The sequence below is a fragment of the Cucumis melo genome, chromosome 6 (genome assembly GCF_025177605.1).
Source record: "Cucumis melo cultivar AY chromosome 6, USDA_Cmelo_AY_1.0, whole genome shotgun sequence".
NCBI classification, from domain to species: Eukaryota; Viridiplantae; Streptophyta; class Magnoliopsida; order Cucurbitales; family Cucurbitaceae; genus Cucumis; species Cucumis melo.
In genome coordinates this window covers 5096100-5223244 of record NC_066862.1, presented here as the reverse complement: position 1 = coordinate 5223244, position 127145 = coordinate 5096100, and the positions used below count along the sequence as shown (strand labels likewise).

The 127145-nt window shown below is 31.0% G+C and overlaps 18 protein-coding genes and 1 non-coding gene across 22 annotated transcripts; 10 read left to right on the top strand and 9 right to left on the bottom strand.

Annotated features, from left to right (window-relative positions):
• Window positions 1–8014: 8014 nt before the first annotated feature.
• On the bottom strand, window positions 8015–9605 carry LOC103483869 (ethylene-responsive transcription factor RAP2-3). Its single transcript, XM_008440688.3, has 2 exons — window positions 9333–9605; window positions 8015–8820 (listed from the first exon to the last, which is right to left on the bottom strand). Exons 1-2 carry the CDS (start codon window positions 9529–9531, stop codon window positions 8333–8335), a joined length of 687 nt encoding a protein of 228 aa, XP_008438910.1. The 5' UTR covers window positions 9532–9605; the 3' UTR covers window positions 8015–8332.
• A 5618-nt stretch (window positions 9606–15223) lies between these two features.
• Window positions 15224–17759, bottom strand: LOC103483867 (uncharacterized). Its single transcript, XM_008440686.3, has 2 exons — window positions 16201–17759; window positions 15224–15664 (listed from the first exon to the last, which is right to left on the bottom strand). The coding sequence occupies exons 1-2, from the start codon at window positions 17521–17523 to the stop codon at window positions 15491–15493; spliced, it is 1497 nt and encodes a 498-aa protein (XP_008438908.1). The 5' UTR covers window positions 17524–17759; the 3' UTR covers window positions 15224–15490.
• An 890-nt stretch (window positions 17760–18649) lies between these two features.
• LOC103484202 (exopolygalacturonase-like) lies at window positions 18650–21726 on the bottom strand. Its single transcript, XM_051086584.1, has 5 exons — window positions 21537–21726; window positions 20379–20693; window positions 19939–20228; window positions 19605–19833; window positions 18650–18898 (listed from the first exon to the last, which is right to left on the bottom strand). The coding sequence occupies exons 2-5, from the start codon at window positions 20685–20687 to the stop codon at window positions 18650–18652; spliced, it is 1077 nt and encodes a 358-aa protein (XP_050942541.1). The 5' UTR covers window positions 20688–20693; window positions 21537–21726.
• A 2329-nt stretch (window positions 21727–24055) lies between these two features.
• LOC103483868 (exopolygalacturonase-like) lies at window positions 24056–26641 on the bottom strand. Its single transcript, XM_008440687.3, has 5 exons — window positions 25852–26641; window positions 25463–25777; window positions 24956–25245; window positions 24634–24862; window positions 24056–24528 (listed from the first exon to the last, which is right to left on the bottom strand). The coding sequence occupies exons 1-5, from the start codon at window positions 26056–26058 to the stop codon at window positions 24295–24297; spliced, it is 1275 nt and encodes a 424-aa protein (XP_008438909.1). The 5' UTR covers window positions 26059–26641; the 3' UTR covers window positions 24056–24294.
• A 7942-nt stretch (window positions 26642–34583) lies between these two features.
• LOC103483866 (probable acyl-CoA dehydrogenase IBR3) lies at window positions 34584–41564 on the top strand. The gene is made up of 17 exons (XM_008440685.3): window positions 34584–34895; window positions 34998–35132; window positions 35421–35561; window positions 35639–35770; window positions 35921–36106; window positions 36315–36392; window positions 36516–36635; window positions 37549–37647; window positions 37752–37869; window positions 37962–38227; window positions 38320–38514; window positions 38852–38994; window positions 39355–39439; window positions 39528–39737; window positions 40311–40463; window positions 40632–40736; window positions 41092–41564. The coding sequence occupies exons 1-17, from the start codon at window positions 34761–34763 to the stop codon at window positions 41281–41283; spliced, it is 2493 nt and encodes an 830-aa protein (XP_008438907.1). The 5' UTR covers window positions 34584–34760; the 3' UTR covers window positions 41284–41564.
• A 3835-nt stretch (window positions 41565–45399) lies between these two features.
• LOC103483865 (pectinesterase-like) lies at window positions 45400–47628 on the top strand. The gene is made up of 2 exons (XM_008440684.3): window positions 45400–46538; window positions 46701–47628. Exons 1-2 carry the CDS (start codon window positions 45524–45526, stop codon window positions 47396–47398), a joined length of 1713 nt encoding a protein of 570 aa, XP_008438906.3. The 5' UTR covers window positions 45400–45523; the 3' UTR covers window positions 47399–47628.
• Window positions 47629–50159: 2531 nt separating this feature from the next.
• On the bottom strand, window positions 50160–51612 carry LOC103483864 (RING-H2 finger protein ATL2). Its single transcript, XM_008440682.3, has one exon. It carries the CDS (start codon window positions 51413–51415, stop codon window positions 50534–50536), a length of 882 nt encoding a protein of 293 aa, XP_008438904.1. The 5' UTR covers window positions 51416–51612; the 3' UTR covers window positions 50160–50533.
• A 7224-nt stretch (window positions 51613–58836) lies between these two features.
• LOC103483863 (uncharacterized) lies at window positions 58837–62168 on the top strand. The gene is made up of 3 exons (XM_008440681.3): window positions 58837–59535; window positions 61151–61398; window positions 61527–62168. Exons 1-3 carry the CDS (start codon window positions 58921–58923, stop codon window positions 61771–61773), a joined length of 1110 nt encoding a protein of 369 aa, XP_008438903.1. The 5' UTR covers window positions 58837–58920; the 3' UTR covers window positions 61774–62168.
• Window positions 62169–62287: 119 nt separating this feature from the next.
• LOC103483862 (probable acylpyruvase FAHD1, mitochondrial) lies at window positions 62288–65202 on the bottom strand. Its single transcript, XM_008440680.3, has 7 exons — window positions 64872–65202; window positions 64564–64729; window positions 64267–64319; window positions 63735–63797; window positions 63434–63484; window positions 63227–63344; window positions 62288–62471 (listed from the first exon to the last, which is right to left on the bottom strand). The coding sequence occupies exons 1-7, from the start codon at window positions 64974–64976 to the stop codon at window positions 62365–62367; spliced, it is 663 nt and encodes a 220-aa protein (XP_008438902.1). The 5' UTR covers window positions 64977–65202; the 3' UTR covers window positions 62288–62364.
• A 550-nt stretch (window positions 65203–65752) lies between these two features.
• LOC127150101 (U4 spliceosomal RNA) lies at window positions 65753–65903 on the top strand. The gene has a single exon (XR_007822118.1). It is a non-coding gene; the product is annotated as a U4 spliceosomal RNA (small nuclear RNA).
• A 646-nt stretch (window positions 65904–66549) lies between these two features.
• Window positions 66550–69923, bottom strand: LOC103483861 (lipoamide acyltransferase component of branched-chain alpha-keto acid dehydrogenase complex, mitochondrial). The gene is made up of 8 exons (XM_008440679.3): window positions 69552–69923; window positions 69136–69282; window positions 68740–68865; window positions 68015–68397; window positions 67516–67763; window positions 67271–67359; window positions 66836–67063; window positions 66550–66761 (listed from the first exon to the last, which is right to left on the bottom strand). Exons 1-8 carry the CDS (start codon window positions 69768–69770, stop codon window positions 66648–66650), a joined length of 1554 nt encoding a protein of 517 aa, XP_008438901.1. The 5' UTR covers window positions 69771–69923; the 3' UTR covers window positions 66550–66647.
• Window positions 69924–77300: 7377 nt separating this feature from the next.
• On the top strand, window positions 77301–78210 carry LOC103483860 (FCS-Like Zinc finger 15-like). The gene is made up of 2 exons (XM_008440678.2): window positions 77301–77684; window positions 77776–78210. The coding sequence occupies exons 1-2, from the start codon at window positions 77449–77451 to the stop codon at window positions 77969–77971; spliced, it is 432 nt and encodes a 143-aa protein (XP_008438900.1). The 5' UTR covers window positions 77301–77448; the 3' UTR covers window positions 77972–78210.
• Window positions 78211–82661: 4451 nt separating this feature from the next.
• LOC103483858 (uncharacterized) lies at window positions 82662–86055 on the bottom strand. Of its 3 annotated transcripts, none has more exons than XR_007821687.1 (4): window positions 85565–85943; window positions 85386–85491; window positions 83471–83657; window positions 82662–82880 (listed from the first exon to the last, which is right to left on the bottom strand). XR_007821687.1 is itself a non-coding variant. In XM_051086177.1 (3 exons), the coding sequence occupies exons 1-3, from the start codon at window positions 85736–85738 to the stop codon at window positions 83575–83577; spliced, it is 363 nt and encodes a 120-aa protein (XP_050942134.1). In that variant the 5' UTR covers window positions 85739–86055; the 3' UTR covers window positions 82662–83574. The 3 variants fall into 3 exon arrangements, 1 of the variants encoding a protein (XP_050942134.1); XR_007821688.1 differs by having other exon boundaries at window positions 83499–83657; XM_051086177.1 differs by having other exon boundaries at window positions 82662–83657; window positions 85565–86055.
• Window positions 86056–91512: 5457 nt separating this feature from the next.
• On the top strand, window positions 91513–94435 carry LOC103504447 (bidirectional sugar transporter SWEET17). The gene is made up of 6 exons (XM_051086176.1): window positions 91513–91640; window positions 91738–91774; window positions 91847–92057; window positions 92187–92348; window positions 93967–94086; window positions 94188–94435. Exons 1-6 carry the CDS (start codon window positions 91607–91609, stop codon window positions 94365–94367), a joined length of 744 nt encoding a protein of 247 aa, XP_050942133.1. The 5' UTR covers window positions 91513–91606; the 3' UTR covers window positions 94368–94435.
• A 1513-nt stretch (window positions 94436–95948) lies between these two features.
• On the bottom strand, window positions 95949–97677 carry LOC103483856 (uncharacterized). Its single transcript, XM_008440675.3, has one exon. It carries the CDS (start codon window positions 97384–97386, stop codon window positions 96229–96231), a length of 1158 nt encoding a protein of 385 aa, XP_008438897.1. The 5' UTR covers window positions 97387–97677; the 3' UTR covers window positions 95949–96228.
• Window positions 97678–104501: 6824 nt separating this feature from the next.
• Window positions 104502–113118, top strand: LOC103483854 (putative E3 ubiquitin-protein ligase LIN-1). 2 transcript variants are annotated; one of them, XM_051086175.1, is made up of 18 exons: window positions 104502–104833; window positions 105156–105957; window positions 106810–106882; window positions 107114–107374; window positions 107456–107517; window positions 107614–108750; window positions 108883–109024; window positions 109451–109693; window positions 109767–110061; window positions 110230–110351; window positions 110483–110602; window positions 110843–110974; window positions 111061–111183; window positions 111362–111472; window positions 111558–111707; window positions 111775–111900; window positions 111991–112107; window positions 112762–113118. In XM_051086175.1, the coding sequence occupies exons 2-18, from the start codon at window positions 105182–105184 to the stop codon at window positions 112777–112779; spliced, it is 4008 nt and encodes a 1335-aa protein (XP_050942132.1). In that variant the 5' UTR covers window positions 104502–104833; window positions 105156–105181; the 3' UTR covers window positions 112780–113118. The 2 variants fall into 2 exon arrangements, with proteins under 2 accessions (XP_050942132.1, XP_008438896.2); XM_008440674.3 differs by having other exon boundaries at window positions 104502–105957.
• A 3169-nt stretch (window positions 113119–116287) lies between these two features.
• On the top strand, window positions 116288–117251 carry LOC103483853 (phylloplanin-like). Its single transcript, XM_008440673.2, has 2 exons — window positions 116288–116559; window positions 116731–117251. The coding sequence occupies exons 1-2, from the start codon at window positions 116364–116366 to the stop codon at window positions 117021–117023; spliced, it is 489 nt and encodes a 162-aa protein (XP_008438895.1). The 5' UTR covers window positions 116288–116363; the 3' UTR covers window positions 117024–117251.
• A 3844-nt stretch (window positions 117252–121095) lies between these two features.
• On the top strand, window positions 121096–121940 carry LOC103483852 (uncharacterized). Its single transcript, XM_008440672.2, has 2 exons — window positions 121096–121305; window positions 121532–121940. The coding sequence occupies exons 1-2, from the start codon at window positions 121143–121145 to the stop codon at window positions 121768–121770; spliced, it is 402 nt and encodes a 133-aa protein (XP_008438894.1). The 5' UTR covers window positions 121096–121142; the 3' UTR covers window positions 121771–121940.
• Window positions 121941–125052: 3112 nt separating this feature from the next.
• On the top strand, window positions 125053–125779 carry LOC103483850 (uncharacterized). Its single transcript, XM_008440671.3, has one exon. The coding sequence runs from the start codon at window positions 125214–125216 to the stop codon at window positions 125571–125573; it is 360 nt and encodes a 119-aa protein (XP_008438893.1). The 5' UTR covers window positions 125053–125213; the 3' UTR covers window positions 125574–125779.
• The last annotated feature ends 1366 nt before the right edge of the window (window positions 125780–127145 follow it).

Below are 127145 nucleotides of genomic sequence, written 5' to 3'. Positions count from 1 at the left end.
TGAAAATCCAAAAAAAAATGCTCAAATAACTCAAAACCCAAAGATTCTATGAATCTAAAACTTTTTAAAAAACACATAGTTTAAAACGAAACAGTTATCCATTTCTTCGTCTTCTTGTATTATAGAAGAACACAAAAAGGTATATATAATGAGTGATTTTTTTAGTTAAAATGAAGTTGTATAACAGAAAATATAACTAAAACAAAAGGTGAATGATTGTTAAATTTAAGTACGATTTTTATTAATCAAGTTTGAAATTGTTTTAAAATTCAAATGTCAAATTTATCTCTCATCAAATATGTAAATACAAAAATAAAGTATATGTAAAATGTAAGTTAAGAATTTTAAAATGAAGGGGAAAAAAAAGCTCAAAACGAATAGGCTTTTGGGGTTTGTGGGCATGTGGGGTGAGAAAGACAAACCCCAAGTTTTCCTTTTTGTTTGTACCAAAACAAATAAGAATGGAGGGAAAGTGAGAATGTGGGTTTAGGTTTTTAGCCAATTCCTCTATGTAACAATTCACTTTTGGCCATACCAAAATTCTCTTTACATTTGGACTAAACATTTCCATCTTCCATAAAAGACATGAGAGTTTTGATTCTCCAATTGTGTGAAAAAAAACACTTTCTTTTTTGAGTTTGTTGCCAAATGGATAATCAAATTTTACCAAACATACAAAACAGAAAAGGATGAATTAATATGCAACTATCCAAATACATGTGATTTAAAGTTAAAGTTTATGTTTTTGCATAGGCTAGCCATGACTTATTTTCTGGTTTAGAGTTATTGCCGGATATTATTTGTTATACATTATTCAAACACTTGTTTAAACGTATCTCTAAAATTATATATTGATTGAAAAAAGAATTACAAAATAGATAAAAACAAACAACCAAACTTCAAAAGCACATTCCATTCTACTTAATTCGCAAAAAAAAAAAAAAAAAAAAAAAATTTAGGTTGGTGTATGTATGACACACAATTTTGGTAAGAGTAAATTTGTTAAGCTATATTGTTGTGGTAATGTCGATGTTACATTGTATGACGACATGATATGTTTAATTTGTAAATTTTTAATTGGTAAAAATTACTACGTGGGTAATAAAAAAAGCGATAAATTATAGAACGTACTATAATCAAAATAAGAAAACGCACATTGTAAAAATATAATCTCTCCCTTCTAAATCTTAAAGTACACAAGTTTACTCAATAAACATTGTGAATGTGATTAAAAAAAGTCACACACAAGCAAAGGTCAGAGAAATAGGAAATTCAATGGTATGTGAGACAATTATCTTCATCAATTAATTGGGTTTTAGGTTGAATTCAAGAGCATGAACATGAGTGTTTATATACGTTCCAAAGTGAACAATAATATCATACCATTTTATATCTATATAAAAGAGTATGTCCTAATACTTAATAGTAGATGAAACCTTAAACATTGCTGACCAAAAACTTTACAAAGAGATCTGATCTTGTTTGGAATTCTTGTTTGAAGAAAGGATAATTAAGAACAATAATAAATGATTGATATCATGTATATACCACCCCACAATGTGATTCATAACATTGTGCTCTATTAAAACAGGTTTATACGATAAATAATTCACAAGTCAAAGGAAATAGGAAAGGATACAAAACATTATTGTTTGAAGCTTAGATTAAATTTTCCTCCCAATAGTTTGGGATTAAACTGTTAATATTTAAAGATAATATATATTAATTTAGAATTTTTGCGCAAAAACGATAATATAAATAAAAATGAAATAACACAAGCAAATTGATTGACCATTTGATACAATAATTGCAATGTAAACATACATATGTTATATACAACGCAAATTTCCAAAATTAGTGAAATGAGATAGCGAAGGCTATAAGTTAAAATAACAAAAAGGAAAAAAAAACTCCAAAATTTAAAGATAATTATTCGCTTTGCACAAACCAAAATTATACTACATCAAGCATCTCAATAGAGTACGAAAACTAATTTTAATAGAATAACAACTTCAAGTTACTTAAATCTAATTAAACTTTCAGATATTTGCTCTCAATTCAAGAAAAGAAAACATAACTCTTCTAAATTGAAATAAAGTTCTTGAAATGAAGAAACAAAGTGCTATTATTTATAAGTCAACCACTATCTTTCACAATATATCTACCTATAAAATTGTTAATTTGGATAAGAAGAAGATCGAATAAGATCGATCGTACATAAAAGTAGATTTGAGGTTGAGGAAGGAAGAAAAATGATAAATATATATATATATATATATATATATATATATATATATATATATATATATATATAGAATAAGTGAGTATAATAATGATGTAGGTATAGCATAGTACAAAGGGTAGCAATAAATCCATTGGGTACCAACTAATTAAACCCAATAAGAACAACAACAGATGAAAGATAGCATAGAACCAAAAAATTGAAAGAAAAGGAAAAAATTGAATATATATGATATGATATGACCCACAAACATAATACCCAATTGAAAGAAGAAGGTGAAAAGAGGGGAAAAGAGTAGGTGAAATTGAAACCAACAATGTCTAATAATATTTTTTATTTATCCAACAAAACAACGATGTCCAAAGATGTCTTCTACAAGAAATTTGGGTCCACTGTCTGTTGAAAATATTGATTGCTGAATAATTGTGCACCTGATTTCCTTTGGAGACTTTATGTTTCAATTTTAATATCACCATTAGTTACAAATTCAAGATTTGAATGGGTAGTAGGAGGAGGAGAGAGGGAAGGTGAATTTAAATTCAAATTGATAACCAAAATCCCATTGGTATTAATAGGTGTGGGGAGGAAGTTTTGAATTTTAATAATGGAGTAATAATTTTTATGCGAATTGAATTATTATTATTATTATTATTATTATTTTGGACCAATTGAAGGGAGTTTGAAGTTCAATGCAAATTATAAAACGTTTTTTTAATTCGTTGGAGGGAGTGGGGAATTGGATTGCAAAATTTGTCCATTTCCCAAAATTCATGACTGGTATGTATTATTGTATTAAACTAACAGAATACAACTTTGATAGATATTTGATGTGGACTATTCATTGGAGGGAGTGGGGTAGTTCTTTAATTTAATAAGTTTGTTATAATATTCGATTGGGTGTATTTAGTGGATGAATTAAAGTTTAAAATATCGATTTTGAGGCAATCAATGATTCAATAGGGGGAAGAAAACGGTCAAAGGATTAAAAATGGAGGAAATTGATAAAACCCCCGACCAAGAAGGGCAGGGGCTTCCAAAAATTGACGGGCAAGCCCCCACCGAAAGTAGGGTGGGGTGGCTCGCTCGCGCACATGTACCGTGTGTTCGTATTGGTAGGTGTCGGCACGACTCGTCGTCTCTATACGATCATTGACAAGTCGCCTTTCACCCCCTGACAGGTCGGGTTGCTCTTTTCACCCTCTCTCTAACTTGCTATTTATAGTTCTCCTTTTACCCTCGTTCCAAAGTGCTTTCCGATGTGGGATTCCAATTGCTGCATCTCTTTCTACAATTGGGCCTAAATAGCCCATTTTCCCATCTTCTTTTCTATTCCTTTCTCCCGGCCCACATTTGCTTTCATTTTCGAACCCTGGTCGTCAAAGAATTCGATTTGATGCCCAACAATCATACACATGATTTTTTTTGCTAAGATACAGCTATATAATGTGTTAACAATTAATGAGTGTGGTTTAAATTTATAGTTCATATAATGTTTAAAAAGTTTGAGTCATTTGGTGTGAATTGGCTGCTATATCCGATGAATTATATTAATTTGTGCCTTTATTGCATATTGTATTAATCCGGGTAGGATAAAGAAAACATTATAACAAAAATAGAGATAGAGAATACATAAAAGATAGTACACAATGTAATATTATATTCTTCAAAAGTATAGAGTACATTCGTCATATAGTATTATGGTGGGTAATTGTAGGTTATAAACAACTATAAGCACCATTATCTTAATATGAAGTGGACTATAATAACTCACTCCACTGATATTAAGTTAGAAGTTCAAATACATCGTATAATTAGTTATCCCTAGTTTAGAATTCGCTACAAAAGTAAGGTGATATCCTATTTTAGTTAAATATACACATATCATTTTAATATTACTATACAAATAAAGAGGAAATTATTTTTTTAGTATCATAATGAGAATATTCGTCAAGACCATGTGCTGATCACAATTGTAATAGGCCTGAAAGATCTTATATCAATGGAGATAATCGTCATCAACTTATATTTCCACGAGCATCCTATAATCTAGTAAATGGAAGACTTTGGTAGCATCGACAAAGGATTGTGGTGTATTCTCATCCTTTTAAAGTATAATCCTTAGCATGAGATGGTGCCCTCTTTGGCTTTGAGACTATAATAGATAAACATATGGCTTTCTACCATTATGAAGGACCGTCTATGTATTTTTAAAGTTTGTAAGGTCTCTCTATCCTACGAATATAGATTCTCTATTATGCAAAATATATATATATATATATACACACACACACACACCCGCACAAACAAAAAGAAATAGTAAGAACTTATAAGTTAGCAAACTTAGAAATTTGGTCAAACTAGAAGGTAGGAGAGGGTGGGGAAATGTTTGACAAATGCATAGAAAAGTAATATAGATGGGTGAATTAGTAGTAAGACCTAATAATTTGGTGTTGTTTTCGTCTCAAAATTGGTCACTAAAGATAGCGAAAGGCATATGGGGTTTTTCTTCTACAGAGACTATACACCATACGGAGAAAATAGAGAGACATTCCTCAGCAAAGTCCAACACCTTGAATTTTTGCTTCAAACCAAGGTAGGCAAAAGAGAAAATTATGGTAAATGCCTAACTTTTTTCACACTTAAATTTGCTCCCTCCCCTTTTCTTTGACCACGTTCAAACACTGGATTTTCTCTTCAAAAGTTTTATATCAATTGAGATATGATGTAAAATGAAACTATGACACTATTAAGAACCTATAGGTTTGATCCATCTAGTAAGTGTGTTAGAATATTCGAGCTACTTCAATCGCTACTTTTAAAAGTCTAAAAAACATTTGACAACATTATTGGTGTATAATGATACAAGTAAACGAAGAAAATTCATAAATTTAGAAAAAGGAATTACATTTAAAATGGTAAGGAGTAGTGTGTTTCTATCTAAATAATGTTAATATAACTTGAAAACATATATTGTAGGTTTAGATATAGAAAAATGAAACAAATGGAGTTTGGTGAGAGTGTTGGATGAGTGATGTTGGAAGGTTTTGCAACCCACAGTTTAAGAGGTCAAAGGGAGGTTTGGTTTTGCATTTGGTTTCCAATAAAACATATATATATATATATATATATATATATATATCAATCATCCAACACGTTTTAATATTGCTTTTACAAATTAAAGCTCTCTATTGGACTCTCTAATCTCATGCATCTTCTGCCCTTTCCATTTGTCCTTCCCATATATACCTTTTTCATATTTATAAACACTTTATATAAATATTTTTCTACTGTTTTATTTATTAATAAAATCTGCAGCAAAATACACTTTACGTCTCTCTTAGGTTTAATGTTATTATCTATTTTGATCTACGAAGTTTTACCTTTTCTTCACTCACATTTTTCACATTTAACTTTTCGTTATCCACACTTTCTATCACTTACTTCTCACATTATTATTTTAATTTTCTCTCTAATCTCTTTTATTTAACTTTCCTCCCATAACTTTAATAATTGATATTTTCTAACGACTAACTTACAACTTTCTTTCTTTTCAATATTTATTAAGACAAGTATAGAATTTGGCTTTTAACACCAATATCAAAAGAGTGGTTGTCTCACTCCGAAAAATTTAGAAAGCTATGACGAACTCTAAATATTATAATAAGAATCGTCCTAATTAGAAACACTTTAAAGCTTATGTGTGCTTATTCTAATTAAATTCTCTTTTATATTGAATAGCTTGAGAGTGGAAAAAAAAGAAGATTAGTTGTATAAAAACTTTGAAAGAGTTTTCTTGTAATCTAGATCTTGTACAAATGTTTGCCATTGGAATAATTTTTACATGGGTGAGTTTATTTTTGGTAGGTGATATATTTTGTCTAATTTTAGAATATTTCATGTAAATTTGTGTTTTATAATTCTTTTCATTAATTTTAAATTACAATTATTTTGTGCTTATTTTTGGGAGTATATTTTCGTCTTTTTTCTCAACAATTAGCCTAACAAAATTAATATGTACTCTTGTTGAATATTTTATATTTTACTATTTTCTTTAACAAAAACAGAAAAAAAAATTAATGTAAGGGATGAAATTGTAGAAAATATTTTCCAAATTCTATCCATAATAAACACATACAACTATCGATAAACTTCTTTTTCGATATCTTGAATCATGGATAGAATATAAAATATAGTTATACTGTTTGCTATATTTAAAAATGTAATAATATATATTTTAAAATTAGATTTTATTATATTGAATCAATTGAAAAAAAAAATTCTGGTAAAAAAACCATTTCAAATTTTATTGTTAAAAGAAAAGAAAAGCAATGAATGGGAATTTATTCGTTAAGAAAATCTCTTGATAAATTTTCCGACGAATATATATCTTTTATAGTTCGATTCACTTCACAAACCTTTACTAAAATTCTCTTCCACTCTCCAACATTTTCCAGAACCTTAATTATTTTCTAAATCTCTTTTATAGTTCTATTTATTTATTGTATTTTAGTTTATTTATTTTTTTACTCAATCTTTAAAATTTTTTTGTTTTGCACTTTTTTTTTCCTTTCAATTCAACGGACATAATAATTTTAGAAATAATAATTAAAAATATAGTAATATTTAAAAAAATTTAAATTTAACACAAATCATCATCAATGTACTTTTATTATTCTAATATTTGTAAAATAGTTTATGGCTATGTATTTACAAAATAGTCTATTAGTGATAGATTTATATTGTTTATAGACTCTTACAAAATTTACTATATTTACAATTTTTAAAAATATATTGCTATATATGTTTGCAATTTTCCCAATTTATAATACTAGCTTGATTTGAAATATTTCTTTAATATATATATATATATATATATATATATATATATATATATATATATATATAAAATATAAGTCGCTTCACAAAATTGTAAAAAAATAGAACATTTGACAATATTTATATTTTATAAAAAAATTAAATATATATAATAAATTTTATCTTTTAATAATTTTATTCTATAAGAGATGGTAAATAGTTTACCAAATTTTTCTATTTTTGAAAAAGTTTTAAACAATAAGAAAAAGTTGAATAAGCAAAGGCATAAATGAATTAAAAATATAAAGTATACCATAATTCATTGAATTGGTATGATTAAGGTTGATATTCCGATAATTAAATTGAATCAATCAAAATTAAATTATATGAATAAAAGTATGTTCTTTTTGTTTTTGTTTTTTTTTTCTTTTTGTGTGTGTGAGAATTTAATTCTTAAATCTAAAAATCCAACAATCAAATCTCAAACTCCAAAATATTATCAAGAGAGATCTTGAATCAAAACCTAACTCAGAAAATATTCTAAAAATTGTCAATAAATCACTATTTATGGTTTGACATTATTCATAAGGGGAACACAGCTAAGAGAATTTGTCATTTTATTCATGAATTTTCTAATCGTAATCTCCTTTTAATTAAGTGAGGCAAAAAGATTAGGTTAATTAATTAATTAATTAAATCCTGAAGCAACTCCTAGGTGTGATGTAATGGTGGTGAGGTTCATGAACCAAATTAATAATCCATCCCCCACTTGCATTAACATCATTAAACATTACTAATATTTAATTGTTCATACACATAATTCCCAATCATTGTTAATTAATTGGATTATATATATAATCTATTTGTTTTTGCTTTTGGGCCATTATCAAATCCTTTTCAAAATCTAACGCTAATAACGACAACACGACTTTAAACTTAACAAAAACATACCCAAAATGCTTAAACATTATTTATATAAACTTTTGTATATATGATCCACAACACAACACAACACACAAAGGTGATAAACACACTTACCATATTATAATTAAACCAAAATATAGACCCAAAACCCAACTATAAAAAGGAAGAACTAAACCTCTTCCTTATATATTAACAGAAGTTGGGATTTTAAGGGGAAAAAAAAAAAAAAGAACGACTAAACAATACTTACCTACTACTAAATGATTAGTAAAAATCTTACTTGTAAGAGATTTTTACTTGTAAAGATGGTGAGGTAAGTATTATTGTTTTATTTTGGGGTGTAATTTGGAGTTAGAGTTGGAGGTTTTGTTGTTGATATGTGAGAAGGTCATCAACCCACCAAAGGTCTGCTGTGGGTTCAACCGGTGGCGAGGGGTCGAGACCGAGGAATGATTCCAAGGTTGAGATTTGGTGTTTGAGTTCGACGTCAAAGGGGGTGGCAGAGGTGGTGGGGAGTTGTTGTTGTTGTTGTTGTGGCAGTGAGGGTGGTAGAGGTAAGGGTAACGGTAAGGAGGGTGGTGGGGGCGGGTGAGGGAAGTTGAGTTTGGCCTTTTTGCCTCTGATTCTGATGGCGGCTTGGTCATAGGCTCGAGCTGCTTCTTCAGCAGTGTTGTAGGTGCCGAGCCAAACACGTAGGCCCTTTTGTGGGTCTCGAATCTCGGCGGCCCATTTTCCCCATGGGCGCTGCCTGATCCCTCTGTATTTGCTTTTTCTAACCTTCTGAGGCTTCTTCATTTCACTTGTTGCTCCTTCATTCCCTTCTACTCTCTCTTTTTTCACTAAAACATTCAACATTAATAATACCCCATTACTGCTTCTTTACTATTATTTCTCATCACAAAACAAAACATATGAACTACTCTTTTTAGTTTTTTAAAATTAAGTTTATCTATCTTTTTTTTTTTTTACTCAATTAATGTGAAAGAGTCCCATTTTCACTAAAGTATGGATTTGTCAACCATATGATTATAGAATCAAGCTTGTCATTGCTTTAACATAGTAGAAGGCCAGTGGCTCAAACTCATAAAGTCATTTCTTTTCCAATTATATTACTGATTTATGTCTACTAGACGTATAAATTTTTCATTATGCAAAGTAGAACTAAAAAATATTGTGTGTATATATATATATATAGTTCAAATTCCTACAAAGTTCAACTTAAGTAGTTCAGCCTTTTGAGTTAATCTACAATAGTTTTCACTACAAGTTAAGAGGTTGAATCAAATAAATGAAATATGGATTTTAGAAAGTAAGGAGGGGGAGAGGAGGGGAGGGGAGGAGAGTAGTGTACCTTGAGAGAGTTGTTTGGGGATATTGTGGACAACATTGGCAGATGGAGTAGTGTTGTTGAAGAGGTAGTTTTGGGTCCCGGAGAGGTCAAGACCGAGGAGGTCGGAGAATAAGGTGGTGTCGAGGTCAGGCCAAAGGAGGTTGTCGACGACAACGGGGTTTGGTTCGACGTAATCGGAGATGATAGCTCCACCGCACATGGTGGTTGAAGTGAAAGGGGAGAGAGAAGAAATTGAGAAAATGAAAGGGGGAGTGTGGTGAAGAGAAGAATGAAAATGAAAGTGAAAGGAAAGAGAGATTTATAATAGAAGAAAGGAGGAGATGACGGTTATAACGTAAAAGGAAGTTACCAACAATCTGACAAATAGCTATCAGATTTTTTCTCTTTTATTTATTTATAAATTTTGTCCGTTTTTTTCCCCCTTTTTCTTTTTCTAATTTTTTTTATGTTTATTAAATTAAAAATTAAGCATTATTGTCCTTTGACATAAAATATGCTAAATATTCATTTTTCGATATTAGTGTTTATTAATTAAATTTTATTGTTTTTTTTATCAACTTTAATATTGAATTTTAAATTTTTATTTAGTCATTAAAATAAATGATCGAAAATCAAGGTGGAAAGACACAAATTTCTTAAATATTGAAAATTATAATATTTTGGCACCCAAAAAATGATCAAGTAGTTTAAAATTTTGATTTTCCAATTTTACTTCTTAATGAACTAAAAAAAGTCACTGACTTTTTTCTTTTTCTCCATTTTACTTACTAAGACAGATTGCATGTAATTTTGTTTTTCAAATTTGGTGGAATTTGATTCAATTTGTCTTTTTTCGATCAAATAATCTTTCGTAATTTTTATTTATCAAAGATGAGAAGGAAAAGATCGACTATAGTTGATGGTAAATTTACCAAAGACGACAAAAAAAAGTTTAGAATTATTTGTCACAATTTTCATTTTGAATCATCAAACCTATCCAAACTTTTTTTCAAGAACGAAAATCAGTAATTGATTACTTGAAGTTTGAAGAACATATATTAATTACCTCTTTTATTATTATTTTTAATTCAACAATATTGGATAAAAATATGGAAATTATTTGACCGTTAGAAAATAAATGTGGGTATATACTAAGTAATTGAACTATCCCTAAGTTGACAATAAGTTAAACCATATTGTAAATTGGTAATTTCGCTTCGATTATTAGTAACTTTTATTTTCTTGGTAATTCATGTTCTCTCTCATGTTCTTCTCATGCCGTTATGTCCTTAATTACTCTCTGTAATCGCCGTTTCATTTAATCCTTTATTCACGATCATTCTTCCTTCCTTTAATTCCCATCTGTTCTTTCTCTCCATCCTTCCTTTTCCGTAATTCCTGCCTACCTTTGCTCTCTATCTCATTTTCTCTTCGTAACATTTACAATGAAGTCATCTTTTCAACAAACAATTTCTTGTTTCAAGTTCACATAAATTGAGTAACTTTGTGTCATCATAAACATAACTCTATTGATAAAAGATATCTAAATATTCAACCAATAAGCCAAAATATATAGTTTGCACCCTATGTTTATATGAAAACATCTATAAAAGAGCAATATAAAAATCCCGTAAAAAATCATCATCCAATCATATTTTGAGTTTGTAATTTTTATTTATTCTATTGTCAACAACAACAAAAAAAATAGCTCAATTGACATTCATGTATACTTATGACCAAGGGGTCGATGACTCATGTTCTTGAGTCTTCATTTGTACGAAAAAAATTGTTAATCGGATCTTCAATATTGCTTCTTATACTTCGCTCGAAAAACCATTTTAGTACTTAATAGCTAGTTTTTTTCACAAGTGTTTAATATGATAATATAATTTGAAAATTAATACGTAATTGGCTCTTTTCTAGTACATCGTACGTATACTACCGATTATAATATAAAAAGAAGGAATATTGTCAAGATAAACATAGCTCAACTGACATAATGGGTCAATAATTCGATTCCACCACTCATGCAAAATACCTTTGCTAGAAAAACAAACCAACCTTTCAATTTCATCAATTTTGATCCCAAAACTATATAAGTGTTGCGATTTTATCCTTTAAATTCAATAAAATTAAGTTTTGTAGGGCGACCAATATAAGAGTGAGCATGATAGATCAAAAAACTGATCCAACCAATCAACCAAAATCAACCGAATCGAAAGCAGTCATTTGGTACCAGTTTGAGAAAATCCAAATCAACAACACTTTTTAAGAATTTCAAAGGTTTTAATCGATCCGAACCGGTCTAATTGTACTCTTTCATGATTAGAGTCGGTTTGAACTTTTATTATACTAACCATGGTTGATTCAGTAGCAGTTTGGTCGAAAAACCGACTCCAATCAAATGATGTTCACCTTTAGATCAATATACAAATTAACTACTAAATAACTTTTCAAAATGGATTGAATTGAATTTAGTTTATTAGTAATTGACATTATTCTCGATTCACTCTTCAACTTCAATTTTTTTTGTATTTACAACATTTTTTTTTTTTTTTTAAATATGGAGGACGATAATACTACAATATATTTAACGTTTAAGGTTAAATTTTTTGAAAACTTAATTCGAATTTAAAGTTAAAGCTAAAGTTGAGAGAGCAATTTTTATTTATTTATTTATTATGAAAGTATTAAAAGGGATTATTTGCCCTTCATTGGGATGTATTTGGGCCGGAGCCCATGGGCCGAACAATTGTCCAGTTTTCACTTTATTCCGTAATTAAGGGTAACGTTCTATTTAAGGAACAAATTTATTTGTTTATTTCGAAGTAAGTAAGGGGTAACACTTTAATTGATAGTTGATTAATTATAACGTAAATTTAAATGCTATGATGCAAAGGATAACCCCCAAATTTCCCCTATTTTTGGTCCCTAATTACTACTTTACCACAAACCCTTTCTTTCATTTCCAGCCTTCTTTTCTTAATACTTTATGCTTTTCAACTCCCATGATTTTCTTTTCGATATTTGTAGTTTTAGTCTCTCAATTTCCAAAAAGATTTCTACAAGTTTGAGGTCGAAATTACAGTTTATTTTCGTACGAATTGATGATATATGTTCAACTAAACATTTATCTGCGTATGTCACTTTATGTTTTCATTGAAGTATTTATTAATATTGCAGTATTGCGTGATGTTAAGGTTATATTTGAAAAATGTTAATATGATGTAACTAATGCAGAAATCTAATCGGCGATATATAAAAACAAAAGAAAAACTTGATTAATTTGAGATGCATGATAAGACGTGTCGTTAGAAAAATAGAAATTTATAATTATAAATATAAATATATATTTATTTGTCTTGATTGATTTTATTAATGTAATGGTTGATTTGACCTTGAGAAATTAATATCCCTAAAATCTTCCATGAAAGGGATTAATCTTTTGCCTTAGTAGTTTCTCCCTTACCTAGATTTCTTTTGTTTTAGAAAATTAAAAATAAAATGCAATTAGGAATAAAAATTTTATGTTCGATATTGGTATTGGAAGTTCAAATTTTATGGATATCTTTTTGCAGTACAATAAAGAATAAAAAAGATTCGAACTAGAAACTTTGTTGTCGTTATTCATTAATATATACTAGATGTTAATTGAACTATTTTACGAACATATAAGATATATTGATTTTAACATATAAAAAATTGATAATAAAGTATTTGAACTAATAACTAGTGTTTTTTTTTCTTTTTACTTTCAAACTAAAGCTCCATAACTCAAGTTAAACTCTCTTTCGTATTAAGTAGTTTGAGAATATATAGGATTAAATGTAAATAGTATTATTTGAGAGAACGTTCTTGTAATTTAAATGAAGTCAAACAATTTTGTGTCATTGTAATAAATTTTCACATTCTCAACTCTCTTTTTCTCTATTATCTTTCTTGTTCTTTATTTCAACCACGTGTATGTTATTAATAAAATATGGAATTGTGATATATTTTGTAAATATTTTGGTTTATCATACTATATTTAAAAATGTTTCAAGACGTTGATGGAATCTTAAATAGTTACGAAAACTTATTAGAATAAAAGAACAATAAATAATTACTATTGTTATTTTTAAACAAGTTAGAACATACATTATTTTAACTCGTTTTAATGAGCTTAAGGAGCATTTTCAATAATGAAGGATTTCATTAATCATAAATTCTCTAAAGTCCATGAATCTTTCTCCATCTTCTTCCAAGCTTCTGATGGCCAGTTAACTAAGAAGTTGCATAGATGATACCATTAAGTCAATGTATGTCACCAAGCCTCACCCCAAAAATCAACTTACAACACAACGTTCAATTCAACTTGTAAAGTTTCAATTTCAAGAGCATGTATAACACATTATCTTTTCTCTTTTATCTTTTTTCTTTTACGAACCAATAGATGTCTACATTCGAGTAAGAACCTTTGCAAACGATTTGAATTTCAAAAGGTAGTGTGTGAAGATGCCTCCATCCGTACTCTGGGTTACGATTTGTATTGGTTCTACTTCTACCAAAAGTAAAAACGTCCATTGTGATATTAGATCGGACAATAGTCGTGTGACCAATATTTCTCTCATCTCATCTTCTCTGCCTCTCCATCTCTCTCACATCCCCTCTCTATGTCTTTTCTTTTTCTCTTTAAATTTTTATAAAACACAAAAGAAGGATCTCAGCACTTCAATTTCTCCATTCTTTATTTATTCTCGAACAAAATGATATTTGATGTCTGATATGTTTTGTTAGATTGTTAAATTGCTGATTCTTTGAGAGGTAGACTGTACTTTGATTCTCACAAAATATTTTCACTTTCTATTGATCAATGCCTAAGTCCTTCAGTAGAGCTTTAATCAAAGTCCTTTCATTGCTTATGCGAAGGCTAGAAGCTACAAATTCCAATTTACTGTTTCCAATGATGCCTTTCAACCCAGAGTGTTGTTATCAATTAAGCATGAACGAGAACTACGACAACTATATATTAGTAAAAGATCTATTACCATTTATGAGATTTCAAATATCAAATTCGAACTTTTTTAATAGATCACATAAGTTGTTGAGGAACTTTTTTTAAAATTTAGATCTATGTATCAATTACATAACAACACCAATCCTGAACAATAGACTCCTTGATGACAAAAAAAAAAAAAAAAAAAAATCTAAAATAGTTGTACTATAGAAATAGACAGCCAAGAGAAAAATTTCTCAATTTTTTCAACTAACATAAAAAAGAAAATAAGAAACACAATTTGATGTCCCAACCAAGTCCTTAGTTTCCACCTCTATCTCAAAAAATGCCTCTTCTATTTTTTCAATTTGGTGCATAAGTTCGAGTGAAATATCCTTCACTTGAATCAAAAGAAACAATAATATTCCTTCTATCAAAGGAGAACCTTGGCAGGAATAGACTAAAGAAGAATCCACTCTCCTCACCTTTTTTTTTCTCTTTGCTCTTGAATAAATAAGATGGCTGATGCCTTTGTTTAAAATAAGAACATAAAGCCACTAGCCATCTTATATATCCCAATATACATGAAAAGAAAACCTGACTATTTGATGGGTTAATGTAGTTTACAACCTTGTTTGGGACATTTGATCTTACAGTTGATACAAGTCTTTGTTTCAGATTTTAGATCCTCAATAGTTCTTGTTGATTGAAGACCTCCAATGACCACCAAGCTACCAACCACCAAGATCAAATCTCCCAATTAGCATCATAAACTGTATTAACCAAATAGTATCCAACTCCTGCTAAAGCTCAATCAGTCAAAGAATCCCAAAATTTTGTGTTAAAATATGAACATGTTATCATTTCTAACATAACTCACTTTTTATCCGATGGTAACAGCTATCTAAAGCAGCCCAATTCACACAACAGCAAAAAGGACACGAAAAGCAATTGAATATATTGAATTTCATGGCCATCGTACAAGAACAATCAACTAGAGCACAGATTTTTTCTTTTGTGTCATAAACAATACAAGTACGTAATGTATTTTAAAAGCATCACAAGGGACGGGGGCACACATACAAAACCAAACCATGTAATCGAAAAATGGAGTCATTACACCACCAAATTTAGATAGCATGAGAGGAACCAGTGTGATTCTATATTCAAGAAACTTCATCAGCCAAAATTGTGATAAGAACCTTTACCCTGCCATCTTAGTCAACCGGTGAATTGTGCTTCTCGCAACTCTGTTACCTGGATCGACCTTCAGGACAGCCCTCAGGTCTTCGGCTCCAAGTTTGTATTTCTCCATACTTTCATATAGAAGTGCACGCTGAACGAGAACAGTCACATTTGCATCGTCCTGATCCAATACCTGCACAGCACAGTAGGATAAGGCTTCCTACAAGTGCTCTACACTTGCAAATATTTCCCTCTCTGGGGGGTGGGTGGAATGATAGAAGACATGAGACTAGGTAGAGTAATTTTATCTAAAGGAAAAACCAAACAATGGACACCAATAATCTAAGAGTTGCTCGTTAACTACTCCAGTCAGCTACCAAGTTAGTTTTTTCCCCTTCCTCTATCAAACAATGTCTACAAAAGTGAAAACTTGAGTCACAACATGGTGCTAACTCCAATGAATACCGAGACCCACCAAAGAAAAACCTGTTACCTTTTCCCTCTTTTACAAGAACCAAGTCATGATTGCTGCAAGCAAACAAAGGACTAGTCCAAACTTCCTCCCACCTAATGTTACTATTATTTGGACCATGAATTCAGGGTTTCTTGATACAAACATAGTTCGCAAGTTAATAGATTTCAAAGCTAATAAAGAACCTGGACCTTAGAGGAGTGAGACAAAGGGTGCATTAGCAAATATTTAATTATAAGAGAATTTCAATTATTTACCTTTGTACAATCAACTACAGCTTTCTTATATTCCCCAACTTCTTTGTAGCACGAAGCTCGTGTCGACAAAACTTCAACTATGGCAGCATTGTTACCAGTTTTCTCAAAAAGAATGACAGCCCAAGAAAGCCACTTAATAGCATCGGCGTATTGCCCCTGCCTGTAGACATCGACTCCCTTGTTCTTTGCTGAAGAAGCTGTCACCCCCGCAGGAGGTGGTGGAAGTCCTTCAATCTCAGTTGTTGAACCACCCACGTCATGGCCACCTCCCCCAAAGTCCGAATCCAATCCCCAATCATCGGCATCCAATGATTGCGATGCTCCAGGTGTGTCAGATGCCAAGGAAGGCCCTTCAGCTGGGGCTTTGGATGAGCTAAACAACATATCAAGTGGATCACTGGCTGTGGTCTGAACAGTATCTTGAACCTTGGAATGAAAATCCATTGTAGGCATTCCAAAATCACCCATGTTTATGCCAGAATTAAAACTTGATCCCTTGAAATCAACTCCATTTGTGTTTGATCTGCTTGAAGGAAATGTTGTAGTGCTTGGATTAGGAGCATTCTGGAAATCCCCAAATGAGTCCTCGCTTGATTTGATATTTTGATTCTTAGTGGTTGAATTCAGATTCCCAGATGATTTAGATCCAAAGTCAACTAAAGAACCAAAGGGATCTTTGGTAGAGCTCGTCTTACCACCGCCGATGGTTGAACTCATGCTTGGACCTCCGAGATTGGGAGTCTTGATATTGGTGGTATTACTCTGATTACTTTTCCCGTTATTGTAATTGCTAAGATTATCAAAACTCCAATTTCCACTATTTTTACTCGGATTACTACTGGATTTAGGCAAGGAATCGTTCATATTTCCCATCGAAAACGAATTTCTATTCAATGCGGCACCGGATGACACCGAAGCCGGACCCACATTCTTCAATGGAGTATTCGAATTGCTCTTACCCGATCCCAAGGCAGAACCGACCAAATCGCCGAACAGATTCGGATTCTTTTCAACAATTCCAATACCCGCCGTGGAACCGGAAGTCGCCGTGGAACCCCAGGTCTTCCCAAATATATCACCAACCATGGAAGCGGGGGAATTAGACAAGTTAGGACGAGCAGCCTGATTCATCGCGGGCTGATGCGTCCATGAGGGCTTGTTAGGCTGCCAGGCCGGCCTGGTGGGGGTGGAAGAGTAGGAGGAAGCAGAGGAAGTGTAGGATGAATAGGATTGGGTTTTGTTTTTCTGATCGTTGAGTGATTTGGAGCGAGAAGATCCGAGCCCCAGATCAAACTCAAAATTCTTCCCGAAATTAGAATTCATGGCTTGTTGAATTGAATTGAAATCCCCAGGTAAAGAATCAAACAAAAAAATTAAAAAGGGATCTACCCTTTTTCAAAAAACGTACCTAAACCAGAAGAGGAGAGGAGGATGGAAGATCCGAGGACGGCAGCGCAAAGCAGGGTTGCTCCAAAGAGACTCTCGTGAATCTGAGCTCTCTCTGGTGCTTTCAAGCTTCACCGACCTTGACTCCCTGCCGGTCAATATTTAGTTCATCGATTCCTTTTTCTTTTTTTTTTTTAGGTAAATAAACTAAAATAATATTTTATTATTTCTTTTTATTTTATTAAAAAGCATATAAATTTTGTTCGAAATTTACTTAATTGAAATATTTATTACTTCGGTTTGATTTTAGACTAATGAGATGAGAAAACTTTCTTTCAGGTATCAATAATATTTTATTTTTGTCATTTTCAATTAAATGTATCATTCATTTCTCTCTCTTTGTTCGTCTGTATGTTTTTCACTCTTACTTTGTCTTTGTCTTTTTTATTATTTATTTCTTTTTGCTATTTTTTGTATAACTTTTAATTTCTTCGATATTCATTATTAACTTTTTTTTTTAAAAGAATACTTTTAGTATAATTTATCATGCAAAAAATACGGGGAATGGTTTAATTACCATACCCATTAAATGCTTTTTTTTTTCATTTTGTTTTTCACACCTTAGATTTCTCGGGTCGTCAAAATTTTCAACTCGATTTCTCAATCTAACGACTATTTTAGATAGTTGATTTAACAAACTAATTGCACAACAAAATCATAGTGGTTATATCCGTTTAACATTAATGGTTCGAATATTAACACAACACACCGATTTTAATTGAAGAATCAATTATAAATAATATAAATTAGACAAAATTAGAGAGGAAGAAGACAAAAAAACGAAAGACTAATGAGACGGATATATAACTCTTATAATCTCATTATTTATTCCATGCACATTTTGTATGTACGTTGAAATTAGCACTTTTGAAAATACAATGATATAATACAAAATATAGTCGAAAATGTAACATTTAACTCAACTTGGGTTTGAGGGGTTATAAGATGCAAATAATTGAATTAGCCCCTAATGGGTAATGTAATTGAGTCGATGATGAAGAGGCTAAAATGTTGAATTAAAAATGGTGAAAGAATTTAGAGCACCCTTGAAATTGAAGTTGCCAATATCATCATCTTCTTCTTCATCTTCATCATCATCTGATTGGTGACTAATGGAAGTGAGATTAATGTAAGAAAGATGAATGTTCTCACATGGCTTCGTTGAGCTGCATTTCAGATTAATTGCAAACTGAGAGTTGTAAGTTCCACTTATATTTCTTAGGTTGATATCACTCAGCTTCACACTTGATGGCTGTTCATCAAATAATAAACAACACCCATTAATCATCTATCTTTCTTTCTAAGCATTATTTACGGAGCAGTTTTGAAGAAAAAAACATTCTTGATAATGTTTTTAGAAATGTTTTTCAAAAAATGTCATTAATTTTTTAAACTCTTTCAATCAAATTGTTTAAAGTGTTTCGAAAGTTATTTTGACGGTTGTCAAATTCTTTAATTCTTTTTCTACAATAATTTTTTAATTTTTTATCAGGTGGATTTTAGGAATTCACAATTTTAAACATTTTTAACTTCCATTTCATTCTTATCATTGTAATTTTTAAATGATTTGTTACTATAATTGATTATAAGTTGTTGCAATGGATACTTTAAACATGCTCATTTAGGAAAAGTTATCCAAAGGAACATTTTAGAAATTAAGGTTTTATTTGTTAACAATACCAAATACCAAATTTATGTCTGTATTCTTCCCATTTATTTATCATAGTTTTCACCTATTCTAAAAATAAATTTGAATTTTTAATCAAATTAAAAAGAGATAAAATTATTTTTAGAAAACAACTTGGAATAGCTTTTAAAAATATTATAAAAGTTCAATAATAATAATAATAATAATAATAAGAGCTTAGCACATGAGTAAATCCATACTTTAATTGGGAGTATATGTATAAGAAGTACTTAAAAGTAGTGAGATAAATACAAATCATATAACTATCTACCTCTCGTGTGTCACAAGAATGATTAGGACAATATTGTTGATCTATGATAATGGGATTTGAGACATTGATCATCACAATGTTTTGAAATGTCAAATTGGTAGCATTGCTGCCAAGATCTCCTGGCCATGTTTTCACCCTCACTCCATTTTGAGTTCCATTTATGGTACAATTCTCCACCCTTATTCCTATCACATCTTTCTCCATTTTGTACTTCCCTAAACTCCCGATACTGCATTACATGAATATATATATATATATACTTTCAAATTTCAATAATTCTAAAAACTTCTACTCTTCCAATATATAGGTCGATATTCTAATTTAGATATAATACCTGATTCCATGTCCTGGACCACATGTAACATTAGAAACTGACACGTTCACACTACCAGGTCCAATGGAAACACAATCATCACCAACACCGATGTTGGAGTTTGTAACGTTGATATTGGTAGATTGGCTGATATGGATGCCATCAGTGTTTTGACTATTCCAAGGAGCTGTAATATTGAATCCAGAAAAATGAATATTGTCACACTGAAAAATGGACACATGAAAACCCTTGCTATCCACTAGGTTTATATTACTCACTGTCCCGTTCAACACATTGCTTAGCTTCAAAGACTGCACCGCACACGCAAAAAATGATTGATATTCCAGATAAATTATAACTTCACTACTTCCGAATTTTAAGTTTGTATCTATTTAATATCTAAACTAAAAGAGACTTTTAAAGTTTCGTCAAATATAATATATATATATACACACACTTACGGTGGCAAACATAGGACAAGTCAGTGCACGACGACAGGCAGAACCGGAGGACCAGGTTTGGGCGCCCTGGCCGTCGATGGTGGATAAGTGGCCGGCAGTGAGGGAGAGGCGGGGAAGGGAATGGAAGTGGATCCAAACGTCGGCGGTGAGGTTGGTGGGGGCAATCAAAGTGCCCAAAATGAGGACTTTGGGAGAGAGGTCACTGAAACATGGCCCTGAAAGTGTAATTTGGTCAACCAAGTAATTCCCTTCCGGTATTAACAGCATGGACTCTCCTTCGTTATAACATGCATCTTCCCACGCCGCCATCAATGCCTATAATAAACTTTCAATAGTTTCATTATTAGTTTTTGTATATAACTTGTATGATTCAATCAAAATTAATTCTCAATTCATATTTCAATCACAAGTTGATTGGCTTTATTTCTAACTCTCTTTTTCCCTTTAAGTACATCTATTTATAAACATAACTTCGGCCTCAAGTAACTACATTAATATAATAGTCTTTGTTTGCCGTTTTTGTAGTTCCTTTTGTTAACCCTTTCATTTTTGTTTTTAGTTTTTACAATTAATTCTCTCCATTTCTTATAATTATTTATTTTTTCTTAACAATCAATGGTTTAATTCTTAGTTAAATTCCAACTTTTAAGTACTGAATTTTCTAGTCATTTACCCAATAGTTATTAACTAGGTTTGACTATTTTATTGATGGGCAAAGACTTTCTCTTTTTAACTTCTTGTTTGATTTCAAGTTTTTTTGAGACACTTTTGACTTATCCATTAATTAGTTTGGTACAATTTATTCCTCAATCCTACAATTAATTTTCTATGTTACTTCTAAAGTCAAACTTATTTTAGTATATAAATATTGGTTCAATTAATTTAAAGATTGTAAGTTCTCCACTCTTAATTAGGGTTTAAATGCTAATATTTCCTAATTTCTAAATGAATATTATTTTAAATAAAAAAATTTCTCAAAAAAAAAAAAAAAATTACAATCACACCCATCTTAGATAAATTATAATATTTCCAATAGTATTTTCCAAAAAGGTAAATGTAAATTGTTCATAAATTAATCACGTAATTAAAAATAAAAATAAAAAATAAAAAAAGAATAAGGAAGAAGAAGAAGAAAGAGCCGAGAGGAAATGGAATTACCAAGGTGTCGTTTGTCTTCCCATCAGCAACTGCCCCATAATCACTTACATCAAAAACACGCAATCCACTCCAAGGATCTCCGACGGGGGGCTCCGTCGGGTACGAAGGCGGAAGAGCTACATCAAAACCATCAGCGGCAGAGAAATTAATGGCCGCCAGAAGAAAAGAGAATAATAATAAAAGTGATGAAAGCTTCATGATGTTAATGAAATAATTCTCGACTGTACTAAAATGGCTTGGATCGACAATTTATAATTTGATGAATTTGGGGGTTAATTATTTTAACTGAAGTAAGTACGATTTAATTAATTAATTAATTAATTGGAGTTAGGTCTTTTTTCTTTCTTCCTCAATTTATTATAATTTATAACTAATTCAATTATGGTGCTATTTAATTTAATTCTTCGTTTTTAATCTCTTTAATTGAGTTTTTGTGCCGTACGTTTTCTCTAGATATAATTTTCACTACAATATCTCTATTATTTATTTTTAACTCATTGTTTCATTGGTTTACCACTCAAATCCCCTTATTTTTAAGGTTCTTCCAATTTACGTACTCTTACACAATTACAAATATAATTGTAAGACTAAATTACACGTATCAAATTTTATATTTCAATGCATTTTTTCACATTTGAATAAACATAGTTTCTTAAACTGTAATACATAAATCAATTTAGACAATTTATTAAGATTGTCTCTTTGAGAAACATAATTTTTATCATCTAATCTTACTGCGATACAATGCTTTTAAAGTGTTGGAAAGGAATATAACTTTGTTGAGAAATATCCAACTGTTTTCATTTTTACAAGTTGTTGATTTTTTTCTTCTTCTTTTGGATTAAAAAATCAAAATGTCTAGTATGATTCTTTTAATTTTTATTATACCATAAAGGCATGCAGTAGATAGAGACACATGAATTTCTCGTAAGAAGAAAATACCTATAAAGAAAAAGCTCGATTTTCGCTCTAATGATTTAGCCGTTGCAATGAATGTGAAAATTTGAAAATATTGAGAATTTGTCATAAATTTTAAATAAATAAATAAATAAATAAAAACTTCCTCTTTTTTCCAAATATATTTTTTTTTAATTTTTTATATACAAGAGAAATACTTAAGAATTAATTATTTATATTAAATGATGGTTAATCATAGTCCTAAATTAGTGTCACAAAAATTGTCATAATCCTTTTTAATTAAAAATTTCAAAAATCGATATAAAAGGGGAAATTGCAACAAATTTTCCCAGCCATTGATATCCATAAGAGAAATTGAACTCCTACTTGATAAAACCGAACCTTCAAGCGTAAACGATTATTATAACATCTACAATCATGTACATTACGTTTGGAAGTTCTACAAACATTTGTACAAGTTAGAAGATATAGAATGTGTTTGGATTGATTTTTGAAATGTTTAATTTTTAAATACTTTGAATGTTTTTTTTCAATATGTGTTCATATACATTTAAATATAGGGATTTGTTAATGTTCATCTCTCAACCAAATCTACTTCGCGTTAACATCTATGAAAAAAATCATGAGGACGTTAATAAAGAAATATGATCGTTCAGTTCATGAAAATGAAGATGAATGAATAACGTGATTGAATTGCACATCTTTTAGTCTAGTTGATATTATATTGTCTCAAAAAATTATTTATCTTATTTATATTTTGTTGTTGTAAATCAACTATATTTTTTTTATGATTATGTATTTATATATTAAAATATTTGTGCTCCTAAAATTGAATCGTAAAAAAAAAAAAATAATACATAAAAATGAAATTAATGTTTAGTTTCAAGTGAATAATTTCATAACGTGCGATTAATTTTAAAATATACTTTTGAAAAAAATATTCAAAATGTATGTATTTCTCTATGAAATTAGTTCATAATGTTTAATAGTCCTTAATTTGACTTAAGTATAAACATTGTTAGTATAGAACAAACCAAATACAATTTTACATGTAAAGATTTATAAATAAGTTAAACCAAACACTGGTTAAATTTTAAATTTATTTTATAAAAAATATTTTTTAGAAAATATATTCTTAAAAAAATATTATTTTTCTAAACAATCCAAACTAGGACTCTTAATTAAATTGATAGTTCAATAGTATAATTGTTTTTACCACTGTACTTAAAAGTGAATTTTGCATTTTGTCCAAAAAAAAAATTGTATATGTCTTTTGACGATTTCTTATTTAAGATTTTGTTTGTAAACGAAAAACTTTTTGATAATGCATTAACATTTTTTATTTGTTTAACGATTCTAGAATTACATTTTAAAATATATTTTTACCCAATAAACTATGTTGAATTTAAATTAGACTAAAGTTGATGGCATATCAATAAAGTTAATAGTGTACTATAAATGAGAAATAAACACATAAATTACATTATATTCTTTTATATTTGTGTTTAAGATGAAAGTAATGACGACAATATAACAATAAAAATAACGTAAATACAACTGTTGCTTCCGCAGATTATCCACTATAAGAAACAACAGTATACTTAAAAAAGAACTGATTTTCAAATTTTTTTTTTTTTTTTTTTTTTTTTTTGCATTAAATTAAGATTGAGAAGCATCAAACAATTGTAACATGCTTTATCTATCTTGCCATGTTACAGATTAAGCTTCATCGAGACATAAACAGGACCCCAAAAAAAGAAGAAAAGAATTATCAAAAAAAAAAAAAAAACAAAAACAAAAACAATCGAACTTCAGCTGCAGCTTGAAGATGATGGATGGATCATTTGCAAGGAGGTGGAAATTGAAGGCCTCTGTAGCCTACTTTTGCATTGCTACATTGAGCAATAAATGGCAATTCTTTATTTGGAGGGCCAGTATATTTCAAATTGATATTAAACATCTCGATGTTTTGACAAGGGAATTGCTTACTGCACTTCAGTTGAACTGCTACTGGAGAGATTGATGATCCTTTCACATTTATGTAATGAACATCACTGATTTTCACTCGTGATGGCTGTGTTGATCAGTAACCAGTTAAACAACAACGTTACGGTAGTTAGTACATAATAAGTAGTTGGGAAATATACTGAGAAATTGAAGACGAAAAACAAAAACGAACCGGCTTTTGGCAATTGGTTTTTGAGCAGCTGTATTCTTGGTCTATGAGGATGGGATTCTTGACATCGATCATATTGATGTCTTGGAATAGTATGCCTGATGCAGCACTTGGGGGTGAATCTGGCCATGTTTTGATTCTAAGTCCATTGTCCGTTTTTACTAATGTGCAGTTCTTGACGATAATACCGCGTACGTCCTCCTCGTTTTGGTACTTTCCGAGGCTACCGACACTGCCATAGTAGACACCATAAATTAAACAGGGCAAAAGCAGAAAGCAGAAGCATTTTGCATAGCTGAACAAGTTTTTGAGATGTGGGAGTTACCTGATACCGTGTCCCGGACCGCAGGTGATTTTGTTGATGGCGATATTCATCGATCCTCGACCAAGAGAGATGCAATCGTCACCAGTGGCAATGACAGATCTCGATATTTTGACATTGTTCGAGCGGCTGACATGTATGCCATCAGTGTTTGGACTGGTTTCTGGAGCTGTTATGTGCAGTTTTCTTAGCCTAACATTCTCACAGTTTGTGATGAACATGTGAAACCCTTTGCTGTTGACGGAACTAATGCCTTTCACAAGCCCATGTGTGATGCCACTGAGTTTTAAATTCTAGGAACAAATGAGAAGGAAAAAAGAAGGTGAACTCGAAGTTGGAAGCTGCACCATAATGTGACTATCAGTTTTATACCGTTGGATGTAAAAGACACAAACTGTTAAAGTAACTTCAAATTCACATCCAACCGTTGTTAAGAGACAATCATATTGTGGCAAAAGAAAAGAAAGCCACTCGAAAAATCATTGATGTGATCAAAGGGTAACTACTTACAACAGGGAGTTTCTGGCAATTAGGATTCATACCACAATCATTGTATTCCCAAACAGCACTACCTTGTCCATCTAAAGTACCTCTGCCAGTGACAATCAAACCATTGATCTTCTCAAACAATATCCATTCATCCGAGAAGTAATTGCTAATGTCGATGCCTCCTTTCAACGTCGCGTCAATTTGAACGACGATAGGACTTGTAGAAGCACATGGCCCAGCAAATGCAACTTGATTGATCAAAAAAGTGCCACTAGGAATAACAACTCTCGCAGCTCCCTTGGAGTGACATGCTGCCACCCATGTCTTCATAAAACTCTACAAACACAACAAAAGAATTCATTACTTCATATAAACAACAACAGCAAAAACATTCTTTAATAATCAATCACCTCAGTGTTGTCTGTTTTGCCATCAGGTTTGGCACCAAAACTCAACACATTAAACACTGTTTCCTTTCTATGTTTAATGTCCTTCCCTAAATTAACATTTCGAAAGGGGTCCGGCAAGATCGGCCCGGGAAGCAGCTTGGCGTCGACAGCAACCAATGCTACTAATAGCAAGGTAAGAAGAATGACTTGTTTGAAAAAAGAACTCATTGAAGCTTGTAAAAGAAAAATAAAGATGAAAAGAAAAACAAAGTAAGTAATTAATAGGGTCGGTTTATTTAGAGGAATTAGAAACAAAGCCTCCAAGGGGAGGCCAAGGAATTAAAAATGAGAAATGATGGAGTGTGGATTTATGTGGTTTGGTGAATTTATAGGCTCTTTTAAAGGGGAGAAAGAGAATTGAAAGCACAAAGAATGTGTATAGAATTAAATTAAAATTGGTGGCAATGGGTGATTTTGTTAGTTGAAGTTTGGGGAAAAAAAGGCCTAAAATGAGTGGAATTCCTTCAAATTTGGGGGATAAACAAATTGTGTTTTAGTGAAGAACAAGGCAAGTTTTTCTCTACCAACTCTTCTATAAAAAGATTGGTTCTTTTACAGACATTTATTTTGTTGATATTGTGTGGGTTCAGAGAAGAACTCGCCTCACCAAATAACAAATAACTATTTTATTTCACATTAATTTATATCCCCTTAATATATATATATATATATATATAGTTAAGTTTATTTGTAAACTAAACTATGGTTATTTGTTTATGAGTTAGGTTATTGAAATTATTTACACCTAATCTAATTCAATTTTTTTTTTTAGCGAATTATATAGTTTATGCTATTTTTGTCTATTTGTTTAAAATTTTGGTTAAAGCGAAGAGCGAAAATGTGGATTTTTTAAAAATCAATATTGTAATTTTTAAAAAAGTAGTAGAAATATTAACTTACTACTACAATAATTAAATATATTGTAGTTTTATGGAAGGCTCAAATTTGGGTCCTAATTAATAAAGAAGAGTGCAAACCACGATACCCAAATGTTAGTTTTGGTATTTAGACGTTATTAGAAATATTAACTTACTATTAGAATGTAATTGAGATTATTGAGAATCAAATAAGTGTTTGAAAACCGTGAATAGTCGAAGATGAAATAAAAATGAAATTTAAAAGTTAAAAGTTATGAGAGAATAGTAAGAAAGAGAGTTGAATTGAAAACTGTCAGAACAGAATGAGTTTCATATATTACAGATTGAACCCAAAACGTTTCATCCAAACATAAATTTTAAATTACATTACAATACAAACACATTTTATATATTATAGAATGAACGAGTTTTATTATTAGCATTGTCAGTTGGTTTAGACAAGACGTTCCATTTTTTTTACATAATAAAGTTTATCATTATCGTCTCTCTTAAAGAGATATAATCCAACCATAATATTCGAAATAATAAATAAAAATAATGGTATATTTTTAGTTTTTTTTAAAATATTAATAAAATAATTTAGTGAACATATTTGTGGGAGAATTTCTTTTCAAAAGAATTTTAAATAAGGTTGATATTATAATATGTACATATAGTGGATGAATTTTTCGAGTTAACGTATTCTAAAAAAAATTTAGTACAATTGTTGCAGAGATAGAGAATCGAAAACCTTCCACCTTCTTATGAACTATCGCTAATAAGTCCATTTGAGCTCACCAGTAAAAAAAACTATATTCGTATGTAAAAAAATTCTTTTTTTTCTCTCACTTTCTTTTGACTCGTAATGGTCAAAGAATCCACTAAGTAATAAGAAATTCCTACTAACTTGGTATAAGGATAAATATTATTGCTCCTTAATTTAACCATTTAAGTGAGTATTTTGCGATATAATACTTTTATACTAAGGGAAACTTTTGTGGATAGAAAAAAATTGAAACTATTTATACAATATAGCAAAAAAGACTAAATTTTGTACGGAGAATTTGATAGATTTTGCTATATTTTGTAAATAATTTCAATTTTTTTTGGCTATATCTGAAGTTACTCTGGTATGAATCTATAACTTTGAATCTTAAAAGTAATTGACTGTAAAACTAATCTAAAGTTAACAATCTTTTAATTTGAAAATTGAAAAATGATCCCCTTTCGTATACGTATTTTTAAATCAAATGTTTTGTAGCAAAATCAATAACTAATATGTAAGAAAATTCTTAAAAGAAAACAATCAACCAAACTACTTGATCAAGAAGTCAAAAGTTCACACAACTCTACTTGTCGTTAAAGTTCAAAACAAAAAAGAAAAGAAAAAAGAAACATATATAGTGAAAAGTTGCAACACTAGAGGATAGCAAAGTAAGTTTCTTAGTTGATAACTTTGTATTACAAGCAGAGCCATTATAAGAGTTTTACAAGACTCTTTACAAGCTTGCTTCACACAAACATAGAAACTAGAACATGCCAAATCGAAACATATTTGTATATAATATACACTTTGGACTAAATAAAGAGTTACCATATCACTTTAAGCTTCATGGTTAATGGATCTTTCTATTTTGTTTGAACTCAACAACATCAAACAACCTTGTTAACTCGCTTTCCACCCCATTCTTTAATGATAATACCTCCATGAGCTTTCGCCAATTGATCACAACGAATTGGTGGTGATGATTCGACCATCCTTTTTGGAGGTTGAATTGCTACGACTGGTTGTGGCGGAGCTGGAACAACTTGCCTCGGCCTCCTCCTCGGCCGATCATAGTGTTCTTCTATGAGGGCAAATGCTTCCACTCCAATTCTAGCAAGATCGTTACGAGCTAGATCCTTACGAGCTGCCATGGCACAATAGTACTTATGACTTGTGTGTTCTCAAGGTTAGTATTTTAGTTTGGGGATAGAAATCGAAGAAGGGTGTGAAACACCATTTATATAGAAAACCTTGGAAATAGTTGGGCTTACCAATTTGTTGGAAATTACTCTTATCTCTCCAAAACTAAGAAAATTGGAATATGTTCTACCAAGAATAATGGTTTTGAAAGATTAATATTCCTTCAAATTATTTGTGGAATCTTTACACTTTCGGTGCTCCCATTAGAATTCTGACATGTATACTTGAAGAAATTTTTATACATTAAATAAAAGGTTAAACGAGTAAAAAATATATATATATTTTTTAATTAAATTTTGTAAGAGGGAGTATATTTGTTGGGTTGATCCAGATCTATATACATTAAAAGAATTGTAATTATTAATAGATTTTCAAAGTAAAAAAGGTGTCCTTTTATTGAGTTATTTTATTTATAATATGGTTTGTGTTACCAATACTTGAAAAATATCTGCATATAAGTAGTCCTTTTGGGATTGAGAATAAAGTAGTAAGAGATGTTTTTTATATGGGATAGTGGACGAATTTTATTCAACTATTTACACTGTGCATGAATAATAATTTGAGATCAATATTTTTATTACAAGTTCCAAATATTTTAAATAACATTCTAATTTTCTTCCCTTGAATTATAAATTTCATATTTACCCATAAAATATTTAATTAGAGTTATTTTTTAATAGTCAGGTTGAGTCGAAAAAAATTAAAATAAAAGTATTTGAAAAATAGAAAGTGAATTGAAGAAAAAAAAAAAAAACTAAAACAAACCAAACACTTGTTAATTAATTACTTGCCAACTTGAGCATACCCAAAATTAAGAAAACCGTAGAAGGGGATATATTCTGTTTAATCTAACGTTATCTTGGCATTGACTTGTCTTTTCAAGACAAATAACAAAGAACAAAGTTGGTAGGATTTTCTTTTACATCTTAGCTTCCATTCTTATTTTCAAATTTTATTCATCCAACGAGTGTTTTGTTTTAATTATAATAGATAGTATTTTTAGGGATTGAAATCAAATATAAAGTGATATTTTAAAAATATTACAGAACATATTTAAATTTTAAAGATGACTTAAGCGAGAAAACTTTTGAAAATATTTTAAATCCATTAGCGATAGACTACGATAAGCGTAGTCCAGATATTTATATATTATTGTCTATCACTAAAGTAATAATTGTCAATCTAAATCTATCACCTTTCATAGATAACTTAACATTTTGCTAGTTTTGCAAACAAGTGAACTCGTTTTACCATATTTGGAAGTATATTGTCAAATTTTGTATTGTATGTATCAAACTAAAATTATCCACTATTAATTTGTTTATTTTATTTTTATTTTTGTAAATATATAAATTTATACTTTCCATATGAAAAGCACGTAAAATTAAATTCAAAACTCATGGACCAACAAGTAAAATTAAATTCAAAACTCATAGACCAAAAAGTACTCTTCTAGATTAGAAAATAGTGGAATACATTTAAACTATCTTGGTGAATCTCGTGGTATTGTCCACTCATAATTTGCTACAGTTTTATAAATTATTGTTATTATTAGTATGTGTAATAATAATAAAAAAAAAAAACAAGCACATAAAAAAATATCTTTGAATGTATTAGAGTATTTGTAAAATAAATTTTAGAAACAATTACAAAAAATCTATCAATAATGGTACCATGTTTCTATTAAAATTGTTACACTTTTTAATGATTATTCTTAAACCAATTTTATAGACCCTTGGAGCTTATGCATTAATTTCCGTCTAAGGAATATAAATATGATAATATCATTATTTTTCAAAAGTGACATTACCATTTTTCTTAATGTACTGGAACTGGAAGGCCCAGAATTAAGCCTTTGAAAATAATAGAAAAATTAATTTTCTTTCTTTTTTTAACCTTCCAAAGAAAATACAATACAATAAATCTAAAATCTGAGAGTATGTTTAGATTGATTAGAGAAAAAAAAAATATATTTATTTGAACTTCTTTGAGTTTAAAATAAACTTTAATAAAATGATTTGTTTTAATAAAACCTTGAAAAAGTTAATCCAAAAATAAATTCTTAGTCATTCCTTCCACTAAGATTATGAAATTCTTCCTATCAAACCTAAGTTTTAGAAGTTAATTGCAATTATTATATATAGGTTTGAAAGGTATAATTGCATTTACAACAACCACTAGCTAAAACCAATTATTCCAGCTTTAATGGTAACAACTTTGTATAACGTAGATGACTTTATTTAGGTAATCAAATTTATGTGTTTTCCTTCTCCATTATTTTTTATTCTTCCTAAAGTTAGATTTGAAATATTGAAAAATTTCATTCTACTCCTTTGACTAGAGGAATAAGTCGATTTGGTTTCTAATGTTTCAAATTAGCCAATTTAGTTTCTGGTTTTTAAGAATCTATACTATATATAAAACGATTGAAGTGGATAAATTTTTTAGTCCAATTTTACCCTTTTATCGTAACTTTATTTTTGTCTTGTTTTAGTGGCAATTTTATCGTTTACATGGTTTTAATGTTTATGACCATTTTTACGTTCGACAAGATAAAAGTTATGTTTCCTTAACTTTTTATCTCCTTATTATAACTTTTCTAAAAAATTTAAAATTTTCTCTCTAATTAATTATGTCATTTAAATTTATCCAAACTCATTCACATCCTCTTCTATCCTTTGATCTTTTATCTTCCAACTATTCACATTCTCTTATCTCATATTAATTACTTTGTATCTCTTTTAACCTTTCAAATTCTTCCTTTTCAAATATTTGGGTATAAATATCTTTTTTTTTTTTTTTTTGTATTTTCACTCATGTTCACAAGTAACAACAAAATGCTAGGAGTGAAGACGAAAAACAAATCAAATTATGTTTTTCTATTCTCTTCTAATTTTTTTTTTATTTTATCTATCTTTTATATAGAAATATACTTGTGTTTGTTCATTCATTTATAAGGTTTCGTTTTAGTACACAACATAAGTTGAGGAAACTTGAACCACCAACTTAGCGGTTGACATGTACATGTGTCTATGCTCTTTATGTTTAAATTATGTAATGTAGAATCCAATATAATTATGAGAATCTTGCTCATGTTTTTTTCTTCATTTATTTATTTATTGTATTAAAGCTATTATAAATTTTGAGATAGTATATTATCATATTTCTAAATTTATTATTCATTTTCCACTATTACGATGTAAATATAAAAATTATATCAATATGAAAATATTGATATGACTTTTCTAATTTTATAAAATTAAGTTAAAATTATAATTTTTTCTTGTGTGATTTTCACGTGCACCACATCCGTTATTTACTAGTATATATAAAAGCCTCAATATAGAGATTTTTTTTTTTATCTCCATTATACCTTTAAGTTTAGTTCTTTGTTCCAAATCACTCTTTGGTTTTATTGTAAATTCATTTTTAATTATATTTTTTTTTTGTAATATATATAATTATAAAAGGCTCACCCTCTCCAACTACTTTTTGAATTAATTCTACTAGTAGAATTAACACAATGCCAAAAATTGAATGCAAATGGTTTTTCATTTACCCACTACTTTTTTAATTAATTAATTATACTTAAGTTTAGTGGAATTAAAGTATAGCATGTGAAGAATTGAAATCCAAAAGATTTTTTATTTACATTTTAGAAATTAGTTACAAATTAAATATCTTATTAATTCTAATTAATAATACAAATTTAAAGGCTTAAAAGTTGAAAAGTTTTGTAACAATTTTTTCTATTATATAAGAAGGCTTTCTTGATTTTTTTTCTACCAATTGAGAAATTTGGATCAATCCAATGGATTGTGTAATAGGATAAGATTGGTATGTCGGTCATTTAGCAAAAGTATTATACATGTTGAAATAACAATGGATGATAATGTAGGAAAACAAGTTTTTTCTTCCATGAATACCATTAAGCTCACCAAATGACAATAGATATCCATTCAAGTTCAAGAGCAAACAATTCTCTATTCATTTATGCTTTGCAATGACAATTAACAAAACACAAAGACAAACAATTCCTAATGTTAAAATATATCTTCCTTAAAAATGTGTTTTTTTATGGATGACTTTATTTTGCACTATTTAGAAAAATCTTAGGATAATTATATGGGTAGCAATTTTTAGAATAATTATTAAGTATGTAGCAATATTTTTTAAAAATTGCAAATATAGCAAAATCTATCGTTGATAGACTTTTATGGTTTATCAATAATAAACTAACATTTGCTACATAGTCTATCAGTGATATACTCCTATTATCGATAGATTTTGACAGATTTTGCTATATTTGCAATTTTTTAAAAATGTTGTTATATACTTCATTATTTTGAATATAATTGCTATATTTGCAACTATTTCAAAATCTTATTAAAGACAACAAAAGTTTGGATCAAGCCCATAGGTAACAATAAGTTACCTTTAAGTTGTGCAAGAAAATATTGTTTATAAAGAATTCTTTTTTAATATATGCAAGTCTTACGTTTAAATTCTTATATTTTAATCTAATTATTATAACCTCTTTTATGTATATCTAATTCTATTACATTTTGAATTTTGTATCTTTAAATTTAGCACAACCTAAACATATACATAGAATGTTCACTATATAATCTAAAGCTACGCATCATACGTGTCATGCACGTGTCTTTTACTAGTAAGTTTAAAATGTCGTTTTTTATATTTTCTCTCTCCTCTTTCTTCTTCTCTCTCTTGTCCTCTCTTCTACATCTTCATTCATCATCTCTATATTTGTCTCTTTCACGCAGATATCTCTACAAATTTCCTCCTCTGTCATCAGAACGAACATTGGACTTCTTAGTTAAAAATATAATATGTTTTAATCAATTGGGTTATGCTCAAATTTACATTAAACCCTTTACTTTTGAGTTCAAAATAGGTATTTTATTCAAGTTGATAACATATATTTTATTCATTAAATTGTATCCAAAGTTAACATTTCAATAAATATAATGAAGTAAAGAGCATTTATATCTACCTAGCTCAAACATATAACTCAAAATATATTCTATAGGTTAGAGGTTTGTACTCTTTAGTTCTTGTCACTGTGAATGAGAACCATTATCCCTAAGACTTGGTCAATGGGTTCGTCTTGTTACTACAAGCTTTGCACAATAGACCATATTTGGATATCATCCCATGTCCACCTTCATCTTCAATGTGGCTGAGTGATCTCAATCTTCATGTGAATTTTGATGTACTTGTCTTACATAATGAGGTGGGCATTAAAGCTATTTTTTGAGACGCCAATAGTGACTTCATGCTATTTTTTTAGAAAGCATTTGATCTCTAATGGTTTCAATTTGAGCTTGCTAAGCCCATTGCTTTTTGTGAAAACATATTGGAAGAAAAACAAGATTTCATCCATTGTGATCCAAAACTAATTATATCCAAATATCCTTTGAAAATCTTCTATCAAACAAAATTCAAAGGATATTTCTTTTGAAAATAACATGCGGGTCTAATCCGATAAGCAAAGTTCAAAATCCACTTGTCAAAAGCACCTTTTTTCTGTCCCACATAGAAAAATTTAAAAGAGGCAAGAGATTATAAATATAAAACAAGGCTAAATGGTAAATTTAAGTATGTTATTTGTGATAGTATACCCTTGTCACTTAACACGTGTAGTTGCACTGGGAAGAAAAAAACTCCATTTTAGTAGAAAAATGAGATAAGAAAAATTGAAACCCATTTTTCATAAAAAAGAAAAGAAAACTAAACATTTTATGGGGCTAATAAAAGGTATGTATTAAATCCATCTAAAAATGATTGGACAAAGTGTGTAAGTGAAAGGCTATATATAATTATTAGGCGTCAGGTATGCCCATGGGCATATACTCATCTTTTCGTTTAGTCCGAACATTAAAATACAAATAGCATTTAAAACACCTTCGTTGGTTTGCGTCCTTCTCCATCTTGATCTTTCTCTTCTTGATCCAATTTTCCTTTGAAATTTCTGTATATTCTTCTCTTCTTTAACCAATCCTCTACTCATTCCCGAGTTTCCAGCTATGGCGAAGCGTACGTTCGATTTGCTTGGCCATGTTCTTCCTGCTCACCAGCTTGATCTCGATGCCTTGCGCCGTTACTGCTCTTCCAACGTTCCTACTTTTCCTCCCTTCCCTTCTAATTTCCTCGTCTCTCAGGTTCTTCTTTTTCCTATCCTTTCTCTTACTCCTAATTTCATCGCTGTAATCTTATTTATCTTCATTGATTTTGTGTTTTCCTTTCTCATTTCTGGATATTAGTTCGGACATGGTCAATCAAATCCCACTTATCTTATCGAAGTTACTTCCGGAGATTCCACGAAACGGTATGTTTTGAGGAAGAAACCTCCCGGCGTCCTGCTCCACTCTGCTCACGCCGTTGAGAGGGAGTTTCAGGTGATTTCATTACCTAACAACGGATAGAAATGAACACGAACGAGAATCTATCACAACTCATTTTACTTGTATTAACTGATTAAAAAAAAAAAAACGTCACAACTCTATAATAGTGAATACAACTGTTTTATATCAAAGAATCAGTACGTAGTCCAACTAATCAGTGAGCTAGCTTAATTTTTGAATGGTAAAAAGACAGAAGAGCAATACTTCTTATAATTTTCCGAATTGATGTAGCTGTAGGGACTTGAAGGTTTTGATTCCCAGTTTGAATTTCTGATGTCATAGGTTCTTCAAGCATTGGGTAATCATACACAGGTTCCAGTTCCCAAAGTTGTCTGCCTGTGTAATGATTCAAGTGTAATTGGTACTCCATTTTATATTATGGAGTACCTGAACGGACGAATCTTTTTAGACCCCAAATTGGAGGTATCTCTAGCAAATTGTGAAGTTTTACTAGCTAAGCTATTGACCTCTTTCTGATGGATTGACTGTTATTGCATTAGGGAGTTGCTCCTGAATCTAGAAGGGCAATATATTTAGAAGCTGCGAAAAGTTTAGCTTCTCTACATTCTGTTGATGTGAATGCTATTGGTCTAGGAAAATTCGGGCGTCCAGATAATTATTGTAAGCGACAGGTGTGTCCTAAATCTTTATACTGTTTCTATGGATTATGAGTCCTTGAAATTTTCTTCCCTGTGCCATTTTGTGAGGATGGACTGGTCATAACAACGCTGTTAGCCAAACCAAGTAATATTGCTTATAAAATTCTGTTTTTTTCCCCATAGATTGAAAGGTGGGCAAAACAGTATATTTCATCAACCAATGAGGGAAAAGTAGATGGAAATCCAAAAATGTTTGCACTAATTGACTGGCTACGTGCACATATTCCTTCAGAAGATTCTTCAGGTGTCACAGCTGGCTTAGTTCATGGAGATTTTCGAATTGATAATCTTATATTTCATCCCTCTGAGGTCTGCGATTTCTTCTATATAAATATATCCTTTGAATTTCCATGTCCTCCATTCTGTTTTTTGCTTGTTCAACCAAGAGGATGAGTTTTAATCTTTCTAAAGTCTGGCGCCCTGCTAACATTTATTATTTCTTGGATGTTTATTGTTGAAGCTGAGGTGTCTATAGATAAATAAAACTTGCATGTTGTTTCATCCTTTGAGAGTGCAGGACCGAGTAATAGGCATTCTTGATTGGGAGCTGTCCACGGTTGGAAATCAAATGTGTGATGTTGCTTATTTCTGCCTGGTAGGGAATTTCTCAGGTTTCAGCATTTTTAACTTGTAACATCAGCATGCTGTTAATTGTTGGATAATTTCTATTCATGTACTCACCACATATTGAAGCTGTTCTACTTCCATTTCTTTCCAGCCTTACATCTTGGACTTGAACTCTGACCTTCCAAATACAGCAAATGGTTTTAACAATATTGGAACTTTAGAAGGGATACCTTCATTAGCAGAATATTTGGCTCGTTACTGTTCTATCGCTGTAAGTAGTTATTGTCAGAATTATTCAGTCAAGTATTTGAGTTTTGTGGTTCACCCGCATGATAGTTGGTGACACCACCAATTTTTGTTCTTTTGTTAACATTTTAAATAAATGGGTTTTTATTACAAAGGTCATGCATTATCTTGAATATATATACACATTAATTGTTTTATTTATCATTATCAATATGTTCTTAATGAAACTTATTTTATGCCTATCCCTGTTCATTTCTTTTAGAATTGACATAAATTACTTTGTATTAATATGAACTTTAATTAGATTGCAATAATTAGTTATTGTTTCTAGACTTAATTAATTGAACTCACTTGATTTTGATTAGCGATTATTACTTAAAATTTAAACTAATTCATTTGTATATGGCTATTGAAGATTTCCCGAGTAGAAACTTTTGCAACATCAATCAGATTCTTTTGATAATAGCAGATACCTATATCTTCACATGTCCCCGTACTAGATTTTTCATTTCTACGTTAGCCTTGAAACCAATAGCCATGAAGAAAGCATCTGTAAGACTGTAACCATATATTGAAGGCTTGATGATAAAGAATTGGAGGTGCAACTTATCTAGAAGTAATGTCAGTATCTGGTTCTTATCTTTGCATTCCTTGAGCATTTATCAATTAGTGGTATGTGTCTGACTTCTTGTTTATGCAAATAAATTGCTAATATGGTCTAAGTAACAAATGCCTAAGTTTCCTTTGAGCTCCTATGATACAGATAAAAATCAGCTTAGATTCAATTTAGGATATTTTTTAGTTTGATATTTATTCGGTCCAAGGAAAATGAATGTTCATGGGCCATTGCATGATCTAGCTGACGTAAATGAAGATTCATTGTTTAAAATTTATTCCACTGGTTTTGAGATTCACTGTCTGGAATTTACTTGTTGCAGGGAAAACCATGGCCGTTCTCTGCATGGAAATTTTATGTTGCTTTCTCCATTTTCCGAGCAGCTGCAATCTTTGCTGGAATTTACAGTCGATGGATTATGGTATCTTATAGTTAATTGAATACACTTGGCAGCATGGAAAAACGAAAGGGATGAATTTTGAAGTTTTAAATTGCAATAATCACAGTTTCCTTTTGAGAATGCAGGGAAATGCATCAGGGGGTGAGAGTGCTCAGCTTGCTGGAGAAAAGGCTGATGCTTTTGTTGATGCTGCTTGGGCATTTATTGAACAAAAGTCTTTGCTGCCTGAGAATCCCCCAACTGGTAGTTATTTTGTCTAATAAAGCTTTTTACTTCTAGTAGAACATAACTAAGGCTATTTCATAAGGTGCTATTTCCCATTTCAACAAATTCAGATTCAATTGTACAAGTTGATTCACAATATACAAGGAAGGAGAATGAAGATTGGGGGATTCTCAAAGATGGAGGAAAGTTTGTCCCCACTAGAAAGATCATGGAGTTGAGAACCAAGTTGATTAAGTTTATGGAAGATCATATATACCCTATGGAAAATGAATTTTACAAACTTGCTCAGTCTTCCTTACGGTGGACCATTCACCCAGAGGAAGAGAAACTAAAGGAGATGGCTAAAAAAGAAGGCTTATGGAACTTGTGGATACCTGTTTGTATTTTATCTCTTCTCTGATTTAATCATATATACTTGTAGTGTTATTCCTTTAAATATCAGTATAAGAAATAAGATTTCTTGTGCAGTTTGATAGTGCTGCTAGAGCAAGGAAACTGCTTTTCAATGGAACTAGCCACATCCTTTCAGATGGTGCGGAAAATCTTCTTCTTGGTGCTGGCCTCTCCAATCTTGAATATGGGCACCTCTGTGAGATAATGGGTCGATCTATTTGGGCACCTCAGGTGTTTAATTGTGGCGCACCTGACACTGGAAATATGGAGGTAAGATCCTATTTTATTGTCTGAATTCTGCCTGGAAGGCCGCTAGCTTTATAGATTCCCTGAATTCCTGACGCTCTGTAGGCAATACACTTTAACAAATTGAATAGGCCAATGAATGAATAAACCTGTATGTATTTTCCATTGAATTTATACTCTTTTACGTTTAGAATTTTGGGTGTTGAATATCTTCTGCGTAGGTGGAGTATTGTATGTTATAATCACTAGTCTGTTGGTATCTTTGCCACCAATGGTTCAGTCAAAGTTTGACAAAAACTTCTGACACGATGTAAGCATACATGATTGGAACTGTTATTGATAATTCTGTCTTTTTTATTAGGTATTGTTGCGGTATGGCAACAAACAACAGCTACATGAATGGCTTATTCCTTTGCTTGAAGGGAAGATACGGTCTGGATTTGCAATGACTGAACCACAGGTTGCATCCTCTGATGCAACAAATATTGAATGTTCAATTACAAGGTAACGATGTTGAACATTTATCTATAGAAAAGTGCTATTCTAATTATGTAGTTCATCTGTTTACAAGATAAAAAATTGCTTGCTGCTTATTGGATTACATTCTCTGTTTTTTTTTTTCACTTCGTGTTGGCAGACTTTCAAAAATGTTGAGGATATTGTAGATATTGAACATTCAACTAAAGGCATGTTGAATGGCTTTTCTTGACTAATTTATTAACAACCTCTATTTTTCATTCATAGTTCGTTAATCGTTTCCAAGTTGTAAATTGAAATTTTAGGAAACATATATCTTCAAGTCTGCTTACAGTGTTTTATTTGTTATAGGTATATTTAACACTTTAACTGTTAACTTACATGCAGGGAAGGAGATACCTATGTCATCAATGGAAGAAAATGGTGGACAAGTGGAGCGATGGATCCGAGGTGCAAGATCCTTATAGTTATGGTTAGTTCCTACTATTTAGAAGACCGGTCTAGTATTCTCAAATTGATTTATATTATTATTGCTGCAACGGGTTCTCTATTGTTTGCAGGGAAAAACAGATGTTACCGCTCCTTTGCATAAGCAACAGTCCATGATCTTAGTTGACATCCAGACTCCAGGTGTAATTGTTAAAAGACCGCTCACAGTGTTTGGCTTTGATGACGCACCTCATGGCCATGCTGAGATAATATTTGACAATGTTCGTGTTCCTGCAACGAATATTTTACTTGGAGAAGGTCGTGGATTTGAAATTGCACAGGTAATGTTGTTCAAATCCTTTATGCTATCTTTTATGATGGATATGGATGTTCATGCTTGCATTTAAATGGGTTGACTTTGAGTATATGATCAAAACCAAATAGCTGAAATGCATTGAATAATTTAAGGTAGAAGGTTTACAACAACTTCAAAATCATTCGAGGTACTTTGGCACTCCCTTTCTTGAAATCACTCAAAGGCTTAATCAACTAAATTTAATGCCTACCTTCTTCTCCTCCCACTCACTCTGTTTATAACAAGATCCTACAAAAAAATATTTTACCTAAATTCTAATATATTCATAATACCCTAATAATATCTTTAACCACTATAATACCGTTTCTCTGTATTTCCCTACAAAATGGACTAATGCAACAGTTTAATTTCAAGTAAAATGAAATTCTACCTAGTGCGGATAAACCTCCAATTTGTCGACAAGTTTATTAACCGAGGACATTGAAACAGAACCAGATTATTCTTATGCATGCGTATATTTTCACTATTCACCTATCAAGTGTTCTGATGCCCTTGGCAATGGTGTATGACTTTCCTTTGGTTTGTTATATCCTTCCAGGGTAGGCTCGGCCCGGGGAGGCTGCACCATTGCATGAGGTTGGTAGGAGCTGCAGAGCGAGGCATGCAAATGGCAGTTCAGAGGGCTCTTAGTAGAAGAGTGTTTGGGAAGTTGATTGCTGAGCAGGGTTCCTTCCTTTCCGACATTGCCAAGGTATTTGGATACATAAACCATACTTAACAAGAGGCTTCATATCACGTCCCAAGGACACAGTATATTTGGCAATCGAAAATCCTTATTGGAATTCCTCATTTCACTTTATGCCACATGATACCCACCTTGAAATGTATAATAATGATCATATGACTACGTTTGTGTCAGTGTCGTGTGGAACTTGAGAAAACGAGACTGCTGGTTTTAGAAGCAGCTGATCAGTTGGATCGGTTAGGAAACAAGAAAGCACGTGGGACAATTGCAATGGCCAAGGTAAGTTCTTTTACATTTAATAAAAGTTTCACAGTTTGTGAATTTTAAATAGTAGCCTATCATTTTATAACGGTTTTGAACACTCATGATCCTCAAATGATAAAGTTTCGTTAGTTAGAGTAAAATTAGTTTTCCATGGTACCGTCATTTGATATAAATATATGTATAAAGAGAGAGACTAATTATAGAAGCCAATTATATTAGAAATAACTTCAAGATATAAACAGTAAGCTGCAATCTAACACTCGGTTAATCTGATTCTTGATGGTTCCGAATCTTCAAAACATATCCGCAACCCCTTTCTCCTCTTTTGTCACAAAGGCTTCAGTTAACATGTTGGTGAAACATGGTACAGGTTGCAGCTCCAACTATGGCATTACAGATTCTGGACATGGCAATGCAAGTGCATGGTGCAGGTGGCTTGTCTTCTGACACTGTTCTTTCTCATCTTTGGGCTGTTGCAAGAACCTTGAGAATAGCAGATGGCCCTGATGAAGTACATTTAGGAACCATCGCCAAGTTGGAGCTTCGGAGAGCCAAGCTTTGAAAATTGAAAGGAAAAATTTTCAGGTACCATTCATTAGAGGATGATGATGTTAGAAACCTAATAAAACCTGTGAGAGCATAAGGAATAAGAATAAGATAAAAGAAAGGAAGAAGAGAGGCAAAAGCATCCGTTTTGCCTGCAATAATGGAAAAAAGTAGTATCGTTTTCTTTTTATTATTATTTACATTGAGTTTGAGTCAACTTGTTAACGTATATACTTACGACCAAGACATCATAAGTTTGAAATTTTTTCATCTTTATATATATTTGATTTGATTCGATCTGACTTTATTATCAAAATGTATTTGACACATGCCCCATCAAAGTCCAACGCAACTACTTGTTACAAGTAGTAATATATCAAGCTCTTTACAAGTTCAATTATATGTTATAGGGATAATCCCACTAGTTGGACATTCAAAATAGTGCAAGATCAAACTTTAACATTATTTAGGTTAAGCTACTTTTATCAATACAATATTCCACATATTTACCGGTATGTTGTTTTTTATATAAGTTAAAAGGATACAAATTCTCATATTTTCAATTCAATCAACTTTAGTTGATTTGAGCGTACCTTGAATGACTTGGACTGTGTTAAAAGTCTCGATCTTTCGATCATAAATATTGTTAATGAATAATTGTAAATGTAGTAATTATATTTAAAATAATTGTGTATATAGCAATATTTAAAAAAAATAACAAATATAAAAATATCTGTCAAAATCTATTAATGATAGGAGTCTATTCCTAATAGACCATGTAGGAAATGTTGGTCTATTAGCAGACAGAAGTTTATCACTCATAGACTTTACTATATTTACAATTATTTAAAAATATTGTTACATACTTAATAATTATTCTAAAAATTGCTACCTATTATAATTATCCTATTGTGAAATTATGAAAAAAAAAATTAATTCTAACTTCTATCAAATTTTTGAAAAATTATTACCAATAAGAACTTTAGGGTTGTATAAATTAAAATCATGAGTTAATAATTATATCAATTTAAATCGTGAACTTTCAAGTACCTCAATCAAAAAATAGAATATTTAACAAAATATTTACACTTCATAGAAAAATAAAGTCCAATAAATTTTGTCTTTTGTTCTATGAAGTGTAAATATTTTGTTAATTTTTTTTTTTTTGAAAAAAACCTCTATATCAATTTATATCCTCCCTTCAAATTTCATTACATTAGTTAATGTAAAACTTATAATTTAATTAACTAGTATCATATACATAGTCGATATTGTTATAGTACGTCCAAATACACAACAGATACGTAAAATGAAGTATCTTACTTTAGAAAAAACAAAAATAAATACGTTTATTCCTTTCCACATACGTGAAGAGGATACACCAATCAATTTTTACATGCATATATAACAAAACAATTACTAAAACCGATAGCTTACTTAATTTAATAAAAATATTAAAATTACTAACAAAACAATTATATATATATATAATTAAAAATTAAAATAAATATACCATAAAATCATAATTTCTCAAAGGTTAACCATCAAATACTTTTAAACATTATATTAAGTATATTTATGTTATTAATCTGATATTTTATGTTTTATGAATTACATTTAATATATTTATGTTAAATAAAAAAACAACACACATATAAACTTCACAATTTCACCTTTACCTATCACCGTTTTCCGTATCAAAGTTCAATTTCAAAACTTAAACTTTCATATTTTATATTTTGTTTATATCTTGTCACCATGTGCATAGATGTATTCCTCCTCTCAAAATCTCTTTTCAAATTGCAACATGTATATTTTGAACATAATTGATCGACACACAATTTATCAAAACTTTCAAATCTAGATTTCTTTTCACACTAAAACACTTTATTTGGTATATCAAAGTTAAACATATATTTCACATGGTTTTTTTTTTAATTAGTGTGTTCGGGTCAATAAACACATGACTTCATCGAATTTTAACTAAAATGCAGTGAATTTTTATCTAGTTAATTTCCTCCCCCAATTTCTATTAAAACATTTGCTTCCCACTTTGTTGGAGATGAAGACTTTTATTTAATTAATTTTTAGTAAAACTTAAACAAAATAAAGTAAAAAAAAAAAACAATAAATGACTAAAAAAGATCTAAATTATCGAGTTTAAATTGATGTTTGCTCTAAAACAACAAATGGGAGTAGTCCAAGAGAATAAAGTGTAAGAAGAAAATAAATGAAAACAAAATTAAAACTTTAATAATATATCCAAAGCGTTTCTAATTTAATACAAAGATTCGTAGTAGTACAATAGCAATTTCTCTTCTTTGAAATCCAGGTTCAAATTCTTGCCGTAGAATTTACTGTTTTGCTATTTTCGTTTCATTTTCAAATTGGGCTTAGCCTTAGAAAAAGCAAGATAAGCCCAATATTGGGGAAAATAGTATAGTATATTTATATCTTAAATTATTACAATTTCCTGACTACGGAATTAAAACTTTAATATATTCAAAGCGTTCCTAATATATTACAAAGATCCGCAGTAGCACAATGGCAATTTCTCTTCTTTGAAATCCAGGTTCAAATCCTGGCTGCGGAATTTTTTGTTTCATTTGGGAAAAATAATATAGTATATTTATATCTTAAATTATTACAAATTCCTAGTTACGAAATTAAAACTTTAATATATCCAAAGCGTTCTTATTTTTTTATAAAATTCCGTAGTAGCACAGTGGCAATTTCTCTTCTTTAAAATCCAAGTTCAAATCTTGGTTGCGGAATTTAATGTTTTGCTATTTTCGTTTACAATATGATATTTACATTTTAATGCATAGTTTTAGATTATAGTAAACATTGTATATATATGTTTAGGTTGTATTAAATTTAAATGTAAGACTTGCCTATATCAAAAAAAAGATTTCTTTATAAACTATATTTTTTTTTTGTACAATTTGAAAGTAACTTATTGTTACCTATGGGCTTGATCCAAATCCAAACTTTTGTTGTTTTCACTGAAATTCCGTACAACATAAAGCTGTTCATGAGAAAACACATGAAGATATATTCCATCATTAGGAATTGTTTGTCATTGTACTTTGTTAATTGTCATTGCAAATCATAAATGAATGAGGATTTGTTTTCTCTTGAACTTGAATGAATATCCATTATCATTTGGTAGGCTTAATGGTATTCATGGAAGAAAGACTTGTTTTCCTGCATAATCACTCATTGCTATTTCAGCATGTATAATATTTTTGCTAAATGATGGACCTACTAATCTTGTCTCATTACACAATCTATTGGATGAGTCCAAATTTTTCAATAACAACGTTGGTAGAAAAAAAAAATCAAAGAAGTCTTTCATATAGTAGAAAAAAATATTACAAAAACTTTTCAACTTTCAAATCTTTAAATTTGTATTGTTAATTAGAATTAATAAAATATTTGATTTGTAACTAATTTCTAAAATGTAAATCAAAAAACTATTTGCATTCCAACTCTTCACATCCTATACTTTAATTCCACTAAACTTAAGTATAATTAATTAAAATTGTAATGGGTAAATGAAAAACCATTTGTATTTAATTTTTACATTGTGCATACTTTAATTCCACTAAACTTGAGTAGAATTAATTCAAAAATTAATGGTACCATAAAACCATATTTTATTTTTCTTACTATATTATAAGAAAAATAAAATTAAAAATGAATTTACCATAAAACCAAAGAGTAATTTGAAACATAACAAAACTCAAGGGTACAATGGAGAAAATAAAATTTCTTAGCTTTTATATATACTATAGATAGATTAAACTTCTAAATTTTGAAAAGCCAACAAAAATCAAAGATTCAAACTATATATATACACACACAAAATTGGACAAAATTATGAATGGTGTTAATTCAAAAGAAGAAAAATAATAAAATTAAACCTCAAGATTAGTAAACAACAAGTACCCAACTAAATTTAGAGAGGGAAAAGTGAGCATATGATCACATGAAAAAGTCAAAAAAAAGAAGCTTACTGGCTCTTAATGTTCAAACTCAACGGTATTAACTGTCATTTCGGATCTCTTCCCAAATCTTTCACATATATAAATACACTCCATTTCTTCAAACGAAAGAATTCAAAGGCAGTTCTCTATCTTCCCTTTTCCAATTAACCAACAAAAATCAAAACACAAAAAACAAACAAGAAAAACAAAAAACAAACAAAAAAAAAAAAAAAACCCCAAATTGAGAATCTTTAGTAAAACAAAAACATGTCTGATGGAGGGAAGAACAAGAAAGCTGCTCTCATCGGTGTATCTTCCTTGTTTCTTGTTGCCATGGTAGTTGCAGTGGCAGTCGGGGTCAATCGTAAAAACCCCACCACCGACAGCAGTGGTGGCGACGGTGCCACAGCCGAGATTTCGACCTCCACCAAAGCAGTCCAGGCTCTCTGTCAGCCCACTGATTACAAAGAAACCTGCGAGAAAGCTCTGTCTGAGGCCGGAACCAACACCAGCGACCCACGTGAGCTAATCAAATCAGGATTCCATGTCGCCGTCAACGAAATCAAATGGGCCATCGGAAATTCCACCCAATTGAAAGAAGCCGCCTCCGACCCAATGGCTAAACAAGCTCTTGACGCTTGTGGTGAGCTTATGGATTATGCAATTGACGATCTCGTAATTTCCTTCGACAGAATCACTGACAATTTCGACGTCCAGAAACTCAATGATTACGTCGAAGATCTTAAGATTTGGTTGAGTGGCGCATTGACTTATCAAGAAACTTGCATAGACGGCTTCGAAAATGTCACCGGCGATACCGGGGAAAAGATGGCGAAATTGTTGAAAACGTCGAAAGAATTGACCAGTAATGGTCTTGATATGGTGAGTGAAGTTAATTCCATTATGACCTCTTTTGGACTCCCAGCAGTTGGACGACGGTTATTGACGGAGGAATCCAATCAACAAGAGGAAGAACCGTCGTGGGTCGGCGACAGACGGGGGCTTCTTCAAGCCACCGGCGCCACCGTCAAGGCGGATGTCGTGGTGGCGAAAGACGGAAGTGGAAAGTACAAAACTGTGACTGAAGCCTTAAATGATGTCCCAAAGAAGAGCAATAAAACGTTTGTGATTCATGTTAAGGCAGGGGTTTATCAAGAACAAGTAATGGTAGACAAAAGTATGACTTGGGTGATGATGATCGGAGATGGTCCGACTAAAACTAAGATTACCGCCGGCAAGAACTACGTCGATGGAACACCCACCTTCAAAACCGCCACCGTTTGTAAGTTCTAAGTCGCTATAATATGTTAAATTTACTTCACACGCCGTATAAACCTTTTAGTCAATAGCTGATTTAACATAATAATAATAATAATAAAAAAAAACAGCTTAAGTTTTTAGGTTCATTTGTGATTTAAGCGTGATTTTAATGTTGTATTAACAGCTGTGATTGGAAGCAACTTCATTGCGAAGGACATCGGGTTCGAGAACTCTGCCGGAGCAGCAAAGCATCAGGCGGTGGCACTTCGAGTTCAATCCGATATGTCAATCTTCTACAATTGTCAAATGGACGGTTACCAAGACACTCTCTATACACACGCTCACCGTCAATTCTACCGAGACTGCACCATCACCGGAACCATCGATTTCATCTTCGGAAACGCCGCCGCTGTCTTCCAAAACTGCAAGATTCTAGTGAGGAAGCCAATGGATAATCAACAATGCATCGTCACCGCGCAGGGCCGAACTCAACGGAAAGAGCCGACCGCCATAATCTTGCAAAATTGCGCCATTTCCTCAGACCCTACCTTCTTCCCGGTCCGCCACATCAACAAGGCTTACCTCGGCCGGCCATGGAAGCAATATTCAAGAACAATCATAATGCAATGCCAAATTGATGACTTGATTCAACCTGAAGGGTGGCTTCCATGGATGGGAGATTTTGCTTTGCATACTCTGTTTTATGCAGAGATCAATAACAGGGGACCGGGAGCAGCTACGGATAAACGTGTGAAGTGGAAGGGAATTAAGAAAATCACTCCGCAACACGCCTTAGATTTCACTGTTGGGAGATTTATTCGTGGAGATCCCTGGATCAAGCCCACCGGAGTTCCGTACAGTTCCGGCATGATGGCTGTATAAAAAAAACAGAGGAAGAAAAAGAAGAAGAGAACAAGTTGAGTTTTTTTTTAGTAACCATATAAAAAGCTACCCTTAGAGTGTGGTGTAGAGTTTCTTCAATTTAGGACTTGAAGTTTTTCTAATCAACAAATATATGTATGAATTTATTTGTTTTGGATGGGTATATGTAATCCCCATTCTTTACTATGGAAACATTCAAAAATTTTAATAAAAATATTTTTTTTATTCCCTGCTTTATGATATTTAATCATCCTAGTGCTTCAATTTTCTCAAAATCATTTTAATATTTAGCTTGTGTCAAATTACAATCCTAACTTGATAATTATTTTATTTTAGTTTATTGATTCTTAAAATAAAATAATTACCAAGTTAACAAATGAAAGTGTGAATAGTACTTCCCAAAACTACCCTTGGAAAATGCCTAAGTAAGTGGAAGCCCAAAACATTGTAAAAGGGCTGAGAGGATCCGGGCACAATGCCGGAGGTCGGAAAGCCCAAAGCCTAGGCCCATCTATTTCATTCTCAATTGACAAAGGAACATTCTATTTGAAGTTTAATGGCAGTGGAGTTTCTTTTATCCGAAATTCTGAAGATAATATTTAAAAAAAAAAAAACTTGAAAGCATAAAAGAACAAATAACAAAAGTATCCAAAAAAAAGTTATTGATTTTGGGGGATTTCACAATCAAATAAAAGCAGTTTTGAATATAAAGTAAAGGAAAGCAATAGCAATAGCAATTCTGAAATGTGGGGCGGCGGCCATTAAAAGTGCTTTTCTGTGGCTTTGGCAGTATAGATGTTCACGGGGCGGGCGGAGTCGGGGATCCCATTCTCCATCCCCGTCTCCGCCCCTCTATCTTATTCCCCATCCCACCAATTTTCTCGTGAATCGTCCGCGGAAAAATATTCATCATTGAAGTTTTTTTTCAAGTTTAATCCTATCTTTCAATCTACTTTTACTTGAAATATAGTTTTATTTTCGATACAATATTATTAATTTTTTATTAAAAATTTCAAAGTGTCAAATTTTTATTGTTGATAAAAATAAAAATAACAGTTAGAAGATACATTTTGAAATCTCAAAAATCTATACAAAAGAAATTAACTTTCAATCCATAAGTATTCTAACAAAACCTCCGATTACAACATTTTTTAAGGCATAAGAACATATTTTTTAAAGAAAAGTTTACAAATCATAAATTAAGGCATAACATATATATATATATATATATAAAAGTTCACAAAATAAAATTAAAAAAAAATAAAGAAATGGAATAGAGAAAAAATGAAAGGGAAGAATATCAAAATAGTTTTTCTTTTTTACTCTTTTACAAATATTTATATTTATATTAATTATATTTATGTTCGGTGCGGGGTGGGGATGGGAATGGGGACGAGGTCGAGGTCGGGGAATGTACGTGTTGACGATGGAAAAAAAATTTAGAATGGATTAAATGGACATATTTATTTGGTAGTACCTCCTAAAACCAACCGACTTTTCTCTCTTACCTTCAAACTCTTCGTTACAATAAAATTCTCATCCCTGGTTTGTTTTATGGTGTTTACTTAAAATTATGAATTTTATAAGATTTATTGTTATTGTTTCCTAAATCTCTACCTCTTAAAATAAGTGACATTTATACTTGTAACGATGGTAGTAATAGAGTTGAAAAGTTGAAAAGTTTTCAACTACAATGTTAACAATAATGGTAATTACGTTGATAACATTAACAATAAGATGTAATTCTTAATCGTAATTAGATTGAATACTCTTGACTCATTAATCATATTACGTAAGTTCATTACAAATTTAGATGTGGACTTCATGTATTAATACAATTGCTTGACACAAATAAACAATACCAAAAGTAATCAAATGGGACATCTTTTTATTCTTAATCTATTACATTTTCACGAGGTAAAATTGACGTCAGTCTGTAAATTTTATTATATAATAATTTCCTTCTATATTTTTAAATTTACAACAATCTAATCAAAATTTCCTCAAAGCATATGTTAGGAATTTTACTTGATAATTTAAATTTAGTAATTTATAATAGACATATTAAGCCTTCATTAGTTTAATCTTTAATGATAAATCTTTGTAACAAAACTCATCCAAATTTTAATACTAATATAACTTTGACTTAAGGAAATACTAAATTGTTACAATTTTTTTTATTTAAAAAAAAAAACTCATTAAATCTTAATACTAATTTAGCTTTCAAATAAAAGACAAAAATTGTTACAATTTTTTTAGTATAATGTTTTTACAAATTTTAAGGTACAAATACCCTAATGTTACATGCAAAAATTAAATATGGTTATAAAAATAAAAGAATAGAAAAATAAGTTACTATAAACTAAAGTTTTTAAGTACCATAGATTATTAATTAGGACTTGTGTGAAAGTTTAAAAACTAGAAATTGTTTTGAACCAAATATTTTAAAGAATACTTAGACTATGAAATTATAGATAGGTATGTAACTGGATTAAAATTATTCAAGTAGTATAGACTTCAAATTATAGTATTATGTAGAGAACTTTTTCTTTCAATTGAATAAAAAATTTAGTTGGAATCTAAATTTTAGTTAGGTCACTTTCCTTAGTTAGGTCGCCAAACAAAACTATTATCTATATTTGTAAGAAATCTAGAAATTGAATATTGAATTACCCTGTATACTTCAACACTCTCTTGGTAAACTTTAAAATTAATAGAAAGACGAACAAAATTAAATCAATATTAATGGAGGATAAAATAATTTTATACAATAAATTTAAATATAGTATTTATAATTATTAATTTGAATTGTTTGGATAGAATATAGTTTAGGATTATATAGACAATACAGTACTTCACTCAATTATAATTATATTCTGAGGTCTGAAGTTTGAATCCTATTTTATGAGGTGGGTAAAAATTTATAATTAAGACATCAATATCTACAATGTCACAATCGTCGTTCCATAAAAGAATACAAACTAAAGAAAACGAAAAACACAACTGCCACGTGTGCTTAATCTGACTAAGCCTTCCACCATGGCGTTGTCAGTTCAGAGTTGGACTTGACCGTCCTGTCTACTGAGCCGACTTGTCTTCCAAGTAGCCATCAATTTTCCGAGTTCAACTTCTACTTCATTGAACGCTCTCCTTTCCCTTCTCAATATCCAGTTCCACGCCGCTGCCGGAGCTGCATCCCACTCCATTTCCGGTCGGTGACGTGCCGCCTCTTCTCTCCCGACCAATGATCATCTTGAACGACAAAGACATCACCCGACTTATCGGCGACTTAAACGATGGAGTTGTCGGCGACAATGAAGACGCAAACTCCCCCTCCCTCCTCGTTGGAATCTCAATCGAAACTCCACCCATTTCCGACGGCTTTCGCCGCGCCCTAAACGACCGAGAACCTGTGGAAGAAGGAGGCATCCGGTCGGGTCGATCGCACTCAGCGCAAAAACCAGAAGAACTCGAACCGGATTCAGCTATCGCTGGTTCCTCCATGGAAATCTCAACCTCCGCTGGTGCCTCCGTAGCCATCTCGACCGGTGAACGACAGAGTGGGCAAGTAGCGTGTGAGTGAAACCACATATCGATGCAGTCAATATGAAAACTATGAGAACATTTCGGAAGTGTACGACCCTTCTCATTCTCCTCAAATTCAGATAGACAGACAGCGCAATCTATGGGATCGGAGTGGGATTTAGAAGAGAAAGTGAAAACAGGGAGAGAGTTGATAACAGAGGAATCGAGGCCTCGACGTTGGGAGACAGCGGTGCCATGTGGGGCAGAGGAGTTTTCGGGTTCGAAATAAAAGACGAGACGGTTGCGACGGCGGAGAGTTCCACGGCGGCGAGCACGGAGAACGTACCAGCGGGCGTAAAGGTGAAGGCAAATGATGAGAAAGACGACGAAGAGGAGGATGATGATGGCGCTGAGCATAATCTTGCCGCTAAGGGCGAAATCTTTGATTCCCGAAGGAGAAGGGGAGCTGGTATCTTCCATGGCGGCTTCCATTGTTTGGAGATAGAGAATTTTTGGGGGAATTGTTAGTAGAGAAGATGGGTTTTTAGCGAAGAAGAAAGAGGAAAGTTCTTCGGGGTTTCTTTGCTCTCTCTATCTCTATGGGACAAGGAGACGCCAGAGTTGACTGAATTAGGGCTGAGGATTTTATTGTATTTATATTTGTTTCATTTTAATCCCTACATCTTTATAAAATTCTAAAGTTATATTATTGTTATTTTTAAAATGCCGAAGTGTATGTCAATGCAGACCGAATGTAAAATAATTTGTAAATACAACAAAATTTAGTTATTATATATATGATAGAATAGAATTTCTCAATAATGAATTTTGGTATATATTTAATTAAGTTATGAGAAATTGTCATAAATATAAAAAAAATGAAACTATTTACAAAATATAGCAAAAAAAACTCCAAACGAATTATCGAAAGTTTGAAGATTTTGCCCCCTTAATTATTAAGTATAAAATGCTACATATTACAATTTGTTGAAAAAATGAAGTACATTTGAAATACGAAAATAAAAAATATATAATATTAAAATAAATTAAATACAATATATAAGTTAAATAAATAAATAATAAAGTTTGAAAATTCTCTTCAAATCTCACTTCCGTTTATTTGGGAAATTCACCAATGTGTATTCCTCTTCCAAAACCCACAAAATGTAATTATTTATAATCAATTTAACAAACAAGAAGTGAAATACAGATAATGATAATCTATTTATCTAATATTTACATACGATTATATTTCTTTTTCGTTTTTTTCTCAATGAAGTAGCTAATTATATATATATTTCATTTTTTCTAATGAAGTAACTAATTATATACTTCTTTTTTATGGTGACAGGTGAGAATCTTATTCTTGGTGGTGGATTAGAAGGTTAAATAATATTGATTGTCAAAAAGAATAGGTTTATCAAGAATAAAGGTTTATTCACTGGTCAACAGGTAAAATAAGCTTACCGCCGGTCAACTTCTTACTTTTTTTTTTTTTTTAATAGTCAATTAGAAAGTAAGTAATTACGATTAAGCTTTATCTACGAGTCAACTACTCTTTGGTAAGTTAGAAAAAGTAAATAATCTTTGTATAAAAGAATATACATTTTATTAAGATCAAAGCTCGTATCTAAATAGGTCACCTCATTAATAAAAGTCTATCAATAATAGAAGTTTATCAACGATAGAATTTTTCATCGATAAAACTTTGGAATATTTTCAATTGTTTATACTCTTTGTGGTCGGTTGAAAAGTTAATAAGTATTTTGCTTAAAAATAAATATATTTATGAAGAATAAGGGTTATTCACCGGTCAATGGGAAGGCATACGTAATTTTGATATAAAAGAAATTTTTTCTTAATACGAATAAGCTTTATCCACGAGTCAATCACTTTCTATTATGGTCGGTTAGAAAAGTAAGATGGTTTTCATATAAAAGAATATCTATTTAATTAATACCAAAAGTTATATCCATCGGTCAACTAATTACTTTTTAACCGTTAAAAAATAAGTAATTTACATATATATACATACATATATGTGTGTATATGTACTATTTTTGTTAAGAATAATATGATTCACACTTACATTTACTCATGAGTTCATAAGTCTATTAGTTACTTTCTCATGGTTGATTAGAGAGTAAGAGAAACTAAGTAATTTTTATAAAACATCTATCTTATTAATAGAATAAGGCTTAAGTTATGCTTACATGCTCGCTATATCTACTTTTTTATCGATAAAAATAGTAAATATAGCCCAAAGTAAAAACATTATAAATATGACACAAGATAGATCCAACCTTTGAAATCCATTAGCAATAAACCATATTACTAGTAGTAGTCTATCAAAGATCGATAATATTTTTTGTTCAACTTTCTACGGTCAAAACAAGTCCATTTCAGAAAAAAGAAAAAAGTAAAAAAAATATTTGACAAACATTCAAATTAGGTGCAGTAATATTTTCAAATTGTATTTTGGATAATTCTTTTATCAAAATAATTTAAATAAAGATGAAATTTCTGAAAATTATTTTATATAATTTAAACTTATAAATTATCTCTTAGGTTGAAACTAAAAAGATATTCTGTTTATTAAAAATAAGGACATGTTTTCAATGTGAGGAAGATTCCGCTAACCGGTAAGCTAAGGTGGAGAGTATTGATTTGTTTTAATTAGTCTAATTATTTGCTTAACCTTATGGGGATATGATACTTTATGTAATGTGTGCTCTTTATTTTTTTTGTTTTTTATGAACGTTTTAATCATTAATTAAATGTAAGTGGAATAGAACTTGTCTTTCTTTATTAATAATAATCATAATCATACTAAAATTATATATATCAAAGGTTGTTTGTCCCTTCGTCGTGGGATCAACCATTAAATGAACATTTACGTGGAACTTGACCTAATTTAAGTTTAGACTTTGGAAAACATTCATTCAAAAACGAAAGGTTATTTATTTGTTTATTTTTTAATTGTAAGAGAGGTATAAAACAAGAATTAGACATAGTTCGAAAAACAATTTATCTAATAAAAAAGTTAACCCCCGAATAAAGGAAAGAGCTACATACTTAAAAAAGAAAAATTAGACGCAACATTTAAAACTGACCACAAACGGTAGTTTTTTTAGAAGAAGTGGAGTATAAAAGTTAAGGTGTCCATGACACAAAGAGGCATGAGACCACGAACTTTTATGTCTTTACAAAATATTAGAAGTAGGAGTAATTCATATTAAAAAAAAGTGGTGGGTTTCAAGCACTATAGCATAAGTCTCTATATATTCGGTTTCAAATTGTCTATGTTATAAACACTTTTAACTTAAGTATTGCAACTCTAATTTAAGTTTCTTTTGTGTTATGCAGTTTGAAAGTAAGTTTCTCGAACTTTTCACATAAATTTTAGTGTTTTCTAATTTTATTATTATTATTATTTTGCATATTCTTACAATAGCCAACACGAACAACTCTACTACAAGTTCTATTTAGAAAAAGAAAATACTCATAACAATTAAAAAAATACAGTCGAAGTTAAAACATATAATTTCATCCCTTTATTTAAAAAAAGAAAAGGCATATGCGTGCACACGTTTTTAATTCATATAATTTCATCACACGCATAATATATATTATAATTCAAACTTTGTACCAAATATAATTTACCTTTTACTTGATTCAAATAGAAAGAATATGCCCACATGCTTTTTAGTCTACTTACTTTATATCTTAAATTATTACTTGCTTGGATGTGCTACATGTCTTCTAATTCTTTTGATCTTGGATATATTAGTGAAGTGTACAACCTAGCTAGTGTTAGATTACTTAATATCATTTTTTTTCTTTATCTATTATTTTCAATATTCAATATTTAGATATGGTGATTTAAAATGATATCAATCCACGTGAAAATTGTTATTTCCTCTTTAATTAATATTATAAAGTTTAAACCGTCCTTCTTCTTTTGTCTCTAAAAAGTTATACTTTAAAAAAGAATTCTTTTATGGTTTTTTTTAATTATTATTAGAATAGGAAGATGCGAAAGAATTTACCGATGGCTTATATTTTATATTAAAGTAAGAAAACATTCTTTTATTTAGAATATTAAATTAGGATATTTGTATTTATATATGTAATAATGATTGTGAAGATCATTATTTCACTCATGCTAGACAAAGTCGATTAAATTAATAAGCAGTTTTAAGCCAAAGTTTTCACTCATCTCTAAATTTGTTCGAATGCTCTGGCTATCAATTCCACGTTGCATGCAAAATACTCCTGAACTTTATGAAATCAATATAAATATTTTGGTCCTTTCATTTTATTTTCAACTCATCTTAAAAGTATTTTAAGAAAAATTCTTATGAACAGTTAAGATTGAATATATTTACAAAATATAACAAAAAAAAATAAATGAGTCAGGCAGAATTTGAAATTTTTTGTTATATATTATAAATAATTTTTTTTTATATTTTAAAATGCTCCTAAATTTAATCGTATTTAAAACTAGTTTATACAATGATAATTTTAGATATTAGGAAAGAGAAGTGTACGAAGAGAAAAATACTAAAAAATTTGTTTTTTTTTTATAAATAAAATCTAAAAAGTGAAATAGAATCTAACAGACCAAAATTAGAAATTAATTTTGAAACTTAAGTGAAATAATAATTTCATGATATAAACTAAAATTAGGCATTCAAAGAATTAAACTAAAATGAAATCCGAAACAGTATACATTAAGCTTTATTAATACTAGTTGGAAGTTGTGACGTTAAATAAGAAATTTTCGATCAATCACAAATTGCTACGTCCCCCGTCAAATTAAAGACGAAAAATACAAATAATTGAATTTAGGGCTAACTAAAAGTTGACATGTGTCCAAATTAAAATTAAAGACATAAATTATTGATCAATTATTATGATGCCACATGTTTTCATTATGATCGTTCGATTAAGTTAATTACTTTAATTTAATTAAATATTATTTACAAATTCGATAGAGACAAAAAAAGATTAATTTAACCTAAATGCTAAATGTTGACCCAAATTCATGTGGTTGAGTCCTCAGATCTGGTCCGTAAACCAACCAGACCCAAGTCCACAAAGTCCACAAGAGAACTCTATAAATAGAGAGTTTTCGGGGGACATAAATTTTGTACTCTAAGTCTAGAGAGAATTCTCTCAAAACTCCCTAGTTCAAATTAATATCAAATACTGGAAATCGAACCACATCGCATAAAATCAACATCAATACAAGTTCAACTTCACGAATTAATTTTCTTCGAAAATCACGTATGAACAAGTGTATTGTATGAAAATGTTTATGGCTTACGTTTTATGACAAAATTTAAATTTTGATTGATTTTTTCATTAAATATAATTAGGATATATGTACAAATTTGAGAGTGCGAATGCAAATTGTTACGTACCAAAATGCAGAGACTAAATTAATATAAATAAAGGTGTATTGATCAAATGGTTACTTTTAAGAAGATTTGTAAGAAACCAATGAGTGCAATTTTTACCTCTTTTTTTCTCTCTCTTTCCTATATGGAGTTTTCAATGTGTTTTAAAAAGATCCATAATTGTAAAATGAATATGAATGCAATTTATGTTTGCTTTTCCACTGTCCATAATTGGTGGACCATTTTAAGTAAACAAGAGAGAGAGAAAGAGAAGATATAGCAAATAATTGTATGTAACATAGAATAAATAATAATAATAAAATCTTAAAAACTTACGTACAACCGTCATTAATACTATCACTATCAGTGATAGTGCTATTACTATTACTAATAGATGCAGTCACTGCTATCAATTGTTATTCTTAATAGCAACAATTAATGACAATTTTCAATTTACTATCATTACGAGATCTCTTCTTAGTTTTTTTAAATTAAGCTATTGATAGCAACTATAAGTTACTATTACTAGTAGCGACTAGCCTACTATCAATGATAGTTTTTATTAATGATAACCATCGAAGAGCATGCTTGAAAATTTAAAAAGTTTTACTACTTAATCGTTTGATGTTTTATATTTTTGTAAATATTTTATTTTTATATGTATTTTTAGTTTATTTTCTATCCTAAGTTTGTGTTGTTTGGTATAATTTTGGAATAATTGATTTGGAAGGAAATGATATAAATAGTGAATGAAATTATTAAAAGGAAAGATAAAAACAGAAATTTGTGAAAAAGAAAATAGAGGGCAAAATGTAGAGAGAAAAATTCCGGAATCAACTTTTGAATATGGTACGTAAACGTAGATAAGTATTGCTTGATGGATCGTTTGAGTTATTAAAGTATTCTTTGAGACAGACGTTTTTCACGAGCAAATGTCCCTTTTGCAACCACGTGTATCACGAGATGGATCAAAACAAAGCTGTTTCTTTTCACTCAAATAATTAATATAAATACATAGATACAAAAACTTCAATATTAATTCTCAAAACCACCTTTTTTTTCTCTTCCTTTAAATTAAGAATAAGATAGATTTATTAATTTTGTTTAGTTACAATTCTAATTAAAAAAACTTGGTTCCAAATTTATAATGGTTGAAACTCGTGTTAAGATTTTAATGGCCCTCCCTCCTCGTCTCAAAAACATTCTAAAAAAGTAAAAAATTTCATATATCTCTCACTTTTAACGACTTATTAGACATATTTTAATATTACTTAAACAAAATTTAAATTTTAGAGTTTTATTAAGTTTTTTCAACTTCAAGAGCTTATTCAATAATATCTTATGTGTGTTAAGTAAGCTATACTTGCTATACTCTAATTAACACTTTTAATTATTTAAATTTTTAGAAAGTTTATTTTAAATGAAACAAAACTACTAAGATTAATATCTACAAATACATCAAGATATCATAGTCTATATGTATGATAGGTCATAATCTGAGATAGATAACTATTTGTATCTAACTGTATTTTGATTAACACGTGTATATCAAATAATTATTTTTGTCGATAGAAATATTTAAATAGGAAAAACACAACCTCCACGTAACACTGTCAAAGAACTTGTTTGGAGGAGAGGAGAAGTAGCTTGTAAAAGAGAAAATTTGCACACTTGTGCAATGTTCACCGCACTCTATGATGATTTAGTTAGAGAGTGAAAGAATATGGAAGCCAGAGAGTTTGAAGTCTAGATTGTTCCAATAGAGTTTCGAAGTAGCTTTGATCATATAACTTTTTATCTCGAGAGGTGTGTGTCCTACTTTGTGTGTCTGGTTAAAGTTAGCTTTGGTCATGGCTAAATTCGAAGCATCTTCCCTTAAGCCTATATTGGTCCTCGGTGATGCAATGGCGCTCTAGGTCGTCGTCGGACATGTGCAAGACATGTGTCTTGTTAGCTATTCCACTAGTGTTGGCCTTGAATATCGAGCAAGTTAATTTGGACTTTTGACATGTAACTAATCGTTTTTTCTAGTGTTTATGTTTGGCCCAAAATTTGTTATTTATTTGATGTTGTTGCTTTTTTTTTTTCTTTAAATTTTAAGTCGAGTATTATACCTTTACGTCTAAAATCACCTCAAAAAATTTAAAAGATAAATAAGATGAATATTTTGAAAAGATGGTACTGTAGGTGCCTTTTGAAAAAACAAAACGTCTCTTTTTTTCCTTTTTGGGTTTTGTATAGTTATGCGTTGCTTATGGTCATGCAAGCAAATCAAATCTCATCTTTTGGGTTGTCAATCGTTAAAGAATTAATGTTTGAGTGTAATGTCACGAAGATAGGAATAATTTCAACAAATATAAAACAAAAAGATTAGATTAAAATAATATCTAAACAATATTCCATTCCTTTAGTTTTCATAGAATAAACCTACAAATTATAAGATTATTCCTTCCCCTATTCCTATAAAAATATTGGTATACTTTTCTTAGAAATAGGACAACAGTCAAAATACCATAATATTTTGTGATCTACATAAACATTTACCATTCATATTCATATGGTGGAGGGGGAAGTTAATTGATTTAGGGGTAATTAATGAAAGTGACATTTGAATCGATGTCCACAATTTTTCGGCATTTTCTTAGCAAACTGTTCAATTTCCACATGCTCTCACCACCTATAATACAGTCACCAAATCCCCAAACACATTCCCCAAAAATGGAGAATCAAATGGAACTCTCCTCAATTCGCCACAGAACTCTCAACGTCAATGGAATCAACCTCCACATAGCCGAGAAAGGCGAATCAGGTCCACTAATCCTCTTCATCCATGGCTTCCCCGAGCTCTGGTACTCATGGCGTTACCAGATCCTCGATCTCTCCTCCCGCGGCTACCGCGCCGTCGCCCCTGACCTCCGCGGCTACGGAGACTCGGATTCCCCACCGTCAGTTAACGACTACACTTGTTTCCACATTGTAGGGGACTTAATTGCTCTAATCGACGCCATTGTTGGAGTAGAAGAGAAGGTATTCGTTGTGGGGCATGATTGGGGAGCGATGATTGCTTGGAATCTTTGTATGTATCGGCCGGATCGAGTTAAAGCGTTGGTGAATACGAGCGTGACTTTCAATCGACGAAGCCCTAAGAGGAAACCGATTCCAGCGCTTAAAGCTCTGTACGGCGATGATTACTACATCTGCAGATTTCAGGTATTTGTCTTTTCTTTCATTTCTTTGTCCTAACATTCGTGAACCTTTTAATTGTTCATGTATGTTTGAGGCAAACCTCGGACAATTTTCAACCAAAACCAACTAACTATATGATATAAAATGTGCTGCATGTCAAATTGTGATCCTAGAATTTAATGTACTCAAATATTTTTGAAAAAATAACTTGAGGTATTTGTAAATGTGTACATATATACATACATACATGTATGTATACATACATACATGTATGTTGTATGTACACATACATGTATACATACATACATATATATATATATATATATATATATATATATATATATATATATATATATATATATATATATATATATATATATATATATATATATATATATATATATTGCAAGTGCTCGATATCGTTAATATATTTTTGTTGTAAACAGAAGGACAACAAACTATTAAAACACATAGGCTTCATCAAATAAATGGTCTACTTCTAACATCTCATCCTCAAAAATTCTATACACATTTGACATAGAAAACGATAAAATTTTGTATTATTTATTCTTTTTTTAATAAGGGTAATATTTCTTTTATTCAACTACATAAAAAAAATTATCAATAACTTAATAATTAAATCACACACAATGTATATAATGTTGACCGTTTAAACATATCTGTTTACATAATTCACCACAAATTCCTAAATTGATTTTGAATCACAAATATTATTTGTGATCAGACCCTTTCATCATAAATGTAAATGGGTTAGGTTTGGATTGTCGGGTTATTTATTTTATTTTATTTTATTTTTTAAGTATATTATTTACTAACTTAAAATAATTAAATTTATCTACAACACATTTTATTTTTTAAGATTTCACAAAACTCAAATATTAAATATCAAAATTCAACATAACTTTTACAAACTTTAAGAAAAAATATTCATAACAATACGTATGAATATTAAAAATTTAGGTTAGATTGGATCCACCCAGCCTTCTAAAAATATAACCCAAACCCAACCCAAAAAAAAAAAAAACATAAAAATATTCAAATAAATAAAAAAATAACCTACCCAACCCTTATAATTTGGGTTGGATAATTCAAGTTGTTTGAATTATTGGGTTATTTAAACATCCCAACCTCTCATCACTTAAAATAAACTTTACGAAAAAAAATTAACTATGTTCATAATTATTATTTATCTATATCTGAATCATAATAAAAGTTTCTTTCACTCTCTCTAAAGTCAAAAAGAAGAAACAATTACTATATGTGCCTGTTACATTATAATTATTTCATTCCCTCTAAATTGGACGTTTCTCTCCCACATCCATTGGCATAAACTTTGGATCACAAAAATCCAACAATAAAGTTAATTTTTGTAGACGTACTGAGTTATAAGTTATGTTAAAATTACGAAATATGTATTTATAGTTAACTTATGAAGTCAATGGATCAGACACCCCAAGTATCTTGTACAATATAATTACTTATTACTTAAGTTAAAAAAACATTTATTCTCCAACTTTAAATAATGCATTAAATAAAAAGATATATAACTTGTAGGAGCAAAATTCTATGATATTATCTCATGAGATATGATGAGAAAAACAGAGGAAATTTGATGTAGGAACCTGGAGAAATAGAGGCTGAGTTTGCTGAGATTGGCACCGAAAGGATTATGACAGAAATTCTAAGTTATCGCATTCCAAAGCCACTAATGATGCCTAAAGGGAGAGGCAAAGGCAAAGACCATCCACTGGATACTCCCATTTCTTTGCCTCCATGGTTAACAAAGCAAGACATGGACTATTATGTCTCCAAATTTGACAAAAATGGCTTCACTGGCCCAATCAACTACTACAGAAATCTCGACAGGTACATTTTCTTGTATTTAACATTCCTCATCGCATACTTTCAACCATCCAATACTCCCTTTCTAGATTCACTAACCCTAGTTGAAGAAGAAACCATTTCAATAAATAACGACATGGCTGCTGTTGCAGGAACTGGGAACTCAATGCTCCATTTACAGGGGCTCAAGTGAAAGTTCCAACAAAGTTCATTGTGGGTGACCAAGATCTTACCTACAACTCTTTTGGGGCCAAACAATATATAGAGAGTGGGGAGATGAAGAAAGACGTGCCTTTTCTTGAAGAGGTTGTTGTAATGGAAGGCGTAGGTCACTTCCTTCAAGAGGAGAAGCCCCATGAGATCAGCAACCATATCTATGAATTCATTAAGAACTACTAGTTCTCTTAGGATTGCTCTGGTTTTCCTTTTGTATTTGCTTAATAAGGTCTGCCTGAACCCAGACATTCTCTCTACTATTGTATTTCTTAGTTTCAACGCCTATGGTATTTAAATGACTAGCCAAAGAAAGTACTTCAAATTAATGGTGTAAACGAACAACTCTATTGAGACCCCCAATTCGGTACAGAAGGGGTAAAATGGGGAATGCCTAATGCCAAGAAGAGAATAACACCTGAGGGCTCACTGTTAAGGGAGTATAAATAGAGAATGTTTTTGGGGATTGGGTCTTTAGGCATTGATTGGGTTAACGCTGCTGTATAGCTTTTGGAAGAAGTTTCCAGCCTTCTCAAAGGAGCTGGATTATTTCCTTTATATTACAACGGTTTTTCCTCGCTTACAGTTGTGTTAATGGTTGTTTGTTGAACTTTGTGTTTGATATCAATAAGTTGATGCCTCTATTTTGTGCTATTGTTGAGACTTTTCTGAGTTTCAGGTTTGGAATCTTAACACGATCTTATGAAATGTTAGTGAGTCTGGAATTTATTGAAAATTGAGATAGAGTTGTAGAAAACTTGAAACTTGAGAAGAAGTTTATGGTTTCTTCCGGTTTTCGACATTGAAGTGAACATCTATGATATTTGTTATCCCTGCTGTCACCTTCTGACCTGCCTTCACTGGGCCAACGCCTGAGGGAGTTCCTGCACAGTGAAAAAGAAAACGACTTAGTAATAAAAAACTTAGTTTCTATGCTCAACAAGCTTCCATTGTCAAGTTGTGACTTGAATCATTGTCTACTAATGGACTCATGAAGCCAATGGCGGGAAAAAAACAAAACACTTGGAGAATAGTGATCATTTAATGGATTCATCAAATAAATGTCATGCTCCAACTTCCATTGAAAGATAAATCATAATGAAAATACAAGATAAACCAAGTGTTTGAGGAACTTGGACCCTCCAAATCTTGAGATACTCTCAAGCCCTTCTTCATATTTCAAATATTGTTTATCTTCTCCACTCCCCTCTCCCTCTATTAATAACCAACTTCCATAACAAACTATTTAACTAAATACAAATATACTCTTAATATCCCTCTAATGCCGTTCCTATCACAATGCTACTTTATTGAGGATTCAAAATGGTTGAGAATCTTTATTAACTAAAACTATCTTGAAATGTTGGTGCATGAAAGATACTTTAGAACAGACACAATCAATGTGAAACATGAATGACCAATCAATATTCAGAATTGAAAGTTAAAGAATTGAAAACAGAAGTTTAAGTCGGTGGAATAAGTTTGATGACCAAGCAATGGCCAAGGGAGAATGCAATTATCCCAACTTATTTATTAACTTAGAAATCATTGTAAAAACTCTTTACTAAAGAGGTCAAAAGTGAGCCTTCCAATTTTGAGCACAGTGACAATCTGACAAATAAACTATGCTTGTGGATACCTGTTAATATCACGTCTCCTTCAAGAAGGGTCATGAGGGAACTTATGTGGCTAATGAGGTATGGGATTTTAAAGATCATATCCTTGGTTGAGCCCCTCTGCCGAAACTCATCATCTACCTGAGTTAAGTTAAACAAAACCAATTGATCTTAAAATGAGACAATGACATTCAGGCAGAAAAGAAAACAGTCGTCGTAATTATCAGAACCTTTAACCACAATTCTAAATCATCCGGATCAGGGATTGATGTCTTGGACAGCTGCATCATTTACAGAGTAGAAAAGAAAGAAAAGTAAGTTTGAAGGTGCAGGTTGACATCAAAGATGCTCAAAGAAATGTGCCAATATAATCCACATTCTATCATTCCTCAATTATGTATAATACAATATCCATGAGATATAATTGTATGCAAACACTCTAATTACTTCTATTAGGTCCATTTGATGATCTGGTTCTTGCAACTGTATATCACAAGTAAAGGAAAACATGGCAGGTAATTATATTCTTACAACAGAACTGATGGGTGTAAAGGTGTCCTGCCCTTTAGCTACTGTCCATGGAAGGCCTGCAGACTGGTAATGAAAACAGCATTAAGATTTAAAAATAAAAGAAGAGCTGTAAGAATTGAAGATGGAACTAAAACAAGGTTCAAGAATCCGGCATTGTAGGAACTTCCCAAAATTGAATCTTTCATATTCAACAAAGCTATCCTGCCTTTACCATATTGAAGTGAACAATAGAAACTGAAATGTCACCATTTTCCATCTTTTGATGTGCCCAAGTGTCCTTCTGAACTATTTGGAAGTAAGGATTCTTTTTTAACAGATTTCCTATAAGTGGAAGAGCTCTATTCAAAAAGGATATGAAGAGGCCTTGTGTCTATTTCAGGACATTCTCAAACATATTGAAAGTAAGAAGACCGGGCTCGATCAAGGATGTCAAGAAATAGCTCTTATATGTTCACTCAGCATAATATCCTACTGCTACTATCAGACTTTTTATCTAACATCCATCAAGAAAGAGAAAAGAAAACACCATCACCTTTGCAGAAGCTTGGATTTCTCGGGCAGTCATGTCCAGAGCAAGAGCATAACCTGAAATGTCAAAACAGGTCATGCATTGCTCGAGATTATGAAAAACAAAATGGTGAATGAAACAGTTTCTCCTTGCATTTCACAGGAATGCTATACTCCGGTGTTCAGAGAAGGGGAATTTAAATCAATCGCAACAAGAAATATATTTGACGGATAGATAAAAAGGATTTCAAGTACGATTAAAATATCATAGAATCGACTTCAAAAAAAATTCACTAAAGATGGGGATACATAGTAGCCCTACCCCCAACATAATCCATGGCGGACGCTTCAGGAACATCACGAGCTCTCTGGGAGATTACGACGGCGAGCTCAACCTCGTGATCCAAAGACTTCAAAGGGTGAGGAATCTCGATCGTCCCTCCATTTTGCAAGTAAGACGACGTGGGTTTCATAAACAAAACAGGCTCCTAAAATAAATTTAAACAAAAAATGACTCATCCAGTTGATCAATCGCAACCATAAAGAAAACAGAATCAAGTAATTGACAAAACCCTCCCTGAAACATAAACGATCATGGTCCATAATGAAAAGAAAAATTGTTTAAGAAACCTTAGGGACGGCGTTGCCAAGTTCTTTGGCATGGGCAGCGTAGTTGCGGCCGACGGCGATGATTTTGGTTCCGACATTCAGAAGATTTGCGTATGCCGTTGCCATTTTCCGGCGTCAGATTCCAAAAAAGTTGGGCGATCTCGCAACGCAGCCGGGAGGGTCAAAATTGGAAGCAGAAGAAGACAGTGAAATGTGATATTTTTTGTTTTCGCTCCAAAACTAAATATATTGATTAAGAAAACAATAATAATAGAAGATTTTCAATTATATTTTTAGTTTTCATCTGTTTGTGTTTCTCTTTTTTTCTTTTTCTTCTTAATTTTGGAGAATTATAATAAAGCATTCTTTTTGTCTTATGAAAGTTTAGAATATAAATCAAATATAATCATTATTTCGAAATCCTAAGAGTGTAGGTTTTTGTTCCTTAAGAAAATAAGCATATTTTTATAGTAAAATACTTTTAGGATAAATAATATGATCGTCCTGAAAAAAAAAATAGAGAAAGATTAAAGAATGTGCTTCACAAATTACACACCAATCAATAATTTTTACATTGAAAATCTTTTTTATGGATCACTATTGAAAATATGAAACTTGTTTCTTCTTAAACATGTAAGCATGAATCCATACATTTCTTTTTGAAAAATTGTTATCGATGATAAAAATAATTTATCAAAAACAGTCCATACCAACTTTTTTTCCTTTTTTTTTTTTTTTCTTTTGTATCATCCCTACATTTGAGTGGTGGTTAGATGTAGATTTTGGGTGATGGGCCGCCAAGCCCATGAAAAGTTTAAAAAACAAAACTCCCACATCGATAAAATTGAGAATAGAGAAGTGGCGATGGGATATAAAAGAAAAAAGAAACGAAGAGAGAAAGCATCTTTGCGCTTGGGGCAATGACGCAGCTAGTGAGGTACTAACCGAGGCGCGTCTATTGCTGGTTGAAAACTATTTCCAAACCCCCTCTTAGGCCTGGGCTCGACCCTGGCCTTCGAGAATTTCTGGAAGGGCTCCCTCCGGGGTAAAGCCCTACAATTTTATATTTTAAATCTTCACTATGTTTTTCCAATTTTTACTATACTTTTTTTTTTCCAATTGTTACTTTCAACTAAGGTTGAGTTACCTGTATACTTTCTCAATTCATCCTATGAGTTGGATTTGTATTATTTACTCATTTACTCCTTTTTTCAATCCTATTTACTCATGTAGTCCGTTTATAAATAGTTCAACATTTCAAAATATTATTAATTTAAATTTGACCCAAACATTATTCGTAAAATATTATTAATTTAAATCCAACCCATCCAATCCAAGAACTTTCAACCCACATTTCAAACTAAAACTAATCCACCAACTCGAAAAACCCATAGTCGGATTATTCGTTTCAATGAATAATAATAGTGAATGAATATAGTTATTTTCTTCGACTTTAATGACTTGTTCTGAATGAATTGTGCTGAAAGTTTGTAATTTAGGGTTATTAAAATTTGTAGAAGCAGTTTTTCAAAATCCATTATCTAGATTTCAGATTTGACAACGTTACGTAACCATAGAGCTTCCCTTTTCTTTTTCCCTTTTCCAAAGTGGAACAATTAGTATGACTTTTGAAAGTAAGATTTCGTTATTTCTTTCGTTCTTGTGGCGGCCCCTTTATTTTGATTTGGAACAATTAGTATGACATTTGAAAGTAAGATTTCGTTATTTCTTTCCTTCTTGTGGCGGCCCCTTTCATTTTTATTATATCAAAAGGAGAAATACAGATATATTACTCTCTCATCTCATATGCAATATCAGAAGTTCTGGATTTTCAATGAATCGCTTCCACTCGTTACAAAACCTAGCCACTGTTGCTCCATCCAGAACTCTATGGTCCGCACCAATGTTAACCTGACCAAATAGAAGGGAAGGTTAGTCATGCGATGATAAATATAAGATGGACTTCACATTTTTATGTTGCTCACCGTCATGATTGATGAGGGGTACACGCCCCCATCATCGGTAATCTGTGGAACTTTTTTGATTCGGCCGATTGCAATGATGGATACTTCGGGCAAGTTGAGCAAAGGAGAACCGAATTTTCCACCAATGGCTCCAATATTGCTTAATGTTATTGTGCCGCCGGATATGTCCCCAGGACTAAGCTTGTTTTCCATTGCCAATAGTTGTAAGCGTGACAGCTCCTTCGTGATCTAAGCAAATGTATTTGAAAATATACGTCTTTTAGTGAAAGGGAAGCAATGCTAGCAACTTTGGCAAAGGATGGCAAATTGTTTTAAGAAACAAGAGAGCTTCAAAAGATGAGTATTCAATCTCCTTAACCCAATTAAGAAACTAAGCTTGTTTCAAAGACGACCATGTTACGTTTAAACAAAATATGTGGGCGGTGATTTACAAACCTCCAAAACAGAAAGGGACTGAACATTCTTTATATTTGGCACAACCAAACCATGTGGAGTAGCCATGGCAATTCCAATATTATGGGAGCCTACAGCAAGCAAAAGTAAATGTAATTGTTAATTCAAATAAGAACAAGGAAAGGTTTCATCTTAGGATATCGAACAGTAAGAGAACATGTTGACCTAATCTGGAGGATTATATTCTTCAACGTATTCAATTCAAACATCTCCCTTTACTTACATACCTTTGAGAGTGACCTCAAATGCATCTTCATTGAAGCAACTATTTAGCATCGGGTATTTGCTCATTGCCATAGAAAGCGACTTTATCAACAACGGAAGAGACGTGTGTTTGACATTTGGTTCGGTAGTATTTCCTTGGAAAGATGCTTTAAGCTCCAGAAGTGCATCACAATTGATCTCCTCTACGTAGTGAAAATGGGGAACCTTTGCTGCAATGGCCATAGATTTAACCATTGCTCGTTGGAATCCTCTGCAAACAAAACACATATCAATTGCGTACAACTCTAAATATAGTAAATTGCACAACCAAATAATAAACAGTTAGAACATAGCAAACGAAATAGTTATTTTGCCAGTCGAAAAATACTTCAAGGCGCACGCCAGTTATTCCAAGATAAAAGAAGAGGACAGGAGTTGTTTATAATGATCAAAAGATATGATTATGTTCATTTAGACAAGTATTCACTCTTCGCTTACTTAATAGCTCCTTACGAATAATACCTCAATTGAACTTTCTTATCCTCGTAGCTCCACGTAACTCCATCTGGTGCATGAGTGTGAGTCTCTGATTCATCAAATTGCTCTCTAAAGCTAGCAGCAGAAGAAACACGTTCTTCAAGAATTCCTTTTTCGACAGCATACTGAAGAACATCTTCTTTTAATACCCTTCCATCTGTACCACTTCCACTGACATCATTTATGTCTATACCATATTGTTTTGCAAGATTCCGGACAGGAGGTGTGGACAGAACTCCACAATTTTTGGTTTTGTCCTGTCGGGACTCTTTTACTTCGGGTTTTGCCAAATGCCCTTCAGTTAACCCTGAAACCTGGATTTCATCCTCGAAACCCTCGACGAGTACTTTTAAAAGAGTTTCTCCAACCTGAGATAACGTTTGACATAACATTAGTGTCTTTTCTTTTCAACCGATAATTTACCACTAGTGTGCTTTTGCATGAATGGAAAATGCTTTCCCTAAGCAGTTATCAATGTTGAAAACGATAACATATAACAATCAAACCGCAGCAAGAAGCCTACAAGCTACAACATTTGCAATGTAGAGGAAACAAAACATTTAGCAACCTTTTCATTTGATATACTGATAACTTAATAACTTCCCGGAAAATAGACGTTCACATTTCAAAGCTCGACAATTCTTTCTACCCTCCATTCGCAAGAGTTTCCATGTGTTCATATTCTTAACAATTGGGTGATGAAATATCACCTTCACAATATCCCCCGGAACGTATAAAAGTTGACCAACTTTTCCCTTGTAGCGACTAGTTATTTCAATTGTTGCTTTGTCACTCTGAACTTCACAAAGTGGTTGAAACTCCTCAACTTCATCCCCCTGCCAAAAAGATTAAATATCAACATCCATCTATATCTTAATAAGAAATTGTCCAAACAATAAACTGCCAAAATAGAAATCACTTGAACTGATCTTGCATCCTCGGTAAACCAGACAGAGACCCAACACAAACAGCTCTCTCATGACAACCACATTGCAGCAGTTTGAGATTGGAACAGTACATAAGTGTTTGAAGAAATCAACCAAGCCTCATTCATTTTCACGAAAGGACCAAAAATGAAAGAAAGGAAAAAGTATTTTTGGTTTTACCTCTTGCACAAACCATTTAAGAAGCTCACATTCAGCAATTCCTTCACCAGTTTGAGCCAAGGGTATATCCACCAACCTAAAAAGTGGAAGACCGTCTAAAGCCTGGCTAGAAAAGCGACATATCTTCGAAACGCCTTTGATCCAAGCCTGCATGAAGAACCAATTCCACAATTACATTCACAATCACCTAATTCCTAAATTTCTCCCGATAATTACACTGAGAAGATCTTTACGATGATAAATAGATTAGTTCACAACAAACACATTGAATCATCGAAACAGCTGATAGCTCAGAATCCGGAAAAAGCAAAAAAAAAAAAAAAAAAAACTGAAACAGAACTTGCTTGCGTCTTAAAATTCAGATGAACCAACGCTAACAACAACAAAAGGAAAACGACAGCCAGAGTGGAACTCACCTCGAAACGATTAGCATGTGAATGAAGCCATGCCCGACCGGAACTGAGGGACCCAAGCGGAGGAAATGGATGTGGAAGGGATTCGGGCGTCTGCTGCGACGAAAACTGAGGGATTGAAGCAGAAGGAGATTGAGAGGTGAAGGGAGAGAGTAACCGGCAACCAGCGGCCCAAGCATTCCTCGGCGAAATCCTCCTCCGGCCGATCGTGAGAATCGACATCACTAAACGAGTTGCTGGTAAAAGATCAAAGGAAAAAAAAAATGGAAATTACTGCAATTGTTAAGAATTTAAAGGAGGGTGAAGAAGAAGAATTTGGATTGAATTGAAATGGAAGGAGATTTTGGCGGAGTTGCCAGTTGTTGTATTATCATTTGGGTTCCCACGTGCTGATTTTCCCTTTTTTATTTCCTTTCTTTAGTATTATTATTGGATAAATATAAATATAATCAATCCATTTTTAAAATAATTAATAAACATATTTCTGAACTTAATCAATCAATAGTATTAATTGTAGTATAGTATGATTAATACTCTTAATTATAGTTTAGCTTTTTTCTTTTCTCTTATTTAGTGTTTTTTGTTCCATTATTTGATTTTCTTTAATTTCAAAGTTTTGATAGTGAGGTTTTAAGAAAAATATTTAATAAGTCTCTTGAACAAATAAGGAGTAATTAAGTTATGCACGACAAGTTTCTGAATTTCATAGTTATAACATAATATATAAACTCTACATTTCAATTATAAATGTAATAATAATAATAAAAAAAAAAAAAAGGAATTAAAATAAAAATGATGAAGATAAGAAAGAGGGATTTGATTAATTAGAGTGTATATATCCATTCATCTGAGTCGATGCCCTTTTGTCTTCTTTATCCAAATTCATCCTCTTCTCTAACTGCAAAAAAGAGCCTGCCTTTTCAAGTGCCCTTTTTATTTATTTTTTTATATTACATATATTATATATATTATGTGCACTCAAAGAAAAAAACACACTTTTGATCATTATCATTATTACTAGATTTAAATATTCCTATTTTGAACAATAAATTTTGCATGCAAACATATTTTTTAATCTTCAAACTTTAATAAGGAAAAGATTACTTTGATCATCGTCGATACAATTTCGTTAACTCTTTAATGAAATAAAATATTTGGATTATTAAGCTTCAAATTCGTCAAAGTTATTTAAATTTATACATCTTTTATCCCAATACATAGACATAATCAACACACTTATCTAATAAACTCAAAATCTAATTTCGATTTTTTTTCCTCCAAAAACTTAAATCTCTCACATCTCCACCACTCTTTACTATTCTTTTTTAATCTTGAAGCTAATTAGAAAAATATGGAGAAGAATAAAAAATATATATATACCTAACATATTTGTGCTAACATCCATGGAAAGATAAAATAAAATAAGTACAACTCATATGCATAAAATAAAGAATACAAAATTGCAAATAAATATTCCCCTTGCATAAATAAAAATAGAGTTTGGAGGAAGACAAAGAAAGAATTTTCTTATTTTATGGACGAAAATAGAACATGATTCAAACTTTAGAAGTTAGATTTAATCGTTACGAATTGTTGTTTGTTATAATTATTATTAGAAAAATTGTTAAAAAATGATAAAATGAACAAAATATTTATATAAATTAAAAAAAAAAAAAGAGGTGTATTTGTGTTTTTGGGTTATTTTTTCAGTTGGATGTAAATAGTTTATTTATTGAAAAAACCATCATTATTTATTTATTTTTGCATTTAAGAATATAGCCAAATTGTCCAAAATCCTTGATGGATGGGAATGCCAACAGAACAAGAACAAACAAGGAAAAGCAACCGATAAAAGAAAACTGTCCCGAAAATTATGGATTAAAATTCAACCAATTTCCCCAAATTTTATTCGATTTCGTTTAGTACAAGTAACGTTCAAATCACAGTTAATAACACTTTCATACGTTCATTATTATATTATGTTTAGTTACATTAAATTTTACTGTTAATTAGTCTACACCAAGGAAAAAAAATACATTGCTTTGATTATGTTATAGTTTATGTTGTTGAATAAGAAACTTTGGTAAATTACAAGTAAGTTATATTATCATAAGGAAAGTTGGAGTTCCTCGTAATAAATTATAAATTAGATCGAGTCGAAATACAACGAGTCTATGGTAAGCATTTTTGTTTAAATAAGATATTGGCTCCCAGGTGGAAGCCCAATTTTTTGGCCCAAGAGTAATTGGTCCCAAGTCTATTTAATTAACTTCTATGAAAATAAAATGTATTATCCATTTGTATCGGAAAGTTGGACGAATCGAAGATCAAAGCTACAAAACTATGAAGCTCTAAAGATTTGGAATTCAAAAGATTAAATTTTTGAATATATGAAAAAAGATAATTAAAGAATCTATGAGGATCATTTTCAAACCACAAAATTTAAAATTGATTAACAAATTGATGGCACGACCTATATATCCTCATCTTGAGAACAGATCAATCGATGATTGTAAGATTCAATTAGCTTATAAGAAGTGTTAAATGTTAACAGATTTCTCTTAGTTCCTTTTATTTCTATTTTCAAAAAAAAAAAAAATTATTTACCCTATCACAAAAAAGTAATAATAATAAAAACCACATTAAAATCAACCTAATCATCATCTTAGTTGATATTAATGGATCTTAAAATTTCATGAACCAAAGTATTTTGATTTTGATCAAAAGATAGAAACTAAATTATCCAAAGCAAAAACATATTTTTCATACAATCATTTAATACAAAACATTCTTAATAGTAACAAAATAAATCCACATGCAAGCGTGCCAAGTCCTGATGATTCTTTTTGTCAACTATGACCCTCATTACATCAATGGCCCATTCACATAAATGACCACTGCTTATTATTATTATTATTATTATTATTATTAATTTAGAGAAATTATTTTAAATACTTTATATATTTTTTGTTATATTTAGAAAACAAAATATTTTAATTTATATATAAAAACAAATACTTTCAAAACTTGTTCGGTGTATGAATCAATAATTTAATTATAGAGCCTTATGTGATTAAAATTAAAGACGACGCATGCAAAATTGAAAAACCAGTAATTGATAACCTAAAATAATTGGTGGCAACACTAACACACATCATAAAGATTAAACCAACATTTTTTTTTAGAAATCTTTAATAATTGCATAATCGCAATCATCACAGACAATGATGAAATGAGTTCTTAACTGAGGTTTGTGATCGATCTTAAACTACTTTTAATATTAGGTGAATGAAAATTAATTTTAAGTGAATGTATTGTCAAATATAATGGTAATTTGAAGTAATAATGGTTGCAAGAGATCATTAGAAACACTTCTAACGAAAAAATGGCCATCATGAAACGTAATAATGATTAATCTCTAGTTGAATCAAATTAAAGTGAAAAGTACATTATGTATCAAATAAAAAATGGGATAAAATTGTAAATATGGTCTCACATATGATCCTTCTACCATAATAAATTACCAATTAATTAAAAAAAATATATGTGAATTTAATGTAAATAACATTTTGGTTCATTGTCACAGCACAAGTATGAGTATACATTTGTAGGTTAACTCCAACCTACAACGTTTTCGTATTAGATCAATAAGGTTAGAGGAATGTCCAAGACTTGCGTACAAGAGTTCTATGCACCAACTTTATCTTTCCTTATATTCCTAGATGAAGTACTTTAGATTACAGTTGTTAAAACATTGGGGATGTATACCCACAATATCGGCATTGAAAGTTGGGACATCTCAATAAATTGCGTCGTTGTGTGATAAATGATAAGAGATAATGGTTATATACAATAAAACGATCATATGATATCAACATTTTTTATTATGGCTAGCGAGACAACATTCTTTATAGTAATATTTTACTATAGTTATAAGTGTTGTCCTTCATTTGAAAACGACTCCCTATTTAAATCTAGAATTGAATTTGAAAGTTTGATATGTGTCGATTGTTGGAAGGGTGTGGCAAAAGAGCAATAAATGAGAGAAGAAATAAGAATTGGACACGCAGCAGCGAAGTCATTGAATTATGGCGGAGGGTTAACCAAAAGTACGGCGGAAACCTAGCGCCACCTGTGTCCGGTGGCGCCGCCTTTACTGGAGGTGGCCACCAATATTTATGAAATTAATTAAGGTTTTTTTTCTCTTCATAAAACTATTATGGGTATAGCCAGCAAATGAGTATATATAATACAAGTCTACTTTTAGTAGCGCCGCCGCCGATCGCCGACTACGTTTCACCGCCGTTCTCAGAACCTTCAGCTGCATTTAATTATTTTTGTTATTATTATTTTGTATACGTATTTTAAGGAAAAAAAAGGGTGTATATGTAAATATGTAAATATGTAAATATGTAAATATGTAAATATATTCTTATTTCTTACAAATGTATTTGTGTTGCGTACGGAGACCTATAACAAATCAATTTTGATGAAAGTGATGTACATGATAGGAATGGCAACGGTGCCTCACAAAGCTGGAATATTTCTTTTCTAAATTTGTGAATTCTTATTGTTCAATATTTTTAAAAAAAACACAAATCAGCAACACAAATATGGAAAAGTTACTATTCTCCAACAAATATTTTCTTTTTTTTTTCTTTTAAAATAATTATTTAGAACAAATATTATCTAAATTATAATAATATCATATTACTGTTCACCATAGGAAACCCTATCATAATATCAATTTGTACAATTTTATATTTACCATATTTTTATTATTTACTATAATGTTTGCTATTATTCCAAAAGACTTAGTATTGTTTTAGATCAATGACCTACTACTTCATATTCCAACTTTAACTTTCTTCTTCAATTATGGTTTTGAAAGAACGTAGTCAATGAAAGGCTAAGAATAAATGTTGGAACTTTAAAAAGATTAAATTAAAGTTTATTATTTTTAAGGGAAAAAAAATAAACAAGTGATGAAATTCTTAGGTGTTATATATTATATACATAAAAAAAATCCAAAAGTTCCATTATTTCTTTAAGTTATTAATTAAAATTAAACTTATGTTATGTAAGGTCATTTTCAGGAGTGGGGAGACATTCTCCTTCGTAGTACATCAAAAGAGTCGACAGTCGTTTAGGTGACTATAATTAAAACTCACTCCACTTTATTGTTTTTGGTTTACTCCTTTACTAATAATTCTAAAACTACTTTAAGAGATACATATAATATAACTATTAGATTCCAAACATTAACAACATTTTTTAAAAAACGTGTAAATAAAGCAAAAATAACCCCTTAGAATAAGAAGAAAGGAGAACAGTAGATGACACATTACTCAAACACTTTTTTTTGCTAGTTATGTCGTAGCATTATATTGTGGAAATGTCAAACATGATAAAAGTTATAATCTTCATTCCTTGAGTTAAGGCCTTAGATTTACCAATGAAAAGAGATACTTCAGTTTGCTTATCTATCAGTTTCAACACTTTTAAGTTGGTAAATTGATTGACATAACCTACTGGAGGCCATTACTGATCTTCTAAGCTTCTAGGGGATTTTGAGCTCTTATTATGAATGTTGTGCATGTCAACAATACTCATCCTAGATAGTATGGAATCACCGAACCCTAACCCCTCAGCATCTGTATTGGGACTCCATGCAATCTCGATCCAACGATACAAACTTCCAATTTTGAATTTCTAATAAATATCAAACAAATATTATGCTTTTAACAGATTAATTAAAAAGAGTATCAACAGTAAGATACCGATTGTTATCAACAAAGAAAGAAACAAACGTTCACAATCATTAATTTAACTGCTTAAACTCGAGTTTAGTGTACTAATTTGAAGAGTAATTAAAAAAATGGAAGTAAATAATGATGAGTAATGTGAAATGATATAGAATAATTGATGATTGCGTGTGAAATCATGCAATAATTAATAATATCACTCCGACCAAACAACACTTTTTTGAAACTCAAACTCTCTATTTAATTCTACACGGAATTAACTTTTAATTTGATGAGTGAATTAAAAGTGTTTTGGTTTTGGGTGTTGAATTGTGATTGGAAGTTGAAAGTAACTTAGAATATAATTTATTATATGTTATATATTATGTGAATAATAATGTAATTTTTGTCCATATCTAAGATAGAGGAGAAAAATAGTGAAATAATAATGAACATAGTAAGACTGAGAGAGGATTATTAAAGTGACATCTCATGAATGGTTTTGTGAAATGCATAGATTATTATTTGTTTTCTTTAGGCAAGAAAATGAAAAAGGACAAACCAAAGAGATAAAGGTTGCCATCACTTTAGTCATCTTAGCTTATCCACCTGTACCACCTTTTGCTTTCTTTTCTTTTTCTCTCCCAACCCCAAATATATTTCTTTTCTAAGGGTTTTTAAGAAAAACTAACCAACGCGAGTACAAGTTATGAACGGTGTAATTCAATTAATTGTATAGTATTTTAATGTTAGAGGTTCGATTTTCTCGTTCTATGATGTATTGATAATAAATAATATAGCTGAATAATGTTCATTTTAATTATATTTTTCTAAAGAACAATTGAAGAAAAACATATTTAAATTAATATATAAATATAAAATATCTTTTCCTTTCACTAAAGTTTATCCATGTTAATTTAAATTACTCAAATTCATGATGTTGAGCTTATGTAAATAGGTAAATATTGAATAAAAAATTAGTAAAAAATAGATGATTGAACAAAAAGTTCAAGGTGTAGGCTTACTTTTCAAAAATTAAAAACAAAAAAAAAATTAATAAATAGTTACAAAACCTCTTAATTAAGAACATATCGTTCATGGCTACAAAACGAGCATGACTCAAATGAAATACTAATGCCCTAGTAACAACAACGTTTGTAGTTTAAGTTCCCACTTACCATTGGTTGTACTTAAAAAAAAATCAACTATATTTTATATTTAATCATCCTCTCTCTCATATTCGAGATATACACATTACCATATATTGTCATATTATCGATGAGGTTAGAGAAATATTCCAAGCTAATACGAATTATAAGACAAAGTTCCCTTGTTGATTGACATGGGTATTGGAACTCGTAGTTAGATTGTAGGACAATTAAAGTCACAACAGATTCCCATCTAACCATGTATTCTACGGAAATGAACCATCCTCATTCTTCTAACTAGCTAGCTAGTTTCGATAGCAAATTTGAAATAACAAATTGAACTAAATTTGTAATATTTGATGGGGACATTTAAACTTACTAACCTTTTAAGCTAAAATTTGAGTGAAGTAGGTTAGAACTTGATTTGAATAAGTTTAAAGTTTCCAAAATTATCCAGATTTAGGGTACCAATGATATTAAGAGAAAAAAGTCAAAAAGAGGAAACTAAAGAAGGATGGATGGTAAATAAAGCCTAAACTATTTAATTGTATATCCAAGAAGTATATAATTTGAAAATATTATGTAACAAGAAAAGATACATATTAAAATGTTTGATAAAAATTAGAAATAAAATAAATTAAAAATAAGAAGAAGAAGAAGAAGAAGAAGAAGAAGAAGAAAACGACAAGAGTTAAAAAAGAAAGGGTAAACGTGGCAGTAAGAGAGAAGAAGCAGTCAAATCGTTCTTCCTTACACCTACATAGCTGTATCCGGGCCCCACCTCCTTCCCTGACCTGACCTGACCCCACACTAAAACCCATTCTTTCATTTTTCTTCTTCTTCTTCTTCTTCTTCTTCTTCCTTTTTTTTTCTTTTTAAATCCTCTATTTTTCATTTTCCTCCACCACAACCCAACAATCAACAACAACAACCACAAACAAACAACTTCAAATATTCAAAAACATCCATCCTCTGCTCCGCCACCCACCGCCTTATAGAAAATGAGACATGGTAGGACTCAGTGTAATCTTAGAAACTCGGAAACTCGACGTCGTCACTGACTCGACTCGTCAGGTCATTGACAAAACTACTCTTATCATGATTAACAACAACCACAACAACCGCCATCGCCACCACTCTGTTTCTTCTTCTTCTTCTTCTTCTTCTAAAACTCCAAGATTTCTGGAACGATGCTTTCTGTGCGCCCAGAAGCTTCTCCCCGGAAAAGACATCTATATGTACCAGTAAGTAGTTAATATTTTAACCATTTCTTTTTTATTATTATTATTATTATTATTAAAAAATAGTTATTTATATACATATACATATACACAGAGGGGACAAGGGTTTCTGCAGTGAAGAGTGCAGATGCCGGCAGATTTTCATGGACGAAGAAGAAACAATGTTAGATGCCGGAAACTGCTCGTTCGTCGCCGCCATTAACCCACAAACCACCCCTACTTCTCCCTCTCCTCCACCTTCTCGCCTCCCTAAACCCACCAAAAACCACTCCCCAGGTTTTGCTTACTGATCCTCGTCAAACCATAAATCGTCTTTCTTTTTTGTAATTTTCAGCTGTGAATTTATTTCTCGGGTTTCTTATTTATTTTTATTTTTTTCTTTTTGGGTGGGTGGGGTTTTGATCTCTGAAGATGAAACCTAGGAGAAGAAGAAGAAGGATGTTCTTTTTTTTTTTTTTTCTTTTTTAAAAGATTTAATTAGCCAAAAGACTTCTATAGATATATTAAGACAAAAGGTGGATATTGTGTATTGATGGATTTTCCCCTTTTTTCTGTGTGTGGATAAGAAATGGGTTCTGTTTTCTTTCGTTTTTTGGTCAAGCATTGATATATAACTAATTATAAAAAAGCATAAGAAAAGTTAATTTTGTTTTTGGAAATTAATCACACCATATTATATTAAATCTACACAAATTTAATATAATATCCTCTCCATCACAGTCAAATTTTGTTTTGTAGAGAGCATTTTTAAGACGATGTATCGTAGAGTATTGTTTTGTACCTGAGTAAAAAGGATGAGTCAAAATTGGACTATTTTGATGAAATTAACTTTAGAACTCAACTCATCGATTGGATTTGGAGGTCTAAAATTTGACGTTAAAAAAATTATGAATAGAAAATAAAATAAAATGGAATTTAAAAAACACATTTTGTACATAAGTTCATCAAAATGAATTTAACAATTGATACATGGAATTTGCATTATCAAAACACATTGTTTAGACATAACCATAGTAGGAAGGATGATCCCAAGGGTTAACCCTCTCATGGCCACCTAAAGGCCAACTTGTATGGTTGTGTGCAACTCTTTAGGTTGGTCATAGTAGTCGATCTTTTAACATCTCGTCAATCTTTTTAAACCAAACCTTAGTCTTTGAAGTTGGTTTGAGAGAAAAATTCACGACCAATTTGATCCAACAACTTGAGAGTGACAATCAACTCCTTTTTGATAAATTTATCATTAGAGGATGATGCAAAGAGTGAATCTATTCTTTTCGTCATACCATAAGTCTCTAGAAAACTATATCAACATAAAAATAATATTAATTATTTGATTTTATCAATAAAATACCTATTTGTTACACCTTATCCATTTTCTTTGAATGGTTGTTATTATTAATTTGTATTGTCAATTATATTATTATCCTCTTCATATTTTAAGCATAATGGTTAATTTTCTAGTCAAAATCTAAAAATAAATATTTGAGTTATTTTTTAAAAAGAAAATTGACTTGTTTTTTTTTAATTCATTTATAGACTTAATTTTTAAAGGTAGAAATAAAAAATAAAATAAATAAAAGGAATTTTTTTAAAAAAAATAGAACAAATTACGAAAATATTGACATGATATAGAATAATTTTGAAAAATGTAAAAAACCTACAAGCCCACGACGTGAAATAACAAAAATATTTTCGATTAATCGATCACACACGCGTGAACATGATTTTGTACCCAGCTTAAATGATCAGGTACCTTATAACAAGTTTAAACAATCTTGTATTCTTGTATCTAGTCTAAACGGTTTTATTTGTTCTCAGCCTAAGTGATTTTGTACCTAATCTAAACGATCTTATACCAAATCTAAACAATTTATTAGTGATAGTAGTCTATTTCTATCTATTTGGAATAGACAAGTGATAGTTCATATGTTGGTACACGATTGTTTAGATTTTGTACCAACACTATTTAGATTTGGTACCAATAAGGAAAAAAGTAAAGAAGATGAGAGACGAAGAAGAATAAAGAAATTTTGAAAAAGGAAATCAAGAAATGGCAAACAAACAACAGAAATATGAAAAAAGAAAAGTAATAATATAAATAAATTAATAATATGAAGAAGAGAGGAATAAATTGCAAAGAAAAATAAGAAAAAGAACGAAAAATTCTTCCTACAATAATTAAAATTTCATAAAGGTACATATAACATTAAAAAGAACAATTAGCTTTATGGACTGTTCTAAATGGTTATACGTGATCGTAAATATTTAGTACTTTGAACGTATTTATATAAATTTATCATTAAAAAATGGATCAAAAATATATTTTCTTTAAAAAGAATATATATATATATATATATATATATATATATATATATATATATATAAACACAGATATAGTTTGGGTTTAAATGGATGGGATGCTGCCAAAATAGGTGACGTCTAATGTGATGCATTTAATAAGGGTTAACACTCAACATTAATGTTTTGAATTTCAGATTAGTACTATTCGGAATAATAATTAGTTTCTTGATAGAGAGACACTTGTTTTCGTTTTTCTTTCTACGTAATTTAAATAGAGAGAGATATATACGTATACGTCAAATTATACATTTAGTCCCAATTTGTTCAATCAATTCATTCAAAATTTCCTTCCAACTTATATATATCCATCTCATTCTCAACTTCCAACACACTTTCCATTGTTTTAAGTCAACCATAATAAGTAACAATAGGATATGTTTGAAATATAAACTAATTTGGTCTGATTGAAAATAATAAACAAATATTAGAACGAAGAGAGAGAGAAAAAAAATTGACGAATCGGAAATAATTGGATTGAATTTAAGTTCATTCCACTCATTAGGAGTTAGGGATCCAAATACCTTATTATATTTACATTGATGTTGTAGGAGAGAGATTTTACTGAGTGAACATGAACAAGAAAAAAAATTGTTAAAACAAATGAATAGGTTCCAAGGTCGATCATTAAATAAAACACGACCATAGGGTGGAGGGTTCCTCCCGAAGTATGGCCATAATGGTCAAAGAGAGAAGAACAAACCTTTGGGTTGGTTAGGATCTTCTAATCTTCAGGGTCAACTCAAGGTCAAGTTCAACTAACTTTGTCAAGTTCAACTAACTACAAAGTTCCTCCTCAACCACTTAGACGTTCATTTATGCATGAAATAGGTTCCTAAACGATTAAAAATAATTATATACCTCTTAACTTTTAAAATGTAAACTAAATTTGTCACTAAAATTTAAATTTGTATCTCATAGATTATAACGACTTATTCAATTTTTTTTCCTTTAAAGGAAGTCTATGAATCAATTAAACTTGAAATTTGAGTTTTTAGTGGAATAGGACACTAAATTTTCGATTTAATGGGTACTAAGATTTTGAATTTAAAAAATATTTGACAAATAGCTCAACACCAGTTAGACATAAATTGAGACGTACACAATTGAAAGTTTAAAAGTTATGGGATATCAAAAGATAATTAACCAAAGTTTAAAAACTAAACATTTAAGTAACATAAATTCTAGAAGTTGTGGATAAATAAAGACAATACCAAAAATACATCAACAAAGTACAAAATGACATGAAGAAAAAGGGACATTTTTTAAAATAGCAAAATACTGACTATTTAAAAAATACGACAGTATTCATCAAATCATCAAATCCCTTGAAGTTTATTTTAAAATTTTACTATATTTAGTAAATTCATTTTTCTTTTATTCTTAACGATAAAAAATATTAAAATTAAATACTAAATTTGAAAATCAAGTAATACATTACCTAAATATTAAAAAATTTAAAATTCAAAAGTAAAATAACCATATAAATATGAAAAAAAATAAGAAAAAACAAACAATAAAGAAATATTATGTCTTTTTTTCAAAAGTAAAAAATTTGATAAAATATTTATAGTTAACAATAACTACTAAAAGACAAAAAGTTTTACCCTCCATAAATATTTTGTCAAAGATTCAATTTTAACAATTTATCCATATAAATATAAAAAAATAAGATAAAAATACAAAATCATAAATGTTGAGAATTAAAACCACTACTTTTAGGACAAATGTCATTTCAAGTATCTTTTCACTAATGTGCCAACTAGAGATTTTACGAAATATAAGAAATGAAATCCAATAAAATAAGAACGGAACAGACAGGAACTACTATCCATAATTTCTTGTCCAATTTTGAATAATGTTGCTTAAAATTTGGAAACGAAAAATGGAAACAGCTATCAAATATGTCTGCTTCTCAAAAAAAAAAAAAAAAAAATGTGAAAAACAAAAATAGGAAATAGGAAATATAAACATTATCAAACATACCCTTAGATACAGACACGCTTTAGCTTTTACTCATTAAGAAAAACCCCTTAGAATGCTTTATTCACTCAGTAGTCTGTTGTATCCAAATCAACTCAAATGAGGAAGAAGACTCCTTGCTTTTATAGCCTTCATCAGTTGATCTTTGCACAACAAAATAAATATTTCCCAATAACAAAATCTCAGTTAACAAATAATCCGAGGTTTTAGCTTAGGCTGTCAAGACTCAAAATATAACGAACATTGTTATAATCTTAAAAGAATTTCATTCGTACGTCAATTGTAATATGTTGCAATCAGGGATGCATTTGGATTTGTTTTGATCGTGCTTTTACTAAATCAATTTTTACTACAACTACAACTACGCTAGCTAAATTTAACACCCTCCCCCTCCCCCTCCCCCTCTAAGTATAATTATTGCAATCTCAGTATAACAATTACACGATAGAGATTGAATCTCCAACCCACAGGGAAAGCTATGTCAATACCACTAAACTGAATTTACTATGGCATGTTTAGTTCTCTCTTCCACAAAATTTAATTAATAAAAGAAGCCAAATCATTGTTTATTAATCAATTTTATATTATTAATTTTGTATCATATATTATAAATATTTTGATTTAATAAAACAAAATAAATTTATGACATGAAATACTATTTGGGTAACAAAATCCAATATTACTTGTCAAACAAACATGGCTTTACCAAATTAAGCAAAGCTGGAAATATAAAACAAAAATTCAAGACTACAAATCCTTAATATTACCACACACTCATGACTATACCATAATTTTCAAGAACAAAGGCCCCAAAGTTCCTCCCCTGCCTAAGAAAGTTGAGGGCAGGGTGCTGCTAAGCTGTGTAAAAGAGCAAACCATTACATGAAATAAAAAGAAATAATGAAGAGCAATAAATCAAATCTACACAGCAAAATCTCATTTCTCTACTACTAAATATACATACCCATCACCTTTAACTCCTTCCTTTATTCAGCAACAGTACAAAAATTCTTTCTTTCAAAATTCCAGTCTGTTTTTACCCCTTTTTACTACACCCTATCTTTGTATTGTACTTGTTCTACTCCGCTAGTGCATTTACTCTTCTAAACCAAAACAACTTCCAAGGCAATATTTGAAAATTGAACCAGAAAACATAAACTCCTCTATCAAGAAGTAATGACAAAATTTCAAACGACAGTGACCATTTGGCCAATGACACAGCATTTTCTTTTTCTTTTTGAAGCTTTTACTGCACCCTTTTGTTTTAATGACATTGACAAAGAGGCCCTTTTCTGAGACATTATGTGAATGGCATATCGAATTTCTTGTTTCACCATTTAATCTACTCCCCCAGTGATATATATATATATATATATATATATATATATATATATATATATATATAACAGTTATAATATAGAAAATGCTACACCAGCTGATTTACTTACATACACTGGCAGACTAAATTATACATACAAGAAACAGTTGTAGTAGCATTATCGCAAGCTCGCCATAGTAGCTGGTGGCATCTTTTTCAAGGGGACAACAATCCTCAACCAGATTTGAAAAGTAGAATTGCTTTCTGATCGAGGTAGAAGTAAACAAAATGGTTTGTTTCGTGTGTCACGTAAGAACCTGAAACAGAAACAAGAAAATTGAATCATTCTGGATATTAATTTAATGCAGGAAAATGAACTAACACAAATAGGACCCTGAAAAAAGCTCAATGATAAAAACAAGGCAATCCACTGCAACATTCAGGGATAAAGCATAAATTTTAGGATTGTCCCAAATTTTCAGTCTGAAGCCAGCAACTACAATAATAGATTTTTTTCATCTGCCAATATAATGACTACGACAGCTTGCAATTTTTATGGCTAGGATGAAGAAACTATATGGAATGGGATCACTAATACCACGAGGTTCTTCTAAGGATTGGGATGAATGGATTGGCCATATGAAGGAAAAATTGTGGCTCTACGGAGTGAAGGAAACCACGAGCAACAGGACTACCCACTTACAAGTTACATACCAACTTGAGGGCAAACCATTTAGTGTTCATCTCTGAATCTTAGAATGGCCTGGTAAAAAGAGTTGCCTATTAAAAGTTTATATTAGAAAGACTCTCTGTCAGTGTAGTGTGATCACCGATCACAACCTTTTATTATTTGCCTATAAGAAATGTTTTTTTCCTAACAGCAGAAGAAAAAGAGAAGTTGTAGATCACCTCCCTGTATCTCGTCAAGCAATCTTTTACATCCCATAAATATCAAGAACTGAGCACTAGATACTCAAATTAAACATGAAACAGTCTATTTTGATTCTTACCTTTCATCATGCAATTACAAACAAAACCATAGAGATATGAGATTGGATCATGTTCAGCAAAAATTTCTCAAGAGACAATATCACAGCGAAGTCAACCTCTAACTAGCAAAACTAAGTCAAATTCTGCTTACGTGCTACAGCCTGATATTTTACTTAGAAAAAAGAGACAACTGACGATGGGAAGAATTGAATACTGATAACCAATTTCCCTCTGTCCCATTCAACTTGCATAGTTCCAAAACTGGTGGAATGCCTTGAATTGACACGACCAAGTCGGGGTGAAACTAACTTGAATTTGCATTTGCTGTATTTACTTTATTTACAATTTTGACCCTAAGCTTTATTAACACTTTTAACCTTAGAATCGCATGTGATCTACATTCTAAATTTTCTCTGTAATCAAGTTGTTTTCTCCCTCTGCCAAACCATGTAAATCTATGCCCGACTCTCTATTGCTTGATGTTGTCTATTTTCTTTATTTGCGGATTCCATAACATGAACAATGAATCCTAGCACACTATGCTCGTTGATCTTGTCATCAAAACCAGATTCGGAACCCCCCACCCCAAATTGCTGAGAATTAGCTAACAGATTCAATATAGACTAAGGCGATGGACCAAATGGAGTCAAAATTCTCAACTAGATTTCACTTACCTAGTGATGCAAGTAGAAGAAAATATGTAATTTCAATTTACAAACACACTAATGGGCTAAAACTGCCTATGCAGACAAATCTTGCTTCTGCTAAGTGGTAGAGCCTGAAAGAAGAACCAAGCTAACGGTATCAGAATTCCGAAGAAAAACATCCTACTCCAATCTCCATCTAATTGTTCACCGGGAAAAAGACAAAAAATAAAATAAAATAAACAAACAGCTAGATCTCAATTTCCGTAGATTGAAGCTGAATTAAGAGAAGCATTTCCAAGAGAGCGTAAAAGTTAGAGATATGAACAGAGATTCTGTACATCAGAGTGAAAGAAACCGAAAATCAAGGAGGAAGGTAAAGAAATAGAGATAGAGAGTGAAAAAAGGTACCAAAATTACGACCGACGATGCAATGCCAGGTGGGTCCATGATTCTTATCAAACTCTTTCTTTATCTGTTCGGCAATATCCTTCTCAACGGAATGCTTCTCAAATGCCTAAAAACGAAAGAGATAATGAAGGAATGAATAGAGAAAATTAAGAGAACAAGAGCGTGGTTAAAGCACTGACGGCTATGGCAGCGTCAATAGCTTCCTTCTGCATGTCGGTGAACATATCGGCGCTCTTGATGACGATTTTCTTGGAGAGGGGAGAGGGAGATGAGGGTTTGCGATCATCTGTAGATTCAGTCTTCACAATTGAAGGTGGAGGATGATTGGTGGTGCGTCGAGATTCTAGGTTCATGATTGTGATGGAGTTTTGGGAGAGAATATTTTTGTTTGGTTTAGGTGGGTAAGAGATGAAGAAGAAGAAGAAGAAGAAGAAGAAGAGAGTGAGAGAGAAGAAGAGGGTATCGCTCTCAACCACTATCACTCTGCCGTCTCTTCTGTAAGATTCCCGTCGCCCAGTCGTCCTCTCTACCCGCTCTTCTCCCTCCTATTCCTTTTCTCTTTTTCCTTTTTTTTTTTCTTTTAAAAAATTATTCTCATGATTTTCCACGTCATTTTTGTTATTTTTACTATTCTGCGCCCAACTCGGCTGCCGCCGGGATGTCCCCAAAAGTTTTCATAACAAATATTACGCTCAATTCACATTGTCATGATATAAGCAAACAAACGTAACATTAGAAGGAAATGGATGCGAGAGTTGTAATGGCATTTGGAATACTAAATGGAATCTCAATTTCACTTCTAACTTACCTTCTAAACATTTTGTTCCAAAGTTTGTGGGAGGAAAATCAAAGGACAAACATCAAAATTAGATTCTACTAGATCTATTTTATTAATTTTAGTAAAAATTTGATTAACATGTACGATGTCAAGCTTGAACAACATTAATTGCTTACGGAATTTTATACAAAGCTTGGAGGAATATTATCGTACAAGTTTCAAACTTAGGAGGAACTTAAGTTGAAATTGAAGATTAAGTCGAAGGTTCTAAAATAAAATTGTAATATCGATATCTTTCCTGTAGTTTTGAAGTTTATCATTTCAATGTAACATTGTTAAGCATGCTTCTTGAACTTTGATCCTTACATGATTGTTTTTTTGTGTGTATGTTTTTTACTAGGTTTTGCATGAAATATTTTGTGACAACGGACATTAAAGGTTTGACACAAAAAACGTGTCATGGAAATCGTTTTTAACAAATATTTAATTTTGCATAGTTGAATTCCAATTTTCTATACTTATGTTTAAAAAAACATGATATTCTTTTATTTTAGACCAAAAAATTGAGTAGTTTGTACGACAACACTCTTAATTATTTTCTCTCAAATTAATTGTATAAAGTTTTTTTTTTTTTTTTTTTGTTGAAAATATCATCCTTTTTATTTAAAATTATTTATTTTATTTTATCTTTTAAAATAAGTGATGCTATCTTAGATTCTTAAATCCTTTTCAATGCCTTTAATCAGAATATTATACACACACACACACACAATATTTTCTAGCAAAGATGATGATGAATATTGCAAATTCAATGATTAAATGAATAATATTTTTTTTTTCAACTTGTTTACTTTTTTAAAGTGTTTTTGAAACTTTAATCATTATAAAATATATTTATACAAGAATTTGACGACGACTTTGTTTAAAACTTTTTTCTTATTTTTTTATTTTACAACTTTTACCTTTTCACAAAATTCTTAGACTTTTGTGCAAATTTAAAACCTACTACATTCTCAAATTATAATACTAATAATAAATAAACATACATTATATTTTCAAATTGTCACAAGTTTTTGTAAAGTACACAACATATTAAAACTCAACAATTAAAATATTATAATTTTAAAAGTATTGTTATAAATTTTGAAGCGGTAAGAAATCATAGCTTTTCATAAAATAGTATAAATTGTTTAAAAAATAAATGAAATCGTAAACATATATCTATCAACTTATATCTTCAATTTCAATTTGTGTTGGATGTTAATCTTTAATAAGTTTCGAGTCCAATTATCTATAATTTTACCGTTAATTTGCTAGACGATGCGACAATTCGTGATCGATCCAATGTTTTTCATTTTATCGAACATGCATGTTGGACTTGAAATTCAAAATTTAATCTTCTATTGAACTCAAATTCTCATAAATTCAAATTTTGAAAGGATATATATTCGACACATTAGAAACAAATTTATAACCAACTTATTTGACGTTATAAAACAAACTATTTACGTCAAAATCCAAATTAAGCTGAGGAACAAATTTGACCTCATTTATCCTAAAAATCATCTTAAAGAATAGAACACGATTATATTGAATATAACATATTTTATATATATTTTTTCTCTTGAAGATCAACGGATTGCATTTAATATTAATATAAGAATTTAAAATATAATTAATTATGGAGATCCTAATTAATATATATATCATATTCTATCTTAAAAAATAAAGTAAAAGATCCTCAACTTGCAATCGTAGTTTTAGATCCACTTTTGCTGGAATCAAAATAAATTAATGGTTTAATTTCCATATCTTTCAAAAACAAAAACAAATATATATATATATATATATATATATATATATATATATATATATATATATATATATATATATATATATATATATATATATGGTTAAATTATAAATTCTTTCTATAATTAAAAAAAAAATACATATAGTTTGTTCATAAACAGTCTAAATTCAAAATATTTTTTTTTTCTAAAATGGTAGAGATTAGTTTTATAATTTAAGCAAAAAATTATGAAAATAAAGGTAAGTTGGATTATTAATTAGAAATAATAATGTAAAAAAAGTAGCACGTGATAAATCCAAAGAGAGCGACCAATGTGAAAGTGAAGGGGATGCGAATTACCAATAATTGCAATTTGTCGTAGGGTCATTACACGGACACCTCCCCACCAACGCCTTCTACTTTTTCCTTTCCCTCGTCCACGTTTTCTCCTTTCTTTTCTCTAATTATTTTTAAATCCGTCTAAATAAATTAAAATATTTATAAAATACGACGAATAGCAATATAAACATTTCAGGTACTGAAATTTATGAAATATATACAAAACGTAACATTGGAAGTTTATGTTTATTTAACTTTTTTAGTCAAATTTATACGTAAGGACGGAGCTATGAATGATTATTTTTTAAAATATTGTTTTCACATCTAAATTATTTTATTTTACAATTTGTTTTAAACTTGCATTCAAGTTATTTCTTTCTTCCTATTTCTTTAGAGAATTATATTTAAACTATGTCTAATAAATATATTAACTTGCAAATTTAAGCTTAACTAAGTCTCCTAAAAATGCCTAATAGATGTATAAATTCACAATTAATTATCTAAAAATCTCATAAAATATCAAAATCATTAACGACTAATCATTGTGTTAGATAAAAAAAATGTATTTCTCATCAAACCTCAAAATAAGAAAAAAAAAAGGATTAAACTTCAAATTTTCAATTTTGTAATCAACAATTATATTATTTATTTATTTATTTTATTAAAAAAATATATAATATTATAAATAAGACAAACGAATCAAAATGTTAGTGATTTAGTATATATTTTTTAAAGCTTTAGAATTGTACGTGGCACAAATTTAGACCCTTAAGGGACTAAAATTTTAACTTTGTATAATGTTATGTCCTTTACTTGAATTTTTATGATCCGTGTACCATCTAATTTTTCTCATTTTAACAATATTACATGATTTCAATTTCACATTGTTATATCTAAAATTTAATTTCTACAAACTAACTGTTGAGTATTAATCTATTTCTAACGGTTGATTTTGTGGCTTCTCAAGTTTATTTTAACCAACTTTGATGAAGCATTTATTTATCATCACTATTTTTCTTTTCTATATACAAACAATTGAGGTTGTTGTCCAATTTGATATTTAAATCGAGTGGTTGATCCAAGCCGCCTCGCAAAAACGTGCCCATTTATGGCTCCACAAAATTTAATTTTTCTTTTTCAATAATATCCTCCACAAAATTTCAATAATATATTTTTTGATTTTATATTTTCAGAAACAAAATTAGAGACAATAACTTGATATGCTTTCAACTATTAAATTCTGTAATTGTCCATGCAGTTCTTAATCAACCTATCATCTACCATAAGTGGGCTATAGCCTATATATATATATATATAATTAACCTTATAATATATATATGTATAATAAAATTTGCCAATAATTCATAAATGATTAATCAATAGTAAAAACAATTAAATAAAAAATGCTTTATTAAATATAAAAAAAAAAAAAAAATCAATAAATTGTTTGTGTGTATGACTATATTCTTTTCCTACACAACTCGGGTTGGCAAGAATTATTAATGTTTCATAATGTAGGATTAGATTGTTGTTGTACAGATGGACATGATCATCCCAAAAAAAATAATATATCTGTGTGTGAATGATAATAAAAGATAGAGATAGGATATCAATTATTCTGTATATATCTTATATTATTCAAAAAGATCTAAACCCTATCAAGAAAAATGGGGAAGGAATTACTTGGGTGTTATTTTATTATGAGTTTGATGGATTGTTTAGATGTCCAATTTAAATATATTGATATTTTATTGTTTGTTTTAGATCAAACAACGTAAAGACTGTTTCGTAGACAATACCTCTGGATAGATCGTCGAAAATATAATCAGTTTCATATTTGCTTAATTATTTGAGAGGAAGATGATCATGGAAAGGTGAGGGAAATTGTCTCTTAATATATATATATGTTAATCAAACCAATTAATTAAAGTAAATTATCTAAAATATGATCGATTGGTATGATTATACACTTAAACCTTTATATTTAAAAATTAAATTTTAATTTCGATTTTAATTGATCCAAATGTTTAAATTGTATTTGTAAACTTAAATTGTAGTAATTATATAAGTACAAGGGTTCAATATTTTATCATTTGTGCGTTGATTTTTACTGTAATATTATTAATGAAAGTTTAACAGTATATTTGTAAGTATGAACGTAGGTGGAAGTGATTTTTAGGATCTTAGATTTGAAGAGAAACATAGAGTAGGATTTAGAGGGTGAAGCTTGATTGGGAGAGTGTAGTGAATTGTTGCAGGAATGGAGGGGTCAATTTTATTGGGGGGAAAAGTGGTTATTTCTTGCGTCAAATATAAGTCCAATCGCATGGGACCGTACAGAAATTGTCTAAACTGTTGGGGACCTTTTTTTTCTTTTGTCTTTTTCCTACACTCCTGGACCCGTATGAAAAACTCATACCATCCATTCATTTTCTTTCTTTCTTTCTTTCTTTTTCTTAATCAAAACTTTGATTGGTAGTGTGTGTACGTGCCAATGATTGATTAAAATTTTCTATTTATAATTCGAATACAATAAATATTATAAATATTAGTTAATATTATTATTAAGAAAGATAAAGTCAATTAACTTTATCAAAATTTCACGTCTCCCCCCACACCACAAAAATTTAATAATGTTGTATTAACGTACAAGCAAACAAAATATATATGAAGTCTTCCTACAGCAAATCACATTAATCATACAAAATTTAAAATATACAAAGCTAATTAAATCGTTCCCATAGAAGATTAATGAGCTAAAAATTATTTGTTTCTTGAAAATTTAATTAATGATCAACACAAAACCTTCAATACTTTATTAGCAATTGATTATAATAGCATCAAAGTTTAGATATATCATATTAGGACAACGTAGCATTATCCAACCACACGTAACGTTTTTATTTCGAGTTAACTTCAGATTCTAAATAAAAACTAAAATCATTTTTGCGTAATTTGATTTTATTTTTACGATATTACATATATATATATATATATATATATATATATATATATATATATATATATATATATATATATATGGATTAAATAATATGAAAGGGGGAAAATAGGGGAAAGAAAAATATCTGATCGATGGTATGGCTAAAATTTGTTGCAATAACGATGATAACATCATCGACGGTACCAATAATAGGTGTCGGTATTTATGACACGTGCTTTAAATATTTCAATTTCAAACTTTCAATTAAATATATTTTCAATTTCACAATAAATAGATAAAAGTGTGAAGGAGCAAAACTACAACTTATTAAACCCGACCACAATCATTTCTTCTTTCTTCAACCAACAACAATGGCGGAGCTCAGCTTCTTCGTCGGCGTAATAGGTCAGCCTTCTCTTCCTCTCTCTCTCTCTCTTTCTTTCTCCTTCTTTATTCAGCATTGATGAACAATCTGATAATCGAGTATATACTAATTGAACAGGAAACATTATCTCCCTCCTCATGTTCCTTTCTCCGGCGTAAGTTTCTCGAAACTTTCTGGACTTGAATTGAGAGATTTTTCAGTTTTTTTTACTCACGAATTGTTGCAGGGGAACATTCCGGCGGATTATAAGGAATAAATCGACGGAAGAGTTCGAGAGCTTTCCGTACGTATGTACATGGCTGAACTCCTCTCTCTGGACTTACTATGGGATTATCAAGCCTGGCGCCTACCTCGTCGCTACTATTAATTCCTTCGGCGTCGTTGTGCAGTCGTTTTTTCTCGGCGTTTTCCTGATCTACGCACCTTCGGTAATGAAGGTAAGTATACGTATTAAAAATATATAATCTGTGTGTGGCCCGGATTAAGAGTGTGATTGGGACGTACGTAATTGGCCGGAGATGGATTATAATTATTTGAATGTGATATATATAATATTATATATGCAGGCGAAAACAGGGATTCTGGTAGGGATTTTGGATATCGGAATGTTGACGGCGGCGATTGTGGTGAGTGAATTGGTATTGGAAGGGGAAAAGCGTATTGAAGCTCTAGGGTTTGTTTGTGCGGGTTTGAATATCATGATGTACGCTTCACCGCTCTCCATCATGGTAATAACGTGCACTTCCACCTTCTCTCCGTTTTCAAATAACGTGACCTTTCTTCTTCTTCTCTTTTCCCCCCCGTTTTTCTTCTTTTTCCTTTTTGGGTAAACTAAAAGGAAAGCATAAGTTGGTTTACATTAAACAGGGAACTAATTTTAAAATTTAAACAAGACTTAATTTTCAATTTAAAAAGTTTGAGAGTATAACAAACCAGCTAACCCAATTTTATTGAAATAGTGAAAGATGGATAGGGAGTGTGAGAAAACTTTTGTTTTCTTTCTAAAAATGGCTGAAAATCATCTACTCATTTTTTATCTTTTATTGGGAAGAAAATCATCTAATAATTGGAAAGCACTGTTATATATATATATATATATATATATATATATATATATGATTTATATATATAAAATGATGTATGATTTTATTGATGATAAAAATCCAGTGGCTCCAAATCTTCGGATACGATTATGGAGTAGGTATTGATAGGACCCAACGATGGTGTTGGCCGTATATTTTACGGTATTATTTTTCCTTCCCGCAAAATTAAAAGCTCCACAACTCCCCATCGCCTCACGTCCACATTTTCTAAACTATTTTATATTTTCTTTCACACGCTTTTAATTATTTTTAATGATGGCACAAAGTCAAATGATGGTTGGAATTTTGAATAATAGAACACTTTATACGAATAGCATTTTTCACGCGATGGTACTTTTATTATTTATTTTTACGACTCACGTCCAAGCACTACTTTTTGTCAACCAAAATATTTTATGCTTTATTTATTGGATTTTTTTTTTTTTTTTTATAAATGCCATAAAATAATATATGAATTCTCTTTCCACTTTCCTCCTCTAATATAAAATTCAAATATGCTTAAGGTGTTTTAGTCACTGCTTTTATTTTTTCTTCCAATTTGTTTTATCCATTCCTAGAATATGTTTGTTATATATAAGTTGAAGATACAATTATAGAAGTTACAGAGCTAAAATTAATATGAAAGGGACAACTGGTGAGTTAAAAAAGGAAAAGGGTCAAACTATATATTCAAGATTGTCAGTGAATTATGATTATGGAGTAGATCAATTCATTTATGCCCCTATTTATACTATATTTTTTCAATGGTTTCAGTTTTTTATCATGTTTGATAATCATTAAAATCATTCATATAATTGTAGTTAAAAATCAGTACTTCAACTACTTAAAAAACTCCCTTCAAGAACATATTTTGAACACATTTCAAAATTTAAGAACAGAAATGGTAGCTAGTTTTCATAAGAGGATACCATTTAGATTGGGCTCAACTTAGGCCCATTTGGTTTGGTTTTTGACCTGATTTTGACTAAGAAATTTTTGGTTCTCATTTGGATTTTGGACTTCGGAGCACATAGGTCTTCTTGTGTCCAATTAAAGTTTGGCAATTTGATGAGTCAGCTTGTAATTGTGTGTACATCACATCAATTATACAATATTGTGTTTTATTGATTTATATTAGAAACTTATATATGTAATAAAAACAATTATCTTCTAATCCTTTATTTTTTAATACAATTAAATCTATGTTAATACGAACCTAACTCAATTTATTAATATATTATTGTTTGGATTTATTCATTTGCAGAAAACGGTGATAAAGAGCAAGAGTGTAGAATACATGCCTTTCATGCTCTCACTTTTCTTTTTTTTTAATGGTGGAATTTGGACTTTCTACGCTTTTCTCGTGCATGATTGGTTTCTTGCGGTAAGCTCTTTAATCTAATTTTCACCAAACGAGTAAATCAAATAAACAATCAATCAATCCACTTGTGAAATCATGTTCATTCTTATTTGAATGCCATGCAGGTACCAAATGGAATGGGTTTACTTTTGGGATTGACACAGCTTTTGCTATATGCAATTTACAGAAATGCCAGAAAGCCATTGTTGCCATTAAACACTTCCATAATCACTTCACAACAACAACAACTTGATTCCCAAACCCAACCCCTCATTTCTTCTTCACATCCACAACCTCAATCCTAATTAATTTTGTTTCATTATATCTTATACGAAGCAATTTTATGTCTTTTAATTTTATATTCTTTTTATCATATTTTTCTTCCTCCATTATTCTTAAATGAACTTGTACGTGTGTGTGTTTTAAAGGCTATAAATTTTGATCAAATGTAATTTGAGTATTACATTTTGGCTAAAAAATGTTATAATTTACGTGTACTTGTTGATTCACGACCCACTTTATCATTTTGAGCATTAAAAAACATCACAATAATAGTGTTGATTAGTGAACTCCGAGATGTTTTGCTATTTACTCAATCATAAATAACATCTAAAATTTGATGTCGTTCACGAGAAAAATTATATTTAATATACTTAAGTAAGAGTTTACATTCAATAATCAATACATTAATATCCTTTTCAAAACTCTACAATAAGGAGGACATGAAAATCAAACCCGAAAATTGTTTAGATTGCTCAAACCAAACAAAAAGTTATTAGTGATTAAGTTTTAGATTAGTTAGGCACAAATTTCAAGGAGAAATAAATCCAAGTCAGATCGATTAACAACACAATTATAAGGAATATAATTAAATATCAACTAAAATGTGTGGGGTTTTTTGTTGGAGCAACTAATGCTCAATAATCTTCCATTTTTAAAGTTAAAATCTTGTGAAACTCCATTACCAATCATATAGTACTAATTCGACATTATTGATTCTCATTTTTTTCCTTCATCGAAATAATTGGTTTGCCTCCAATTCTACACCGTAACCATACCCTTATTATTATTTTTAACAAAAGATAGAATGGTGAGGGACTCTTTTTTATTTGTTGATTTTGGAAACTCAAATATAAATATATAAATTCCAAATCCCCAAAAATTAGTGAACGTTGAATGAAGGAGAGGAGGATGGGAGTCCATAATAATAATAATAATAGTGCCCAGCCCAACAAGTCCTCGAGATCCTCTTATTAGTTTGAGTACCGTGCAGCATGTGGCGCTCGTGACCATTGGAATCTATGGCTAATTACTACTCAAATTCTATTTTTTATTTCTTCATAACAAACACATTAAACAGCAAATTTCTCAATTTTTTTATAATCAACTTTTAACCAATTGACAATTTCTATAGATCCATTTTTTATGTTCTCCCTTTGCTTAGCTAGATCCAAATTTTATGTTCTCCCTTTGCTTAGCTAGATCCAAATTTTATGTTCTCACTACACCTATACACAAACGCAACCAACATTATTCTATGTTTCACTAATTAATAAATTACTTCACTTCCACCCACACTAAACATTTTTTTTTTTTTTTTTTAGTTCAAGTTAAGTCTTCCAGCATATTAATTCTTTTTACATATAAAATAATAAATTCTTATTAATTTGAGTGAAGATGAAGGATGAAGAAAGTTAACATTATGTCACTATATTATTGAATTAGACTTACTTTTGACTTTGTTGTATAAACATTTGGAAAAATCAGACTATGTAGATGGCAATTCCTCATGGAGGATTAAAATCTAAAGGTCCGTTATATGAATAAGACAGAGAAACAAAAAAAGATAAATAGTGAGTTAGGAAATAATAAATCTATGTTATTGATTGATGACCAAAAAGAATTATTTAATTTAGTGGATATTTTTAGTACATGAAAAAAAGAAAGAAAGTAAAACGGACCCACCCAAAATTCGAAAATACAGAAAGCAAACAATGAAGGTTGGGGAAAAGTTTTGACTCTCTGAAGAATAACAACAACATGATTTACAATATGAACTCACGGATTTTTAAAAACAATAATAATGATAAAGAAGATAATTAATTTCATGATTAACATGTAAAATTAAAATTACTGCATCTTAATTTTCATTTTTCAATTTTGTGTTCAGATTCTTACGGCCAGCAATGAAGGAATGGCGTCCAAATTTGGAGTCGAATTTTTCTCCGATGATTCTCTTTTCCCTTCTGATGATGAAGACGATGGCTTCGTGAAAGCTCTCATCGGACTAGCAAATGCCCACCCTTTGTTCTTGCTTCGCCCGGCCTGACCGTACGTCGCTGCCTGCTGGAATCTCCCTTCTTCGCCCGAGGATGATGATACCCAGTATGACGATGACGCTGATGACGAAGATGACGATGTCTGAATCGTGAATCCTCCGAATATTCCGCCGCATTTCACTCGTTCTTTAAGGGAATCGTTGCCGTCCGGCACCGTGGCCACAGCGGTGGGGTTTATTTTGGGTTTTCCCTCTCTGTGTGATTCCACTCTTCGTAACGTACAGTCGCCGAAACCGGTGATTCTTTCAAAGAAGTCGCCGGAGAAACTCCGGCTGCCGCACCCGACGGATCTGGATCTTGAAACCTTCCGTTCAAACGACGAGACTGAAGCAGAAGCTTGACTACTGTTCGGACTATCGTCTCCACCTCCGTCGTCGTCCTCCGCCCTGCCGGTGTTGCAGAAATCTTTAGATGTTTCCGTGCATTTTCCTTTCAGCTTCTCCGACGTCGCGGCGGTTGGTAAAGACGCGATCTTCGAACTTTCTCGCAAACCCCCATGATCGATTTTTCTCGTTGAATGGGATTTAGTAGAAAGATCAAACAGTGACCAAATCCATCCTCTGTTCTTAGGGCTATAATCTTCAGCGTGATAAGGATCCAGAAATTTCCCTCTAGCCGGAGTGGTAGTGGATTTACTCCGGCGGAAACCTACCTCCGGCTGCTTCTTCTTCTTCTTCGACAGAAAGGGGATTCGAGTCCTGGCGGGCGCGGCGTGATCATGGCAGTGACTTCTATTTTGAGGGGGAAATTGAAGAGAGGAAAGAGCAGAGTGACGGGCGGTGGCGAAATCAGATCTGAAAGAGGAAGATGAAGAAGAAGAAGAAGAGGAAGGTGGAAGAGGAAGAGGGGAAGAAGAGACTAATTTGCCGAGCTTTTCTTGAAGACATAAAGCGCAGATCCCTCCTTGGTTGGTCCGATAAGGATGGTAACTGCACTTCATACCGTCGTCCATGTCGTCGTCATCGGCGTTAGGTATTTGGACCATGGGTGGGAAGTGAAGAGAGAGGAATAGAAGACAAAAATGAAGTTGAGAATAGAAATGGAGAGAGGAGACAAAGAAGGATGAAGAAGACAGTCTGTGCTTTGGTTTCCTTCTCTTCTTCTTAACCTTTTTAATATATTTATCCCTAATATTATATATAACCTTTTTTTATTTAGGAATAAGAATGCAACATCAAGAACGGAGGAGAAAACAAACGGACATATCCCCCAAACACTCACCATCCAACCTCCCAACCACGACGAACGTCTACTACTATCCCTAAATGTAATCAAAACATCCGTCGACCTGGCTAACCAGCAACAGCGAGAGCTAACACATTATCAAACAAAAATGTACTACCTTTTTTTTTTTTTTCTTTCATATTTACTTCTCTCTTTCATTAATATTTACGTGTTTAATCTATTGATTTAACTCAATCTTGTTAACACCTATTACTCAAAAGCTCTAGAGTCGGTGCAAGTAAAATCAACAACAAAAATGGTCGGCCTAAGTAAAACCCACAAAGCACATGTTTCATCCTATAGCTGCTAAGGGTTACCAAGTGAACTTGACCAACTATGGTTGAGATTTACTACTTTACCATATTTTGAGTTTATGTTTTAGTCTTGTAAGATCAAATTCATTCAAAATTTCATCTTATAAGAATAGTTAAAACTACGTAATTAAAAAAGTATACCTTTTCTTTTTATACGTAGAAGTTTAGGATTAAGAAGGTAGGACTTCGTGAATGATTTAATATTTTTTTGTCATTTAGGTATTAATAAGTTTTTTTATATCGATTATATATATATATATATGTTTGAGAAATGACAACACATAAGAAATAAATATATAAGAAAATAATAAATTTGGCACATCAAATTTGTTGAGATATAATATAAGCCAAAGAAAATCCCAGAGACATATATAAAACATAATATTGGAAAATAAAATAAAAATGGAAATTCAAAAAAAGACATAAGTATGTCTTGGATAATATATATATATATAATCATATAATTGTTTCAAAAGGAGACATGACATGTTTTGGATGGATGATCTCTTCACTTCATCCAATTTAATACCAAACAAAATATTCACTATAACATTTTAATTCTATTTTTATTGTCTGATTTCTTAATATTTTCCATCTTTAATTAATAAACTCTCCTTTTCCCAGCGTTTAAATTTGACATTGATTTTTCTTTTTAAATAATACCCCCATCCCCAATCTTTCTCGTTTTTATAATAAAAAGGTTAAATTAATTCCATCTAAAATTAAAAATAAATGTTATTTATGGTTAAATTATCGTCATGTTTCTATTAATATTTCTACATTTTCATGCGTTTGACTTATGTAAATATAATAACATTAAATCATATAAAAATACACGAAACATAAAAATTAACAACACAATATCATTAATTTAAATATAATAATAAAATAGTAAAGAGTTTTAACTTATTTAAAAATCATAAAGCGGGCATATGTTAAATTTTTTGGGTTGATTGTTGGCATCGATATTTAGTTGAACTTTTAAAACCAACAATTTAAACCTTGAGAATGAGCATATATAGAAGATTATGATACCAACCGGGGAGTGGTTGAGATATCAAAATGAGTTTGGAGAAGAATGGAGTAGATTTGGGGTTATATGGTTTAGTAGGTTAAATTATCGTGTATAAACAAGTGAGTCCTTCAAGCTAAGTTTACATCCAAAGATTATTAGATAACATAATATAAATTGGTATAGTTAATGATAAAGTAAATGTATATTGTAAAAATGTGATTGAATAATTATATCCATTAGGTGGTGAGGTAGGCATATACGACCAACTACACTATCCAAATTTGGTTCGGGGTTTAGATGTCTCGGACCAAAAATTAATTGTATTTTTGTGCGTCTTGTGTGTAAGGTTTGGATGCACTTGAATTTTGGCATTGTATTGTATTGTATTGTATTGTTATTGTGTTTTGGTGTATTGATGAAGCTCTGACATCCTCTCTTAATTATTATCAATGCCACAATCTTCTTTGTCACGGACCTCATCCCCTTCCCTCTATTAGGCTTCGCCACCTTCCATTTATTTCCCCTATTTATTTCTTCTCTTATATATATGTGTGTATGTATTTGTCTTACCTTTGGAAAACTACCTATTGTCTTATTAAGGTCATACTATATCAATGGTATGCCATTTGAGTTATTCTCAATTTAATGGAAAAATAACACACTATGACATCCTTTTATTGTTTATATAATTTCATCAATTTATTGTTTGTAAACTTCATTATGTAATTTAAGGACTACCCAACAAGTTTAGGAAGCAATTAATTTCCTTTTAAAGTACAATAATCTTAAAAGTGATATTATTTCATTTTTTAAAACTTTAAAAGCATGTCGAGAAAATGCCATCAAAGTTGTAAATCGGTGAGAATAAAATAGATAATCGTAATTACATAAATAATGAGAGACAATATATCTCCAATAGTACGACGTGTTTTAGTAAGTTCGAAAAAGAAAAATTTTGACGATTTGTGGTCAAAGTAAACAATATTATATATAATTGCATGGAGATATCATGTCGATCTATTATTTTCGTCATCTGGTTTTATAGTCACAATCTAAGCGAATTTGTTTATCGCAGTAATTATCAAAATTTTAAAAAGAATTAATGAACCTTAGCTTAGAGTCATTCGACAACGTGGATGAATCATAAATTAAATATAAAGTGCTTTGAGCGATAAAATACAATGTATATCCATACCAAGTGACATGAGATGTGTACAAATTCAATATAATACAATACAATGTATATCCATACCAAGTACCACGAGACATGTACAAATTCAATATAATACAATACAATATATATCCATGCACACACATATTTTAATTCTTTAATTATTTTTTTATTTTGTTGTTCAATTTTAGCCATTATATTTTTAATTATTTAAAAATTTGAGCATACTCCCAAATGGTAATGCTGGTAAAGAATAAACAATAAAGTACTAAAATAATATTTTAACCTTTGTTTATTTTACAATAGAAAAATCAGAGATCCAGCTAGAAAATCAAATGGTTATCATAAAAAAAAACACAAAAACATCCCAACCCAACTAAAATAAATGCTGTAATGTAACGTAACAACTGTTTGACTGAATTAATGAAGGAAAGAGCGTGTATTTTGACTGAGATTAGCACGTGGAATCATGTGATTGGTCAACCGTCGACTAAAATAATATAGTGGGCCCCGTGAAACGACGTGGTAGTGGCAGAGGATCTTATCCGTGCATCTCCTTCCCCATTCTTGTCACATCAGCCGTTGGATCCTTCAACCTCCGCACATGGGGGATCTTCCTTTCCCTTGTCCCCTTTCTTATTCTACGGCCTCCACGTACTTCTTTTTTCTCCTTTTTTTTTTCTTATGGATAAATGCATTTTTTATCGAGAAATTATCCTAAATAACAATGGCCTTTGTCACTAATTTTCGTAAGTTTTTCAATTTATATAGTTCATTAATTGTGTGATAGCTAAACTCTTGAATTATCGAATGTGAACTAGTTTAGAATATTTTATTAGAATTGCTTTTAAAATTATCTATGCATGCGTCAATTCTTATGTGTGAACTTTTTGGTGTTAAACATGATGCGTGAATGCTTTTCAAAAGAAATCTTAACCATAATGTATATAATGTAGTATAAGTTATGAAAAATGATTAAGTACGTCCTATACATCACTCATTTTTATGTATCCCAATTAAATTTTGTGATGTGATAACTTTTTATTGTTTGTTTTATAAGATATTTATTTATTTATTTGCTTAGAAGAGAATGCACGAAGATGTGTGCATGCTCAAAAATGCTAAAAAATTATTATTTTTTGGTAAGAACAATAGCAATAATGTTGTGTGGTGTTAGGGTAGGGCAAGGGGTTGGGTTGGGTACTGTGGGTGACGTAATAAAATTACAAGAACGTGAGGCTGGATTTGGCCCAAATCCAGAGACAGCAACCGCTCAGTGTAGAAATGGGCCCATGGGGGGGCATTCAACGCTGGGCCAGGCCTGCTTTGTTTCCTAATTTAGCCCAATCTACCAATGTATGTTTACATATGTACACATGCTCACCGGCTCCATCTCTATCTCATTTCATTATCTATTTCCCAACTTGAACTAACCCAAACCATCCATCCGTATATCTTCAACTCTTCCTTTTTAGGTTATCTTATTAACTAGGGCTATTTTCGTCTTTTTGCTATGGGTTCGTGATGTTGCATTTGGCTTTAGTTCGAACACTATTTAAAAATTTGCCATTGAGTTGTTTTCAATATATTTGATTAGATTATGAATGAATTGTTTGGCATACAATGTTTTTTTAAAGTTTAGTGAAGAGTTGCAATTCATGTCTTCTATTGTATCACGTAGATCAAGAAAGTATGTCATTCGATTGATCGTTCTATCTTGTAGATAATTTGATTATCTTGGACTAATGTATTTGTTCTTAAGAGAATATATCTTTAACTCAAGTTATTTTTAATGTAATTGAGTCGATGGTTGCTTTTCGATGGTGGGTTCATACTTCAAGTTTACTTTAAGTACTCTCTAAGCTATTTTGAAAGTTAAAGTATCATTTAGGTAATCCTTTTGAGGGACCAATTATCTACTAAAAATCGAAATGTACTCACTTTGACTTAGTGTAATACCCTAGATTTTATAATATGTCATTCTTTCTTGTCCCATATAAAATTTACCCAAGCACCTACCAAAAGAAAAGAATAATCTCATCATAGTCTATACCTCTCCATGATTATTAGTGTTATCATAACCAACAAAGTGTGTGTATATATATATAAAAAAAAAATACCATAATGTAAAGGTAACAAGTTATAGTTCAATTATACTTAGAGATCTTACTACTCATGTTACGAGGTGGTCAGTCTAAGAGGTTGTGTTTGCTAGTGAGATACAAGCTTATGGTCCACCAACCTCATAAAATTCGTGTTAAATAACTCAATTTTAATAGTATATATTAACTTATCGAAAAAACTCCTTCTTACAACGTTTTGTATCTAACACGAATAAATGCATTTTTGACTTTAAAACTAATGCAGTATCACTTTTGAGATCACTAATTTCAAATGAATAAAATCGACTATTATAATCCAGTCAATGCTCGAGGAACTCAAATTATAACGATAAGTGTTTTCAACTACTAAACCTAGAAAAAGCTGCCATATTATTATTTGTAAGGAAGCAAATAGAAAGGGACAAAAGGTGAGATGATGGGGATTAGAGAGTGGTTAGGGTTTGATATATTGAGGTGGGAAAGAGAGAAGAAGTGGGGGGCAAAACGTCACTTCCTCAAATACTATAAGGGTTTCTTTTAATGCATGTGAGAGTTTGGAACATTAATTGGACCAACACATTATATCATTTTATTTTGCTCCCGTGACCTTTCCCCTTGGCCCCATCCTCTCATCTCATCTCCACCCTCCAATTTCAATCTCACCTTTTTTTTCCTTTTTCTTTCAAAAAAAAAAAATATATATTTTCCAATTTAATTGCAAGGTTTAAAAGGATATCTAAGTAATTCTTTTTATATTATTTTCTAAAAATATTTCTATGACATAATAAATTAATAATTAAAGAAACAGATGGAAGGATGATAGAAAGAGCCGAGAGAAAACATATTATTTTTTTTAATTTAAATGTCAATAGAGAACGTTGATCTAGCTTCAGTGTTTCCAAATCGATTTAGCATAAGTAGATAACTTATCGTGCTAAAATGTGCACTCGATTTAATGTTTGGCTAGAGTTAGTCTTGACTCAGATCGAAGTTAGCTAATAGCTTGGACGTTACTCGAACTATCCCATTCTTTTAGGTCAATGTCGATTTTTAGTTGTCACTTTTGATTCATGAGACTTTTTCTTTTTAGACTTTATCGTTTCTAAAAATTAATTATATCATTCGATCTCAAATCAATACCACACGATCTAACTTTATATATAATAAATGATATAATCACTAAAACTTTTGAATTTAAAAAACTATTATTATTATTATTTATTTATTATTTTTAATTTTAAAAACCAAACACAAAAGTTTATTTAACCGACCAATTATTATGCCTTTGTCAAGATTAAAAGGTTAACATAACCTTTTTACTACATTTTAAAAATAATATATTTAAAAATGTCATTCCCATATCTTTATTTCAAATATGGACAACAACCTTCTTCCTATTTCACCATTGTCTGGACATACATTAAAGGTAAGCAAATACATTATAAAAATATTGTCTTGGCTTAAATAAATATGTTGTTTGTATTGTAGATAGTTTAATTGATTATGATATTTAAACTGTATTCTTAATTCTCCAATTTGGTAGATATAATTAAGGGTGAGTATGATACTTCGAAAAATTAAACTAATTAACCAAAATCGATCCAATCGAAAAGGGTCGGTTGGAGATAACGAGGGAGGAAGTTAGTTGAGGGAGGTTTGAAAATATTCTAAGTATACGACAACATTTCTTTGAAGTTTCAAAGACTTTAAACCAATCCAAACCGATTGATTGACGACTAGTATGCAACATTTCACAATCGTGGTCGGTTTGAACATGTACTAAACTAACTATAGTTAATGTGGTGAAATTCGACTCTCGACCTATTGATGCACACCAGTAAGTATAACATTGAATTATATATAAAACAATAGATATTAATTGGAATAATTTACCAAGTTAGTCCATCAACGTCTTGAATGATATATAATTTGATGTTTTGTCTCATCCAAAGTTAAAAGGTTGAAATTCAAAACATTATATAATACTTTCTTTCTCTCGTAGCATTTTAAAGTTTTCCTTATTTTAAAAACTCTACTAGTAATAAAATAAAATCACACCTAGGACTTTAATCATATTTCTATATATGTATGTACATTACAACCTTTCAAAGACTACCTTATTTAATAATATATAGTACTAATAAAATAAAATCCCAAACAATAATGATACATTCAATTCATAAAATATATAAATACAATTTAGTGAAACAAAAAATTTAAAAAGAAAAAAGAAGAAGAAGAAGAAGAGAAGAAGAAATTGTGATAATAAGACAATAGAAGCAGAGGATAGTGTGGCTGGTTTCATGTATTCTCCTTTTCATGACAGCAAACAATGGCACATCCAAACAAAAATATGGTACAGAGATTAGCTTTCAAAGCTCAGTCCCTGTGTCTTTTATCCCCAAAAAACAACAACTTTTGCCATTTTCCAATCCCTCCTACTCTACCCTTTTAACCATTGTACTGTTTTTGGTTCAAGAATCTAAAAATTAACAGTCCCATGCTTTATGATTACACACAAAATCCAAAAATCTCAAGAACCTACTTGGATTCTCTTGGAAACTGAGCAACTGGGTGTTTACGATAAAAACCCACAGGACGAAAAGGTTCGTGTTCTTCTCTTGTTGTTCTAAAAATGATTTGGAAGTTGGAATTTGGAATTTGGAACAGTGTTTTAGTTTCACGATAGCATGATGCCAAATTTAAATGGTAATTTATTGATCGAGTGAATCCAAGAGTGAACCAGGAAATGTACCCATGATAGAAGCGAAGGTCAACAGTTTGTCTGTAGCAGGAAGGAAGTTTTTGAGGGCCCAATTCGGAAGTTTTGGATTTTGGCTGGAATTGTCACGGGAAATTGTTCCCGACCTTCAATTTTCTGCAACAGAGATAAATTTTGGTTTTCATCTCTCTTGTTTATTGTTTCAGTGTATTCTGCTCTTCATGAGACCGCCATGTCCAAAAGATGCATTCCTATTGCTTCTTCTTCTTCTTCTCCCACTCAGTGTCCACTACCTGTTTGTGAAAATGAGCGACTGGACCCGAACTCCATTAGGGGCCTTGTCGTATCTATCAACCAGTATATTCATGAATTCTTGAGCAATGCTGAGGTTAGGACTGCTGTCAAATTGAGATGTACCTCCAAGCTAAGAAACCAGAGACCTGGGTTTTTGGAATTCTTGGAACAATCTATCATCTCAAATCTTTACTGGGGCATCGAGAACATTGAAGATGCAGTTCAAACAAGCTCCTCAGAAGCCAAGGCCACCAGGCTTCAGACTGCTGAACAAATGCTTCAAGTGCCAGCATTGGTTGACGAGCATGGCGAGACATCAGGAATGGAAAATCGTTATTTAGTTTGCTGCTCTTACTTCTATCTTTCAATTGTCAAGAAGCTTCAAGGGGATGAGTGGCAGGTTGCTCTGCACTTCCTTCAATCCCTGCTGGTTTCCCCAAGATTGGTTCTCACAGAATTTGCTCAAGAATTTTGCTACAGTCTTCTTCTTTCTTTTGCTACATGTTCGAGGCAAGAAAATTTTAGAAGTATGGGGTTCAATCCTTCTGTAGAATTTGGCGAGGGTGATTATGGTGAATCAAGTATAAGGCAGGTAGCTAGAAAATACAAGGACTGGCTGATGTATTATCAGGTTATGTCTTACGGAGAGACTCATCAGTGGCAGCAACTGGGAAGCAGCAATATGATGTCTTCTGAAGATGGATCACTTTCCTTGTAAGTCTGGGGTAAATTTCTAAGGAATATAAGTCTATCCTGAATCGGTAAATATCCGGTCTCAAAATTATCAGTATGTTTACTGAACTTTGCATAGTCCCTGTGTTACAACGATACTCTTTTTGCAGCATCCTACCAGCTGTCTCAATGCAAGCTACAGAATCATTTTATGAAATTCTTAGTGGAATTATGACATAAAGAATGCTCACGGTCAGATAGCCTAATTGGGTTTAAGATTTTGAGCACTGGTATACCATGGGAATTTTCTATATGATCAACTATAACTTATATCTTCACTATTGATTATAAGTTTATACCAATAAACAAAAGAACAGTTTCTGAATTTAAAACTTGTTTTGAGTTCAACAGTTGCAGTGGGGAGGGGTTGAACCATCATCCTTATTGGTATTTTATCCACTGACCTGTGCTCGTATTGGCCTGAATTCGAAATTTATTAATCTCCCGAAGTAGAAAACAAATGAGACTAAATGATAGTAGTGAGAACAAAAACACACACGTGGTTCATGTACAAAACTTTTAGTGGGAGAATTGATATGCGAGAGAGAAAATTTTACCATGTCAAGAATACGTGAGAGGTCTAAGTTCGTAGGAGTGGGAGGCTCCATATCAGTTGAGAGGAGTTGAATGAAAGCTGCAAGAAAATGTAATTTCACAGTTTTCCTTTTTGAAAAAAAGAGAAGTCTACCTGCTGCAATATTTTCTCCTTAGGCTTTGTTTGAAGATTGCTTCATATTGTTGTCTATCATTGCGTGCATCATTACTAGCAAAAGTTGCATTATCAAATGTACACATTTCAAAGCGGATCTAATATATGTTCCTGGTTCCAATTAGGCATGGCTCATTTTCAAGGATTGAAACTTCAGAGGCAACTGATTGCAGGTTTTTGCGGCCAACTCTTTCCCATGTAAGTTTTGAGGACTTCTGTGGGAGACTTTGCTTGTCCATCGCTAGTTTCATTCTATTAACTTTCTTCAGTTTTTCTTTCACCTTTCATAATTCTAGTTCTAGATCCCCCGTGCTAAGTATGGTTTTAGAAATGCCTTAAATATCCTCAAGCGTTACTGGTTCTTAGAGTCAGATTATTATTAACACTTCCTTTTTAATTTTGCCTTTTATGTTGTAAAATTGAATCCAGTATGACATTATACCGCCACTTGATCATATTGATGTATTTCAAGATAAAAGAAAGGCATCACAAAATTTTCCACGATGTGAAGATACAGTGAATTCCCCAAAAAAATTGGGTTTTTTCCCAGAACCTCAATTTAATGATTGGGGATTCTGTAGAGATTCTAGTACCAAATGCATGGGGGACGTGTTGAAGGATTCCCATCCTGGTTCACCAACTTCATTGTTCTCATCAATGAACAATTCTGAAAGTGACAGTGATTTTGAGGTTCGTCAACTCCCAACCCCACTAGCTTTCTTTTTTCCTTACTTTCAATCTCAAATGGTTACTAAGTTTTCTATTTATCAGGCAGGTATGAACGACATTAACCACCCTAAGAAAAGCGGACAAGCAGACATGCCAGATTATCAGTTCAGTCATGAAGGCTTATGCTTGTTATACTTGAATGTCATTTTATATCAAACCTCAATCATATTTCTGAATCTTTTTGTGTGCTGACCTCACAGGAAGCTGCAGTATGGTTGCTCCAAGTCTGACAGAGAGCAGAGTTTGATATCTTTGTCCAGTGCTTCCCTGAGTAGAGTCAAGGAACGATACACCAAAGCAAACATGATGAAATCCATTTCAAACAAATTCAATGGTTACAAGTCACGTAGCCTAGAAAAAAATAACTTAGAAACTCAGGTCTTCCAAAATTTTCTTGAAGAAAGTGAACCAAAAGATATGTCAGTAAACCTATGCAAATTACAAACTTTTGATAGTTATTTACCTTCATCTCTCGATCAAGGTTCTGCCTGTCAGATTAGGAAGCAGAATAGTGGAGGGCAATTATGTCAAGCAAATAGCAGAAGAGATCCAAAGAGTGAAATATTGGGACTTGTCGAAAAAGCGATTTCAAGATTATGCTTCTCAGAAGGATTGGGAAACTATGATGACGAATGTGCTGTGGAAGTTTCAACTGTTTACAAAATGTTGAATAACAAAACGGGAGTGCAATACACCATGTTAAAGGATTTAATAATGGATCAATTGGTGACAGGCATTTCAACTTCTAAAGAAGAAAAGGTTATAAGGGCATCAGTTTCTCTGCTCACAACTATTATTTCTGAAAACAATTCGGTTATAGAAGATATCAAGAAGAAGGGTTTACAGTTATGTGATTTGGCAACTGCTCTAAAACAGAATGTTCACGAGGCTGCGATTCTTATATACCTCATCAGTCCGTCCCCAAGGGAAATCAAATCCTTAGAGCTTCTACCTGTATTGGTGGAGATCATATGCACCTCGAAATGTTATAATGCTTGGTCACCATCACTTACGCTAACTCCTCCTGCAGCATCAATGATGATCATCGAAGTAATGGTAACTGCATTTGACGAGGACACAAATAAGATGCATTTGGTTGAAATCAGCTCACCAAGTGTACTTTGTGGACTTCTTGAAGTTGCAAGAACAAACAATGTGGAAGGATTGATGTCTCTAGGCAGTATTCTTGTAAAATGCATGCAACTCGATGGAGAGTGCAGAAGCTATACATCAAAATTCATCTCAGTGGCTCCATTCCTCTGTCTCTTAGAAAGTGACAAGAAGGAAGCAGTACATATTGCACTTCAAGTATTCAATGAAATCCTTCATGTTCCAAGGTATGAAATGCACCAATTGTGTTCTTGCACATTCTATTGCATCTGGCACTCATTAGTCATTCTCATTAGGTTGGATCAAGTTGTTTACTGAAAGCCTGTTTTCTTAAATACAATTACCACTTTCTTGTTTAGGTCTTCTGCCATTAGCTTGTTGCAACGGATTAAGAATGAAGGGAAAAATGACGTTATTCACATACTAATGCTTTGTGTCAACCACTTGCAAACTGAATATCAACTTTTGGCTGCAAATTTATTGATCCAATTACTTGTGCTGGTAAGTGTTCAATTTGGAAGTGGTACTGTACGTTTAAACACCATCTTCCTAGGATTCCTAGTTCTTCTTCTAAAACGATTTCTTTCCAGGTTTAGTTTTCTAAAACATAAGAAATGATGAGTATATAAGGAAAAACTTTGCAGAAACATTTTGGAATGAATATTTATCAATAGGGAAGTATTGGGAATGTTATTGATAGATTTTCACATAATTTTAAGTAAATTACTTGGAAAGTTGGTTAGAGTGGGAAGTTGAATTTAGGGGATTGGTAGCAATTTGGGGATTAATTATCTTGGGAAAAATTACTATATTTGATATTACAATCTCATTTAAATGTCGTTATGGTATAATTGGGTTGCAAGACATGAATTGATCGCGTGGTTGGTCCAACTTAGTGGTCAGTTGATAAAACTTGATGTATGACAGGACAATTGCTCTACAACGAGTTTGTTAAAAGAAGAGGCTGTACAGGTCCTTCTCAGGTCAGTGGCATGCGAGGAAACCTCTTCTATGCAGCTGTTGTCTGCATCTATTCTGTCAACTATTGGTGGAACCTTTTCATGGACAGGAGAGCCATACACAGTTGCATGGTTGCTTAAAAAAGTTGGTTTGAGTTCTGATCATCAGAACATGATCAAATCGTTTGATTGGTTAGACCAAAGCTTGCAGGTGAGCATCAAGAATAGTATAATGTTTGACATTGTACTGTTCGACCTTACTACAACATTAAATAAACTTGTAGGATGCTGGCATGGATTCATGGTGCAGTTTGATGGCCAGAAACATCATCTGTATTGGGGAGCCTGTCTTTCGTGCTTTAGAAAAGGGATTAAAGAGCGATATAAAGAAGGTTTCTAGGGACTGCTTAACGACAATTGCATGGCTTGGATGCGAGATTGCAAAGAGTCCAAATAGCATTAGGTGTTCTGCTTGTGAGATCTTACTCAGTGGAATCGAGCTGTTCTTGCATCCAGGAGTAGAACTTGAAGAAAGACTTCTGGCTTGTCTCTGCATCTTTAACTATACCTCTGGAAAAGGTATACAACATTTGCTAAGTTTTATGCTCGATTGCCTTAGTCATAGAGGGTGTAGTCTTTGCAATGTGAAGAGTACTTTTAAGTAACGTGCTCAATGGAAAGTCGTGCGATTTATTTTAAGTGACCTCGAGTGTGTTCCCCTGATTCCTAATGAATAATTCTATATAGGGATGCAAAAGCTTACTCGTTTCTCTGAAGGAGTTCGTGAGTCGCTAAGACGACTTTCACATATAACTTGGATGGCAGAAGAGTTGCACCAAGTAGCAGACTATCTTATGCCCCATAATTCAGTAAGTAACATCATCGAATAACTATTCAATAAATTGTTGAAAATTATTTAAATATAATTTTGTATTTATAAATCATTATCGGCAGATTCTCATTCGTTGTCCTTCTAACATGCTTCAAATTGTAAGAACAGCGAATTTCTTGTGTGCACACACAAGTTTTAGAGCTGGGTTTCAACAGCAGTGGAGCTGTATGTGCCCTCATCTTCTACAAAGGACTTCTTTTCGGTGGATACTCGGATGGTTCGATAAAGGTGAGGAACATAAAGTGGGTTTCAATAGACACGTTTGAGATGTCATTTCAGTAAAGGTTTAGTCTACGTTTCAGAAAAAGGTGCCAAATGGCTAAATTGAAAACTAAAAGTAATAACAAAAACGTCCGTCAGCTACAAACTGCTGTCTGCAGAAGTTTGCAATGAGAAAGAAATACTTTTTCTGCTACAAAGTTGAAAGCATTGACCTGTATGCATATGTATGTATATATATATATATAGGTGTGGAACATCAAGGGACAATCGGCATCACTTCTATGGGACATAAAAAAACATAGAAAAGCAGTGACGTGTTTTTCACATTTCGAATCTGGGGAGAGTCTTCTAAGCGGATCTGCCGATAAAACTATTCGAGTATGTAACTGATGCTGCAATTATAACATTTACCTTAATGTGGATGAGCCGTTGAAGGTTGAATTAATCTGTTTCTTGTTTGACAGGTTTGGAAAATGATCCAGGGAAGATTGGAGTGTATCGAAGTGATAGAGTCTAAGGAACAAATCCAACATTTAGGGGCATATGGACAGATAATCTTTGCAGTTACAAATGGCCATGGGTTGAAAGTGAGGATGATATTATCACTTAAATTGCAGTATAATTATTAAGGAAATGAATGAAAGTATTTTGTGTGCACCGTTGCCTGCGTTTATCCAAAATATCAGTAAACGTAAATAAAAGTTTAAAACGTCTGAAACTATAGAAACTTGTTCAATTTTAATTATACATGTTATTCTACTCCAGGTGATTGACGCATCAAGAACAACAAAAGTTCTTTTCAAGAGTAAGAATTTGAAGTGTATTAAGGTGGTTCAAGCAAGGGTTTATGCAGGCTGCACCGATTCCAGCATACAAGTTGGTTCTTTTCTTCCTCCCTTTTCTTTCTTCCGAAAACTAAACAATTCATAAACGACCTCTAAAGAAAAACTGTTGTTACTAGGAATTTTCTGTGACAAACAAATGGGAACAAGAGATCAAGCCACCTTCTAAAAGTTGGATTCTGATGCACCAGAAGGCTATCAACTCACTTGCTGTGTATAAGGACTGGCTTTTTAGTGCTAGCTCAATGGTTCAAGGCTCACTACTTCAGGTAGAACCATTACCGTAGCCAGAATAATTGTACCATAAACTTCCACTAAATGTAGGAATAAATGCAGAACTGGAGAAGACACGAAAAGCCTGAAATGAAAATAATAACTGGTAAAGGAGAGGTTGTGCAAGCAATGAGTGTCGTTGAAGATTTTGTGTACATAATCTGTAAATCTTTAGCAAACAGCATTCAGGTAATTATCAATGTGTATTCTCTTAAAGAATAAATGTGTATTCTCTATGTTATGATCATAGTTGTAATCGGTTCCTTTGTGAAAAAGTAGATATGGTTGAGAAAGGCACAGCACAAAGTGGGGAGAGTTTCAGCTGGTAGCAAGATAACGTGTTTGCTTACAGCCAATGACATGGTACTCTGTGGCACCGAGACGGGCAAGATTAAGGTGATTGTTGTCCCTTTAATTATTATTACCAATATTACTTAAAATATCAAATTCAAGCTTTGAATTTTCTTTCTTTAAGCTTTGAATTTTCTTTCTTTCCAATTAAATGCATGCAAGTAGTTTCATAAACGCGTCATTTTGTGTTTTATAGCATGTCGTTCCTTTTTTCTTTCCATTCACTCGGATCTCTTCTACCTCGTTGATGTTGTCCAAATTGATAGTGTATCATTCTTTTTTTTTCCCTTTTCATTCACTCAGATCTCTTCTACCTCATTGACTTTGTCGAATTGATGGCGTCTCATTCTTTTTCCCATTCCATTCACTCGGATTTCTTGATTTCTATTTCTGCCTCATATCTTCCTCGCTTGCCTCTGTCTCCATTTTTCACAACCTCTCTTATCTCTCTATCCAAGATTGATTCTTTTCTGCTATTAGACATCTTATAGAAATGGTATTCGGGTGTTATTAGGAGGATATGAAGAGTATGTAACTAATTAGTTAATAGAGATTGTTTTGGAATTTGGTTATAAACAAACCTTGGGGGAATGAGGAATGTATACAATATTTTGTGGGCAAACTAGAACTTGAGATCGAGAGGAGGGTCCAAGTACCTCAAATTTACTCAATTTATCTTACCAATGACTGCAATGGCAGGGCTGGATCCCCCTCTAGAAAGAAGATGCAAAGTAATCTTGTGGACGTCCCTTCTGTAGCAACAAAGCAGTGATATGTTTTGTTTAATTGATACAAACACAGCATCAAAAGATGGATTATATTACTTACATGTTTAAAGAAGGAATGAACTGCTAGAATCTTGTTTGAAGCTTTAGCATGAACTTGAGCTTCAAATCATGAAAACAAGTTCAATTCAATCTTCTTCACCCATCTAGTTTGTAAAATAGACTAAATGTTTGTATCGAAATTTTTTGATATATGGTTTCTTCCTGTTTTACATCGATTCAATGCTCTAATGTTGTATATTGTCATATTATTAATAAAGTTTTTCTTCTATTTTTTCTTTTTTTTTTGAAATTTCACTTTTGTTCTAATTTGTAAATTACTGTTAAATTAGTGAAATTAATTTGATTTCAACTATCTTGACATTAAGTTTCGCTCCTTGAAAATTTAAAAAGGTACATACGGTATAACTTTTCATCTTAAAAATGAGAGAATTAATCGCCATCTCCAACTGACCTACTTTTTAACGTCTTTTTAAATAATAATCGTTAGGAGAAAAGAAGTTATATCCTTATTTTGTCAAGTTGTGCCCCCGCCCTCCGGTCCAATGCCGGTGTCGGTGCCCCTCCACTACCCCAACCTCTAACACAATGTGTGCTTTTTTATTAATCCTTCCCTCCCATATTCTTTCTTCCTCTTTCTATTATTTCATTTCCTTTTTTTTTTTTTTGTCTTACTTGCGGCTCTCTTCCAACTCTTTTTTTCTACTTTTATTTTTTTTCCCTTCTTTATTAATATAACATATTTTTATCTTTTTTTTTTTCCTTTTTCGTATAATATATTGTTCATAACAATAATTTTTATATTATTTAATTAAAACTAAATTACTGATGCTAAACTTAATTAACTATCAAATAATTATGTATTAGTTATAATTAAGAGAAATTGTTAAAAATAGTAAAATTAGCTAAATCTTTTCGATTTATATAAAAATTAAGTGTAATGAATATTTGTGTTTTAGTAGGTTTTTTTTTTCTATGAAAGGTAAATAGTATACAATTATATAAGATTTTCATAATTAATTTCATAAATTAAATATAAATATATTTTGTTCAAAAGATTCTAAAAAATTCTCATGCACAACTAAACACGGGTTATCTTTGATCGCTAGGCATTCATTATTTCCATACATCTATAAAGCCTTATACCAAATGGCACCTAAAGTGATTTTCTACTAGTGGGGTGGGATATTATTATGTAGTTTTCTTCGCTTTGTTGATTGGTTTGGTTGTTTACTTTTTTTTTTAAGATATCACTTCTATTTTTTATAGTTCATGAAATTGTGTATTGTTTATAATGTGAGGTATTACTTTAATTGTTCCATCAAGTAGCTAATATTAAAAGAATATAATGCACAATAGGTTTAGTTCTATAAAAGTAACATCTACTACTCTAAACAAACCTTTAAATTTATAAAAATTAAAAAAAATATTTTCATTAATTCAAAAAATTCGCCAAATTTCTTAGCCTCAAAATAAAAAACAAAACTTTAAGTTAAACTATAATTTTAAATTTCCATCGATATATGAATATTTCTATCGGTATTTTTCAGATTTTTGTTGGTTTGATATCAATAAAAGACGTGAATTGATATTTCCATTACATCCTAGAAAAATCCAAGAATCCTAAAAAATAAACACGAAAATGACGCTAATATAAATATAATATAAAAAATGAGTTTTTTTTTCAAAAATAAAAAAATTGGCATACAGTTTACACTCTACAAAACAAAACCACTAAAAATAAAATTTATTACACTTGAGTTTTCTATGAAGTGTAAATATTTTGTCAAATATTCTATTTTTGAAATTTTCTGTATAAATAATATACATGTTTATTTATTTGAAAATAATAAAATACGTATTGAATAATTTAAAATTTTTTTGAATTTTTTAATATAATTTTTTAGAAATATCCATTAAAGTTTTTATGAAATTAAGACCATATATCAATCAAAATTATATTTTAAATCTTGGTTAAAACATAAAATTCCACAAAATTTCATAAATTTAAAAATATCTTCTTAAAACATACTAAAACAATAACTAGTCAAATAAAAAAAAAAAAAACCTCACGCCAATAGATTTATTAGATTATCACTGTGTTATTAGTTGAATAATATTTTTATTATTTGACAATTAACTATTTGTTAATTATAACAATAACCATTGAGATTAGTTATGTTCAAGATCTATCATTGTTTGTTAATACTATACTAAATTTAAAACTATGAATTTAACTTAAATTTTGATTTTGATTTTAGTTAGTAAGAAAATTGGAATAAATTTTGGATCATGAAAGTAGTTCTTAACTTTTTATTTCCAAACTTAAAGGTATTTTTGAAACTTTTCAATAATTCAACAAGAATATTTCTGAAACAAAACTTTAATGTTTTTCATAAGAAAACTAACGGTAAGTATATTAATTTTGAACCATTTTCAAAAGTTCAAATGAAAGTTTCGAAGTTGGATATTTTTGAAAACGAAGATAGTGTATAACGTGTATACATACCAAAATGTTTTTGAAAGTGGAACTTCCGTTATAATCACGTAACCGAAAAAGAGAGTTGAAAAATGATAGCAGCAGGCGGAGAATTTAGAGAACCCAATGGACCCCTAACCTAAATAGCCTTTTTCATACCAAAATCAGAATTGGGATTTGTATTTTGCATATATATATTCCATTGGTACAACCCTTAAACGGTCAAATTTGCTCTTAGGATGTGCCCACCCCATAATAAAACAAACAAATAAACCTTCAATTTCAAGGTTTTGGGACACCAAAGCTGCATGCGTAAACTCTCCAACAATATCCATCACATACACAAATAATATATATTTATATCAACTAGGGAGAGAGAGTAACATGGTAATTAAGATAGGAGACTAAACTTAAACAATAATCATGTTTGAAATTAGTGGAGTCCAATTATTTAACACTGTAACGTAAGTGGTAAGTTTTTAAGAAAGATATTAAAATTAAGTTTTCAAGATGCAATTTTGCATTGGAAAACAATGTGTGAGAAGTAGATAATAAAATAAGAAATCATAGATAGATAGAATTTAAATTTAAAAAAAAAATATTTAACATATAGTTCAATTTTATGTCTAATGATGACTTATTAAATCATTCATTGATTCAAAGAGTTAAAGGAAATTTAATATTAAATTATTTAACATCCCTAAATATTTAATCTTGTGTCTAACTAACAAGCCTCTATTATAATATTACATCCGATAAAACTTTGGACTTTATTTTCTTTGTCTAGTAAGTTTGCACATTCAAAGTCCTAAGCTCTCTCATACCTAAGTTTCACTTTATAAGCTTCTAACTTTTGCATGAAGTCATTTTGAGCTACTTGAATTTACCCATAACAATTTTACTATATATATATATTATCAGAGAAAATTAAAGTCAGAAAAATGTGGTGCAACTTGGGCTTAGTTCTTGCCTATATATTGGCATCATGGGAGTGTGAGTTTGTATAAGCAGATTAGAAGAGGAAATAAAAGAAGAGAATGGGTTTGAAATCGAAAATGTTAGTTATGGTGATGGTTATTGGTGCTTTAGGATCAGCACCATTAATGGCGGAAGCTCAGCTTGGGAATATTATTGGGAGTCTCCTTGGAGTTATCAACGTCCAAGGAGTTGTTTATTGCACCGCCGATGGCAACATTGGCACCATTAATGCCACTTCCACCCCTGTTTTCCCCAGTATATATCCCATTTTTCTATCACTTTCTTCTTTCATTACTCTTCCGTTTTTTCTATCGTTTTTTCGTTCAGTAACTCTTCGGTTTTCTTTTTCTTTTCTTTCAATGTTGTAATGAAAGGTTTTGCTTCTGTTTAGATTTTAAGAATGACAATTTTTTTTTCTTTTTGCAGACGCAGTAGTGCAACTGCAATGCGGAAATGGAAACATCGTGTCAACTACAACAACAAACAACATGGGAAGCTTTTCGATGTTGTTGAATCCTTTGCAATTCCTTCTTTCCACACTCTTAACCGATTGCAACGTCGTAGTGAGGACTCCATTGATCAACTGTAATGCGACGTTACCATCTACTGGATTTCTAACATCGAGAATGCAATTCGTGGGAAGATTTGTGCAGGATGGCATCATGGAGATCATGAAAGTAGCACCCAACCTATTCACATTCATTAGTCCATCTGCTTAAAATGATGCAAGTTGTGGGCTAAATATATTCACCAAAGGGGCAAAGGAATAACAAGAAAAAGTATAGTACGTATTTGAATTTTTAGTACTTGTAACATATGAGTTCTCTCTCAAAATTGATCGAGTACTCATGTTGTTTGTTTGTTGTAATTTGTTGTCGTGTTTATGCATGTTTATTGTTGTTCATTCCAAAAATAAAAGGTTGTGTGCTTATAGTTATTTCAAAAGACGACGTGGAGTTAATTAAATGTACAACTATTATAATTTAAAAGATACATATAATACATATATATGGGTGTTTTATGTCTCAAATAACACATCTAGTGAACATATAATTTGATAACATATCTACTTTTAACTTATAACACAAAATAATTAATATGACTTTATTAAATACACTTATTAGTTGATTATAATCTTAAACTACTCAATTTTTTAATATTTATCATTTAAATTATCATTGGTTCTTAATTAATTAATTTTTATCAATGTGTTTAACCTTTGCCTACTTAAATTTGATATAGTTATGTACAATTTTCACAAATTAAATATAAATATAATTTTTGTTTATGAAAATCTAATGACACATTCTACTCATGAACAAACACAGTTATATTTGATTACTAGACATCTCATTATCAGACATTTATAAAACTTCAAATTAAGCGACTTATCTAAGTGGTTTTTTACTCTAGTGGATGCAATTTTCTTCACTTTATTGATTGGTTTGGTTGTTTGTTTTTTTTTTAAATAAAAAACTCTTGTATTTATTGTAATTATAAGTGAACTTAATTTTCGAATTCTTATTCATTTATCTCAAAACGCAAATAACTATGTTAAAAGACTACCCAATAAATTTAGTTCTATATTACATAACACATTTGGTCATAAGATTATCCTCAAATTTGAACTATGTATAGTTAGTTATATGTTACTAATAGTTATTGAAATGCAAACATGATAACCATACTTCATTGAATTAATACAAATCTGTCCAACGTCTATAATATGTGATACGACATACATACATTCCTACCATGTCAAATCTTTTTGAATTACTTTGACGCAGAACTTCTGTTATAATCACGTACGTAACAGAAAAAAGGAGTTGAAAAATGACAGCAGGTGAAGAATTTAGAGAAGCCCAATGGACCCCTAACCTAAGTAGCCTTTTCAGAACAAAATCAGAAATTTGGATTGGGATTTTGCAAATCCCATGTGGTAGAAATTAAGGGGTCAAATTTGATCTTAGAGTCTGTGGCTTTCCCATGACAAAACAAAGAAACAAAAACTTCAATTTCTAGAATTTTGGACATATATATATTTTGTTTCCTCTCGAGAGAGTGGTTTAATTTATAGAGCATGTTGTTTGACATTTATTATCGTCAGATTTTGATTAGTAAGTAGAATCGTCATTCGAAATATTGAAAAGAGTAAAAGAAAAAATGAAATACATCGATAAATGTGCACATTACTTCAAAGTAAGTAGGACAAACATTAAGTTGAGCTAAAAAATTCACGTCGAACTAATTAAGTTTTTAACACAAATCAATTCAGTACTCTAAACACTGTCTCATTTGGTTTCCTAATCAAGTTTTCAATCATAATTGTTGTATTTTAGTTTTTGGTTTGATTTTTGAAAACATAGATATATAAAGAGTAGCGATGGTTGGTTTAATTTTCAAAAAGAGAAAACTAAAAACAAAATGGTTTTCAAATAAAGTTTGGATGTGTCTAAAATTTTAAATTTGTACTTAGTTAGGATCATTCAACTCTCTCAAAATTTTCAAACGGTAAGTTACAAATTTAGTTTCTAAACTTAAGTTTGTATCCAGAAAGTTGGTGAACTTTAAAAAAGTATTTAACATATATATAAATCATTCTATGTCTAATTAATTAAACTTTAGAAAAGGTGTTAGGATATCCGTTGCTAAATAACGAATTAACCAAAGAGCTTTGTTAAATAAACCAACTATATATTAATGTTGATTTGATGCTTGTTGTTGTCCATTAAAAGTCGATAATAATTTATACCTCAATTATATATCCAAATGTCCAACATAGTTTACAAGTAAATATATAACTCATTTTTCCATATAATCAATTTCTATTCTTAGGATGATTTTATCTTTTGTTTATCAAACATATGATATCTATATATGAATCCTTGGACTCATCAATTTTCAATTCATTTTGTTTATTACTTTTTTTTTTAATTCTGTAGCTCTCCATGAAACTATATCAATAAGTTTTACACTAAATTGCTCGAAGTAAAATTATTGAATATTAGGTTTTTTTTAATTCTCTCGACTAAGACTGACCACATCGATCCAGATAAACAAACTAAAGTTTTTCTTCTTTTTTTTTTTCTTTTGAAGGAATTAATATATAAAATTTGAAAAAATTACATACAATCTTGATGTGCATCTCAATTGAGATTTCATCGAGAATTTTTTCTCTTTAAAAAAATAATAGATTGGATGTATGATGAAAATAATATAGTTCATTTCTTTTATTTGTATTGTTAAATCTAGCTAGTTAATCTTAGTTGGAAAGGATCGAGAAAAACTATTTCAACGAATTCTCTAAATATTTGTGGAAAATAAAAATATTTAGGATGTTACTTTTTAAAATTTTCCTTGTTTTAGTTTTTTTTTTTTTTTTTTTTTTTTTTTTTTTTTTTTTTTTTGCTTTTTCATACAAATATTTACTTTTACTTCGATTTTATGTTACTATATTTATAGATGGTGAAAGATAGATAAATAAAACTTTAACCCCAAAATTTAAACTTGTATCATAAATAGCAAAGCTTTTCATGCATGTTCACTAAAAATGTATTAGTTATGTCCACGACCGAAAATCAAATCAGTTTATTACTATAGAAAATTATCATATACTAGAAATTGCAAATGAATTAACCCATAAGATCAAAGGGTTTTATATATACAACCTAACCCTTTTTAAACCCGAAGACCAAATTCATAAATAACTTAATCTATTAAACTGCAGACATAAATGAACAAAGTCAACTCTAAAAAAATTATTGAAAGTTTAATACGCAAAAGAATAAATTGAATTACAAAAACCAATATACAAAGTTTTCATTAAAAACTAAAAGTCCACTACAAGTATAAAAGAAGAAAGAAAAATACCATCATTCACAAGATATTACTTTACTTATCCTACCCAAATAGGCTAATAGCATTTTTATCCGAAAGAAGAAGAAAAAAATGGACAACTATATATATATATACTTCTATTGTATTAATGTGAATTAAAGGTATCATATGATAGAATATGTGACATATTATGATCACTCCCACTATATCCAATCACTTCTAATTAATTTAATGTGGGCTCTTGCTATACTCACCTAACCTAAAAGGATAGTTGAAAAACTATAGTAGGCCAATTTTGGGGAGAGGCAAGAGCTAAATGTACCCTTTTTTTTTAATAGTAATAATAGTAAATAGATAAATAGTTAAAGATTAATTTTTAATTCCATTTTAGAAAACAAATAAATTATTTTAATCTAAGTAAAAAAACAATAATAACAACGGTAACAAAAAGAATAATACCAATTATTGTAATTGGAATCTCAAATAATATGCATTTAGCTACACCAATTCACCCCATGTCCTTAGAGTTTTTGGTCACAAAAGTCCATTCGATTTTATGTAGAGCAAAAGACAATCTTTTTTTTCTTTTTTTTTCACTTTTAGAGCATGACCAACTTCACTAACAAGTTTTCTCCCTTTCGTAATTAAGAACACATTTAAAATTACAAGTAAAATTTTCAAAATTTGGTATAATAACTTATTTTTGTCACCTTAAAAGTTCAAGAAAATCAATTTTAAAAATTAAAAGAATCAAGTTGTTGCCATAAACGAGAAGAAATTTAAAACTCAATGTATTAATGTACAATAATCATGGAAATGAATGTAAAAGAGACGCAAAGTACGTAATCAACTCCAACTTGTGTGTGTTATTGTTGAGAGAAAGGTGAGAGAGAAAAATGTGTGGTGCAACTTGGGGGGTTGGTTTTTGAATGGTTATATATATTGGCATTGTGGGAGTTCGATTTTGTAAGCAGATTAGAAGAGAAAAGAAAGAAAAGAAAATGGGTTTGAGATCGAAAATGTTTGTTATGGTGATGGTTATTGGTGCTTTGGGATCTGCTCCATTGATGGTGGAATCTCAGCTGTTGGTTAACCCTCTTGTCACGATCAATGGATCTCTTACTGGCATTCCCGGTGGCAGCCTTGTAGGCATCCCTGTCTCAAGTAATAATAATTAACCCAGTTTCCATATAATCAATTTCTACATTTTTTTTTCTTTTCTTAGAGTTTTTTTAGCATGGCGTTCTCTTTCGTTAAACAAATATACCAATCCTTATAGTCGATTTTCAAACACTGTTGTCGTTGTACTCCGTGAAGGCATGAACACAGGTTATGAGGTTAAAAATATAAATATTTTGAACGTTTTCCTCGTGATTTTTACACACAACAGATGCAACAGTGGAATTGGATTGCAACGGGACTGTTTTGTCAACTACAACAACGAACAGCATGGGATCCTTTCTCCTGTCATCGTCATTGAATAATCCTACCCAAATCAATGGTCTCTTGAATGGTTGTGCCGCTGTCGTTAGCACGCCGTTGTCAGTCTTCAACCCGATAGATCTTGAATCTTTTGGAACTTTCAGGTTCAGTACGAACATAAGGATAGTGGATAATGGTGATGACTAACTGAACCAGGTTCCTGCCATTTCCAGTAACGTGGGCTAAATATATATTTACAAAAGAGGATGATGGAGAATATCAATTATAGTATTTTACTACTTTCGTCTGATAAAATTGTACCTTGACTTATCTCTCTAAGTAATTTAATATCTAATAATATAACTACTTTTAGTTTACCCTACCCTGCTTTAAAATAATTATAGATTGTTGTGGTTAAGCAGAATAAAATATTTTAAAATATTTACATTTTCATTTTATCGATAATAATAAGTATATTGTCCATGAATATCATTAATATTAATAAAAATATATGTCGTTAGTAAAATCTAAAATTTTGCTATATTTTAATTATTAAAATATGAATAAGTCAGTTTCTCATTTAAAAATATATAAAACATTTCCTAACCGCACCTTTTTCTACTTTATAAAAACTAGATATTGGGATAATCTAAATTTGTGGAGTTTGTGCTCTATTGGAAAATAATTTATGATTTATGACACTACTCCTAATTTGGAATTAATTTAAGATTGACTAAATTAAAGTTCAGATAATTTTTAAGTAATTCTATGAGTTGTTTATTTTACTATTATTGCTAGTTAAAAATTATATATTAATTAAATTTCTTGAAACTTATAATCTATCTATATGATTTTAGAGAACTTTTTATGTGATTTTTCACTCACCAATTTTCCATTCACTCATGTTACCAAGTTCAAGTTGATTACTCTCAAGACGATGAAATATGCACTTGTTTTAGACGTGAGAATCATGTTAAAGTGATTTTCAATTCGCCAGATCTTGGGCTCATGTGATTACCAAAATGCACATCGTGAATGTGTGTTTTTATGGTGTAAATGATATATAATAATTTTTCAATATAGTACTTGTGAATGTGTTTTTTGAACTGTAAAATGAATAATAAATACTTAAAGTCAATTTTGAAATTAACTCACCATGGCGAAACTATTTTCATTTTTCTTCATATTTGTGTCATTACAAATTTCTTATTCTTTAAAAAATATTAATCATAATGATATACTGTTGGTTCACGTGAATTTGAAACTCAACGTACCTTTTGAGTAAAAATAGTAATTTTAAGCCTTTGTTTTTACATAATTGAGTTTATATATTTAGACTATACAAGTTAAAACGTCTCAATTTAAAGTCGATTATTATTATATTTACGTAATCCAAAAAAGAGTTGAAAAACTATAGTAGGTGGCCAATTTTGAGGAGAGGAAGAGGTAATAAATATAGCTTTTCTTCTTTTGATAGTAATAATAAATATTAATGTATTAAATATTGTGTATGTATTAAAAGATATTGAAGTTTTTAATTTAATTAAATAAGGGGGGGTTTTCATGTTTTTCAAAATTAAAATTTAATTGGAGGCAACAAACGTCTCTTTAAAAGAAGTGATATATATATATATATATATATATATATATATATATATATATATATATATATATATATATATATATATATATAGCTTTACTCTTTATTGAACAATTCCTTCTTTTCTTTTTCCAAAGAACAATGCAATGCAATGCATCCACATAACATTATTTATACTTTTTAGAAGTTCTCTCTCTTAAAAGAAGTTTTAATTAAATATTATTATACCATAAATTAAACTATGTTTATAACTTATTCACCTTTGTTGCTCTTTGTTTATTTATCTATTTCAAATCATTTGGGTGTTATGGAACACATAGATTGTTTTTTTTTTTTTTTTTTGTAATACATATTATTTATGTTATCTAAATCCTATTTTATGATAATTTCGTTTGATAAAATATAGATTGTGTTTTAGTTTGTATTAGTTTTATAATTTGTATTTGTTGGTGTTTGATCTCAATATATTTTTTGAGCTAACATTAGCAAGAGGTTTTCATATTTAGGATGTGTTAGAGAGGTGTTTTTATTATTATTATTTAATTATTAAATGCAAAAGTACATCATATAACACGAGGCCATCAACTAAAAATGGGCAAAAGGAGAAATAAGTTTCTGGTTGTAACTCCTTTTAGATAGTCGTATAGATGGATTAAAGAATCGATATTGTATTTGAATTTCCAAAATCACAATATTTTTATAATTAGTAGTTGCAAAGTTTTTGTGTATGAATTTAACTAACTCGAGAGGGCTAGTGAGAGAAGTCTAAATGAGCTTAGAGAGAGCTTGATGAACTCGTAAGGTAAGCTTAGAGGAGCCTAGGAGATAACTCATGGTAGAAGCTTAAAAGTCCAGGAGAGAGTTTAGAAGGAGTTCAGATGAGCATATGGGAGAGCTCAAGAGAAGCTAACAGGAGCTTAAGATATAGCTCAAGATCGAAGACCTATGGAGAAGAGCTTAGAGAGCTTCTTGGCATCTATGAGATAAGCTCATAGGAGCTTTGGAGAGAGCTGAAGAGAAGCTTAGAGGGGCCTTGGAAGATCCTAAGAGAGTTTAAGAGCTCAAGAAAGAGCTTAAGAGGAGCATAAAAGAGAAATCGAGAAGATCCTCGAAAAACTTAAAGAGCTTAGCGAGACCCATGAGGTAAGATAAGAAAAAAGTTTGAAGGATCTTGGGAGTGAACTCTAAATGAGCCAAAAAAGGAGCCTATGAGAGCTTAGAGAGGACGAACTCAGTGGGACTCAAAGGGTAAGCTTAGTTGAGCTGAAAAAAGCTTAGAAAGAAGAAGTAAGACTCTGAAGAAAAAGTTTAGTCTTCTAGAAGAAACTCACAATAGGAGAATCTATATAAAAGAGCTTGTAGGGAAGAGCTTAAACTCCTAAGAAGAGCTCACAGGAGCAAGATAAACCCATAAAGGAGAGTATGTAAAGAAAACTTAGTCTCCTGAGGAGAGCTACCTATAAAGGAATGAAAACCTAGCCCTATAATAGGAGTTGAGAGAAAGAGAACCCACTGAGAAGAGTAACCTTCAGGGCAGTGCCTAATTGAGCTCAAAGAATCTATAGAGAAAGACATATCTAAATGATCAAGTATGAAATTATTTGGATTTTCAAGGATGAAAACAATCAATAAAGTTGCGTTGAGAACACTTATACATATAAGTTACAATAATAGTGTAATAGACATAAAATTATGATTAGTTACAAATCATTATTCTATATAAACGACATAGATCATTGGTCTATGGTATGCTAAAATAGCCTACATGGATACTTAATCTTTCTTAGTTCCCGTAGACATTTGGTTGTTTTGACAATTAACTTATTTTTTTTTTAAAAAAAAAATGAACTTCAATATGGTTAGTAAGAGAGAGTTGAGCACACTAGATAAAACCCCTATCTTAATCAGCGTCTCTTCGACTTCGGTTTTAACCAATCCCTAATCCCTCTTTTCTCTTTCCCTCTTCCACTTTTCCTCTATTTCTTCTTCAACCCAAAAAGAGAAGTTGAATTCAAAAACAAAGGTCACTCTCAAAGTGAAAGGAAACGAAATGATTGAAGAACGCCAAGGTGGAGCTCCCCACGCCATTCTCCTGGCCGTGGTTGTTGCCATCGTCATTGTAGTCCCTTTCCTACTCGGCGACCAAGGCGAGGCTCTCACCGACGCCATTTCCGACCTCCTAAGTCCCTTCGGTCTCCTCCTCCTCCCCATCCTCCTCCTTCTCACCATCCAGTTCCTCTCCTCCGATCGCGGCTCCTTCGTCTCCGCCATCTTCTCCTCCGGCGAACCTGACTCCATCCACCGCGTCACTGGATCCCCCGTCGGCGTTGCTCTCTTCCTCGTTCTCATTCTCTTTCTCCTCTATAATCGGATTTCCATCTTCGGTGGCGACGATGATTCCGGCGACTGAAATTTGTTTGTTACTTACTTACTTACTTACTTAGATCTGTCTTTTCTTGCCATTTGTTCTTCTTCCTTGAGTTTTTTTTTTTTTCTGTGTATTGTTGTGTAAAGCTTTGCTTGATGAACCAAAGAGGAGTGAGTTGTAATTGACATGTATGCCCCTGAGAGACGGAGCATTTTCATTGGTGCAATGAAGTATTTGAAATGTCGAAACTGTCCTTACTTTTCTTAGGTCCTTGTCATTGAGGTCATTTTCGTCATTTCGTATTCCCTGAAAAAGTAATTCAATCGGTCCAGATTTTTTGTTTGACTGTCGGCGATCGGCCGGTGGTGGCCATTACTTCTTCTTCCTCAAATATTCTAGTCTTTGTTTATGGAGTTTTTGAATCAGAGATTTCTGCATGCAATTTTAAAAGAAAAAAAGGATGGGAATCTAATAGTGTGAGTGTGATGAGATCTGAGTCTTTTTTATTATTGTTTCTTTATCTAATTATTAGTTCGACAGTGTTGAAGTTTATATATATATATAAATATTTGAATGAAGGCAATTGGAAGTCCTAAAGCTCCGGGTTAGCTCGGCGGCGATGGGTGCCGGCGAGGGTCAGAGAAGCCATGTGAGGGCGGAATCTCTTGAAGAGAGATTGTGTTGGGTCTGATATTTCTGTGGTCTGTACAATTTTTTCGCCATTAAATGGGTTTTAGTGTTTTGTATGTTTACGAGACAGAATCTGCTGCCATTGATAGCCATTGAGGCCGCCTAGTCTACTTTGTTATTCCACTTTGTTCATAATTGCGATTTGACCTTGACTTTGATACCAAATTCATATGAACTCTTGACTATGAGTTAATGGTTAATAACTTGGGGTTAAATTACAAATTTGTTTGGAAAAAAAAAAAGTTAGGACCGATTAATTAAAAGCTAAGTTTTCTTTTTAAAACACAGCCTAATTATAACTTAATTAGCATGGGAGAGTTAATTGCAACTATGATTAATAATCATGTATCATTGTAATTGTTTTGTATGTAGTTAAACTACCTTTTGCTTTCGAACTAATTGATGTTATAGATCGTCATGAAATGAGATTCTGCTTCGAAGAAAAATAAAGTTTATATACTTTGGTAACTTGAGTTTGATTCTTATATTTGCAACTTTCTAGTGGATTAAATATTACGATGGTCTCTACTAATTATGCTTTTGTTTATTTTAGTTTTTATATTCACTTTAGTTTATTTTGGTCTTTAAGGTTTTTATATGTTTATTTTGGTCCTTCTATTTTGCAAAAGTAATAATATTGATCTTTTCATTTTTATTTTTCGTAATAATCTTGATCTTTTCATTTTTATTTTTGAGGGACCAAAATAAAGTTTATTAAAGTAAAAAAACCAAGAGTGAGAATATGAACTAAAATAAACTAAATCCAAATGGATAATTGCAATTAGTAGACACTTTTAAGAATAACTGGTAAATAACTCGCGTGATGCACACGAAAAAATTATAGTTTTAACTTAACTTTATAGAATTGAAACAGTGATTTCAGTATTTTCATATTTATATCATTTTTATATTCACGTCGTAATT

Bases quoted from the DNA above. Each gene is read 5' to 3' on its own strand.
- LOC103483856 (XM_008440675.3), bottom strand. From the start codon at position 97,386: ATGGTCCAAATACCTAACGCCGATGACGACGACATGGACGACGGTATG.
- LOC103483854 (XM_051086175.1), top strand. From the start codon at position 105,182: ATGTCCAAAAGATGCATTCCTATTGCTTCTTCTTCTTCTTCTCCCACT. The intron at 110,603-110,842 runs GTGAGGAACATA...ATATATATATAG, and splicing joins ACTCGGATGGTTCGATAAAG to GTGTGGAACATCAAGGGACA. The intron at 111,473-111,557 runs GTTGGTTCTTTT...TGTTGTTACTAG, and splicing joins GCACCGATTCCAGCATACAA to GAATTTTCTGTGACAAACAA.
- LOC103483860 (XM_008440678.2), top strand. From the start codon at position 77,449: ATGGTAGGACTCAGTGTAATCTTAGAAACTCGGAAACTCGACGTCGTC. The intron at 77,685-77,775 runs GTAAGTAGTTAA...ACATATACACAG, and splicing joins AAAGACATCTATATGTACCA to AGGGGACAAGGGTTTCTGCA.
- LOC103483867 (XM_008440686.3), bottom strand. From the start codon at position 17,523: ATGAATTCTAATTTCGGGAAGAATTTTGAGTTTGATCTGGGGCTCGGA. The intron at 15,665-16,200 runs GTAAATAATTGA...TGTGCTGTGCAG, and splicing joins CTGTAGTTGATTGTACAAAG to GTATTGGATCAGGACGATGC.
- LOC103483863 (XM_008440681.3), top strand. From the start codon at position 58,921: ATGAAAGTGACATTTGAATCGATGTCCACAATTTTTCGGCATTTTCTT. The intron at 59,536-61,150 runs GTATTTGTCTTT...AATTTGATGTAG, and splicing joins ACTACATCTGCAGATTTCAG to GAACCTGGAGAAATAGAGGC. The intron at 61,399-61,526 runs GTACATTTTCTT...CTGCTGTTGCAG, and splicing joins TACTACAGAAATCTCGACAG to GAACTGGGAACTCAATGCTC.
- LOC103484202 (XM_051086584.1), bottom strand. From the start codon at position 20,687: ATGGCGGCGTGGGAAGATGCATGTTATAACGAAGGAGAGTCCATGCTG. The intron at 19,834-19,938 runs GTATTATATCTA...CATGTAATGCAG, and splicing joins GGTCCAGGACATGGAATCAG to TATCGGGAGTTTAGGGAAGT. The intron at 18,899-19,604 runs GTAGATAGTTAT...TTTGATGAACAG, and splicing joins ATTCTTGTGACACACGAGAG to CCATCAAGTGTGAAGCTGAG.
- LOC103483850 (XM_008440671.3), top strand. From the start codon at position 125,214: ATGATTGAAGAACGCCAAGGTGGAGCTCCCCACGCCATTCTCCTGGCC.
- LOC103483861 (XM_008440679.3), bottom strand. From the start codon at position 69,770: ATGTCGATTCTCACGATCGGCCGGAGGAGGATTTCGCCGAGGAATGCT. The intron at 67,360-67,515 runs GTATGTAAGTAA...TGCTTGCTGTAG, and splicing joins ATTTGAGGTCACTCTCAAAG to GCTCCCATAATATTGGAATT. The intron at 67,064-67,270 runs GTTTGTAAATCA...ACATTTGCTTAG, and splicing joins AGTCCCTTTCTGTTTTGGAG to ATCACGAAGGAGCTGTCACG.
- LOC103483852 (XM_008440672.2), top strand. From the start codon at position 121,143: ATGGGTTTGAGATCGAAAATGTTTGTTATGGTGATGGTTATTGGTGCT. The intron at 121,306-121,531 runs GTAATAATAATT...TACACACAACAG, and splicing joins TGTAGGCATCCCTGTCTCAA to ATGCAACAGTGGAATTGGAT.
- LOC103483864 (XM_008440682.3), bottom strand. From the start codon at position 51,415: ATGGAAGCCGCCATGGAAGATACCAGCTCCCCTTCTCCTTCGGGAATC.
- LOC103483853 (XM_008440673.2), top strand. From the start codon at position 116,364: ATGGGTTTGAAATCGAAAATGTTAGTTATGGTGATGGTTATTGGTGCT. The intron at 116,560-116,730 runs GTATATATCCCA...TTCTTTTTGCAG, and splicing joins TTCCACCCCTGTTTTCCCCA to ACGCAGTAGTGCAACTGCAA.
- LOC103483869 (XM_008440688.3), bottom strand. From the start codon at position 9,531: ATGTGCGGTGGAGCTATCATCTCCGATTACGTCGAACCAAACCCCGTT. The intron at 8,821-9,332 runs GTACACTACTCT...TGAATGTTTTAG, and splicing joins CCCCAAACAACTCTCTCAAG to TGAAAAAAGAGAGAGTAGAA.
- LOC103483868 (XM_008440687.3), bottom strand. From the start codon at position 26,058: ATGAGTTCTTTTTTCAAACAAGTCATTCTTCTTACCTTGCTATTAGTA. The intron at 25,778-25,851 runs GTGATTGATTAT...TTGTGTTTGTAG, and splicing joins GCAAAACAGACAACACTGAG to AGTTTTATGAAGACATGGGT. The intron at 24,863-24,955 runs GTAACTCCCACA...CTACTATGGCAG, and splicing joins GGTCCGGGACACGGTATCAG to TGTCGGTAGCCTCGGAAAGT.
- LOC103483858 (XM_051086177.1), bottom strand. From the start codon at position 85,738: ATGAACCTAGAATCTCGACGCACCACCAATCATCCTCCACCTTCAATT. The intron at 85,492-85,564 runs GTCAGTGCTTTA...TTTCGTTTTTAG, and splicing joins CTATTGACGCTGCCATAGCC to GCATTTGAGAAGCATTCCGT. The intron at 83,658-85,385 runs GTACCTTTTTTC...TTTCTGTTTCAG, and splicing joins CATCGTCGGTCGTAATTTTG to GTTCTTACGTGACACACGAA.
- LOC103483862 (XM_008440680.3), bottom strand. From the start codon at position 64,976: ATGGCAACGGCATACGCAAATCTTCTGAATGTCGGAACCAAAATCATC. The intron at 63,798-64,266 runs GTGATGGTGTTT...TTTCATTACCAG, and splicing joins AAATCCAAGCTTCTGCAAAG to TCTGCAGGCCTTCCATGGAC. The intron at 62,472-63,226 runs GTATCCACAAGC...TTCACTGTGCAG, and splicing joins AGGAGACGTGATATTAACAG to GAACTCCCTCAGGCGTTGGC.
- LOC103483866 (XM_008440685.3), top strand. From the start codon at position 34,761: ATGGCGAAGCGTACGTTCGATTTGCTTGGCCATGTTCTTCCTGCTCAC. The intron at 34,896-34,997 runs GTTCTTCTTTTT...TCTGGATATTAG, and splicing joins CTAATTTCCTCGTCTCTCAG to TTCGGACATGGTCAATCAAA. The intron at 36,636-37,548 runs GTAAGTAGTTAT...TACTTGTTGCAG, and splicing joins CTCGTTACTGTTCTATCGCT to GGAAAACCATGGCCGTTCTC.
- LOC103504447 (XM_051086176.1), top strand. From the start codon at position 91,607: ATGGCGGAGCTCAGCTTCTTCGTCGGCGTAATAG. The intron at 91,641-91,737 runs GTCAGCCTTCTC...CTAATTGAACAG, and splicing joins CTTCTTCGTCGGCGTAATAG to GAAACATTATCTCCCTCCTC. The intron at 94,087-94,187 runs GTAAGCTCTTTA...AATGCCATGCAG, and splicing joins TGCATGATTGGTTTCTTGCG to GTACCAAATGGAATGGGTTT.
- LOC103483865 (XM_008440684.3), top strand. From the start codon at position 45,524: ATGTCTGATGGAGGGAAGAACAAGAAAGCTGCTCTCATCGGTGTATCT. The intron at 46,539-46,700 runs GTAAGTTCTAAG...TTGTATTAACAG, and splicing joins CTTCAAAACCGCCACCGTTT to CTGTGATTGGAAGCAACTTC.